At 34.5% G+C, this 115,632-nt stretch overlaps 9 protein-coding genes and 1 long non-coding RNA gene across 19 annotated transcripts in view; 3 read left to right on the forward strand and 7 right to left on the reverse strand.

Annotated features, from left to right (window-relative positions):
* Positions 1-5,647, reverse strand: part of LOC143470975 (monocarboxylate transporter 10-like) — a 9,537-nt gene extending 3,890 nt beyond the window's left edge. The window contains exons 1-5 of one of the 2 annotated variants that reach the window (XM_076969276.1): positions 4,844-5,647; positions 4,181-4,266; positions 4,023-4,120; positions 3,557-3,724; positions 1,780-1,954 (exon numbers count right to left, since the gene is read on the reverse strand). In XM_076969276.1, coding sequence (XP_076825391.1) covers positions 1,780-1,954; positions 3,557-3,724; positions 4,023-4,120; positions 4,181-4,266; positions 4,844-5,111 — 795 coding nt within the window. In that variant the 5' untranslated portion in view covers positions 5,112-5,647. Of the gene's footprint in view, positions 1-1,779; positions 1,955-3,556; positions 3,725-4,022; positions 4,267-4,843 lie in introns of both variants that reach the window. The other variant, XM_076969275.1, reaches the window with a different exon arrangement.
* Positions 5,648-10,008: 4,361 nt separating this feature from the next.
* LOC143471123 (frizzled-9-like) lies at positions 10,009-15,085 on the reverse strand. The gene is made up of 10 exons (XM_076969494.1): positions 14,864-15,085; positions 14,580-14,743; positions 14,187-14,394; positions 13,896-14,001; positions 13,585-13,746; positions 13,235-13,450; positions 11,737-11,903; positions 11,111-11,569; positions 10,851-11,010; positions 10,009-10,735 (listed from the first exon to the last, which is right to left on the reverse strand). Exons 1-10 carry the CDS (start codon positions 14,967-14,969, stop codon positions 10,522-10,524), a joined length of 1,962 nt encoding a protein of 653 aa, XP_076825609.1. The 5' UTR covers positions 14,970-15,085; the 3' UTR covers positions 10,009-10,521.
* A 94-nt stretch (positions 15,086-15,179) lies between these two features.
* On the forward strand, positions 15,180-15,758 carry LOC143471076 (uncharacterized). The gene is made up of 2 exons (XR_013119473.1): positions 15,180-15,315; positions 15,510-15,758. It is a non-coding gene; the product is annotated as an uncharacterized LOC143471076 (long non-coding RNA).
* A 2,200-nt stretch (positions 15,759-17,958) lies between these two features.
* Positions 17,959-28,303, reverse strand: LOC143470892 (dual adapter for phosphotyrosine and 3-phosphotyrosine and 3-phosphoinositide-like). Its single transcript, XM_076969180.1, has 7 exons — positions 28,104-28,303; positions 27,660-27,779; positions 25,515-25,648; positions 24,632-24,768; positions 20,712-20,822; positions 19,602-19,775; positions 17,959-18,724 (listed from the first exon to the last, which is right to left on the reverse strand). The coding sequence occupies exons 1-7, from the start codon at positions 28,124-28,126 to the stop codon at positions 18,686-18,688; spliced, it is 738 nt and encodes a 245-aa protein (XP_076825295.1). The 5' UTR covers positions 28,127-28,303; the 3' UTR covers positions 17,959-18,685.
* A 9,385-nt stretch (positions 28,304-37,688) lies between these two features.
* On the forward strand, positions 37,689-39,657 carry LOC143470648 (adenosine receptor A3-like). The gene is made up of 2 exons (XM_076968905.1): positions 37,689-38,382; positions 38,646-39,657. Exons 1-2 carry the CDS (start codon positions 37,717-37,719, stop codon positions 39,045-39,047), a joined length of 1,068 nt encoding a protein of 355 aa, XP_076825020.1. The 5' UTR covers positions 37,689-37,716; the 3' UTR covers positions 39,048-39,657.
* Positions 39,658-41,274: 1,617 nt separating this feature from the next.
* LOC143470668 (NADPH oxidase 2-like) lies at positions 41,275-55,652 on the reverse strand. Its single transcript, XM_076968932.1, has 13 exons — positions 55,525-55,652; positions 55,003-55,209; positions 53,063-53,147; positions 52,008-52,165; positions 49,637-49,818; positions 47,142-47,268; positions 46,723-46,815; positions 46,330-46,464; positions 46,107-46,205; positions 44,388-44,533; positions 43,471-43,663; positions 42,989-43,162; positions 41,275-42,462 (listed from the first exon to the last, which is right to left on the reverse strand). The coding sequence occupies exons 1-13, from the start codon at positions 55,576-55,578 to the stop codon at positions 42,394-42,396; spliced, it is 1,722 nt and encodes a 573-aa protein (XP_076825047.1). The 5' UTR covers positions 55,579-55,652; the 3' UTR covers positions 41,275-42,393.
* A 3,601-nt stretch (positions 55,653-59,253) lies between these two features.
* Positions 59,254-69,867, reverse strand: LOC143470134 (solute carrier family 35 member B1-like). 2 transcript variants are annotated; one of them, XM_076968046.1, is made up of 8 exons: positions 69,525-69,867; positions 66,212-66,303; positions 64,439-64,569; positions 64,094-64,285; positions 63,484-63,610; positions 62,993-63,117; positions 60,030-60,165; positions 59,254-59,899 (listed from the first exon to the last, which is right to left on the reverse strand). In XM_076968046.1, exons 1-8 carry the CDS (start codon positions 69,800-69,802, stop codon positions 59,838-59,840), a joined length of 1,143 nt encoding a protein of 380 aa, XP_076824161.1. In that variant the 5' UTR covers positions 69,803-69,867; the 3' UTR covers positions 59,254-59,837. The 2 variants fall into 2 exon arrangements, with proteins under 2 accessions (XP_076824161.1, XP_076824162.1); XM_076968047.1 differs by lacking the exon at positions 69,525-69,867 and adding an exon at positions 67,197-67,397.
* Positions 69,868-70,300: 433 nt separating this feature from the next.
* Positions 70,301-79,137, reverse strand: LOC143470133 (protein sel-1 homolog 1-like). Of its 2 annotated transcripts, XM_076968045.1 has the most exons (16): positions 79,119-79,137; positions 78,872-79,036; positions 78,577-78,747; positions 76,179-76,226; positions 74,639-74,661; positions 74,339-74,502; positions 73,826-73,988; positions 73,497-73,692; positions 73,268-73,422; positions 72,635-72,838; positions 72,345-72,514; positions 72,117-72,246; positions 71,596-71,761; positions 71,295-71,457; positions 70,951-71,158; positions 70,301-70,845 (listed from the first exon to the last, which is right to left on the reverse strand). In XM_076968045.1, the coding sequence occupies exons 2-16, from the start codon at positions 78,936-78,938 to the stop codon at positions 70,717-70,719; spliced, it is 2,157 nt and encodes a 718-aa protein (XP_076824160.1). In that variant the 5' UTR covers positions 78,939-79,036; positions 79,119-79,137; the 3' UTR covers positions 70,301-70,716. The 2 variants fall into 2 exon arrangements, with proteins under 2 accessions (XP_076824160.1, XP_076824159.1); XM_076968044.1 differs by lacking the exon at positions 79,119-79,137 and having other exon boundaries at positions 74,609-74,661.
* An 8,981-nt stretch (positions 79,138-88,118) lies between these two features.
* On the forward strand, positions 88,119-92,572 carry LOC143471341 (coiled-coil domain-containing protein 166-like). The gene is made up of 8 exons (XM_076969797.1): positions 88,119-88,632; positions 88,887-88,940; positions 89,903-89,957; positions 90,053-90,197; positions 90,465-90,544; positions 90,760-90,936; positions 91,022-91,134; positions 92,308-92,572. Exons 1-8 carry the CDS (start codon positions 88,514-88,516, stop codon positions 92,441-92,443), a joined length of 879 nt encoding a protein of 292 aa, XP_076825912.1. The 5' UTR covers positions 88,119-88,513; the 3' UTR covers positions 92,444-92,572.
* A 144-nt stretch (positions 92,573-92,716) lies between these two features.
* Positions 92,717-113,280, reverse strand: LOC143471339 (bromodomain adjacent to zinc finger domain protein 2B-like). Of its 7 annotated transcripts, none has more exons than XM_076969794.1 (43): positions 111,339-112,113; positions 111,040-111,195; positions 110,769-110,951; positions 110,442-110,602; positions 110,280-110,330; positions 109,973-110,116; positions 109,735-109,890; positions 109,248-109,380; positions 108,291-109,132; positions 108,054-108,099; positions 107,672-107,740; positions 107,427-107,512; positions 107,008-107,103; positions 106,503-106,610; positions 106,179-106,285; positions 105,929-106,053; positions 105,724-105,839; positions 105,567-105,632; positions 105,094-105,126; positions 104,574-104,702; positions 104,309-104,414; positions 103,777-103,893; positions 103,489-103,631; positions 103,267-103,374; positions 102,952-103,136; positions 102,735-102,870; positions 102,554-102,625; positions 102,290-102,403; positions 100,975-102,115; positions 100,677-100,829; positions 100,242-100,327; positions 100,089-100,138; positions 99,908-99,980; positions 99,009-99,357; positions 98,435-98,593; positions 98,175-98,309; positions 97,899-98,035; positions 97,559-97,815; positions 97,289-97,415; positions 96,951-97,180; positions 94,338-94,610; positions 94,087-94,230; positions 92,717-93,595 (listed from the first exon to the last, which is right to left on the reverse strand). In XM_076969794.1, exons 1-43 carry the CDS (start codon positions 111,487-111,489, stop codon positions 93,418-93,420), a joined length of 7,431 nt encoding a protein of 2,476 aa, XP_076825909.1. In that variant the 5' UTR covers positions 111,490-112,113; the 3' UTR covers positions 92,717-93,417. The 7 variants fall into 7 exon arrangements, 6 of the variants coding, with proteins under 6 accessions (XP_076825909.1, XP_076825908.1, XP_076825907.1 ...); XM_076969793.1 differs by having other exon boundaries at positions 105,929-106,056; positions 110,769-110,948; positions 111,339-112,112; XM_076969792.1 differs by having other exon boundaries at positions 99,908-99,977; positions 105,929-106,056; positions 111,339-112,112.
* Between the last annotated feature and the right edge of the window lie 2,352 nt (positions 113,281-115,632).

Here is a 115,632-nt window from a genome sequence, read left to right on the forward strand (position 1 = left end):
CTAGCCTTCTGTCTTTGGCATACGCTAAAGAACTACCGTTGCTAACGTACTGCTATTAAGTCTAGGCTTCCGGCGGCGTGCCGACGTTATTATTGTATTAGACAGCGCAGACTCGTTACGTTACGTTCATACAGAGGCACTGCAGGTGGCTGTCGTAGTTATAATGCCTCAACGCATGGTTTTATGCGCGCATACATTTTTTAAAAATTGATAAACTTGTAGGTGAAGTAGGAGTAAAATTGGATGTCGAATTCGCTAGAGATAACGATGACGAATATACAGTTATTAGTTATTACACCGCGGTCGTCAATCAAAAAGCTAAAAAACGGGGGAAAGCTCGTTTCGTTAGCACCATAAAAGAAATCAGGGAGCAAATGTACGGTACTGCATTTTAGCATTATCTATAAAGTGTTCATTCTGCAGAATAAACCGCGACCAGCAGCTTTTCAAAAGTGATAAATTGATTCATACTTCATAGGACAGACCTAGGAAACTTTGTAAAACTGCCAGAGAAAAGGTCGCTTTATAGTTTTTCTATATACAGTAGATCATTGTTCGAATTATCTGGAAAATGAATTCTAGTTTCAAGGCTAATTTCTTTCAACAACCAAACAACTAATCCTATAGTTTTACAACTACAGTAAAACCACAATGTTAGATTTTTTTTCTAAAACAACTACAACAGGAAATGTCTCGAACAAATTCGTCAAAATGCGCATAATAAATGATCAGACAGGTAGACTGGACACATGCGATTTCGAAAAGGCGCACTTGCTATGTGTAAAATTGAAAGCAGCAAAAATCGTAAAAAAACGATAATACAGTAATAGGTTAATTTTATCCACGAGCTGGCGTTTCTTAAAAAAACTTTTAAACATGAATAAACGAGTCAATGCTCCAAGCAATTACATTAGTTTTTATTCCTGTAGCAACAAGAATATACAATGCAATCTGTCAAATCGCTAAATTCAAAAGTCAACCGAGAATGGGAAAGGACACTATATCCTGAACTTCGACACAAGGTAGTAAAACATAAATGCAAAGGATGTTGGTTAGCATAGTTATCTAAACCACTATAGTACACAGTAATTTGTCTGAGATTGCAAATTTGACTTTCATGCTATGATAAAATAATTTTTATCTTCCAATTGATCAAATTCTTTGCACCACTTAAACTCAGTTACCAAGCTAGTCTTTGTGCAAGTTTTGATTATCACACATTTTTGATTTGTTTTTTTTTTGATATTTTATATGGTATTGCCCGAATTTGGAACTGTTCACCATATTGACTGAACAGGAGCAAACGTTGTGAACGCCTTGCTCAAGGGCATTACAAAGGCAGCGCCACTGAGTATCGAACATGGACCGCATTACTCCTAGCCCAGGGTTTAACCAGTTTTGGACAACTCTCGCATATAACATAGAGTTATTAAGTACCAACACAGTGTCAGTAGAACGTAAGTATACGAAACGGCCTACTTATTTCCTAGCTTACCATAAAGTATTTGTTGAAATAGGTTAAACATGTTATTGGGATAATATATTTGAAGTACCGGTACACAATTTCTACTGTGATTAAAAAAATAACTGATAGAAAACCATTTTTGTCTGCTCCAAAAATATTGCAATTTTAGTATAAATATTAGCACATATATGGGAACTGTTTCAACCACTCATCTTTCTGAAATGTTAAATAAAAGACCATTACAGAAAGAGTGTGTGTGCTTAAACTGTATTCCAAAATCCACTTAAATACAAGTAATTACAAAAATTAAATACCATATGAACCCAAGGAATCAGATATCCCAGTTTAGCCAGTCCTACTCCAACTGCCCATACTAAAAAAGCTTTGTTTTTCCAGAGTGATAATTCTGCGACAATCTTCTTTCCTGACAAGTTTTCCTTTCGCTGTTGACCACTTGACATCTTTGCATCATTAGTTGTAGTTAAAGGCCTGAAAAACTGTGTAACTTTACTACATATCGATGATAGTACTTCAGCTCAACAGCCCGATCATTCGAAAATAATCAGCAACATTAAAAATTATTTTGGAAATAATGTAAGTCGTAAAAATAAGTTGGGTGACTAGAATCCCTTAGGTCCCAACATTTCTTAAAACGAAGTCAAGGCATCAGTGACACCCACCTCCTTTTAGATTTAAATATAAGTAAGACCAACACAATAGTATCGTCAGTTTAACTGCATTGTTACTTATCACGGCAGGTGCAGTATAAGCACCACCAGCTTTTTGAAATGTATTTGAAACATTACAGAAAGCGTGTGTGTGCTAAGGCTGCCACTTTCTATCAGCTAACACCATATACAGTTAACAGTTTTTGAGACACAGTTGTAGTTAACTTTCAAAGGATGGAAATAGAAATTTATAATCACGTTGTTTTTGAAAATATCTAATGGTAACATATAATTAGGATATTGATTTTTATAACAATGTAAGAATTTACAATTTTCTTCCAAGATGAAGCATAAAAGGTTTAATTAATCTGTGGTCTAGTTCAGGATTTCTCAACCGGAGGCCAGTGGGCGCGTTCTTTGGTGGTCACGAGCAGATGCCTCACTAGTGAGCTAGTGTAGTAGTAGGGGGAGATGGGCCAAAGCAGGACACAAGTTCTTTGTGCTTGCTGTGCGAAATTAGCGGCGCGAAGGCTATTGCACACGCAGTAGTGAAGTAGAAGGTGTTTTTCAATAAACAATCTACAATTTTTATTGATCAGCAGGGGGTCACGTATTTTGAGGATCTCTGTAATGGGGCCACGAGCCATTTAAGGTTGAGAACCACTGGTCTAGATGGCACTGCTGTTTTCAAAGTGACACACTGTTCAAAACACTAATGAAGATTTGAATTAAACTAATAAACACATGGATAAAGTTTAACTGATGAAGAAGCTTAAGAAATAAAGTACAATATACAGTCGCTTCACACTGAAGAAAATTTTTATTCACAATACTTCTGTTTACTTCTGCCACCTTATAAGTATATTTTCTAAGTTACACTTTATGAAACCAGTGAATTTTATGATTACTTTTTTGTTCTTAGTTGCACCATACATGAATGTATATGAAGAGGATTTCTTTTGAATTACATATATATGTTTACATAAAGTGCCTTTATTCATTGTCTTGCTCAGTGTTACTTAGGAAGGCACCAGTAGGCCAACCAATAAAGCTAAAACAATTCACAAATCAGTATTAAACTATCCCAACTGTATAGCTTGAAATCCTAAAGTTTCAATTTAAATACTGTTTGTCTTTCTGCTTTTAGTGAGAAAATGGAATGCTTTACTGCATAGCTACTTCAACCATAATGTAATATAAAAATTATTACAACAGTTAAGTATTACAACTAGTATATAATTAATGGTAATTAAACTAAAACAAAATCTAGCCCTAAAGAGAGAAAATTAGCAAACACTACTCATTACTAAGTTCATTAAAATTATTGGTACTTAATCTCTAAAATATTACCCATTGTTAGTGCAGGGAAAGTTATCAAATATAAACAACAAATTAAGAACACTTCATCAAACTGAGCTACTACCTATAAGTTGCAGCACATAAGAGTGTAAGGCCAGCACATCCTGAAATGATTCGTAGAGAACCTCTCCAACCGAAACATCGTCTTACTCCATCATAAACTGGAGCCATTACTAAAGTACCCAGAGTGCTACCTGCCAATCCAATACCACTAGCAAGAGCACGATGTGAACTGCAAAGAAGTTCAAATAATATGCATGTAGTTATGTACGGCACTGTGAAAGGGATTATACATAGAAAACTTTAAAAATACCCAAAACAACACCTAAATAAAGAATTGCAAAATGATATATTTAAAGATATGCCATCATATACACCAATATAGCAAGATATCAAATTAAAATAAACTTAAAAGTAATTTTCATAAAAATTATCTATTTAAATAGACAATTTGTTAAACAAACACCCTGAATCAAAGGCTGAAAAGCAGAACATTTAAGATTATTGATTAAAATACATTTAAATGTTACCTAAAATATCTTGCAACCATGACGGCACCTTGCGTATAACAAAGGCTTGTACCAAATCCAAATCCAAATCCATATGTAAATTGCAGGATGGAGATTGACTTCATGTAAGATGAAATAAACAATGAACTACATGCAATGATTACTCCAACAACACTAACCTTCCGACATCCATATACATTGGCTAAAGCCCCACTCACTGGTGCAAAAACCAATATGCATCCAAAAGCAATTGATCCAACCCATGCTTCAAAAAGTTAGACAGATTATATAATTTGTAAAATATAATATGTTTTTTTATGATAATATGTTAAAATCTGCACAATAACAATAACGCCCCAAAAAGGTGTTTTAAAACTTTTTTTTAATGTAAAAGCACATTAAATATCTTTCAAATAGCCTAACTGTTAGTTAATAAAATAAATTAAGCAACTACATGCAACAACTCCACACAAAGAAATTATATTGCTATCGGCTGACATTGTCTACATTACAGGCATACTTGCTGTTTTTCATAAATATTATCCAAAACACAGTAACCGAAAAGACATAAGTTACAACATACGCAATAACATTAATAGTAAGTGACTATTTTACCATAAGTAGGCTACATAATCTGCTATTAAAAGAACGCAGTCAGGTTAGGTTCAGGTAAGTATATACAAATTAAAATTAAAGTTAGGTTAACATGAGACTGCATAAACAATTTCGAAAGTTTCATTTTTTCCGGTGAAATAATGATAGCCAACACTGCCATAATCATTAAACAGATAGTACCTTGGCAAATGAATAAAAAGTTCAAGCAAAAAATGTAAATAACTTACCTGTTTTTGACAAAGACTGTTGAAACTCTTCAACTAAATCCAGATATAAAATTCCAAAACAATTATGTGTTCCTATGATTATGATATTGATAAAAAATGAAGCTAAGGTGACCACCCAACCCCATCCACCATCGGGCACAGAGTTAGAAATATCACTAGGCTTAGTGGCGGTACCCTGCAAACCGGTTCCAGTACCGGTAGGCCTGCATTTTTGGTTACTGTTGATATTGCTCATTCGGCACGCTTGGGCCTCGCCGTTGCCTTCCATTTTTGTAGGCTACAAATTCAAACTTCCAAGTAAGATAACGACGTAGAAAACTATCGGTATTGAAGTAATACCATATAATCTTAGCCTTCGCTCTGAGTTTGAGGCTGTATGCTCTTGCTACTGCTGCTGGTTGTTATACCGTACCGTTGTCCGTTAGTAGCCTACCTACTTATTTAGCAGAGCTGGGTGTTGTTGTATTCAGATTTAAACACTGTAGAAGTTTTATATTCAAATTTCTTATAGAAGTGTAATTTTTATCACTGGTCATGCACTAAGACTCTGTCCCAGGCTAAGCTGTAACTTGTCGTCTGCTTCCCATAGGTTAAGCTCAACTTGCAGAAACCAATAACATTTGGTAACTATGTAAATACCATAGATATCTTTCCATGTGTCGCAGTCACTCCGCTAAGGCCGCATTAGCGAATTGAGTATCGGGAAATTTAGAAATACACAGCAGAGCAGTCCTGCCCTAAACCTAATTTTGCGTTCAGAAAATGTTAAAATTAAAACGATTAACTCAGCATAAAACGTGCGCTTGTGGAAAATAATTAATTCATTTATTAAAGCAGATAAATCAGCACGTTTTATTGCTGGTATTCGATATTCGTTAATTTATCTGTAAACATGAATGTCATTAGAAATACAAGCGACAACGCTATGCTCAACATACTGAAGAAAAAATAGGTACAGATGCCAAAATGTATCTTCACGTAACGTAACTACTTCACCTTGCTGAAAACCGTTTTTTTAGATAAGCATGCAGGAACGCCAACGCGTGGCCATAGGTCTAATCGTTTCAAACCACTTCCAACTTTTTCAGTTCGACAATATATATATTTACTATTAGCCTAACTTTTTTGCTTCGGGTTAATGAGGTAAAATCTGAAATACTTTTGTAGTTTATTTCGCAATGGTTTTGTAAACCAAACGTAATTTTGATCTTATTTTGGCACAACAGCGTTTGACAACAGATATCTTGACTTTTTTCAACAGTGCTTTCAAGTAAAATAGGTAACCTAGAACCAGTTTGGTTTCGAGAGACGAGCGGCATTAGAAAAAGAGATTGTTTCCCGTTTAAGATTTACAATTTGATTCTTATTCGTATCATTATGTATTTGAGCATTTTGCTTTTAATTTCTTACTTTATGTGAAATAGAGGAATCAACCTGATTGCCCAAAACATCTGATGATTTGCAAAATGAAAGAAAATGTTCGATATTTGTTTAGCCCACGCATATTATTTCGATTATTAGTCGAATTTGCGCATCTCTATAATACCTTAGCCTACTCTAAATGCCAAAGTTAATAAATGTTAAAAGTAATATTTTTTCTTCTATATAAACGAATTATACCGAGAAATATTAACTTTTTGCTTAAACAGACAAACTACAAAGTTACAAACCGAGGGCCGTCGAAACTTATGACCCTTAAATCAGAGCAAATAGTAGGCCTAAGTACCTCCATCTGATATATTGTGACGATTACGTCACGACTCACGAGTTGTTTTGAGATGTTTGGAATTTAATTTGGAATCCTGTAATTCAGTTGTTTATCAGACTTGAGTTTTCCTTAATGACGTCAGATAAATTTCCTCGATTGAACTAGTGTGCCACATATATATACTGTTGTAATGCTTACGATCTCCCCTTTTACCGTTTCACGTGTTACTGAGCGCGATGTAACATTCAGCAAGATTTGCCCAAAGGCAAAGGCCTTTGTGTTATAATAAATAAAAATGGGAACTTTATAATTTAGTAATTTGTACAGACAGAATCAAGCAACTAACAGCATAGTCACGCAAATTTGAGAAATGAGAACTCATCCATCGAAGCAGAAGTAAAACAAGTTATCAACCATCAATCGTCCTCGCTCACATTCTAACAACTACCGCCAGCATACGCGGTCTTTATGAAAGAGATGTTCGTTGTGTAATACTTCACACAAGTAGTGCACAAGCGAATTAAAATTTGTCATAATATCATGGGAGCGCCAAACCTTCTATTGCAGCATTACAGAATCAAATAAATAACTCTTACTCCAATTGATTGTTATGTCGATTACTTACCGCAATTACTTCGTTTGTTACGACAAAAACTGCTAAATACTTTAGTGCTAAAATACGGGCGAAAATATTCCATCAAGTTATTGATTAGGCCTATGGTTAGAGGTGCACCAAATATTCTGCAGGCCGAATTAATTCGGCAGAATTGGATAAAAATGCCCAAATTCGCTTTTCAACCGAATTTATTTCCTGATTCGCCCAGAAAATTGAACATTATAATAATTGTAAAAACCTGTGTGAAAATTTCTTCAATGCAAGAAAACTATAACAACAGCAGACATGATTGTTGTTGCATTTATCAAGAAATCTAAGGCTATAGACACTGTTTCTTTAACTTTTGCGATACGAATACCAGCAATACTATATATATATATATATAGTATATAATATATAGATTGCAGGATTCAGCCGAAATGATTTCGGTACTTTTCCCAAAAGTTCTGTTTCGGATCGAACCTAAAAAAACGCGATTCGGTACATCCCTAATTAGTATAGGCTACTGTCAAAACTGAATAAGCTACAAAGGCAACTTAGATTTTCTTTGACCATTTTTTTAAGGGATTTTTTTACTGGGTGAAACAGGAGATCTATATTGTAGTCTTTTGGCTATTTCGGGGGCTTCAGCCCCTCTCGGCGCCTTCCTACAACATCAAAAAAGGAAAAAAGCATGCAACAGTCTTTAGGTCACATCCAGAGTCGAATTAGGATCATCGCATGAGCCTGGGGCTAAAAAGTTCCCAACAACTTTATAGGCTACACAATCTTGTCTCAATAAATCCTGAACAGTGCTCACTGCAAGTGTGCGAAGAAACACTGAAACAGGTAGAGAAGTTCAAGCATCTGAGAGTGCAATTTACGTGTGATGGAAGGCAGAATACTGAATTAGACACCCGAATTGGTAAAGTAAAGAAAAGAAATAACAGATAGAAATAAATGATTAGATTAAGATAAATAAATTATTTATTGATTGATTAATTGATTGAAGCAAATCCAGTCATACGTGAGCTTCTACGTTCGGTTGTCATGAAGTAAGAGCTTTCTTAGATCGCAAAGCTCTCAATTTTTTAGTCAGTTTTTCTTACAATTCTCACCTATTGTCATGCATCTTAAATATTCACCTAAAGAGTGTGCTCATGGGTGCAGGCTTCAGAAATGGCATTTTAATGGGGCTTTATGGTGTAACGCTACAAGATCAAATGCATAGCACACAAATCCGTAACTGTCTAAATGTTGAGCCCTTATACTCCTTCGCATTGAGAGGTCTCAGCTAGGATATTTTGGTCATGTCACCGGAATGCTTCGCGAAAGACTTGCAAACCAAGTCATGCTTTCCACACCAACCGGTAAAAGACCAATGTGTCAAAAAAACAGGTGGTACAAATACATCACTGACTATTACGATGATGGTCACGATTAGGTATCCCTTTTGCTTAACTAATCGACGTGGAGAAAGATCAAGAATTATTCCGGGATCTCCTGGAGGTGCTGCCCAACGAACCTGCTGAGAGGATGGAAACGGGTTACGAAAAGAAAGAGAGAGAGAGAGAGAGAATCTTGTCTCAAATATAGTAAGTTATCATTTAAATAAAACAAAATGCATCCACAATACTCGTAAACGAATCATGGAACCTATAGTATTGCAAGTATTCGTATGGTACCTGAACTAAACAGTGGCTCTAAACCGCGACTAAATTAGGGAAATGCAATAATTTGAACTAACGTATACGTATACAAAGAATCTGTTATGCTTCTTTGTAATTTGCAGCAGAATGGAAATGTACTTTTAAATCTACTTACGTGCAAAACAATTATATTCACACTTGTTATAGGCCTATTTCTCCTACCCTTAAGAAATTTTCAAGCAAGTTTTTTGGAAGTATCTTGAATATCTGGTTTTCGGTCCAATGTGGACAGTCTTACCCTATTCCGCCTTCTGAAATTCATTTCTACCATTAGTTTCACATCAACATTTGGTTTGTGATCGAAGTCTGAAACTTATCACAGCAGTGAGCTTGATCTTGTCCAGCAAGTATTCATCGACAAACAAGCATCTTCATGTCGTTGCCATTGAAATATAACACTCCGATTGTGAAAAGAATAGCTGGCCTATCTAGATTCTTGCCTTTGTTTTCACAAATCTCAACTAAGCCCAGTTGGTTACTGCGTTTGTTTGTTAGTGTACGCTTGTAGCTACAGCTGTAGTTTTGTTTGGAAAGTTTTAAAAAAAAGATTACGTGGTTTGCGTTCATGGAATGTTTGAAATAATTTTTTTCATACTATAGTTATACACGTTATTTCAATTTTTATTAACGGGGTGTCCTATGACATTTTCAAAAGGATACCAAGGGTTCCATAACGCCAAGAAGATGGAATGGTCTCTGACCATAGCTTATACACACTGCAATAATCTCTGTAGACTACACAAGAAATAATTTCAATGTGTTTTGAAGTTTACTTTGAAGTATTTGGAAGTATTACAAAAAGTTGTAGAAACTGCCATAACTGTGAAAATATAGCCTGGTAGGGATTTGAATTGTTCCAGCGCTGAGATGGCGGTTTCGGAACCCGCGTAAACTACTAGGTCTAAACATGTTACAATGTTCATTAATAGCAGTGCAGGCAAAAAGTGACAACAGAAAACGCTCCAAACTTAGCAAAGACCTACCCAACATTATATGCATAGCCCTATTCAAAATCCTGCAATGATGAAGAATACAAATGTAACAGGGTCAAAAGTTTAAAAAGAGAATCAACAAGCCTATTGTAGTTCCATATGCATGTAAGATGTCCTAATTAATGAGAATTATAAGCAGCTTATTTGTAAAAAGACTTGAGTCAAAGTACCATCGTTTAATCGATTTAAGCCTACTTTTACCATTCATACAATTGTAATTGACCGACAAATATGAACGTTCTGATTTGGAGAAATGAATATATTTACAACAGAAATACATGATAAAAGAAACACAATTTCAGTTCAGATACAGTGAAATATTGCATAACATAGTTTTTTCACATGGCAACGTTTGGTGAATGGAAGTATCGTAAGTGGTTTAATTTGTATAGGCATTTATCTCTGATAAAATAATGTAGTACGTACGCTAAAAGTTTTAATGTGCAAATGTAAGAAAGAAGAAGCAAGACTTGTCGTTTAATATTTGAATTAAACTTGAATAAATTAACATGAAATGGTACACATCAAAGGGTAACCGCACCCAGTCGTTCTCAAGCGTAAGCTATAGCATACCTATACGCTTATAGTCTCCGCTGCCAATCTTGTGAAAGTGGAACATAACCTTGTTAGAGCAAAGTATATGCATTTCTTTTTTTTCCCAGTAATTTACGTTGTTAATTATGACTGAAAATCAAGTTAGTTGTTCTGATCGAGTTTCGCGACTGTGGAGGCAAACTATGTTTTACATGTTCCTCATTTACTTCACAACCGCACTTGCAACGGCGACCGCTCTTTTCGCTAGATGTTGCCCCACTGTTATCCAATAAAGGCGCTGTGAATGCCGGTTTGGGTTGTTTATTTGTTTGTTGTTTGATCCGGGAAGTACATCTGTAATATATGTAATACATATATATATAAAGCATATACACACCATTACAAATTAAACTATAACGATTTTAACGACACTTTAAAAAAGTTGCATTATCGAGTTTTTTCTAAATACCTGCATGTTTGGAACAAATGTCTCCATGAATTAATCGTTTTCTTACTCCACACCCAAATTCCTGTAGCTACTCCCGCCAGAAAAGGCATGAGTACCTTTGTTACAAACGCGGAAAATGGGGGTATTGATTCTTTAATAGAACAGTTGAGTAAAGTTTCAGCTGCAAGAAAAATTATACGTTGTTTATAAACAGCCTAAGCAAGCGAATAGATAATTTTTCATGATTTGAATTCGCCTTTATATTTTATTTATATTTGCACCTTTTCTGGCTTCAGTAAATCCGCTTTTTACATTTGAATATTTGTTGGAAGCTTCAAGGATAACATTTTCCAGTAAATGATCTTGCTTGTTATTGGTTATAGCAAAAATAGAGCGATGCTCGAACGAATTGACATACTTTGGCTTGGGTTCTGTTACTTCTGAACAATGTTTTGTTTGGGAATGCAAAATCCAAAATGGATAATTCTGGTATTGATAGAAGTTAATCACCAGTAAACAAGCAGCAGGGATAACATAAAAAAACGAAAAAAGTCCCAGTTTTAACAAAAGTTTTTCAAAATTTCCAAGGGAATCTTGCTCTATTAGCATTTGCCGAATTTTAAGCAAGCTGCTGAAACCGAATGAAAGAATAAGAGACCCAGTCAGCAAATAAAAAGCAGAAGGCAAAATAACAGCGTATAGTTGCATGTCAGGGTCATGATTTCCTATGTAGCACATGCCTAAAAATTCAAAATCAGTGTTATATTGCATAGCCTTAAAATTCTTGTCAAAACCACCAAAACATAGCCACAGAAATAAACGACAAGAAAATTAAAACAGTTTCATGAAGCAGATGCATGCAATGCCTGGTGGTATGCAAAGACAATGATCGCAATAAAATATTTACCAGTCAATTCGTCACCATCAGTTTTTCCCAGAAACATTACAACTACAGTTTGTACTGCTGGTAGGGACCACGCAAAAATATGAAAATAGAATCCAAAACCCGATATCGCTTCATGACTCCACTTAAAACCAGCCGAAAGAAACCAAGTCAAGCTTAATACAACCCACCTGCAACGAACCAGAGTAACTTTAGTTAATATTGCAACATGTAAATTGGTAAATTAGTAAATTGGCGACTGGTAAATTACAGTTGTGTTATGGAAAACCCTATTGGGCGAGGTTGGCCCAAGGCAATTACAAATCGACAATTCGCTTTTAGTGGACTTAACTCGGAACAGTGGATACTATATTACTAAAAATATTTGAGGTTGGAAAGAATTTCATGTTTGAATCACGCAACAAGCGAATGGCAGCTAGGTATAAACAATACGTATATATACAATGTATTTAGAATGCTTCATGCAAAGAGCATGTTGCCAAGCATTTGTTGGTTAACTTTTATGCACTATAAGTGACCATCGTGTATTTTGTTCTGGCTCTGAAATCTATATGTATTTTGAACAATTCAACGACGCGTATTTTACAAGTGACTTTTTATCGTAATTTCTTGCAAAGGAAGTTGTTTTTATAAAGCAATTTCACCCTTTCAAAATTGTTTTTAATGCGCGCTTGTGTCACTTTGGGAAGACGAACGTAACCAAACAGTCAAACATGTGCCTCTGCTTTTCAAAGGGATTTGGTTTGCGCTGAAAACAGTTCAAATTTCTTTTTGGACGTATGAGTGTATCAAGTTGCTTCTTATTGGCAACCGAGCGAAACTGAGGGGAAAAGATCTTGTCAGACTCATTGAAATGATTCACCATTACAAAACTTGATATTTCAAACAATCATGAAGCGAGAAAGATCTATTCATTATCGGCGAGTCGCATTAAATACAACACCCTCTTTCTGTGCAACTATAAAAGGACACAAAATTAACAAAAGGACGACTCCAAGAAATTGCCTCATGCCCGACGCGAAAGTTGTTATAAACAACGTGTGCGTCCCTACTTTAACTTTTGATATTACAAGCGCTCAAACTGCGTACACTCTTAAACTAAAGTAATTATCAAAGTTTAGACGAGTGCTAGCAGCTGGATGAGCACCCACGTTTCACAAAAAAGGTCATTAAAGGCGGTAACCGTCAATTTTTTTGCATATGAGCGCATCCATTTCCATGTAAACGTAAAGAGAAACGTTTCAGTCTTCGTGCCCAGCATTATATCTATTTTTGTTGTAGATTTCTTTTTTCGTTTTATTTTTGGTGATGATAAATTTACGAGCTCTTTTATTGTGAAGATTTAATAGTTTTTGTCAATAAATTGGCTTTGTAAATTATCTTTTGTTTTCCGTAAAGTTGTTAAATAAGTCAACAAAAAGAGAAACAAACAAAATGTTCCAGTTCTGATTTGCATGAATTACCCCAAACCTTTTAAATAATTACTTAAACACACACTTACCACGCCGATGCCGCCATGCCAAAGTAATACAAAACTACGAAAACAGCTGTACAGGTCGTGTTATCAAATCCACTTGTCATATATTGACTTGCTGAAGTTGCGTTGTTATCAGCACATGACATGGAATAGATCGGACCTTTGGTCGATCGAAACAAGTACGCAGCAGAATACGCATTATAACAAAGAGCCATGAACAAGATAGGCTTTAATGGGTATCTAAAAGGAGTTAACTGGTATTATTTCATCACGTACGGCCGACCAGAAATGCAAAAAGAACTGTAGTGTAAATAATATTGTTTAAGATCCCGGAATGTAATCAAACAAACATGTTGTAGCCTAAAGTACTATACTTGAACCGCTTGTTGTCTATAAGAAACGTCAGCATGGTGACTGCGGTTGATGAAAAGCAAAATAGTCCGCATACAAAGAATATAAAGTAAGCAAGCCTTTTATCATCATGATTGAACATTACATCAACTTTCGCGTCGCACCGAGGAACACAAGCTTTGGACCTTCAAAAGTAAATAGTTAATTACTATTAAGTATACATTAATTATTCATAATTATTTTCGTTTTGAAAATAAGAAATGCACAGCTTGCCAGTGATTTGAGGCAAAGAATGAATTAAACGAAAAAACCTATCTCATGTAATTTAACTCACCGTGTATCGAAATAAAATTTATTAAAATTCTGACATGGGTTTAAACTTTCTTCGTTTCTTTGCTTGGATTTGTCGTCTGAATTGACAGGAACGTTAGAAGCAGGGTCTAAAAGTGCAGTAAAAAAAGAAAATAAACCGTGTATTTGGCAGATGCAAACACGTAAGGATAATTTGGCTATGTACATTAAAAATACAAAACAAGTTTGTACTTACTTAAACCATTCACGTACTATACAGTAGGTTAGGAAAAGTAGCAATCAATTTATTTCGGACCGTATTATACATTATTACCTTTTGAATTATTTTCCAGAGATACAGAAGTCACAGATTTTGTAATATTAGGAGGTTGCATACACAATTTCTGCTTTTCGGTTTGAATAGGCAGTTTGTTACAGTCAATGGTGGATGGCCACTCAAAATGAGCTTTTTGCATAACTGGTTCGCATTTGCTGCGTACTTCTTCACACATTGGCCTACACGCGGTGATCGCAACGTCCACCTAATAAATGTATCCAAAAAGTCAGCCATCATAAACAAAATTTATTTCAAAAGTAGAAGGCCAAACCGGTATCGAACTATTGGCACTGTGAGTATAACATTGCTGTATATAAAGTTGTAGTGCACCTTTCTATCTCAAAGTTGTAACAAAATCCATGGCTATGTGTTTCTCCTTATAATAAATACCTTGGAACTGCACATAGGGAAGTAAAGAGAGCACAGAAAGAATTGCAGTCTGTCAGAGCACTTTGTTTCTAAAAGCAACTGAAATTCGTTGATGCTTGCTGACGCTTCGGCTTGAGATTCGTGACCCAAAATGTTAGGCATAGTTGTCATATTATATTCAAAACCTACAGTCAAATGAAAAACACCGTATAAAATCATGTCGTTATATTTAAGTTCTTACAACGACTAATTCAGAATACAAACAAAAGCTTATTAGTCATTTTCCATAAGTAATCATTATCCACCTGCACATATTTTTTCCGTAATTGGAACGCATTGACGGTGATGGTGCCTGCCTTGCTGAGGCATGCCTGAGGATATCATCACAAGATTCAAGATTAACAGCAACATATTTCAATAGTCTCTGCACTATAAAATCCGACTGGGGTATTTTATTAACCTTTGAAGCAATAAGGTACTACACAATGATTCACTAAAATAACAATCCTTTTTGTCGTTACTTTGAGGGCCCTATGTAGAAAAAAATGATACGTAAAGTATAATTCAATTGATCGAAGCGAATTTTTGATGTTGTGTTTGCCTCCGCATTGCTTTTATTAACGGGTACTTAAAAGGAGCACTCAGGAAAACACATAGCAGAAAAATAAAAAGTCAAACTGCTAGAGCCGAGTAATAAGTTTGTATAGTAACTACAAAAAGCCAACATAGCTGCCTAAAATATTCAAACTATCTGAAGGTAAGTTGAAAACGTCTGTCTGGTATTGAACGAAATTAATTTCACTTATCGTTTAAGTCTAAACATGTTAATGGTTAATGGCTAAACATGGTTAGTTTAATAATCTTTTATTTTTAGGCTCATTCTCGCCAATTTACCTTTAAATCAACCTTAACGAAATAATCTAGGCTAAACTACATAACGTTATACATCAGGCTGCAGTTCTTTCTGTGAAACACCAGAACGTAACTAAAACTCGCCTTCTGCTACATTGGAGACTACCAAACATCTTATAGATATCAGGTGTGTAGTAACACAGACACCGAACTCCTCGCAAGATTACATTTCCTGCTTTCACTCGCTTGACTGTGAAGTCTAGAAGGGGAGTAATTTTTCGAAATTTTTGTACCATTTTCTGAATGCCTTGTCCTTCTTGCAAAAAGAAATAAATTTGTTGTATACCATTCGCGGTCATTTAGACTCGTGATACAAGCTTATTATTGATAAGTTATACGAGTTATATGATTAATAAGTTATCTCGTACTTTGGGGCACGTTGTTTCCACAATGATACGCATACCTTTACCGTCATGCCTTATTTTAATAATTTCAGGATTAGATAGAAATTAACCTATCTTGAATGCAAACAAGATCACATACAGTATAAGGTAATTATAAACGCAGTCGGTGATTGACTTTCACCAGAACTGTTTTAGCTTTCCTGGGCAATAATTCTTGACGTCACTACAGACGACTGATAATAAAATTGACTGTGATATTTTATAGTCATTAACTCATAACAAACTAACGATAAATAATTTTCTCACTTAAACTTCAGCTTATGTTGGCAAAGTACTGTTAGGTATTCAACAGTTTCGTCCAATGTTTTAATGCTCTTGCCGCCGGGAAAAGGTAAGTATCGGGAAAATATAGAGAAAACAAACGACCACCGAACTAATTACTGTTGAATACGAAGCTAGCAAAACAAATTATCGGGATGAGCTTAATAGGGAACGAAAATTGGCTCCTTTCAGCTATAGCACCAAAATGCCAATTTAAATCAAAACCGTTGTCAACTTTTGACAAGTGACAATAAGCTACCACAACCACAATTCATCTCATCCTCGACGGCTCGTAAGCAATTAAAACTATTCACCGTGTCAAGTATAACTTGGTTTTATAACTACCTTCAGAGCTTTTTCTACCGAGTTGCGTGAAACATAACAGAAGACACGATACTTCATCCATGGTGTTGACCTACCATCATCATGCACAAAACTGAACGAAGTCAGAACTTAGTCAAGTTTTAAAGGACCTTGAACTGTAAGCATTGTAATTGTAAGTGCAGTCACCTCAACCAAAGCGTTTCGATCAACATTTTGCAAACAGCACAGATGAAAGTGAAAATGGACAGAGCTCAAGTTAAGAATAATACACCGTGCGATTGAACTAAATCGCTCCGGGCTGAAGTAGCTCATATTTCAAAGATGGAGCCGCTCTGTTTTGCTTTGTATGTTGTTATAAGTATAGAAGCGATGGATTATTTTGATGATATCTTCTTTCAAGGTATTAAATCTTTTTCTACAGATTTTGTTGAGGTGTTTCATAAACTTATTATTTATTTATTCTATTTACAATTTAAGTACATTGGCAACCTAACGATATCATACCACAGTCCTACACTGATCAGAACAAACCCATACGTTTACAGATCTTAAAGTGTTATATTTTACTTTTGTTGCTATGGAGAAATGGTCTTCAATGTTTTTACAGGTAAGACTTCATTGATTAGTTCCTCCTTCTTGGTAAGCGATATTTGCATCGAACGCTTACATATGAGAAGTGAGCAAGTAATATTCACACAAAACAGCAGGAATCACTCCAGAAGATGAGACCATTGGCGAGAACTAGACATCTCTACGTAGACTATGATAATCTCCAGCATTAATAACAACAAACCAGATGATTACCTGACAAACTGAGCAAGCCAAAATTTCAAAATTTAGACAAAGCAAAGACAACTTTAAAATTAGCTGTTATTTTATCATTTATTCAAAAATTTAGGCGATCGACCGATGATATACAATTTGAAAGAGCTTTCAACAACTTCAACTTTGATATCCGAAAGCAAAAACTTTATTTCCGCTTTTCATTTGATTTGACTGGATCTTATAGCCTAACTGTCTTCCGGTAAAGCTAACCTTTGAAAAAACATAACTTAAGATAAATGCTTCGCCCAATTTCAACAAACGCACCGACTCGCGATCAGGTTCGTAAATCACCTGCGCTACACCGTCATCGTATTGGTTGTGATGCCCTTGGGCAAGGCATTTGCGACCCTTAATCCACTGCTTAATGGTTCTGGCGAACGGCATCACATATGACAAAATATGTATATATTCTTCCATAAAACATAATACTTACGAATGCGTTTACCGTAAAAGACACACCACTGAGCTTAGTTGCCAGAACTCGAGCAGTTAGGAATCATCATCGAGTTATGGTGCGAAGACAACCATGAGATCGCGGTTTAAGATCCTGATGTTAATTGAAGCCGACTCTAACTGCTGTAATATCAAACGATTAGAGAAGAATCGGTGACTATCTAGAAGGGACAAGTTTCCTTAAAGGCGATTTTCCTGTGTTTTTTTATACTGTATATGAGTAAAGGTAACATGCAACGTTTATTCCAGTTCCTCCGCATTTAACATCAACTTGGTATGGTATATACAAAAGAAATTTAATTTTTGACGCAAAATGCACTATAACAGAGTAATTGGAATTTGATGTGCAAAGCAATGAAACTGTCCTTAAGATCCGATGTAACAAAAATGTAACAATCAATAAACACCGGAGCAATGATAAAATACGATAAAGCAAAGATTACGTTGGCAAATTGTGAATTACAGATTCTATGGTAGACATGCATCATAGCTTAGTCTGACAAAAAGTAGTAGCAGTTATGAAGTATACTGATGTTTACCGTGATTATTAACTACGGGATATACACGAATTACACACGCTATAACACAAATTGAATAGTTCAAAAAAATACCATTCAAAAACATTGGCCCGGATAACCTGACACGAATTGCAAAAAAATGTTGTATAATGAATATACTCAAGAAATTACAACTGCTTTAAAAAATAACTGAAGTGCACATTTCAGTAAGACACAATAAAGCAGCACAACTACATAAAAACTTATTGTACAAGGCATAGAAGAGAACATACTGAAAAACAATTTGCATGAAAAAGGCTTTGGAGAGTCGCGTTGCTAAACCAACCACACCGCAGATAAGTTTCTTTAGAAAATGGCACAACCAAACATTCGAAGGGTTTCATCATCATTATATTGCACAAACATTTCAAGTTATTTGCGTCAAACATTTTCAGGAACAGTTCCGCACCGAACCCTTCCGAATTTGTTTCTGAAAAAATCAACATGAATTTAGGATAAAAGTTCTTCGTGGAAAAATCTTCTGAAAGACATAATACAACAGCCTGGCAAAACGATGCGATTTTTAGGTCTTAAAACTGCAACTTAAAGCAACATTTCCGGTTATAAGTAAACCCGCCTGAAACTTATCACAACCTAACCGTAGTAATCGTGTAAATGCATGATTGCATGTGCTTTATGACCTTAATCATATAGGCTTACTCGAAGGGTTACGGTTATGCAACTTTAAATGATAAAATGACTGTTACCATTTCATCAAATAAAAAATTAAATTCATAAGTTTTGCTCTCACAGACATAAAAATTGTTTTGCACAAAAGCACGAAAGTTTAGTTCGGTAAGTTGCGTTTACGTTTAATTTTTAATTTAAAAAAAGAATTTTAACAAAATAGGTGGAAAGGTTTTTTAATTAACTTAAGTTAAATTTATTAATATATTAGTATGAGTGTCAATGATAATTAGTTAAACCATGGGTACGAACCAGAGCCGTATTGGCTCAAGTCAGTGACTCGGAACTGAACTCAATTTTTTCAAAGACTCGACTTGAATCGAGTCCCTTTCTAAGAAAGTACACAAACGACTTGACACGAGTCGGTTACTTTTGGTTACGTTTTGGCTTTAAATGTGTAACTTAAAATCATTCTACTTGTCTACGAATCCATATGGTGCAGCCAAATGAAGCAAACTTTGTAATAATCCAAAACGTTTCTGGTTAACAGAAACTCACAACTCTGATGCGTACTGAAATGGGTATGGGTACGAAAGAAAAATGCTATGAATGATACATGTTCAAAATTTATCTTGGCTGTTCATTACTTGAGATGGCAGTTTATGCCAGGAAATACTCACTATTTTCCATTTTATCATGTCCATCCATTCCTTCTGTTCCTCCTCCGTGTTAGCATAGAAGTACCACGTACGATCTGGATATTCCAAACGGAAACAAAACTTTTTACCCGTACTATCATCTTTCCAGCAACCTTGGCAGTCTTCAAGGTATAGAGTCTTAATGGGTTTCTCTTTCTACAATAACAACATTCAAAAAGAGGTACATATTACATTAATACCAAAATGAAGAAGTATGTATATTAATCAAGACTTATGTTATTGGTGTATAGCAGTGCTATTCAACCGAGTATACTGTACGAGTGTACGGTCTACAGTATACATAATCACTTCAAAAGGGTATATCAAGAGAGTATAGAGTCTGGTATTTTTGTAAATAAAGTGTTACCAAAAGAATCATGGTGGTAAAAATCTTTCATACACTCAAAGCTAAATGCATTAAGCTGCATTCTCTTGTCTGATGTTTAGTTTTCCTGCTCTATACAAATTAACATGCTTTCTAACACATGAGATCTTGAAGGTAATTCCCGGTATATACACAACTTTCTATTAAGATTTTATGCATTATGACAACACAATTCGCCAAGTCATATCACATGCTGTAAAGCCATTGAATTTTCTAGAATTTAGGGAGGTTTCCTTCGGCATCGGCTTGTGACCACAACTGTCGAAAATTGTAAGTGTTAGAGTTTAAAACATGGTGGTATTCGAGTATTTTGCAAAGCGTTTAGAAGTTTGCGCAGAAGTGCTACCATATATTCTGCCCTTTTTCTTGTATAGTGAAATTACACACGATTCAGCCACCATCAACTATCATTCGGCAAAGTACGAAGCTTTTTCAAAAATCCTTGGTGGTTGTACCAGGGCAAAAAAGATTGAAGGACACTAGTATAGAATAAGTGTAGACAATCATTGGAACTCGCTGAAGTAGGTAAGCATAAAATTTCACAATAGAATAAACCTTTTTCACGCTCATTTAGAACAAAACTGCAATAAACAGATATATGGCCGGTGGCCACAGAGTTTTAAACTTTTTTCATTGTCCAATATGATAAACATGACGAACTTCAAAACACTTTGTTTGCAATTCATTTTAAACATTAAAATACATACATTTGTGTCAGCATAGTAGCTGAGTTCATTTTTGATCAGAACAAACCAGCGAGTCTTCCAACTTTTCACAAACCAACCCTGCTTTGTCAAGAATCCCTCTTTGGAAGCAAGCTAAAAATGTAATGAAAATTTTAAAGGGTTTTTAGTTCTGTGCCAAGTTGCCAACTATATGAAGAATTAGTACTGAAACCGTATATGTTTAGACCAGAAAAATATGTCACAGTATTTGCAAAATAAAACTGCAAGCATATTCCAATATATTTAGCAAACGAGTAAAAATTTAAAAACTTCAAAAGTTTTTGTTACCTTGTAAGCACTTCGTTAACATATACACATAGTCAACTAGCAAAAAACGGTCAGATGAAGTTAGGGTAAAAATATATTTTGGATTCAAAACAACCTATACTTGTTATATAGATTCTTCCATTTTTGTCAAAAGGACGCATTGCAATCCCTCCTATAGAAACTTAGATTTTTGTCAGCAGTGAGTAGGGATATACGACATAACATTTTCTTACATCTTTAAAGCTTTATCAATAAAAAATTCTTCGAAGTACTGTAATAAAATATAGTTGCTGTATTGCTGCAGTAAATGCCACAACATGTGAAACTTGCACAAAAACTGCATCAACAAGTTTGATAATCTAGCTGTCCTATTAAAACATTCTAGAACTGTAGTTCCCAAACTTTTCTAAGTTGCACCCCCATTTACATTCAATCTAACCAAGCAAGGGAATTTCATCTATTACCTAGACCAGGGTGGTCCAAACCTTGGCACTTGCGCCGCGGACAAATTTTGTGCGCAAATACTTTCGGAGTTTTGGTACACTGTATTTTCCAGTGAAAAATTCGCAGTTGTTAAAATACACCCACGTTTTATTTAATTAGGTTGCATTAGCCACAGCCTGAGATAAGTTGCACATTATTATTATTATGGGATGGTAAAGCCTTTTTACGGCTAACACAATATTTTGTGGCGATACAGACATGATACAATTTGACATTACTCTGGATTGTTACTGATTTAGGCAGACCTCCTGCATATTACCTGCACGTTTACTGTGCTAAGGAAAGAAAAATGACACACTGGCGTTGTGTGTCACAACACAACAACACACCAGTCTGCATTAGTCTACTTGCAACTGTCCACCTGTATGATGTCACAGTTCTAACTCAGTCTCATACTCATCAAATCAAAACTCTTATAAATGTTGTCTTGGAACTGTCTTGTGTACTGTGACTGGACGGGCGTCCTAAACCACCGGACAACCCCATTCCAACAAGCATCCAACCAGTTGGGCTTTGCCTCAAAAGACTTACTGTTTCAACAAAGCCATCTGCACCACTTGAAGGTTTTGGCTCCAGCAAATAAGCTACCTAGATGACTAAAATCAAGACTTTTATTTGTTCTAGTCACATTGCTACTATTTGAACATGCCAAAAACTCAAGCATCAGTGTGGTTGTTGGGAGGAACATAAACGAAATGTAAAGTGGCAGAAAAGAAATTCTTGCTCGATTTTGCAAGTTAATCACCAATGCCGACTCCAATCGCATTTGATTATTGTTGTCCAAGGTGGCATGGGTACAACTTAACCACTTGCAAACCGGCATTGGTCAATTCAGCTCAACTTTATACAACGGGGAGTGACAATTTCTATGGATTTTGGGCGTCGCACGAAGAAGAAACCGCAGATCACATCATATCTTATTGCCCCTGCCCTGACATCTAGCTTGAGTGGCAGAACAACTGTTCATACAACGGCAACAACCATTGTGAAGATAGTTTAAATGGATCAAGAAGAAACCTCACTTTGGATTAAAAAATTTAAAACTAAAATTAGAAAAGATTTCTACAGGGTTTTATCAAAGGTAATGGATACATGGCCAGTTAAAACACTGATTGTAAATATGACTTGGACAAGATGACAGATTGTCCAAAATTTAAAAAACAAATCACAGCGTTTATAAAAGTCATGCAAAAATACAAGTTTTTTATAAAGTCTCCAGTATTTTTTGCCCCAGAAATCATTATCACATGACCATATGCGGTCTATGTTCATTATTCAATCATCACATTGGGGAGGAATGATGTTCTCAACGATCAAAGTGTGAAGGTGAGGAGTAACAGCATAAAAAAGTAATAGAATGCGAAAACATGTGTATGTCTTTTGAAAGTTTTCTGGAATAAGTACTTTAGAGAAGGAGTCATGAAACTAACAACTAGATATTGTTTTGTTTATTTAAACACCACTAGTACAACGATATTATGCTTTGAAATTTCTAAAATTTCACTAACTACTATTAAAAGATGTTTGACCAAAAATGACTTTTATGAAAATTTTAAATCAAACATTTTTTAAAATTGCTCTACAAGTGAGATGCAAGTGCTAAAACAAGTTAACCTTAAACCAAAGTAGAGTTGTCAGTAAAACTGAAAAATCATTTTTCTGGTATACTTACAGTAACAACTTATTCATTTAATCAGGTCAACTAGCTTTTGGACTTGCCCGTCACTTTAAAAAAAAGTTTGAAAATCACTGAATTAGACTAAAGATTTATTAGGTTAAGCTTTTAAAGAATTCCAAGCTGAGTTGATGTATAACTGAAAGGGTTTGGTTAGTGAGGCAAATATAACGTCATCATAGTAAACAGTGAAACTGTTTAAAAATGAAATATATACATAATTCTAAGCAACTAACTTTCTAAATTCCAGGGTGGCATATTTGTAAACATTTAGAGTTCCTTAACTCAATAAAATGTAATAATAATTTGTGATGTGCAGGCATAAAGTAAGTTAGTGCATCAAGCATAATGTTTTGTAAAGCTCAACCAAATGTTTATGCAGTTTATTGCTTATGAAGTGAAACCAAAAACGATACTTCATTGATATAGGTTAAAAACAAATTTAATTTAGAAGCAAACCAATGGGAGTTAACATGAACTGTGCAAAACAAACAGCAAACCTCAAACAATAAACACATTTTTATTAAGGTGGCCATACACTGGACATAGTTAGCATGAAAAGTGTCATTTCCAATGACTTGAGGTTGCTTGCATTGCAACACCATGCAATTTTGTCTAAACACAAGTCAATGCAATTGCAAGTTATACAACAAGACAAAACATATATATTATTTTTTCCACATTTCCAAACATAAGTTCAAGTGGCTTTTGACTGGTTATGCACCTGGCGAACATTCACACTATGTCAATCGTCATTGACTATATGTTTGGATGGTAGCTGCATCCAATAAAGCAAAGTAAGTTAAAATATAGCAACTTTACTTTATCAACAAAATAGCCAAACAAAAACATTTACAATTGAGCTACATGTATGATGAGGTCAAAAGTGCACCACCTTGGGTATAACTAAAACCGGAAAGATTTCAAGGGACTAGCTTGAAGATCTGCAACTTTTCCTGTACCAAAGTTAGATATTTAGACAATAACGTTTGTCTTACACCGAGTAGGATGAAATGTTATCTCAGGTTACGAAATTTCCTACTCCTATAATCGTATATCTATAATGTGTATTCACAGTTATTAGTGAAGACCTTGTATGCAAAACGATGCAGCCAAGTGTTAAACTGACATGTGGTAAAAAAATGGTCGCAAATCAGGGAGTGCTATAAAATGAAACAAGTACTGCTGTCTCCTTGCAGTTAAAACGGGTGGTGCAACGAGCTGAATTGTGACATAACAGACAAATTACAAGCAAGTCGGTGACAAAATTGTTATAAAAATTTCTGAACCCTTTCATTATTATTGAACCTGACAGAATTGGTTAATTTTGGGTCGCAGCATAAGACGAACACAATATCGCACTGTGTGCAGCAGTTTGGGGACCTCTGGTCAATATAGTTAAATAATAGATTAAAACATATTTTTGCAGTGTTTCAATTTCTATTGTTCTACTCACTGAGTTGGCATGTGTCTGAGATTGAAGATCTCTTTCAGTAGCACCGCTGCGAACAGTTGATTGCAGGACAATATTTTCATAATTATCAGGCTCCTCCACAACTTTTGGGTAGGGATGCTTGAGCAATACAAGTGTGCCTAAAATTCAAGATACCACATAATTACAACTGCTCGTATTTTTGAAAACACTCAAAAGTAGAGTTACTCAGACTAAACACAATTAAAACAGACGATACCATAATCAAAATGAAATGAAAAACAATAATCAATCCAGCTCCCACCATGGCCTATTAAAATAGAGCTGGCTTTCAGAACACTACTAGCATTTGACTTGTAAACTAAACCATCTTTTATCTACCATATAAACCTTCTGTTTAAATCTAGGGCCTTACTACAACAGCCATCTGTTCTCAATACTGCAAAAGACTTTTAATTGCATCAAGAAGGTTAAAAACAAAAACAAATCAAGAACAAACCTAAGACCTTTCTTATATAGGCATAGAACAACTGCCGTAAGTGGCTACAAGCAAAATGTGTCTGTATAAACCATGAAAATACTAAGATTGCACAGTATAAGATTACACTATTGATTTCTTCATATAACTATAATCCTAACACCTGTCTAATGCTTCTTTACCCTTTCTGAAGGATGCACTAGTGGTGTGCCGCACAGAAGATTATTCAGGTTCATGCAAATCCGAATATTGTGTGAGTTGACAGTGACAAAAACAAATCCCGAATATATTCGTTTTAGAAACAAGTGATAAAATTTTAAATTGGTTTACTTGCACAATTGTATACAATAGTACTTAACTTACATTTATGTTTGTTTTAGTAAAAGGTATTTAATAAATAAAGCTTTCTGAGATTCGTTTGTGAGCTACCTGAGTTTCCACCTAACAAAGGTTGATTAGCAAAGTGTGTGATAAGAGAATCGAGAGTGTTAAATTCAGTGATTCCAAACTTGAAAATTCTCCCTTCTTTTGCAATCTTGAAATGTTTTACGGAATCTCTTCCCCTGCAAACAAAACGTGCCAGTTAGCAAGCCACAAAATTCTTGTAGCGTTTCTCACTCCCTCACCCCTGTATCATGCAGGCATGCACATTTCAGAGGCGAAGCAAGCGACAATGAAATTGTCCGAGATTTGACTAATTTGAGCAGTTTCAAGCATTACTTGAAGTCTGAGTACATAATTATAACACAGCAAAAAATATTGTTTTAGAGTTAGACCTATATTGTTATTATATATAGTGTCTATATTGTTTAACAAGCACTGCTTTTTTATACCCTAGTGGTAACAAATAATTATTAAGTACATTATGAAGATGCTTAACTAATGAGCTAAAACAATGTGCCCATAAGTACACAATTTAGTAACTGTATGTATAATTGTATAGGATCTGTTAACCAATTTTCCTAGTGTAGGTTTTATCAAGATAGCGCTAAAAGATTTTCTAATTTAACATAAAACTTTCTACAGACTAAACTATTCATGCCTGAATTAGGCGCTATCACAACATGCTTATTTAAATGAGATGGGTGAACTACAAACATAATTACCCAACCAAAATTGTATCACAAACATGATGTGATCGGATATTGGTTATCAGTTATAATAAACTGACACTTGATTAATATTTGAAATTCATGTAACAAATAACATATCTCAAGATCCATACATGGGCTACTATGGAAAATTTCCTCATTTAAAAAAAAAAACTGGTCATCTTGTTCTTAATTGCCTCATTAAATTTGTGTAATTTTGTTTTACTTTCATTGGTTCAGCTGTTTACAACTACATCAAATACACTACATTGTATCTTTACCTATTGTGATACAAAACATCTTTGTAACGTTTTACTGATTAAACTAATTACATTTTCATTTTCTTGTAAAAACAGTGTATTTACCCTGTTAAAAATCAAAACCAAAGCATTTTTTGTATTAAAAATGCCAAAACTCTATTTTCTTAAAATTATCTTCTTTTTATTGTAGGTTTTCGAATGCTACTTCTTTCACAATTTGTCTTGCCAAATATCAATGCAAATTTTCAAAAACATTTCGTTTGTGCTAAACGGTTGCCGTTACAGCATTACACATTCTTCCTTTCGTTATTGAAGTAAAGTGTGTGATATATTTAAAAGATAATAATGAAAAAGTAAATGGAAAATGAGGCAGTTATTAATAAATAGTTAAGACATGACTTTCATAAGCTTTCATGATGTAACTGCAACAGTACAGCAGCTAAAAACATTAAACAATAATGACATTTAGGTTTTAAGCTTCCTGCAGTGGTAACACAGCGTGTATTAAGTCAGAACGACAATTCTGAAATTACAAAGTGCAAGTGATTTGATGTTAAAATATTGCAATAATGCTTGCTTGCCAGTTTTGGTTGGATGGCGGGAGTTAGGCAAGCTTGTAAAAGTTATATTTCCTCGATGTTTGCTGTAGCTAAAAGAAAAGTGATTACGCAGTTCGAAAGAGGAATGTCTTGGCGTGTTTGAAATGTTTTAGTTGTGGAACTTGACCCAGCGTACATCAAGTAATTATAAAAAGTTTAACAAGTTTCTGCCAACTTGTGCTGGTTGTTCCACATGCGTGGATGGTCTTTTTTCTCCCGTTTACCCACAAAAGTAGTGAAGAGAAGGTCCCCGGGGAGTTTATTGAAAATCGAAGGGCGTCCTGTAGCGGGTTGTACCTTCTGTGAATTTAGCACCTCTGGACAAAGCTATTAGAAAGCCTTTCCCAAATCTGACTGACTGACACATTGACCTACTGTAGGTACATGACACCTAGGACTGACAGGTTTAGGTGCATTACACACAACAATAAATGACATTGCAATAAAATATAAAAAAAATATTTAGTACAGTATGTGTAAAATTATCATATTAAACTTGGCAAGGTACCTTTCAAGTGACGGAAGCTTGCGACTATTTCCTATGAGGTAATAGTATAGCCTACTAAGAAAATTACATACATAGAAAATTAGAAACATTCCAAAAGGGAGAATAATAGTTAATACCTCACTGAAATTGAGTAGGTATTGGGATCTGAACCATCTCTTAGCAAGTAGCTTCCCTCCATTCCATTCGCCATTAACAAAGCCTCAGCAATGTGGCGAGTAATTTTTCCATGATACCAACTATAAAATACATTTATACATACCATGAGCAAATAATAAAAAGAGCTTTCATTTATTATTAACCTTAAGTGTACACCCAAGCAACAAAACCATGATAGGCTGTATTCTGTGGAACATCACTTACATGTTCTTGAATCAAAGTTATAATTTATGGGGACACCAGATAGTCAATGGTGCATTAAACTCATGAACTAACTACTTTCTGATTATCCATGAAATTATATTAGTGTTAAAAACAAAGATATGCTGGCTGATGTTTCTTCATTGCTGAAAAAATTTGCAAACCTTCACATGACAAGTTTTAATTGCAGTAGCGGTACTTACTTTAAATCAGCAAGTTCTGTCATTGTTTATTTGTGGTCTTTCAGTCTGGACTTTGTTTACAAACTTCTTGAAAGCAAACAAATACTGCTGCCAGAATGCCAAGGAACAATATATAGTGAAAGTTGTAATTCAACAGAAATTCAAAGCAGCATTGTATTTGTATATACTTTGCTTACTTAGTATCTAAATTCAATAAACAAATTAATCAAAATTTGTGAAATTATCATCTTATTACATAGAAATGCACCAAACTGGAAGTTTTGCATGATCATGAGAATAAACATTTAACAAATTGGATATTCCTACAAACCTCAATCTTCAATTTCTGCTCATAAACATATATCTAATAATATGTTGTCCATGTTACAACACCAATCAAAAGTAATTTTTTTATTCATTAGGTATCCAAATAAGTTGCTTTTAAAGAAGCACAGAAGATAAGCTATAAGCTTTAATTCCAGGAACAAATTACTTTTTATAAACTAATGAAAGAATTTTACTTGTTTGTAACATGATATCAGTGTGCTGTGAAACGAAGTCGAACTTGGTCAAAAGTCAGTAAAAACATGTTGGTTTTATCAACGTTTGATTTTTCGTTAATCAAGCATGTTTGAAATACAGATTTGATGTTCTGCAAATCGAAATTAATTCAACTAGAACAGCTATATCTTCTTGACAGAGTTTTCTCAACAACTGTTTGCTGCTGATTAAGTTAATGCGAGGTTGTCATTGGTAGACAAACATGGCAACAAAATCTTTCAAATAGGTCGCCAGGGTTGGACATACTTGATCTAGAATATTTTGAAAGTTATAAATATGTATTTGCTTAAGGAAATCACTATGACATAAGCAAAGAAATCATGTTTAAAGTTGCAACCTCTTTGATGAATGTTAAAACAACCTAGTTTTGCTTACGTAAAGTTTCAAAAAATATATATTAATACTTGTAATTATCTCAAAGTCTTAACAGACAACATTATACTAAAGACGTTGTGTTTTTATTGCTTTTCTTTTCATGCAAAATAAGGTATTTAGCAGAAACCAGCCTGCAGCATTTTTAGCCATGTGCACTAACATAAAAAATCAACACCTATGCATAACTAAGGATGGCCAAAGTACAGTGCAAGTGTAGAATTCTGATCGCAAATCCATGATATCAAGTCTAAACGTTTCATATCTTATGAGATGCAACAATGTTAACAAAATGAAATTTAATTCAGTTAAAACAATCCTTAGTCTTGAATAACCCAACACTTGAATAACCCTAAAGTACTGTAGACCTATGAACTAACTTCTGAAACGGATTCTATTGTGCAAAACTGTTACATACTACAGTACTTCAAATAAATAAATGCCAAATTTCGTAACTTGCCTAAGAAATTTAGTGACGGTCGACGTATTTATATTGCGTTTTTGTGTACATCAACTTTGTTATTGACGTTCATTTAAAAACTATAAAGGTCCTGAATACTCAACATATGCCTTTCTGTGTTTCTTGTTTTACCCGCACAATAGGTTTGGTTGTCATGGATGGTTATGATGGTTAATCACAGCAAAATTTGTGTCTCTGCGAACATAATTTCCCGCTGAAAACTGCCGTACTTTCCAGTCGGGAGGGTAGAAATGCAAATTTTAAAATATCTTATCTGAAGGTTAATTAAATCTAAAAGTATTTGGTTCTTATTTATGAAACTGATACGAATTCCTGAACTGATATGATAAGATTGGAAAGTCAGTATGGTAGTTTATGAGAAGTACAGGCAAAGACAGCTTGGCTTGGAAGTTGGCTTCAAAGTGCATCTCTGTGGCCTATAGGCTACACACTATAAAGGCTACAGGCTATAGACACACTACAGTACTAACAACACACTAAAACAGCTTCCGTGGGGCACTAAAGATGCGTCATTTTGCACTAAATGAATAACCTCTATAGCCTTGATATAAGTCAACTAGGTCTAGCCTAGGACAGAACTTGTGCACTCAAATTCGGACAATACTAATTTACGGAATAAGAAAACTGAAGAACGACACGCTAATTTATGGGAAGTGAGAAATTAAAGAATACCTTTTTCAATGTTTGTGGTAACACAATTGGAACATATACGCGGTATTATTTAGTTTAACCAGTTAATAATAAAAGATATTTCTGTCACAATGTGTTTTGAACTTCCTATAACCTTGAGACAAAATTTTATCGGTGAAGTGATTTATTTATTGTAATTTTCACAAACTGAGGAAACTGAGGAACGTGACGTTAATTTATGGTAAGTGAGAAATTACGGAGTATTTTTTCTATGTTTGTAGTAATTGAAATCGCAAATATACTTGGTATTATTTAACGTAAAGTGTTATAACTTGAGAAAAAATGCTTTATCACAATTAATTAATTCTTCGCGATTTTTCCATTCATATGTTGTTACGGTAAATTTAGTGCAATTTATGCATTTCCAATTTATGTTTCTCACCACAGTTTGATATTCGTGTTCCGTCATATTGAGACATTTTCTGGAGCCACCTGCAGCATTTCTTTTCGTTGCAGCCAAGCTTTAAGCAAATTTTTTTTTTAACTTGTAAAATGTTTCAGTTTGAAACTGTTTGCCTATATTGCCAATAATTTCTTGAAATGTAATCCCAAAGTTCATTATCATAACGGTATAATCTGTACCGGCCATGAGTTAGTTTATAGGAAATCTTCATGTTTATGCTATATTTCTTCCCCAACAGAATCCTAATTTTTCTAATTTGTACAAAGCTCCAACTATGGTCGCAATTCATTTATTGCGTTAATTTTTGACTGGTATGAGAGTTTGAAGTAAAGGTTAATGACTGGATAGTTGGTTCTTACAACAGTTAGGGTAGGCTATAGCTTCTGCATACTAAACCATTCTTTGCCAAATCCACATACAATCTTACAGTTGTTCCATTTGACAGAAAAAGTTGGATTTAGTTAAATCCGCAATAAAAATTTTAAGTATCCATGCTATTGTTCATGGGACCTCTCGAAATACCGCTAAAGGGCTAAGAGAACTTAAGATGTCTATGAGTAAATTGCTTTAAGAAAGTTAAGAGATTGAAACAATTTGCCCATAGACATCCTAAGTCCTCTTAGTTTTCTTCGTCATCTTAGTTCTCTTGGTCCTCTTACTCCTTTTATTTCTCTATTAGTAGTTTGAGAGGTCCTTAATGATGTTCTTTTTAATCTGGTATCAATTAAGCGCAATCAAAGCATGAGTAAAAATGTCGGCAAGAGACAAATTTAAAACGTCCACATTTTTAGCCAAGTACAGTATTTACTTACCCTTAATCTTCCCTGTCAAAGATGCCCGTATAATGAGCATATATATTCTAGAGATTATCTGTAAGAAATGCGTCTAATTCAAGCTAGAACTACGTAAATTAAAAACGGAAAATTAAGATAACATGATGCTTAACACTTTCCAACCTACATGAAGTGGGTTATAAGTTAATCAATGAGTAATCAACATCAATTGCAAATATTAGACTAGCACCGAAGTCTTATTTCATTCAAAACATTCACAACATCTTTATTTCAGTGCAGAAAAATCAGAAATAATGTTAACCTTCAGAGTGCGAACCTATAATGAACAGGGGCTTAGTATGAGTGTTTGTAAGCATATCACCATTGCCATAATATGATAAAGATTATGTTCAATTAATACTGTAAAAATGAAAATAGAGTTACATATTGGAAAAACATTTCTGTTATGAGAACTCACGTCCCTAAAACCAAGCTCATTTTCACTTCTACGATTAACCAAAGCACCCTTCACTGTAAAGAACTATTTAACGCTATCACACTTATAACGCAAACTGATCAATTAATCCGCATTTATTCTTGAACTGCTAAAAACCGACTACCCCCAAAATATACATGCTCAGCTTTTATATTTACCAAAAGTGTCATACAAAGAGATAAAAACAGATACAAAAAACTCTACAAGGTGCTAATTTATGAAATGCATCAAATATAAAACAAAAAATAGAAGATGCGTGTTGCGATGCTACCTAACGAAGTTCGTTGCATTTCCGCTTAAACCAACGACGTGGTTAAATTTCTTGTGTTGAATAAATGCTTGATGGCACTTTTTTATCTAATTTCTTTATTTTTCTGCTGGTATATGTGCGCCGGTTAAACAGTGTTGCATTTAATCCGATATCGGCGGGGTCCAAAGGTGAATTTATTGAGTGCGTTTTTGTTTAACTTGGTTTTTGTGCATTTGTCACTAACCACCAAACATAAAATGGAGCTACAAGATGGGCTGCAAATCCGATACCGATTTGATGGAGGACTATTCAATCTGCATCACCTCAAAGCTAAAACAATAACTTAGTCCAACTCCGTGTTTGAACTACTGCAATTTGCCGACGACACAGCTGTGGTCTCTCATGACCCACAGTCTCTACAATCCGTGTTGTTATCGTTTAAAAGCAATTATACTCTCGAGCAGGGATGCAAATAAACCATAGCAAAGTAGAAAGGATACCATTCTCTTCCTGCGGTATTTCCCCTGTTGTGCTACAAATTGAAGACCGACCCCCTAAGTCCTAAGAAGATAGGTCAGTGTAAATATATTGGGAGTTTCATTTCCTCTTTTCGCACCATTGATTTCTGATGTAAAAAATTGCATTCGTCTTTCAGCAGCTGAATTCGGACACCTCCGAAACCTCGTCTTTTCAAAACAATCCCTTCGTCTGCCCGATTGTCCGATCATCACCATATGACGTGTATATAGTTCCGTTTTTTTTGTCAATTGTCCAATTGCACTCATATTAAAAAGTTTTTAATTTTTCAATAATGTTTTTTGCGGTAGTTATGAATTTGTTTGGCGTTGTTATTTATGCTCTAATAAAACCTTAATTTAAAATTATTTGAAAAAATATTTCGAAAATTATACAATTTTTCATATTTCTAAATGATTTTATGAAAATTTACAGGAGTCTTCTCTTATTTTTTAAGTTGTATGAAATAATTAAATTTATTTGATTATATTTTAATAAGAATGTTTTCTTTTGTGTACTAATTAACTTAATTTGAATTTTTTAAATTTAGGCCTACATACTGCTAATTAAACTTAGCTGAAAGTTTTTATTTTCTATGAATTTATTTATATTTGCTTGAATTTGTATGCATATAATTGACTAGGTTTGTTATGAATTTATATAAATGTTTGTAAATTTACCTAAATTTGTATATTGTATTGTAGCCTATAACTTATTCAAATTTACACCAATTTCTACAAATTTTATTATTATATATATATTTGTTATAAATCATAACTTTTACAACAGGTAACAAGTGAATTAACAGGTAGGCTAACCTATAGCTGAGCTGCTAATAAGTAACCACAGAGAACCAGTCACTAACTTAGTCTGTAAAGCATAATGAGCAAGAGATCCAGGATTGGGAAAAAAACTTTGATTCACTGCTGTATAAAATGGTAAAACGGTCAAAAATTACTAAAACTTCCAAACATAAACGCGGGATACCACGAATGCTGAATATACGGGTGCTTTCGTAAAAACTGTGCCCTTGCTCTAACACAGCGGTTCCCAAACTTTTATAAAAATTTTGCGTGGTGGACCCTTTGCAATTATTTTGATATTTCGCGGCCCTATAAAAATAAAAGAATGCTATAGGAAAAATGAAAAAACCACACCAATTAAAGAAAAAGCAAAAACTATCAAATACGGTAAGCGTTTAATGGGATGGGTGCACTTGTTTTGCCGCAATTAACTCATCAATGTTTGGTTTGGTTTTGGATAGCGCAACTCTCATGTCGTGTACCCTTTGAAACTGCTTTAAAGCTTTAAAGACTAATTCTCATTGCGGACCCTCTGAAACTGCTTTACGGACCCCAGTTGGTCCGCGGAACCGAGTTGGGGAACCGCTGCTCTAACATTAACCTACGTGTGTATTTTGCGATGTATAACCTACGTTTTTGAACTGGGAAAAAATGTTATAGCTTTCGTTATGTAGGAATTATGAAATGGTATAGGTTAAGTTTTCAGGAAAACATTCGCAATTCGTAATTGAGCTATAAGCTATAATTAAATAAAGTTCAACAGAAACGAATAATGTTGACCTTGGTAAAGGTTCCAATTTATTTACGCTTTTTACTTATAGTATACAGTAGGCATTGCAATGGGCCCCTGGTTTCCAGAATACATCGTTAGCATATGCTAAACAGTTTTCAGCAAAATACTGGACGGTAGTTGATCAACTGAGTGACACTTCATTTGAGTGACATCTCATTTGAGTGACACATTCTTTTAACGTTCATTTGAGTGACAAACAACTCATGCCCAACTGAGTGACAGTTCATTTGAGTGACACATTGATGAGTAGCCTACTGTTCAAACTACAGTAATGGTTGAGAAATGAGTGGCACATACGATATAAATGCAACAGATAACATGGTTTCCGTTGCTCTTCACACAAATACAACGGAAACCATGTTATCGTATGACAAGGCAAAAAGAAACCCGCATTGGAAATTTGTTTTCCCAGCAAGAAGATCTTCCACAGGAAGTATTTCTCCGCCGAATTGAGCGTAATTTGAAGATCGGACCAACTGCGGAACTAACAGAAGAATTGGACGAGATGGTTGAGGATTCTTAGTTGTTTTTTTGTAGATAGTACTCTAAACTTTGTCTTGTGTGTGTTGTCATCTGTGCACTTACTAATTAACAGGAACTGCAACTTAAACAACAAATGTCAATCTGTCACTCAAATGAATTACACATTCCTTATCAATGTGTCACTCAAATGAATTAAACAGTACTTATCAATGTGTCACTCAAATGAACTATAATTATGTCACTCAAATGAACTGTCCCTCAAATAAACTGTCACTCAGATGATATACAACCATACCGGACTTTTTCCTCAAAGTGTAAAACGTTTAAACTGATGATATAAAACCTGTGAAGGTCTAGCAATCAGCGCTGTAAAACAGGAAAGACTCTGACACTTCGATTGATTATTATGTCAGAATTACTCGTTTGAGTTACCCACTGTGAATCATATCATTTTGTTACTCATTGGTAGGTATGTGACTGCACGCATATTTGTACGTATTTACGTATGTATGAGAATGCGGGTTATTTGACAATGTTCACGTAAATTTATTTTTCCGGTTGTCATATATTACTTCACTAGACTTGCAACAGGAAACAATCGAGGATGTAAAGACAAATCACTGACTAATCCACATAATGTTATTACTGACAGTCAGCATAGGAATAAAATTAGAAAGCGAGCTACTTGTGCAGACGATAGAGGTCAGAAACCGATAGAAATCTATGCAAACTCTGCATCTGAAGCGCAGACGTCTGTTTTAACTTCTTGCCAGCCTACAGTAAGTTTCGAGGTTTCGTTTTTAGAAAAACTACATTGCACGCTTATGATGTTATCGTAAAACCCGTCCAAGTTCAAAACTTTATTAAAAAATGCAACGCGTCAAATTATGTTTATATAATACAGATAAATTGTGGTAAAGTAATATCGTTCGTTGGAGGAAATCTTTTTCAACACTCTTCTTATATGACTGCAAGATTTCTCGAAGTACAGTATAACCTAAGTATTCCATGCTAGAAAGCAAAATTTTTTTTGCAGTTTTTCTTGTGATTGTTACCAACGAAAACCGGCAACATTCTCGTTTACATTTGTTAAATTTGACAGTCTGCAAACACTTTATTAAAGTTTTGCAAACTTGTTGCTTTTGTTAATTAGTACGTTTATAGCCTATGTTTGCTGCAATTGTGTGGGTTAATCTATGCGCTTACAACCAACTCATAATTCACCGTCAGTTAATGACCTCAAAGTACATACAAACGTAAACTATAGCCTACAAATGATTGACATGAAATCACTTACGATTCTAAGAAAAAATCTCTGCCAACATTTGTAAAACTGATATGAACGAAGCTCGGAGGCTTAACAAAATTTGTTCAAAATGCCCAATAATAATAATTTGTATATTGTAATCATGAAAACAAATATAAAATTGCAAAAGAAACGTTTTTCGCTCGTAAAACATTTACACATCACAGATAGCATTTATAAAGCATAAGATCTACGCCTAGAATCTTTAATTATGAACGACCATCAACAATCAAGCAGCACGAAATTTCAAAACACATTGCGGAAATCTATGGTTAGTGTTTAGTGACTCTCAGTGGCGTATAGGTAGGGCTTTCTGCGCCCGATTTGAACCACGGTATACAACGATTTCGAAATGTCGTATAACTCACCTATTAGATATGCTTCGTAGATCATAACTAGGGCAACCAAAAGTCAATATGGTCAATTTTTTTTAACCTGCCCAGAATGTTATCAAACAAGCACAAAACAAATTTCAGCTTTGTACGACGTGTAGTATAGAAGTTATTAGGTCAAAATGAGGTCAAAATTTGCAAATTTTAAGGTCAAAATTTAAACTTTTTAGATCAAAAAACTGGTTGCCCTAGTCATAACTGATGGTGATAACTGATAAGTAGGGCAAGTTTTTGTTGCATTAAAATCGTGCGATACTTGTATTTATTGCTAACAAAATGTGCAGTAAAAAGTTGCATTTATGCACAAGCATTTTAAACGACAGTGATTTATTCAAACGATATATTTATACATCATGCTAAATATTTCCAAATATTATCTACGGAGAAATGGTGATCTTTTACCAACAATTTGCGTAGTATACTAAAACTTCGTTGCACAGTGCATGAAGTTGCTTGGAAATATAGCAATTTGGCATACATTTCTGGTCTGATGTTTGGTCGGGTCATTTCTACAACTACTTTTAGATAACTATTCAGTTCGAATTAGTGATCCAAATACAATTTTGCGCAATACTTGATAAAAGTTGCAGTAAAACGTTGCATGTAAGAAAGAAATAATTTGCAATATAAAATCCCTGAAAACATCGTACTACATAAATTCTGAGCATTAAGGAAGCTGTAAAAAAACTTGCAAAAATTGCAAAAACTTACCCTACTGATAAGTAATCGCACACAAGAAAATGCGATGAACAAAAAGGAAAAACATATGAAAACGACAATGACGCTCAAAATTTTGTTTGTGAAGGGTCGTGACCCAATGCGGTGCTAACAGTATTACGCAGCTTGACGGTCTTTTCTGGTCAACTGCGACAGATGTGAACCGAAATAACAAAATCAAATCATAATGACGTCATAGTAAACAGCAATCTTAAATTTTACCTTTACAACATTCTACTGTGAGCACCTCAAAACTGCTATAGCCCATAGTTCATTGTCACCAGTACATTTGTCATTTTCTATAAGTACTATGAAAAATACTGACCTCATATTGCGTCCTGACATTTCGTCACTTGCCCTATCCGAGCTACACCTCTGGTGACGATGCAAGCCTGAATAATGCCATTTAAAAATAACAGACGTGTGTCATATGATAAGCTTCTCGGAAAAGACGAAATAAGTTAATATGTTCGAAAACAACATGCTAACACCAAACGTGAGGCAGGTCAGCGTGAATAATTGTTCTTTCAACAGAGTTCAACAAAAGTTTATTTTTCCTTTTCAGGTGAACATTTTGATTTCCTTTTTCATAATTACCATGGAAAATCAAACGTATAGTAATATCACATTGTTACCCGCAAGTATCTGTTTGAATTATGAATCGTGGGGAAGAGCGTTAACTGCAATTGCTGGATCTATGATAATCTTCGGAAATCTTCTTGTGGCATTGGTTATATTCAAATATCCGGCACGCAATTTCCGACCTCTTAATTGGTTTATTGTCCAACTGGCAATAGCCGATTTCAGTGTGGGCGTCATTGTACTTTGGATTGGAACGTTCTCTGCTTTATTTTTAGACGCTGTTTCACTTATGAGCAGTATTATGTCCTATGGAGTTTTAGCTTCTGCAACGTCCACATCCACGCTCGGCGTAATGTTTATCGCATTGGATAGATATTTTTATATTTTAAAACACACATCATACAGAAGCATAATGACACGACGAAAAGTAGCTATAGCAATCGCGGTAGCTTGTGTGGTACCCCTTGTTGTATTCATAGTTGGGCCAGCAATTGGGTGGAATTGCATAGAATCGTGCGACTGCAATGTATACAACCGAGATCCTTCGATGAGATATTGCTTTGGCGAGTATTGTTCACAGATGATGACGCCGTTTAGGAGTGAAACGGTTTTAATAGGAGGAATCAGTTTAGCATTGTTGCTGGTTATCTCTATTTTTATATACCTTCAGATATTTTGCAAGGTAAGGGCTGGCAATGTATAGGCTATAAACTCAATGCTTTTGTGTGGTGACATCTTTTTTCAAAAATCGACTGCGTATAAGACATTGATCATCAACTAATCCATTTTTTTTCTGATAACTAAGGCTTGTGTAATATATCCTTGTACCAAAATTATTTTTCAAATCTTTAAAAGAAACGCTTTTTCAACAAGATACAAATCAATCTTCACTTTTGTAAATAATCGTAAAATGATTTTAATAAAAATTGAAACATATGTATTTAGATACGTTTTCAAGCTACGGCAAGGATGCGACGGCGTCGAGTATCGGAAACCCGCGTGCTGAAGACAATGTTATTAGTGTTGAGCGGGTTTCTTCTCACCACCGGACCATTGGCAACTTGCTGCATTATATCTTTCTTTTATAACCACAGAGAGCTGCACTTCGTCATGCGAACATTGGTGGTACTCAGCACTATCAACTCTATTCTTAACCCTCTTTTTTATTTCTGGCGTTTACCAGAAATGAATAAAAAGCTCAGGACAATGGTGCGAGACTGCACTGGCATTTGTTGTCCTCATTTTCCATGGCACCAAAGAGAGCAACCAGCTCGCAAGGAAAAACCTTATAGATCAAGAGCATCTGAACAACCAGACTCCACGATTCAGCAAACGAAGCCTCTGTAATGTGCGCGTGATAGCTAGCGTTGAGAGACGTTTTTACTCTACGAAGTGGAATAACACTGATCGTGGTCATTCAAATAAACATCTAATGACTATTTAGTACATAAAGACTTATGTATGAATTGACGGTTATTACGTTACACGTAGGAAAGGTACTGTAGTTCTTGCCGAGCAGATTTTGTGAAATCACAACAACCCAAAGATAAAACACAATTGGAATGCTTTCAATATAACGTAATATACAACAATTTCTATTTGTTAATAAATAGGTCAGAATGCATGGGATGCCGCTCGGGCGTATGTTATAGTAGTTTTCAGGTATGCTGATATTGTTTGTAGAAATGGTTTTTAATTTGAAATATTCTTTACTGTATTAAATTTATTACGCGTCTATAGCATCGTCTATCACATTAAAAGCCCGAGGAAGTTTGATTGCCTTCATTATAGCTATACCTATTACTTTCGAAAAAAAAATAACGTGCAGATACTGTAACTTAATACCAATTTTGTCATATATCATAGAGGGTAAAATCAACAACCCTTGAAGATTAAATAATTTTCTAAATAATTTTACATATTTTAATACGATTCGCCTTTTTCTGTCAGGCACCTCAAATAGGGGAAAGTTCCCCATTATGGGACACTTTTTGGAAAACTGTTCGTACACAAAAACGCGATGTGCTTTGCCTGATCTTTTCATGAATAATGTTAGATATGGCATTGCTTGAAATTAAGCTTTAATAGATTTTCTTGTTATTTCTTGAGCGATTTACAAAATAAAAATGACTTTTTGACCCATCTGGAATAACCATATAGGCTACTAAACCAAGATGAGGCAGTACTTATAAATCCTTAACAGTAAAATTTTGCTTTAATTAAGCAGTAATTTTGGAAAATTTGCTTTAGAAATAAAATTGCTTAACTCTAAAACAAAATTTGAATTGATTTTTGAAACGTTTAAATGTCAAACGGACAAATAAATTGATTGATCGAACAATCAACGAATGATAGTCTTCTAAAATTCAGTGTGGCCATTTCTTTCCTCCGTTTATCGTTGTTAAACATTAAAAGAAACTGTTTTCCTTGGTAACTTATGACAGGCAAGCTTCTTAACTTATGCACGGTATATATGCCACATAATATTAAAGTATTTTGTTTCTATTCCAAGTAGAGCCTTCGTAGTTAAACAACTAATTTGAAAACGTGATTTTTAATGATGCTATCAAAGCTATTTGGTTGCGTTGTATACTGCCCTGTTTAGCTGATTTTGTCCATTCTTTAAAATGAGTTCTAAGCAGCGCGTCAGGCATTTGTGGATAAAGAAATTTCATCTATAGTATTTCCCATAACAGACGGAACGAAAGTGTTTGTTTTATGCAACCCTACACGTGTTGTATTTTTTCGTCCGTGTCGTACTAAATTGATATATTTTTGCTTAAGTTATGATATAAATCATAATCATCAACTTTAGGCCATAAGATATTATTTAAGACTAATCCAATTACAATTTTACCAAACCACAAGTTATGCACATGGGAGCAATTACGTTAGGGTGTAATACTGTGGTAAACGTCTTCTAGTTTTCTTAATAGTTTTTGATGTATGGGCCTTTTTATAGTTGACGTGTGTCGCCGAATTTTAGAAATTTCATACGTGGGTCGCGACTCGCGAGTGAAAAAAACGTCGCAGAGCACTGCGATGGGCGACATAAATTGATTTTTGTATTTTATTAGCAGACCGAAATGAGCGTAAGTTGCATTAATAGTTAATACCATTTAATTAGAATTTATTTGCTATCCGCTACTTGAAGAAATCGATTTGAGTTGGACCTGCAATAAAGAGTTACGAGAAGCATGAATAGCTTGCTGATAAACAGTAAAGAACACGTTAATTATCCTACGTAATTTGATACATAGATGAAGTTACACAAGTATCAATCAAAGGTGTTTAGCAAAGTTAAACTTACTATTTAGCGGTAGCCAAAGTTTTTATCGGAATCTGACTGCAACTAGATTTTGGGAGTTCACCATTGTCTTTGGACGTTCCATTACAACAACCTTGCCTAAGTTTATGATGGTATGTGACTTTACCTAGATTTGAGCTATCCTTTTAGTATGCATAAAATTCTGTTACCGTAACTCACGAAATTAATACAATCATACTAGAATACTGTACTATAAAGTTGTTATTAATTTTGCACAAGGTATAAACGTTGAACAGAGCAAACAACTGACTTGTACGGATTATTTTAATAATATTGAAACATAGGACAATTCTGGTATTAATATTTTCCACTATAATTTGCTTCAGATACAGGTTAGCTTATCACGAATAAAACATGCCACAACTACCACAGAGTGTTAATAAAATTTCTTTATAACTTCAAATATAAATTTAAAAAAAACCGTAAAGCGGTGTTCTAGATAGCCTGTTAATTCAAATACATAAGGATGTTAAGGCATGTGCACAACAACAAACGCTTTATGAAACCATAACTAGCAGCTGGAGATAACATTCAAATTAACAATTACCAAATGTTTGCTGACTACCATTTATCAATCTTCCCAAAGCTTAATTCTCTATTCAACTTCGCAACAGACAACAAAACGTGATTTAATATGTGCATACAAAAATATGACTTTCAATGCTTTTAAAATTAAAAAAAACTCAAATGCTTTTAAAATTGATTGCTCAGACCCTGATTATCGGGCAAGACACAACTAACTGAACTAAGTACAGTATAGGCTCTTCTTTAATGCACGTTATGATATTGCACATGACAAAAAATAAAATAGTTTAGTTGATAAATGTTATGCATATGATAGAATAAACAAGATAAATATATTTTCATATACAGTACAATATTAAAGAAAAACTACACACATATAACCTAACACTGTATATTGGAGAGATAGAGAAAAAACTGCTTCATAGTAAAAAGCTTTGTTATCAGTACTCCCTAAGTCTTACATAATAGACGAACAACGGTACAGGAAAAACACTGTATAGCGTTAGTGTACATAGCTAGTGAATTAACTTTAGTGAATTTAGTTTTATAATCAATATTTCTCAACTCTGTGATAAACCTTCAGTGTAACTATAGCATCCAGTGCTGACGTAATAAAGTGTACTCAAAAATGGTGTAGCAACAACGATCTCATAAGTGCAGGTTAAAACAGACACAAAATACGTAAATCCAAATAAATGTACAAAGTTGATTTTAAGCCCTCAAATAACGCACATATCTTCGCTTAAAAAGAGGCATGTCTCATATGAATTTAGGGTTAAGCATGATGAAATAAAAAATAACTTGGATAAAAAATATTTGCACCACACCAACATTTTCACCTCAAAAGTTTTCTTTGTTGTAATGGAACACAACACCATTTCCGGAGTGTTTGTTGGACATTCTATGAAGCTAAAGATAACAAAAGTTCATGTAAGTACTTGACAATAAACAGAAGAGGAATATAAAACTTATGTATCCATAACTCCATTCAAAAACTGACAGTATTTTGTCAAGGATACATTTTCCTTGTGGGTTTCCAGTAATTATCAGGGTAAAGGATTATTTACGAAATTATACACTGAATTCTATAAACTACAGCAAATTCAAATCAAAATAAATTTACAAGACAAGTTTCAAAAAACAACGTAACAGCAAAACAATGCTACAAAAGGGCGTTGTAATGGACTACAACTAGCAACATCTGCATAGTTAGAACATGACAGTTATTTAAAAATCACCACTTGGAAACCAGAATGGTAAGTAAACTAGTGATTACTATTATAATATCGTCCGCAAAAATTAAAATATTAAATTTTTATGTAAGTGACCACAAAACACATTTCCTGTTGACAAGTAAGGCTATAAAACTAGTAATATTGTGATTTTTGCTTGGATCATGACAATTTATTGAACCTTTTAATAACAATTAACTAACCTCGTGAGACAAAGCAGCAACTCCACAGAAAAAGACACCAACATGAGTTGAAGGATGAGTTTGTGCTACTTTCATGAATATATCATCCCAATTTGGTCTTCCGTAATTTGTCTTCTGTTCAAGTCCGGTAATAACATCACGCTCATCTTCTTCATGAACCATAATTGTTTTCGCCTTGATTACCACAAAAACATGTAAAAACTTGAATAGAGAGGATAGCAGCATAGTGCATACTACACATATAGTATCAACTATGTAGAAATAAAATCTGAGGTATATTCTGAGCGGGAGTATATTTTGGACTGTTACAAAAATACTGGTTCTACTAAAACCACATTTTTCTAGCTTACGAGTTCAAATATTGGTCGAAAAATTTTTTCTCGTGTTTTTTTTTCAAAAAACATGGGAACACATTTGCTACAGTCAGAGTAACTATAGTCAACATAGTTGATTTAGAAAGCTTGATTAAATCAGTTTAAAACCTGCTTTGCATCCCATCCTCTAGTTAAGTAGATATTGTATTCAATAAGATTCTGCTGCCCAGTTTCAATTAACTGCTGTTCAAGATGAGCTAGCATATCCCCAAACCATTCAAAAGCATGAACTTCAGGACAAATCCAAAAGAAGTAGACTTTCTTCAGGGCTAATTCTTTTTCAGGGTTAAGATTTTTATACCTAAAAATATTCAACTCAATGAGTTTGCTGCCTGGAAACACTAAAGAACTTTTGTGATAGTAAGTCAGGAATGTTTTAAAGTGAACTTCATCAATATTAACAAGTGACACGAGCAACATGACAACAATGCACCTTGAAAAAGGTTAAATGAATTACTTAAGTGTTATAGTATGATGGTATTTTTTAGTATCATAATTTTTATCCTCTGACCGACGAAACTCATTGCACGACTTACACATGGCAATAATTTCTCATCGCTCAAAACCCAGTTACCAAGTTAGCCTTTGTGCAACTTCCCAATAATATACGTTTTTATTTATTGTATTGCCCGAATTTGGAACTTTTCAAAAGGACCACTGGACAAAACCATTGTCATTTGTCAAAGTGTCATTTATGCCTTGCCCAAAGGCCTTTGTACAAGTAGTGCCACTGGGTATCGAGCATGAGCGGCTTTTTTCAATCATTCCACTACCAAGCCAACAATGTTTGGTATATCATCTAAAGAAGTCTCTATCTACTGTTATCTAGTGTATAATATGGGGGTAAGTATGCTCTCAAACGTAAAACAGGTAATGGTCTCTCTGTATAAAAACTAAATCACAAAATCAAGCAAGTCTTAGTCTACAGGTTTTATGCATCTTTAGCTATTCTTATCCAGGAAATCTACACATTACATGTATGAAAAAACTATGCATAGCAAAAATAAATAATAACATTAACTAACCAAACAGATTTTAAAAGTGATGCAAAAGGAGTAACGCCAATGCCAGAACCAACACAAATAGCCACAGGATATGTGAAGACATCTTCGCTTGCAGTTCCAAACGGGCCATCTACTGCAATGCGTGGCATCTTCCATGAAGGAAGTACCTAGTTGAAATGGTAAGGAGCAAAAATATGACTGGCAATCTGAAAGTGAGGGGAAGTGCTAAAGCAAATTGATATTAAACCAAAGAATAGTCAGTAAAAATACCAGACAAAGAATTATTCAATAATATTTAGTGTTTAAGCAATTGTTGCCAAAAATGTGTTGCAGAAAAAATGCCACCTTGCTGTTAACTATGACATATGGGTAGAAATTAGGTCACAATATGAAACCCATGATGGTATTTCAATCAAGGAAGAATGGGATGTCCTGTGTAGGTGAGAAGAAATAGGTATACTTTACGTGTAGTTATTGTATAACAGAAACATTTAATGTCAATTAATGTAATTTAACATATATTTAGTACGATTAATAAATAGGTAATCTTGTGAAAATACTGTAGGTTCCAACCAACAGCTACTTTCCGTAATGACACAAATCATCTTTCTATGACGAAAATAAAAATCATCTGTCTGTGAGGTGATGTTCCATACAAAGTGCGTATGCTAGAGCTAGACTGTCACTCACTACTACAGGCAACATACTTGATTCCAACACCAACCATGGCGATATCACATTACACAGTAACTGCTGCCACCTCCAATATAAATAACAGCAAAACTGAGATATACTTTGGGCAATAAATGATTAACCGCTAAGTATTATTGAAAAATTCTTTCTGTGGTAAACTTATTAAGATCACTTCTTTGATTAAAGGTTAACTTGTTTTAACACTTAGGTCTCACTTCGAAACTTCTCAAAAATTAAGTTATACAAAAATGCTAAACCAGGTTTGTCTTAAAATGAAGTATTTTAATAATATGATGTAAATATATCCAGTATCCACATACTTTTAAAAAAAAAACTTTTGCAGGTACAAGAAATAAATTATCAAATTATCATTATTTATTTCACACCCTGACCGTTTATAAATTTGCCTACTCCACAACCAGGTATTTTCCTACACAGATGGTGTGAGTCTGGACAAAGGCGAAGGTACTGTGTGCAACTATTCTACAGAATTTTAGCGTTTAGCCCAATGTCTAAAAGGAATGCTAACATTGGATCTTAAGCTTCAGTCGTCTTTAGTCTGCACATAGTATGTATCAGTAGATTTGCCAAGCCCTAGCTGACCAAAAAAGGTATAAGCTATACTTATTTCAGTTCTTAGCCTACTGTCTGGGTTAACTTATAAAATTTCCAGCGTTTATACTTAGTGTATCAACTTTATCAATAGATGACTACAGTTTGTTATCAACCATTTACATTCCATTCTCATATCACCTTAAATGGAAAAAGTCATTAACTAGCTATCAGAGTAGTGGTACCTAGGGCCTGGGTTTCGTCCTGACCGACATCATTCATGATGTGGGGAAGCACATGGTGGTTTGAGAGGTAGGGTGAATCTCGATGAAAGGGTCAGTAAGCGAAAAAGAATTCATCAATTTATAATAACTGAGAGAATTTTGGGGTAAAATACGAGTGGATATATTAGCTACTTATTGAATACTTGTTTTAATATAAGCTTATTTAAGCCTTGCAGTTGAACTTTGAGGTAAAATAACTGGTTTAAGTCACCTCAGGTCCTTCACCGTCCGCCCCAAGAGCTTTGCTCAGGTCACTTGTCCAGCCGCCAACAATGCGAATGTGCACACTGCAGTAGTTTTCTTCTGGAGCCTGCAAAGTTCCCAACATAAACAGAACTTGCACTTAACGAATTTAATTTTAAAATATCTCTATATTATATTAACTTAACATCTTGTCACACAAACGAGTTGATAATATCGATAACTTAACTTACTGATGTTAACGTAAAAGGATGCCACTCCAGATTTGATAATTTCGGGCACATGATAAACACATATTGTCCTACTTCAGCAAAAAATCCACTCTTTCGCATTTGAATCTCTACAACTCGTGAGGGATGTTTTATTACCTATGATTAAAGTAGATGAGAAATTGAGAATCTAAGTCGCCAGTTACGATGAAATAACTCTAAAAAAGTATAAAATACAAAACTAATACACAAAATTTAAGCAGCATAAATTCGAAGTTAATAGAGCTTTTTATTAACTTTGACATCTGTCAAGATGAAGAATATCATTAAACATAATTGTATTATTGCAAAATTCATGAAAAAATTGTTAAAAAACCAACTTTTCATCTCCTTACCGCAGGGCATAACTCTACATACCTTTAAAATGTCCACATGTTGTGTAAATCTCACAAAACGTATAATTCTCTCAATAACATAAAGAACCATCGGTGCGATTACCCATTTCCATGTCTAATTAACACAGGAATAAAAGAAATAATTAATTGATAAACTTCTAAAAAACATTACAGACAAACTATGTGCGTACTGAGAATAGAAATAAACGTTAAACAAGACTGCCAACAAAAAACCATGATTATGATAATGCTTATAAAAACAACTGAACAGTTTCCATCATCTTTAGTTAATTGGCATAGATATGAATGTTTTACAATATTTAAAATACTTTTAGTATTCATTTTAAATGCAGCTGTGAGACAAGATGCAATAAGACTTATTTAGATAAAAAAACATCTGAAAACATGACAAAGTTTAAGTTTATAACGGATTCCATTTACCATGGGTTCGCTTCCTTGAAATACTGGCAAAGGACAAGGGGGGTTTGGCCATAAATCAGGATGTTGACTGCAAAATGTAACATTGTGGTTTTGAAGACTTGCTGGTGTTTGACCTCGCACTTGTCTCCTGCAACAATTAATATTAATACCTTATACCAGAGGTTCCAAATAGTTTGAAGAACGTTACAAACGTCTAATACATTCGCCTGATTGTGCTTTACAAGCACAGTTCTCTACTTAACAGGGATGTGCCAAATCGAAAAATACTTGGATTTGTGATAATACGAATAATTAATAGATATTGACATACATGATGTGAACTTAAATCTGCCCATCTTGCTCGTTGCACTTAACAAAAGTTTCTGATAAGCAAGGGAATCAAGCTTAAAGTTTAATTAACTTCCTGCATATTTGAAATTAGAAATTTACTATCATAAATATTTCACAGTCTTAAGTGTCAACCAAACAAGTGAAAACGTTTACATTTTTTTTCGTGTCTTCTTAATATAATGCAAGAATCGTGTTTTGTATGCAAATTAAAGGATTTAACCAGGGTCCGCATGCAAAACTCAGATTTGTGAGAATAAAAAAAAATACTACAGTATAATAGTAGGATTTATGTTTGATTTGGAAGCTTCCTGCCACTCTACAAAATAAGTGTATCTAAGCTACTTGCAAAGGCTATACATAGCGAACCATTTCAAAAAGCAAGTCATATGTGACAAACTTGTCAAAAAATGTTAAGTTACTAACTGGTACAATCCACGAAAAAAAACATTGGTAGCAAATAAAACAAAGTTCCATGCCAACTTCATGTGCACAGCATGAACTGTTCCATATTTTGCTCTTACTCTAATTGTAACAGAAACCAATCAAGGGCTTTTAGACAATATTGCAAGCATAAAACGTTGCAAATATGGCATTAATTAAGTTATTCAGAACAATTGAGTTACATCATTTAAAATGATTCAAACATAAAGCTTGTACGCAAACACACGTAAAACATTAGTGTGTATTAAACTTGGGGAAAACCTATGATTTCTAATAGTTACAATATTGAAAATAAAACTCTATATCAGTCAATCTCTGCAACATCGGTTTTTACCTTTTGTTTGTGTATTTGAGTATAGCATATGTTGAAATGTTAACAATAAACAGACTGAGTTGTCTGGAAATCATGGAAACAGAATACAGCCCTTTTACCAACTTCGACAAAAAAGCATGTTGTTTCTAATTAGAATTACCTGGCTTCCAATGTAATATCTTATTTATTTGATAATTTACATCATTCATAGGCAGCCAGTGCTGTATTGGTGCAAGTAAAACCTTCCAATAAACACCATGTAAGAGCTGTGATTTGCATTGATCGACTGAGACTTATACAGGTGATAACTCCTAGTAACCCAAAATATAGAAGTAAAAAACAACCTCAAATTTTTCTGAGAGTGCAAAACTTATGTGGGAGAAACGAGTATTTGAAACAGCTTGGTTCTTTTTTAAACCAACTTTGAAGTGCCTCATTTCAATATAAATGCTTTCGCCTTCTTTACATTCACAAAATGTATCGACCGAAGTCACGGTGTGGTAAGTTGTTGTTTCGCACTAATCTGTGGAGCATTAGCATGTTGCTAATTTAAAAAGTTTGAAAACTATTGCCTTATATTATTAAAAGTTTTAAATATAACACATATAAAAGTACCTAGTCCAAAGCCAACTGCAAAAACAGTAAAAGACACATTGTCCTTTGTTTATTTATTGCCTGTAAGTAACATTACTCAAGTACCTGCCATCAATTTTACAGGATATCTCGACTATGATACAAAGAAGAATTAATTGATTTTTATAGGTAATAGACTGACCAACAAACAACTCTATGGTTCCTAGGTCCCTGCTTACTTCTCTCTGCGAGAGAAACAGAATTTTTGTGTAGAGTTTATGGTACATTAGGCTATTTGTTACTCAAGGCAGGTTTGGTCAGCCACAACAAATTAAACTGTTTTCAGCCTAGAGAAATATCAAACGTTAAACCTGTGTGTTTATGCCGACAAATTACAGTATTAGCGAAAAATACTGCATTGCCACGACTATAAACCATGCTTGCCTACAGCTCATACAAAGAAAAGAAATAAACATGTGAAGATCTCTGAAATTCATAAAACTTTCACCAAACAGCTTGTCATCAAGTGTGGGCATAAAAAATTGGAAAAAATCTACGAGAAAACTTAAATTTGAAATTTGGTTTACACTGGCTTTTCCTAATACTGAGTTAAGTGCACACTACAGTACAAGACAGACTTTGATATGATATTAAGTTGCCCAATACAGTAATGGGTAGCTGTAAAAAAAATTGCATTGCATAAGAGTATTGAGTTGCCTAGGTGGATTGGAAGTATTTGCTTTTCTAGTTAAACATAATCCTTAATTCATAATTTTACTGAAAATTAAGTTATAAATTTCATTATTTGTAGCTACATTCTATTTTTGAAAGCACTCACGATATGCCATGTACAACCAGAAATCCATAAAAGACGACAAAAAGATGATGAGTATACCAGAACACCTCAAAATATGAGCGACGAATCAACTCTACTGAAGAAGTGACCATAAAAAATAAGCTTAAGGTAATGATCACTCCTGTCCATCCACCAGTCAACAGGAAGACTGCTCCAACTGACCACTAAACAAAGAAAACCTATATTTAAAGATATCTATGCACATTTCTTGTAATAAATGAAGGTTTAATTTACATTCACTTCTAACATTCAATTAAAACTCTTTCTTTTTGACGTCTGCCAGGATATATCTGAAAGAGCAGATACCCCTCAGAAGGGGAATCTGCGGGTATCTCGAGGGTAACATCCCTTGGATTTGGAATGTACAGACCTAACTAAATATTTTGGTATTTTGAGTTATTGTAGACCAGGAGTGTTCAACGCTGATAAGCCACTTTCAAAGATTGGAACAACAGCAAGCACCAGTCACCACCAAAAATATGTGATCTGATAAAACCAGCTCATGAAGGGGCTGCGAGAGGAGAAAGTGTTTTTTAACGTTTTTATAGTTGGCTTTAAGTAAAGTAAACATTGTTTTTGCTTTTATTCAAAAACAAAATATAAAACCTACTCTAGTTTTTTTTTTAGAAACAAGCAATGAAAAGATCAAAAGACTGCACTTTCCCTTTCGAAAATTGAGAGAGTGATCTTGGATGGATCTTTAGAGTACGCTCATGACTAATATTATGGTAAACAACATGCCAAGACTAAAATTGACTCCGGAAATATGTTTATCAGTCAAGGTGATTCATTGCAGTTAATTGACTTCAAATTTGTCAATAAAGCATGATTTCTTTTATCAAATTTATTTACTTAACAATAGAGGAAGTACAAAAAGATAAAATGAAGGGCTTTTTGAAACAATAATTCGTACTGTTAATATGATGCCCTTAGAAAAGGGGACCACAGCATACATAACATACTTTGTTTGTTATTTTGTACAAGTACTTTTGGGTAGTAATAGGTAAATGTAACCAAAAGAAAAAACCTGATAATTTTGGATACAAGTTGCTGCCCGAAAACTTGAACCAATGCCAGGTTAAAAATAAAGCATAGAAACACCAAGCACTATGGAAGCAATTGCGTTACAAATTATTATTATAATTATTATAAGTTGATTTCATGACTAGCGAAGCAAAGCTAATGCATTCCCTGGGCAATATACAAAATATTTAATAAAGCAGAAAAGAATGTTGATTAAAACGCCAATAAAATGCCAAATTGAAAAGTGCAGACTTAATTTAAATTCATGTCCTCAGCAAGATCTCTTGATAGGTGGGTAAACAGGAAGGAAAACAAAGCAAACATTCTTCAGGAAACAGGTATTATACCACATATATATATATAACCAACTTAACAGGATGTTTGAAATTAATCATCACTTTAGGAAGTCTTCTATGTGGATAGAAACACACAATAGACACATTACATAAAAACTGTTTTTTGATTGACAGTATGGTTCGCGTACTAGCATGAGTAAACACCAAAACTATAATTGAGCATTCTTTGACGAAGATGATTTATTGTTAACCTGATGTTACTATTAAGCAAGCAATAAACTTCCGCCTATACAGTTTGTTTATTTTTTATATTTTTTGTACAAGCTATAGATACAGTTAGTGGTGAGTATATTGCACTTTCTAAAGGTGTTAAGGATATCTCCAGCTAATTAATTATTGAAACACTTCTTTGTTTTCCTGTTATGAAATTATGGTTATGAAATGCAAACTAATGTATAATAATGATAATATAATCAATATAAGTTTTAATTTCTATTTTGTTTAGTAGCTTTTTGAAATGGTGGTTTGGTTAAGTGACAAATATGTTTCTAAAGATCTATGCAAAATTACAAGCCGCAAAACTCAAAGAATCCTTGAAAGTTTAAAAATTGTTTGTTTTGCAACAATTTTAAAAAGTCTTAATAACGTCACTGGTGGGCATGATAAGGAGAAACCCATAACTGGCAAGTAGAGTAACAGACTCACAACTTGCTTAACATCAAACGAAAGGAAAATTTATTGTTTGCTGTGGACATTTGGCCTCTATAAAGAACTTAAACACATCATTTCGATTAACGCATGTTGACACAGGTTACTCCACTTTAAAACTAGCTCACAAGCGACATTACTCTCTACTGTTTTTGTAGCAATTTGTAGCTAAACATCATAAGGCAAGAATTGAGAACTGGCGTAAAATTAAAGTAAATAATTTATGAACATTTACTTTCCATACAGTGAGGCACAATTATTAATAGCAAAAGCAACCGTAGATATATACAGGTATATGGTATGTTCATAAACAAAAATGATCTTACAACATCTGATCGGATAGGATTTAGATAGTTATTCCCTCCAATCTGAGTAAGTCTCCAGCGAAGCTTAGATATGGTTGTTGTGTTTCGACTATTCAAAGGAACACGATAGACCGATGTAAAAAAGTCCACATTAAAGCAATGAGCATAATAATGTATCACTGCAAATAAAAAAAGTAATCACTATTTGAATTGTGGCGGCAGAAAATACTGCTGATAAATATTGGTAATTTTTGCTGATAATCATCCATAAAAATTGCCAATCTGACAATACACTGATATTGGACCATTTTATCTGCATATTACAGTAATACATTATATTAGTTGAGGTCTACACTGCATGGGCTCGTAAACTCAACTCTCCCTATAAGGCACTTGTAGTAAATTGTTTTTCATTTTAATTTTTTACTTTTTACAAATAAAATCAAGAATTCATTTAATCATGTTTGTTTAATCATGTTTAATTTTGTAATTGTGTCATAACTACCGGTAAGGCTTAATTTCACTCTTCTTCAATTACAATATCATTAACTCAAAATCTCAGTCTGGGCATGAAAAACACTCGTTACTTCAACCAAACACCACTTAACGCGATACCGGTATTTAGGTTTTAAATCATAATACTGTAAAATACTATAAGTAATGTTTGAGCTGACAAGTTTACACGGTATATATGTAATATTTATGTAAAATATATATATAAACGATTTTAATTACTACAAGATTTAATAAAAAAGGAACATGTAATAACACTTTTTATTACATCTAACCAAGTTTTTTTGACTTATTTTAGCAAAAGAATAACGGAAACTACAAAGAAGAGCAATAGAATTTGCTTGAGCAGTGATACTTAAGGAAAAGTAAAAAATCACTGCAATCAAACTATGAAGCAACAAGCAAGACTACAATAATGGGTTAATGGCCAAAAATTGTGTTTGTGAGTATGTTTTACTACAGCAAGCCACTGTAAGTGAGATGCCACAATATCAGAAGGCATTGTATGCAAATTCTACGGTATATATGTAATTAGTTTGTTAGTTTGTTAGATTTACACTTACATGTCATGAGAACAATCATGTATGCACACAAGCGATGAAATTTAATGTTCTTGTCCAAGACCACACGAACTCTTCTTGGGCAGCACTGTAAAAAGATGGTTTATCCAGTTACAAAAGTGGTCTTCAACGTTTTTAGACCATGGGCCACAAAACAAAACGATTTTCGGCAGGGGGCTGCGCTCAAAGAAAGAGCTGCTGAATTCCCAAAAGATAAATAATTGTGTCAAACACACATCTCAATTGCTGCTGGTTGATACAAAGGCATTAAATAAATCACTAAATGTTATAAAAATCAACCTTCTGAATATAACCCGAACAATTATTATTACTACATTGCCACACAAATTGTAGTGAAAACCACATTATATAACGATGTGACTATTTCACCACTGAAGTTGCTGAATCACAATACAGTGATCAGCAGATTGTTGCTGATGGGTTTATCACTCTCATTTTAGACAAGGGGAAGAAAGCAATGCGATGACGTAGTGGTTAATGATGGGGCTCGTATGGTAGAGATTTCAGTTTCGAATCTTGCTAATATTTCACCTCTTTTTTGTCAAAATTTATATTCGATGTAATTTAGTCATGAAAGTTGAGACTTTGGGTCGGAGGGATTAGCTTTATATTAATTTAAACTTTGGAAAAAAATGTCATTATAAGTTGAAAAATTACGTTTATTTCAATTCACAGACTAGCCTAATTGCTGTTTGCCGTAATTTTCTACATCATTAAACGGCGGCCAGTATATTAAGTTTCTACTTCACCAGTAGCCGTTCACCAAAGTAAGACAATACCAACTGAGTAACCAGCTAGCCATTTACTGAAGTAGCTTTCTCCAAATTTGGTAAATTGCAGTTGGTTAAATAGACACTGCCAATATAAAAAGCGATTTACTTGAGACCAAAACGAAAGGGATGGCCAGCCTAACTGTGACGTCATAAATTTGGGATATTAATATGAATAAAAATCACCACGAAAATTACCAGTATCAAAAGCTTTGCTCATTTTACTGACAAAATTGGTTGATTGTAATGCAAACTTAAAATATGCTACCCAGTCATAATCGAATCATAATGTAGCATAAAATTAAGCTCTAAAGCTAAAGTTTATGCTACATTATACAACAAAACTCAAAGTTTTGTTCCTAATTGTACTCTTACAGCACACACACCCAGTGAATACCTTTAACTGTATTTTTTGATGCCCATGGGCATCCTGGCTTTGTAAAAATGGGTGCTCCACGAAAAAGTTGGAAGCTCAACTCTGGCAAACTAAGTTTAATCTGACAACAGGCTCAATCAATGATGCAGTTTGTTAGGTCAAAAATTTTATAAAAGCTCTGCTTTTTTTTTCTCCCCAATGGTCTGGTCATAATTGCCAGAGTCAGTTCTTGTAAATACATCTCTTAATACAATCTCTTCATGTTGTGTGCATAGCGTAGTCTGGCAAAGATCAAACCTTAAAAAACAATATCATTATCCAGGCATCAGTAACATGGGCAACTTAATTGTGCAATAAAGACCAATCATTAAAAAAACTGGGTGCCCAGTGGGCAATGGGCATCCATTTAGCTCAATGTTGGATGCCCAATTCAAAATTTGGTTGCCATGGACGGGGACACCCACTAAAATCGCTGCACACTGCACACACACAAATCAATTATGTTCTCAAAGTGAGTAGTACAAAATTAACGCATTGACTGCTATCAATACTAGAAAATTAATAATGAGTTCCTACTTTGGTTTTTCTCCCTTATAAAGCCTTGCTTATTGAAAATTCATACCGACACATTGCAAAAACATTTTAACTTCACATTTGTTACTTCATTGTTTCATTTACTCCATGTCCCCCCTATCCAACCATTCAGCAAACACTGTTTTAGCATATGTTTGTATTTGAATAGTTCAATATGTATGCATAATTAAACAACAACTTACCATGCAAGCACGACGAAAACGAGACAACAAATTCCTGCAAATGGGTAATAAAACCAACATGCAATTCAGATTTAAGCATGCTGCTGGGGCACGCGCCAAAGCAAGAGCGGGGCCAAGTAGTACCCTGGTGTAAAAGAATTCTGGACGAGTGTCATAGAAGAAATAATAGTACACGAATAGGAAGACATTGAGTCCCAGCCATATTAACTGCAACAAACAAGTATTGTTTTATCAACCTTGTACAGTATCATCATGCAAAATTATGAATTAGTATTGCATGAACTATAGAAATTTTGTATACACTGCACACTGTACATCAACAATGCTGCAAAAAATATATGATTATATTGGAGCGAAAATACTGTACTGTATATATATATGTATAATATTTACACAAATCAAAGCCATTACACCATTGAATTCAAGCCATACAAGCTTCAATGGAGTGTATATCATATTGGTAATTTATTTAATCAATGCTGTGCAATTCCAAAAACATGGTGTGTCATAAAATCTCCTTACCAAAACCAAGTACTTTGGAAGTTCATTCGCCAAAAGTCCACTTAATCGACTCATTATTAGCAAAGGAAAGCCCTTACTCTACTGTCTTATCATGTACCATTTAAAACCTAAATAATAAAGACAAGTGATGACATAAACCTAATTCAAGAAATTATAGAATAACTTGGAATAAGAATATCCTACCATGCAATCTGTTCCATATTTACTCGCAAAAATTGAGCATTCAAAGCAGAAAGAGTGTTGCAACTTATGGTGGTTAAATTTTTAGACAATGCTTTCCTTTATCACAAGCTTGGTCTTATGTATAAAGTAGTGTCTCTACTGTGATCAGGGTGGTGTCAGGCAACCGGGTACTTGTTGCATTATATCTATGACAAAATATTAAGACCAACAGTGGAAACAAGTGGGCTCCTGGCCAGTGTATAAAGCATTCCGTGATGAAATGCTTCATAGTTTACAGCTCCGCATTGGCAGTTTGGGAGAAAGTGAACACCCAAACGAAATATAAATTCCGCCACACCTTCATTGTTTCATTTAGTCATCAGTAGTTCAGTGTATATATGTACACTGTCACAACCAACAGGGGCTTCGTAGGATGCATAGATCGAAGGTTAGATTGGCATAGATTACAATACGTCAAAGTAGTTATGCCAAGTGTAATCTCTAAAACAAAGGGAGGCACTGCTGCTCTTTTTGTCAAATCATGAGAAAAACAGAAGAGCAAAGTGAATTTGCAGTAGAGATGGTTTCAATCCGGTTGCACTAACACATGTAAGCCTCCGTGTCACGCTGAGTACAACCAAATTTACACTGCTTGACTGTAGATCATTGGAAAGATCTTCGGCATAAATCACATGGAATGCACCCCGGTAAAGCATTCATAAATATTCACCAGGTAACTGGTGCAGTGGGTAGGAGTGCTAGTGCCCTAAACTTCATCCTGGACCATTTCATCCACAAATACACCACTTAGTGAGAGGCCTGGCCAGAAAGTACAACGTGTATGCAAATACTCAAAGTTTGGCGTAATGACGTGCACTGAAACCTTAATTCTTTGTTTATGTATTCACTGGTTTACACAATTTTTCTGAAATGAAGTTTGACAGCTAATTTTGACTAAATTTGGATCACTGATTTGAAATTTGATATTATTTTGTAACTATCACAACAAGATTCGGAGATATAACTTACCCTTTATCACCATATTACCAGAGACAATGCCATTAATTCGAAGCGCTCAATAGTGTCATGAACTTGATACAGAAAGCAATGAAACATTGGCACTTGACAAACAATACTAATCAAAACATTTCAATTCACATATTTGAAAATTTTCTTTTGAATAACCTATGACCAGAGGTGGGTACTGGGCAGTACTGCGGTACTATAGTACCGAGTTACAGTGCCACGGTACTGTTTCAGTAACAATATCATTGGTACCTGTATCGAATTATTTTTTTCAAAAAATATTTTAAAATGATTTGTGTTTGAGAAATATCTCAACATGGTATTAGATTAGTGTAAAGAACTGGTCATATAGTAGCCTTGAGGCTAGGATATTTCAAAAGGTGTTTGTTCTTATTACACCTCTTAATCTTAACAAGACAGAAATAACAGTCATTGGTGTGATTTTTGGTTCTATCCAAATCATTGCTATTCCAAAATTAACATTTACGTATTCCCCCGAGTCCAACATCTTAAACTTTCCAAATAAGTTTTGCAAACCTTAAATGTGGTACCCAGCTTTTATCTCGGTACATTAGCAGACTGATTGCTTAGCAGGATGCTAGCATTATACTTACAGACTTAGGCTAATCTTCCTTCCACTGAATGTACAATTCAACTTTAAGGTGGTTGTGCAGTTGTACACTTCCATAGAGCCTTACAAGACCCAAATACTTTCTAGTCGGGCACATCAGTCGCTCACTTTGTTGAAAAACTAAACTGCTATTGCTCTTAAGTCACGAAGCAACGACTGCCAGTAACTGAAAGCGTTGCAGTGGTTACTGCAGTAAGCCTTCAAATCGACTATCTCAGGAAAACAACAAAATCGTGAGAAAAAAGAAGGGGAATCCCATACGATGGTGTCCACCAGACGTCACATTTAACCAGTGGTTCCCAACCGCCGGTCCGCAAAGTATCTTACTTTCTGCCAAGCTAGTTTTAACATGGAATCATAAGCATTGCAAAGTTGTTACTCCCTGTCAAACTCTTTTTACGCTTGGCAGATTCATAGCAGTAAAACTGGCGTATCTCACTTTCGTTGATATCGCAAAATTATTATAATAAAGGCTAACCTTCCGATGACCTAGAACAGGGGTGTCAAACTCAATCGCACCAGGGGCCAAAACTCAACACTTATTTAACGCCGCGGGCCGTAAGGATAAAACTTGATTGAACGTTTCGTGACAGGAGTACATGAATTGGAACAGACAGCGAAACAACAACAAATTTTTGATGTTTTTGACGATTTTTGACTGGGCTATTTTTGATTATTCTTCTCTTACATCATTGTGTTTCATTCATCTCCTTGCAAAAGCATTAAAGAATTAACAAACAATAAAGAAAAAAGCAGCCCAGATTACAAGCGATAGAATAAATCGATTTGTTCTATCGTATGATGGGGCAACTGTTGTGCTGCTGTATTGTGCGATTTGTAATAATCTTGTTTCTTGCTTGGAAAAAGTAAGTTACACTGTACAATGATCTCGCGGGCCGGAAATAGTTCAATGTATAAAACAGCATTGCGGGCCAAGTTTTATTGTAAAGCGGGCCGGGAGTTTGACACGTATGACCTAGAATGTCTTAGATTTTGTACCGTTTATGATTGTTTCGTCATAAACTACGTCTTACTTTCAAAAAGTTTTGTAATTCAAATTTCCCACTAACATCGATTTTGCATGTAAATGGATTGACATTTTGCTGTTTGAGTTGAATGCCGTTTTGTTCTAATTTTTTGTCTTAAATACATAGTTTATGCCAAAATCTTGTATTATGTTAAGCAGAGAAAACTTTGGTTAACATAAATATTAGAAATATCTGTTCTATTCACTACGATCTGTTGTTGCTGGTCCGTGAACATTTTTTTAAATTTTACCGGTCCCCCGGTTTAGAAAGATCGGGAACCACTGCATTAAACAATACGAAAAGCATATCTTTTATTGTATAGTATTGCTTATTTTTCGCCATCACACAATTAAACTAAAGATTATGATTTACATGAGTGCAGATATCCATGCACCATGGAGAGTGTATTGTTGAACCCAACGTATGTCAACCATCCATTGAACTATGACAAAATAACGGCTTTTAGGAATAAATGCAGTGGTACACTCTCCAGTTTTGTTACATTATCATGCATATTGGCAGAATCTTCATGTCATGAAGCACGCATTACGTCCTGTGTCGTGCCAAGTAATAATGCAGTAATATGCTAAGATAACCGAACTTAACGAAGTGCACAGGCGCACGGTTTCTACTGAGTCAAATCCTTTATCAGGCTATTACGTCAAGAAAGGGGTTGAATGTTTGGCAGGCTGTCACTATCTGGCATGACACCCGTACCTATTTCATGTCAACTACACGATAGATTCTACTTAATACTCATACTTTATCTACACATCAACGTCATCCACATTTTGACATCATATTATGTAGTTACCACACGTACATCAAAATTAGTGCTAAATCTGCTTAACCACCGAACACTTTCTCCAGTGTATTTATCACTCTCGTTAAGATGAACATGTTTTTGCACTTGCCCTTCAATTTAAAAACGAAGACACAAAGATATTCAAGAAAATATCCATAGACGACAGGTTAAACGTAATTCAAGTGATTAACGCTAGCATTACTTTATATAGAAAGCTATTTGTATGGAGTATGTAGTGTTAAAATACTTCTGAAATACCACGAGATTCCGAAACTAGTAAGCTTTAATAAAATTATGTATTTGCCTGCAATTTGTTTGCTTTTAGCAACCTCGTGGTATTTGAAAAGCTATTTGTCCGATCAAGATGCACCCTTACTATATGAATGCAGTATGTGCAAACAAAAGTCACCACAAATTAATTCTACTAACAAAACATTTAAAATAAAGAAAATTTTCCTATTAAAAACAATACACTGCTATGTGATGACAGAACAAGCAGAAAAAAACGAGTTAATATAGTACAGCACAAAAAATTGACAATTTCAACGGTAAACTAACATGTACATTGTATAATCAAAAAATACACCACAGACGTTGATTGATGGAAACACATTCCTAGTCCACAAGTGGTAAAGAGTCAAGGTCAAATTGTAGTTTCAGATTATTTCTCTTGCTTTTTTGGTTGTTTGATAGCTCGCCCAAAAACCGAATCCAAACCTAACCCTAAAAAAATTGTACTAGTCTCAATAGTCTTATCCACATAGCGACCAACTGATTGTTTGGCTTAAGAAACTAAATCTAAAATACTGTAGTCAACTATTACTCGATAATCCACTATGGGTTTAAGTAATACCTGCAAAAACGAAAAACGTTGATATCCACTGCCTTGAATTCATAGGATTTCGAAACAGCAAAACAGAAAACAATATTGTAAAAAATTTCCGTGTAGTTGTGATAACAGAGCATGTTAATGGACCAAACGCCACAACCTGCAAAGAATGTCGGCAAAACTTGACCTTAGTCTTTCAACTTACAACCGCAAAAAACAAGTTTACCTTATACAAAAGAGAACTATTCAGAAAGAAAGTGTTGAAGAATTTGAAAAAGCTGATGGTCAATATAAAATGGGGGGGGGATAGTGACGCCATAGAGAAAATTCAGAAGAAGGAACAATGATGCTTGCTTGAGATTAGATTATGTACACATAATTTACCACTCCATACGAAATTACGCCAGCACCCTTACTGGAAGCAAAAGCGTCTTGTCATACATCAGGGTCTTACTGAATGATGACACAATATCAAGTGAACAAGTCATAATGATCGTCAAATTTGTGACATATCTTTGGTGATAATTAATCTAATCAAGTGTTTTCTGAATGGGGTTCCGTGAAATTTCAGAGAAAACAAAAAATTTGCAACGTTATCTTTTAATCACTAACAATTTTTGTTTCCTTATAAAGCCTCAAAGTAAACCTTTTTTACCTTTACCTTTTTTACCAACCTGATCATAAACAATGCCAAAAAAAATTCATAAACAAATTAGGGTGCCGCAAATTTTTTTAACTTTTTTGAGTTACATAATTGCGCTCTTTTACTATCTCAAATTAGTTGTTGTAATAGCCTCATTTGAAGATATATGTAATAATAAATGTTAAATAACACTGGTCAACAAATTTTTTTTTATTTTTTGTTGCATGAGATTTTTTAACTGATTCTACACAATCTTGGGATGCTGATTTCAAATCTGCAATCAGTTTTTTTATGAATGCTCTAGTTTTTATGCAATCGAAAATTTAAATTTTTTCGTTTCTGGCTCACCTTTAGTGTGCGCAGTCTGTATGGTACAGTACCAGTGTTTCAGATAGAAGCTTTCAGCTCTTTTAAGTTGTAGCCTACTGCTGTTTAAGGGCGTTTGAAGAAGCTAAGCAGTTTGATTATAGTGAGGTATTGCGGATAGATGCTGTAGGATAGGTTATAAGCTCTATTTTACACTCGTAAATGCAAAAATAAACCTGATTCATTTTGTTATATGAGTGGGGTGTACACGCTTTTTTCGTCAAAGATGAAATATAACATCGTTCGTGAAGCCTGCCTACAGAGCTTACTTTGGCATCCATCTTGGCGATCAAGATAAGAAATGGTCTCCACATATTGTGTGCCATAACTGCGAAGAAATACTCAGAGACTGAACAAAAGGAAAGCGGAAGAGTCTGCCTTTTTGCATTCCAATGGTGTGGCGTGAACCCCAAGATCACACGACTGACTGCTACTTTTGCATGGTAAATATGAAAGGTGTTGGCAGGAAGAGCCGACTAATGCTTTCTTATCCAAGTATACCATCAGCTATACGACCTGTTCCGCACTCTGATAGATTCCGTCCTCCAGTCTTTAGTGGTTTTACATTTTCTGAAGATGAGGAAACTGAATCGGAAAGGGAAGAGGTTATGGAAATGGAGTATAAAAGAACAGATACAGAATCTGAACACTCTTCTGGTGAAACCAGAGTAACTATTCAGCAGTTTAATCAATCAGAACTGAATGACTTATTACGTGATTTAGATTTGTCCAAGCAAGAAGCTCAGCTCTTAGCCTCCAGACTCAAGAAAAAACAGGTTCCAGATCAATCTGTAAAGGTTTCCTTTTTCGAAAAAGAGAAGAACTCTTTCTTCCCTATTTTTCAGAGGAAAATATGCTGGTATATTGCAACGATATACCTGGTCTTCTCGAACAACTGGGTATCTCCTCGTATGATCCAGAACGATGGCGATTGTTTTTGGACAGTTCCAAGCGCAGCCTCAAGTGTGTCTTTTTACACAATGGAAATGTTTATGAAGCTGTTCCAGTTGGTCACTCCACTGTCTTAAAGGAATGGCATGATGACATCAGAATTGTTATGGATTTGCTCAGATAACATGAGCACAACTGGATCATTTGTGTTAACCTCAAAATGGTTAGTTGTCTGCTAGGTCAGCAAAAAGGATACACTAAATTTCTATGTTATCTATGCATGTGGGATAGCAGAGCACGTGAAAAACATTGGACACAGAAGGAGCGGCCCTTACGTGAAACATTTCAAGTTGGCATGCCTAATGTAACACTTAATCCAATCGTAAGCAGAGACAAATTTGTTTTTCCGCCCCTGCACATCAAACGGTCTCATAACACCGTTTGTTAAAGCTCTAAATCCTGACAATGAATCCTTTCATCATCTTCTTTACACTTTCCCTGCTTTGTCATATGATAAAATTAAAGCAGCAAACTCAAAAAGCGTACAAACGAAGAAGTTATTCAGTTATTGGATTTCCATCGTTCTTTTCAATGTCATTTTGCAAAAAAGTTGCTTATGATATGTATTTTACCAGCAAAAATGATCTTTGTTACATTTTTTCAAACATTTGGTGCCTAATTGTCCGTAAATACAAATGCTAGTGGTAACACAATAATTTCTGGGAACCTATTTTTGTTTTGAGGTTGGTTATTCGACTATAAGCAAGAACGTCATCTGCCAAATCATGTAATTTTCAGAAAATTTGAATTTAGTAAAGAAAAAATAAAAAATCTCATTTTGCAAAAAATCTACACCTTGCAGAAAAAAACTAAGGTCAGATTCGGATTCAGCGCCCCCAAATTAAGTAAGAACAAGTGTTGGTAGAAATGCAACAAAATTTTTGTTGACCAGTGTAATGTACTGGGAAGTCTTGAAAGATAGTGCCTTAGCAAGTTATGCGTAATAATTAAAACATATTTCAGAAAAATTAGTCAAGGTTTATAAAATGCATGACCAAACAAAGTAAACAAATGCAGAAACACTCACCGTTAAAAATATAAAATGTTGACCAACTGCAGATGTGAGACTAAACATTAATAAATAGGGAAGTACATGAGGATGCCTGAAAACAAACTGCACAAAACTGACTCCCTGTCCGGTGAGTATTAAGGCTGAAACACAAAAAAGTAAGTAAAAACGTATAAAGTATTTAATAATATACACTGTATAAAATGAACAACATTACAGTAATAACTAATAAGCAGTAAATACATAAAAAGTTTATTTACAGCAATAACTATTGCTTCAACTAAACTATAACAAAAAAGTTGCTATGGAGTCAGTAGGAAGCCAAGCATAAGCATGGATAAATTATTCAGACTATGACAACTTTCATAGGTTTGTAATTCTCGACATACAAGATTGAAAGAAAATGTTTCTTTATCATTATAGCATGTGGTTCAGTTATTTACTAAAACATTTCAAGTGGTGAGATGCTACTGCAAAAAGACATAAAATAGTAAGTTAAGTTCCCTCACCAACAGAGAGAAGTAAACAAGACCACAAGTTGACATTGCACATCATATAATGCTCGTTTGTGAAATGGTGAGTTCTCATTCGCTCTTGAGTAACCCCAGTTAGACCATCCAGACTCAAAGAAACAAGCTGAAAAAAGGGAAAATCATGGTAACTTTAAAAATGGTCCATACCCTCCTTTTCACTGAACCGACATTTTTATAACTTTTGAATAGTACTGTATGAAAATTGAGTATATAACTCATTTAACCATAATGAACCCATGGCCAAATGATTAAGGCGCTAGTCTGGCAATTGTTAAACCCGGGCCAAATCTCATGTATTTTTGTTTTTGAGACTTTGGAAAAATTTTCTCTCGCCACCAACCAAGGCAAAATTGTATGGGTAGGCATAACTGCCAAAGGCTAGAGGCCGTTAAGAGAAAAGAACTGGCTACCCTATTCTTAATAGTGCTGTGGTCCAGGACAATAAGAAACTTTAAGTTCTCATCTCTCAAGGCTTGGAGTCACCTAGTTACCTTTACAGCTTTAACTACAAATAATAACTTTTCTATAAACATAATATTTTAAATATTATAAAATGTACTTTACAAAAAATGCCAACTGTCTTCACCAATAGTATTTCGCCTAATCCAAACGTAAATGCACTTGTTGATTCACTGGCTTTTCCATCCTTATACATAAAACCAGCCACACCACCAACAATCATCAATATGCAAAAGTATTTTGCAATGGGATATTTTTTGTTTGCGAGCAACACACCAAGAATCATAACAGGAATAGGTTTGCATGCTTTCCCAAGGACCTAGAAAATGGACTAGTTATTGATGGTGACAAAGACACAGAAATGTGTTCAACTTAATAAAAACAAAGAAGCTTAAGCACACAGTACTGGTAGTTTTTGGGTTCAATTACAACGAACTATCATTAGGCATACGTAAAACTATCACTAGTATACCTGAGTAGGATAACTAATGTACATCAGAGCTTGGTTGCTAGCGACCATTGCTCCCATGTAACAAAAAGCGCAAGCGGCATACAATGGTTTTGGTGTTTTGTCCTGTTCTGGTTTTGTCACAAACACGAGAACTGCAAATAAAAAAACATGGCATGGTTACTGTAATTAGTTAAATCGACCTGGTAGGCATCACAGTAATTAGTTATCTGCATGATATGCAACACTTGAAGCAAAAAATTTTGAATTGTTTCAAACACCTATATGTCCAAAAGTGCATAATTTCTTACTTATTACCAAAGCCATCACTATCACAATCATTTGACAAATAACAATACATCACCGACCATACCGTAGTCTTTAACAACTTACACTTACAAAATAGGGTTTTCAATAGAATATCTCTATATAATTGGGATTACTAGGTTGCCAGTATTTATTTCTGTTCTTATTACAGTATTATAACAGATTTTAAAAAGATTAAAATTTTCACTGTTATTACAAAAACACTTAAACCAAGCAATTAAAATTTTTTCATTGCAGTTATAGATATTTTAAACCAAGCACAATAATAGTTTCAATCATCTAGGGCAGTGGTTCCCAAACTTTTTCAGCTTGTGGCACACTAGAAAAATTATAAAACGCTCGCGGCACACTTACAAGAGCAGAAAAGTTGCTTTAAAAAAATTACCCTACTCTATTGGCAATGCCATAATTGGTTTCATCGTCACATGTGCTTATTTATCAGCTATTGAAGCAGTTAGAAAGCTTTTAGGTCGCATATGCTTGTCTGCATGCCTTAATTTAAATATTTATACAATTCTTTTCCAAAGTTCCAAAAAGATTCGCGGCACACCTGAGAATCTGTGGCGGCACACAGTTTGGGAATCACTGATCTAGGGGAAACTAATAACAGTCGTGATCACATGATTTTGTCACACTTCCACAAAATTTCAATTTTTGTTGCACCACTAACACTAAAGCAACAGGTTAATTACAGCATAGGTATACTTGCACAAGCTTGGGAGAAATATAATCAACCTCACTGAATACAAATACCTGTATATATATATATATTACAATTATAAAACTTTATTGTATTTATCACATTTTGTCTGAGATAATGTGGGAAATATCTCGTAATACGGGTTTAAATACAAACCCACAAATCTACCTTTTATGGATGAGCCAAACTGAAAATGAATATTACCCACACAAAGTATATTATGGACAATTTTTGTTATTCTAACGAATCAGAAATTTGCAAGCAAATTCGAATCATACCCAATATTTTGAAAAAAGTAAGAAATCAACAGCTGTCAATCAATCAAATGACAAAGTTGTTTGTATGATCGATCATAAGGATAGCCAAATGGTTGTGATAAGTTTTCCTACTGGTAATTTATATAAACAAAAAACAGATTGATTTTTTCATTCACCAAAAAAATGATAAGTTTACTCATGATTACATTGCTTGACAAGAAGTTTGAGACAGGGATTTTTGACTTAACTTAGCAGATTCAGACGCACACAAATATCAAAAGCTTTTATTTGCATTCTTCTGAACAGGAATGTTTTTCAATTTGGCACAACCCTATTGTGTTTTCTCTTGTGTAATGGAAGTGGAGCTGCTTTTAGTACTGACAACCCATTTCTGATAATTATGCATATATACTAAATATTATTATGTTAAAATGAATAAATCATATTTTAAAATAAAAATATTACAGTGATGATAGAAATGGAATTTCTCATTTTTTCAATTCTGTAACTTACTTGCATAGGCAAAGGCAGCATTGAATACACACTGAATAAAAACGAGAGACTGGGCATACACAAATTTCTCACCGCCATAATCTCCACGAGTTCTATAAAAAAAGAAATATTGTAAATTAATGCATGTGCCGTGAAAAGATATCTATGTTTAGTAGTATTTTAAAAGAAACTACTGGTATTCGAATAAAACATAATTTAGACTATATTTATATAAAAAGTAGTTGTAATCATCAGGTCAATTCCTTTAAAAAGTTTGGTCAATGGAATGGTATGTTACTGTAATCTTTATCCTTAGATTGAGGAAATTATTTATGCATAACTTTAAACTATTAGATTGTACGCTGCACACCTAAACTCTGGCTCAAAAGATGTTAAACAGTGCTTTTGTGACAGCTTAACTATAGTCCGAGAGCCAAGACAGGCTATCGTGCACTCCTATCACAACAAAACATCGTTAGATTTTTTGTTATTCTATGAATTGCCCCAAACATATTTAAGAATGGTAACGGTGAAATAAATCATTCCCGCAATGCGTTTTTGCGTCATACCTATTTCAAGTCTTTTTTTGATTAGGCACCACTTTGAATGTACCACAAACTTTCAGGGCTCATATAAACTTTCCAATATCTATCAACATAGTTTGTTATACATGAAATGTATGCTAGGAAGCTTTGTTTCTAAAATATGTTATTACGTCTTGTATTTCTTCTATGAACAAATAAAAAATGTGTATGTCTATCGGAAGTTACACAAAGGCTAGCTCGATAACCGGGGCTCGAGCAATGATGAATCATCGCCAGGTGTAAGTCAGGTTGCAAAGACTTTCCCCAGTCCGAAGATAACTACGAAGATATGATGTACCAATGCCTCACCCAAGGAGATTAAAATTGTAGCATACTTTTAGATATCAAACATGGGCTGCATTATCTGACATTAATGTTAACTAATGCTGAATATGTTGACATGTAACTTGTCAGACACTTACATTTTTTCCTGAGCAAATCCAAAAAGCAGATAGCACAAAAAAACACCACAAAAGCAAATAATCAATTGCTTTGTTTGATCCTGATGACGCATTGTATAACTGTATGATGCAGAACCCTTTTCAAAAAATACCGGTATAGCCTATACTACCAGTATCATTTACGTATTTCCTTAATGACCAGCTGCATATGTGTATCAAACATTGTTTATCAAATGCTTGTGAACATCACATTCAAATTCAGAGTCTAGTTCAGAAGTGCATTTGTATACTAAACCCCAGCGACTTGAATTGTGACGCCATTTGGTTGTGCACTTCTGTACCAAATTCAGTGGTGCTAGGAAATGGTGGTAATGGAAATTGGCGATAATGGGCAAAGACGGTAATGTACAGTGACGATAATGAACATTGGTGGCAAACAGTGTTTCCATTAAAAATACATAATTTATTTTGGATTGATTTATTTTAGGATACAAACTTGTTATCACAGATAACCAAACTTTTATGAAAAGGTTGGCATGGTTTTGAAGTGTGTGACCAAAACCATCAAGCTTTGTTACAGCAGCCTATTTGAACGATTTGTTGTTTAGACGAGTAGGTTTTACATTATGTGTAAGATGCAATTGTATCATGTACAGAGCTGGTGCGTCCATTAAGCAAACTATAGGCAGGGGCTTACAGGGCACAACTGCACAATAACGAAGGCTTGCTTAAGGTGCAATGTAGCCTTGCAACGATCTTGGTTATGTGCCAGTCTGGAAAGGATAAAAAGTTTTCGATGATATCTCGCAGGTGAAGGACGACCAAAATCACGGTGACCGCATGTACTGGATGCGTTGCAGTTTGCAGGCCCAATTTCTGCCAGCAAACCTATGACTTCTAAAAAATTAACTTACGCTTATTTCCACCAGCAATAGGTTAAAAACAGACAAACGAGCGGGCGCAAGTACAGGATTCAAAAATCTCAGGGGTTCAGTTGCCATGTTTTCCGCTATGGGTTATGTGTATAAAGTTTTACAAGAGTTCATTATTTAAGCTCGCCTTTCACTAACCAAAAACTAGTTTTGTATGCTGTCAAATAAGAAAAAAGATGTAAAACCCTATAACGTCCACACTATATTCCTATCTTATCATAAATGCTCGCATTTTTTGGTTTATACAAACTGGATGTTATCACTCTATGTAACAGCAGACAACATACTGCAAGCCATTTTTCTGTTTAGCCTACCATCAATTTGCATTACCGATATTGCCATTATCGTCAATTTTAGTGTCCCAACTCAGTTGTAGTAAAGCTTGTAAGGCCTACCACAAACAGACGTTCAACTATTAGAAATGCTAAATGGATCAGCTATGGGCTAGCAGCCCTAGTGGGTGAGTCTACAAGCTAAAAGTCCTGAAATGCTCTTATTAGGCTAGCTGACTAGGTTAATATAGATAGGAATAGGACACTAACCAGCCTACACAGGTACGCCCATGAGAAAACTCGGGTACATTCAGACATTGACTCTATCGTACTGGTTGCAAATTCCTCAGTTAAAAGGCGAGTTTCTAAACGGGCAGTAGCCTTGCCATTGAGTGCTTGGTAGCTACCGTTAAACTTCTGCACATCTAGGTCTAGACTAATTCCCTTGACAGGTTGATAAGTTTTATCTTAGTGATTTTAATGTCTTTTCACTTTATTTCATCGCCTTTGCAATTACAACAATTCCATTTCTGCCATTTTAGAATTAAGAAAAACACGTCAATAGCCAATACATGTTAGATTACCGTTATATCAACTTCACGCAATTATTGTATTATGGAGCCCAAAACTTGGTGCTTCGACAACACACACGAGCTACTTCTACGATCTGTTTGAAACATGCGCTTACATAACGCCGTCGCCACGTATTCCTTCCACAGCTGATCGAATTCCAAACGTCACAAAGCGCTAAATGAAATCAGTTTACAGTATCTCTAAATTGATCCACGACAGTATTTTATGCGTTACTAATGCTTGTACCACTGGAAGTTGATGTCGATTGTATTGTTTATTTCTTTCCACTTGCTTTGCGGAAGTTGCGATACTAACCGTTGTATTTATAGCACAATAAAACACCTGCTCACAAACAATTAACGACTCGGAAAAAGTGGCAAAGCCCAAGGGCTTAAAACATACAAGATACCAATATTTGAATTGTGCTTTCAGATGGTAGGTTAGCATGGCCACCAAACCCACAAAGTAGTTCCTAAGTTTAACGAATTGGTCAACAAAAGAGCTAACAACCCAGGTTTTGTTAGTCAAAAGCATAAAAATATACTGTACACAAAACTTATCTTGCCACTTACACAATCATTTCTTGAAGAATCCCATAAAAGAGATAGAATATAAATATACCAGTGGAATACAGCAGAAGTTGGTAAATCTTTACATTCTGGGATTTATTTAAATCGACGCATAATATTTTCTTTTGATTTATAACTTTGTGATTGATTGATTGTCCATCGGTTTCCGAAATATTTTCATTATAATCAAGATCTTCAATTGCTACTTTGTGATGAATACCAATCTCGGGCATACCTATGCTTTCGGCTGATTCTTCGAATGACTTTACCCTGATAAACATAAGTGCTTTAACTCTCACTGCAACTAGTTTGTAATGTTTGCAAATATTATAGTAAATGATAAAATAACCACCGCTTCAAAAATTTTCTGCATACTCTACTCGCGCTAACTCGTTTTACAAGATACCCTGAGGGGTTTTATAACTATGCATCATTATAAAGAAAGCCAAGAGTTCTACTGTAGCACAGTTCAGTTTGCCTTTAACCCAACTTAAGCTGTTAGCTACTAAAAATTGGAGCATTTACTAACAATATTGTCACGTTATGAATTTAATGCAGCATTACGTTAAGTTTTCAATCCTAACCACCGAAATTGTTTTATTTGCTCATACCATATTTACTGTTACCCTGACCGAACTGTTTCTTGCCTCGAATTTACTAAAACGGCTTGTGCTAAGCTCGCCATAGAGGCTGATACAGCTCATCGAACGTGTCATACTTAAAAACATTGTTGCTTTTACGTCATAACGCGATACTGCCACATTAACACGACAAGAAAGCTTAAATAGCGCCATATTTTACTCATCAATTTACACTTTCACCAACCAACAATTTTTAGTTATATTAGCAACAATAAAAATTTTACGTTTATCATTTGCAGTGTTTTTCTACTTAGATGCAAAGGTCTGGTGACAAACTGCCATTTATGAAAGTAATTAAAAACCCCAAAAAGCAAAAAAAATGTTTCGCTATTGCAACCCAATAACAATAATTTAATCAAAAAATACTTAGTTTGGTGATACAAACCAACAAAAATTTGTAACAAAGGTTGACTACGAACATACAATCTTTTCTGGTGTCACATAGCTTAAAAATTGTTGCATAAAACACCAACATTCTTGATGCGCAACACAGTATCAGCAGTACACGACACGCTTTCCAAATATTTTAATACATTGGCAAAATAAGTGCACCGTCATCTCATCTGCCTTCGGTAGGCCAATACAAAACCTAACATGAGGGCAAGCACTGTCATCAAATAAAGGTCCCATTCTTCTGGCAAGTACAGAGAAAAGCGGGATATGGAAGAGGTGTGGAGCCAACGCTGAGATACATAAAAAGTAGGTGTAAAGAACAAGAGGTTTGGAAATATTGATTTATTTAGTAAACCATTAAAGTTAGACGATGGTGTTTAAAGGATAAAACTTACCTGATTTTGTAGGAATTCTAGCGCAAACAAGAAGCCAATTTTCATAAGTGCGAGACTAACAGGTGCAACCGCATCTGGACTGGCCTCTGCAGCCATGTCGTAATGTCTTTTTGCAAGATGAATGTCTCTCTTCATTCCAAGACCTTGCTCATGCATGTAACCCAAATTAAACATCGCCTGTGCATTTTTGTCTTGTTCGGTAGCCACTCTGAGGATTAAAAGTAATGAAATGCTATTTACTTTACCCATATTTCACACTGCTTAAGTAACGTTTATTATCACAACTAGCCAACTTCCCTTCAGGAAAGTATCTTAAGAAAAAAGTAATTAAAAGATAACATTACTTGTAATGACTGGCTGCAATTTCATAGTCAACATCTGTCCCCTTTCCGTAATAATGATAATCTCCGAGTTTTATCCTAGCAATAGGATAGCCTTGCGTTGCGGCTCTCTCCCAGTGTAACAATGCACGAGTATATGTTTGATTAGGTAAAATAAGAGATTGTCCTAAATCGTAAAAAGTTTCCTAATAATTATGTATAACGTTTTCATAACTACAATGTTGTATAACAACTCAGCAACATCAAGAAATTGTGAATAGCTTTTGGTAGATTAGCTACGAACAGACAAACATAAAAATTTCACCTTGATCAAGAATGTAAGCAACGTTGCTCTGTGCAACCTCATAGCCTAATTCTGCCAGAAGTAGATAAACTGTTAAGGCCGAATCGGCGTGTCCAGCCTTGTATTGGGAGTAAGCTTGTTCGAACATCAATGACCATCTTCCTCTCTCACAGACATTCTTGTATAACTAATCATTCAAAGACCTCAAGTTAAAAATTGCTCAGTTACAAGATCTCAAAGAGCTAAATAAAAAAAACGTAGATTGCGAGATTTTCCCTGTATCTTTGTTAGCGGTAGAAATTTCCAGCTGCTGAGCAAGGTGTCCAAAACATAAATTTACACAGACACAATGTGATACTGTAACTTAAATTCTCGATTAAGCCTTTGTTACAACTTGCATAAGACTTTTGCATTTGAGAACATTTAAGTATTTTGGGCATATTTACTAAGAATTTTTAATACATTTCCAGCGGTTAGTTAATTCCCACAAAGAGTGAGGGAGTTGGAGCACCTACACAGCATGTTCACGAGAAACTATCTACCTCAACAGCTGTCCTACATGTTCGCACAACACCAGTCCCAGATGCATGCATTTTGGCTAAGTAGTACAGCGCCAACAAATGGCCATTTTGTGCTGCCAAGTTGAAGAAGCGATGAGCGGTTTTGTAATCTCTGTGCAAAAACATCAGTAAACATGACATTGATCAATCACCATACTACAATGAAAAGTGTGTTAACGCAAGCTGTGTAACTATGCTTTGAAAGGAAACCTTTGAACACCATGTCCATGGAAATACATATTCCCCAAGTGCAGCTGTCCCTCAGCCCATCCCTGGTCAGCAGAGGCTTGAAAGTATTTAAACGCTTTTTCGTAGTCTACTTTAACTCCTTTTCCATACAAATACATTAATCCAAGTCCAGCTTGACCTACAGCACTTCCCTAGTGACAAAACATATATGCAATGTTTGAGACTTTACCTACGTTGTGGTCCTATGATTTTTCAAATAGGTGCATGGTATGCATGGTATCTAGGTAAAATAACATAGTGAGCAATCTCACTTGCTCTGTTGCCTGCTTGAAATACTTCAAAGCCGTTTCATTATTTTGCTTTATTTTTTCGGAGCCTTGTGCAAAAATCTTGCCCAAGTAACCTTGAGCATCAGCATTTCCACCATCAGCTGCTCTCGTAAAATATTCAAATGCTTTTACATGATCTTGCTCAAATCCCTGGCTTCCTTCATAGTTAAGTCGTCCCAATGTAACCTTGAAGGAGTAGTACACGAGGTTACGTTTTGAAAAATGCCTTGTGAAAAATGTTAACAAAAATTGCTGTCATAATATACCAGACTGCACATTAGCTGTTGGAAATGGACAAAAAGGACGCAGACAAGATAAAACAAAACAACTGCAGATCAAAATTTAACCTACCCTGGCATGAGTTGTTAAATGTACAATATTTCAATGTATACTACTGTAGCTGAAATACGATAAAGAATAGGATAATATTTTTCAAAAAGGAACTTGCTGCACAAAGCAGTTCCATATATGCCTAATTTATAGTTGCTACCATCACAGCGGCAGAATCTGTCACCGACCATCTTGCAACCTTACATATAATGCAGAACTGTAAGTAGCAAATGTTGACCATTCCCAGCTAATACTGTGTAAAAGTCAAAGTTGCCAATACAGTACCTGAGCTGAAGTTTCACCTTTATCAGCCAGAAATTGATAATATTGAATCAAATCTTCATCTACTCTTCCATAACTGTTTCCTCGATTTTCCTCTTCATCAAGCAGGCGACTCCTTAGTCTTAAGGGTCCACCAGTCAGTTTTATTGTTGAGGCAACTACGAAGAATAACTGTTTAAAAGTAGGTTGTACAATCACCAAACAAAGAAGCACGGCACCAAAAAAGACAAACCTTGCTCAGCTACTTTTCTATAATGATTCAACGAGGTTTCACAACTTTGGGGTACGCCAATCCCAGCCCAGTAACGATATCCAAGCATCATTCTTCCCATGGCGTCATCACCAAGAGCAGAAAAAGTCAAGTACACCAGAGCTTTTGCCTGACTAGAGTTGGTTCCAAGACCAGTTGCATACATAAAGCCAAGTCCCTAATATATTAATATTTAGAGTAAAACGTCAAAAAAGAAAACCAACATGTTTATAATTGTCAAACTATTGTACTACGTTGAGTATGTATTGCCTCAATGTTGGATACAAAAACATTTAAGCTACATCTTTTACCGCCTGAGCCCGAGTATTTCCATCTTTAGCATGTTTTAAAAAAATTTCCTTGGCTGCTTCAATCTGTTGCTTTAGATAAATGCCAAACAAGTATGCAAACCCTATTTCAATCTCTGCTTCAACATGGCCCATTTTGGATGCATCACGAAGAAGCTGGTAACCCCTAAAATATGAAAATTACCAAGACTGTTTATTGTCCAATCTAAAGAAATAAGAGAAAAACGTTGCTTAACTTGTACATGAAAAACTGCATCTAGGCCAGGGTTCTCAAACTTTTTGGGTCTGCGACCCTATTTTAGAAAAGAAATTTCTATGCGACCTCTTTAGAGGTAGCCTACACGTTAATGATGTTAAAACAATAAACGTCCAATTATAAATCTCAAGTGGTTTTTTTGATTTCTAATGGAAAGCGAATAAAAAATAATCAGAAAACAATTAAATTTATAAAAATTAAATTTGTTTCGCGACCCCAAACGGGGTTACTTTACACACAAAGCACAGCAAAATACAGACCTGATTACTGTGGACCAAACATGGGAATTGTTTATTATGCTCATTCCCTCTTCGTAGACATCATTAATTTTTTTGTATTCATCATCCTTTTTCATCTCATTGATTGCAGCAGGAGGTGTCTCAACGGGTGAAGGCTCAATCAATGGAGGGTCCTGCTCATGGTACTAAAAACACATTTACGCTCAAAATAGAAAACATTAGCCTACATATATATGTATTAAAAACTGAATAACAGTCATAGTCTACAATGCTATGCTTAATATAACTTACATTATTTCGTAGTGGGGAGTGTTCTCTTACCTTAAAAGGTTCTTGTTTTACATCTAAAATAAACAAGAAAATATCAAATGAAGAAACCATGAAACGATACAAAAATATTTCATACTCAGAAAACTAAGTTATCTGCAAGTTTCATGTAAGCCACAACCATACTCTTTATTGGAATTGTTAGTGAGTTAGCAACACAGTATTAAAGAGGAGAAAATAACTCCAATGAGAGCAAATTTATACTTTATATATAACTTTAAGAAGTAATGTATTTATACAGCATTAGATAGCTGGCACATACCAGCTGGACTGTCACACTGCAGTATAAATCAAATTTTGAAAAAAGGCGAACTGCCAAAAAATAAATTCTTTTCACAAAATATCTACCATATTCCCTCCAATATAATAAGCCACACTTGATGATAAACAGCCCTTGATAACAAGCTGCACAACAACAACAAATATAATAAAAAATGAATACAAGTTGTACAAAAATTGCATATTATAGATAAAAAACTTGTTTTTATGTATTTTACAATGGAGTGCAGTCATCCACAACCTATATAAATCATCGAATTAAGCCATGCAATCTGTTGGGACAAAGAGCAGGAATGTTGGTGTTATAACTTAATCTTTAGCAGTGGGAATAATTTTTAGCAAGAAAACCTACAAATGACAGTTAGTGCTTGAGTGGAGACTAAAATTTTTATCTAAAAAGTGTTGCAAAAAGCAGCCAATGGGAATAAAATGAGCAGCTGATAAGTAAGCTGCACACTGCTAACTTTCAATGTAAACACAAGTGGCGAACACAAAAATAAATACATTACATTTTCAAAATTAAACAAACAACGCTAAAAAGACATTTGAAGCTAGATTAGCAACAGATTCAAGTTATACATGTGGCAAACATCTACTCAAATAGGGTGTGTCCAAAAAGGAAATATCTAGTTAGATTGTTTAATTAGATGTGCCATGGTGTCTTTTAACGTTAAAGTGATACCTGCATAAGTAAGCATCTATAATTGCGTTAGATATCCAAAATCAAAAAGTGTTAAATTCCTACGCGTATGAAATGCCAGCAAGGAAACAACTAAAAAGATAAGCTAATGAACGATTAACAAGAAGACTTTGAAAATATCTATACTAGACAGAGAACACAAACATTCAATTCATAAAATGTATACATGAGCTCTTAGAAACGCAACCTTTTTGTTCCTAAAGTGCCGTAAAGCCGATTAAGCCTGTTTCACAGATGCTACTTTGCCATTATATATATTGCTATATGTCAAGGTTACAACTTATTAGAAATTATTTCAACATTTAATTTTACGAATTTTTACTAAGGACCCATTCCTCACCAAGTAAGTTTAAATATATCTCAACCATCTTTTTATTCTTAAAATTAGATCTACCGTATAAAAGCTATATTATTTCTTTAATCATGAATGAATACAAAAAATTAAGTAAGATATATTGAACATTTTTATAACACAATTTTTATCAGTAAAGTGACTATGACCGAATACATGTATTGATGTAGCAACTAGCAACACCAAAAAGCATAATGGCCTACCAACATCAGCTTCCGCATTACTTCCTGTTGCATCCTGCCAAGATGACTCTAAATAAAATAAGAAATGCAATAATTATATTAATAACGAATTAAAGTCTGCCACAACAAACCTACATATAACAAGTTAATCCTGAGTTAAAACTCTAAAATACTCCTAAAATGTAGAAACAGAATAAAAGTGATAAATATGGACTTAGACATGTCCAGCCCATGTCCTACATGAAAACTGTCATGCACTTATGAGTGGTCAGTCTGTGAGGCAAATTACAATAGTTTATGCGATAGTTAATAGAACCTATTAATTTATTGGGTAAATGAAATTGGTTAAAGCTAAACACGATTGTACAAACCATGGTCCAAATCAATCTTTTTTTGTGTCTTATTTAGCAAAAGAATAAATTGACTGTGTTTTATGGTCAAATAAAACATCGCTAAACGGCTTTGATATAATTAACCCCGATATGTATCAGATGCAAACCTGGTATTAATTGGTGATCAAGGGGTTTTTAACTTTGTCTTCTTCTGTGGTTAAAAAACTTTCAATCAATAAAAAATATTTTATGATTTTAAGTTGAAAACGATGCCGATTCTGAATAGAATGTCAGAAGTCTAGCACAGGAAGGTAATTCACCTCATGTAATACCAAAAATTTTCAAAAATATACAGAGTGGCATTCTGATAGTGACACGCCTTTCAAGTTCTGTTGTTTGTTAATATCAGATCAACATTAGTGAATATATATCAATACCTTTGCAAATAAATACTTGAGGTTAATTCCTAGAGATAAATGAGATACCAGCACTTTATTGGATGATATTAACTAGTATCTGCAGAGCTGGCCAACCATTCTTTGAAAAAGAGTGTCGCTCACATTGTAGCTCATCAATAAAAAGTGCGTCGCTCATGCTTTTGTTCTTCTGTTCTTTTATTTAAAGAATTCATTCATTAATTGTTGTAAACCTTATAAGGACTTTCTTGACATGCTGAAAAGTTTTGCTTTGATTACAGCTGACACATATCACTAATAGAAAAGTAGAGCATTAAGAACCTTCTACAATTGTAGACGCCAATGTTTAACAATTCAATATTTTATGCACGAAAAAAATTGATGACTAGCTTTTTATCTGTATGCATTCACTGTGTAAACGCAATTGAAACGTCTGCGATATCTGCACCCGGCTATTGGCCCACATTGCCATTTTCCAAAACCAGGCAACTGCAAAAAACAATGTGACGTAATAACCGTGGTTTGATAGTTATTGCTACGAACATAAATCGAGTATGGAAAATTTGGTAGTGACACTGCTAAACTGATATTACACTGCACGAACCACACGAGAAATATAGCTTTCGCATCTCATGCAAAAGTAAATCACACACGACATAAAGTTATAATCAGGGAAAGATTTGTCAGAAAATAAGTCTGATTAATAACGGCTATAATGAACAACCTTAAATTATATTTCAACTTGCCTTTAACATAAAACAAAACAAAAAGACAATATGTTCTTGAAAATTTCTAGTGACTGGCATCGGAAAGAAACGCAAATTTTGCAAAACTGAAACTCAATAGTAAGCAAAAGTTGCTAATAAACAACAAGAATATCACAGTAGAGAGATCGCTCCTAAAAAGTAGGAGTGCAATGCTCGGGCCCACCTCCAGATAACTGCAAAAAGTTTTAATGTAGTAAACAACATCAAAGCAATGTGGAACACAGATGAAAAGGAACAAGGCAAATTATGATGTAAAAACTAAACATTTGAAACATAATTAGGCAGGCTTAACTACAAGCATGTCCTTAACCTATGTAACCAAATAGCCCTCCCTGACAGAATTTCAGAATTGGGAGCTTATCCATCTTAATTTGCCAAAGTTAAAAAAAGATTTTTTCCAACTTACACGCACTAACACATTACCTTAAAAATTTTGGGTATCACTCTGATAAAACCCTTTTTATACTTTTCTGATGTACTGCCGAGAGCTTTTTATTTTCAATGAAAATTATTAAAAATCGTATTTTTCTGAAACATTGCTGAAGCAACATAAAACATAGCCATCCAGTCTAAATACTGGTAAGAATCAATGATTGCCCTACGAGAGCTTGAGGAGTTAAAAATTTTTAGTACGGACCCCATTTCCATGGTAGCATATGGGCAACAGTTTTAAAGTATTGTGTGATAAACAAGCATTACGTAACACATGTGTCACATGCATTTTACAGAAACTGAGGTATTGCTTTAAAACGTAGAGAACGAAATCATATGTCAAATTTATGCTGTTAAGTCATTACAAAAGCCTATTCAAATTGTATTGTTTACATAAACATTGAAATAAAAAGCATGAACCACGTTGATAAATTTTCAAAAATATGGCAGGAAAATTAATTTGTTTTATTACTTTCAGTTTCTTGCTTTTCTGTTTTTTCTGATTGGTCACCCTTTATGTAATTTTCGTCAAGTTTTTCCAGAGTAATTGGTTCTGAAGTGTGACCAGCTTTGAACGTATCTTGTTCAGCTTTGCTGTTCCTGTCATTATCATCTTTGTCTTGATTGGAAATTTCCCTACTTTCTATAGACAACAGAAATGTATTGTATACATACAGACACAACATAGCATATTTCTTTTGCAACATAAATGAGCCTAGGTGATTCTACACTAACAATTACCTAACAACATCTAGGAACTGCCTCACCTGTGGTTATGCAAATAAACAACAAAAAAACAATCAAACTGAGTGTGGATCTACATATTCCAACCATTTTCGTTTCTTTTTGTTACTTTAAATACAACTAAAAAATTACAATATCCTGACTAAAAATTTATCATAAATTAGGACAGGAAAGTAGTAAATCTCAATCTGTAAAGAAAATAAATTTATAAATATCTTCTGAAATGAAAGTGAAATACTAGAGAAATAGGGTGAACAGTATAATGAATACCTATAAGGTGTAGGTGGTTGGTAGGGATGTACAATAGAGAATACTTGACTATTGTAGAAAAATTCATTTCAAATCCAGAATTTTGAACCCTGTGCTACTCCAAATAGGTATATGAAGAAATTAGCAACCTGAAGCATTGTCATTGAATAAACTATGATTGTTTAAAACATAAAAATCCGGAAGCCTACGATATATTTTGGACTGCATAGCCTACTCGTCCAACCGGTACAATACTGGTTGCTGTGGTTGGGCTATTGAAAGGTTGCCAATTATATACAAAAATCATTAAGTTACTTGAGCAAGTTGTCTTAGTAAACTTGGGGTGCAACACAAAACTTAAAATAAGGTGAAATACACAACATGTAAAAGGCACATAATAAATTTGCGAAGAAGTTTTATGTGCATTTAACCGGTCAATGTGATTAATTGAACAAACACGTAGTCATGTATTGACTGGAGTAGAAACAGTTTGGGGCAATGTTGTTTTTTCACTTTGTAAAACTTTTTACGTATAAAACACATGTAAGTATATACAAAACATATATTTTACCACAATTTCTAAAACAACGTAAAACACCTAAAAAAAGTACAGTCGAAATCGGTTAATAGCATATCGGTTAAAGGCATAAATCGCTTTATAGCATAGCATTGCATAATCCCAAACCATTCCTATTCACTTGTGAAGAAAATTTAACGGTTAATCGCATAAGGGTTAATCGTATAAATCGGTTAATCGAATAGGAATTCTTGATTGATTTGTAGACTTGTATCACTTAACCGCATATTTCCTTTGATGAAGTGTTAAGTTGCTGAAGATTATCCTCACCAATAAACAAAAATCATCGCAAGATCTCCCATAACCCGCAGCGATTAAATACACGACAAGACACTGAAGACAGCAGTTATGAATTAAAGACAGCTGTGATTAAATTCACCGCAAGGCTGAAGGCTATAGAGACAGTAGCACGTAAATGATTTGAACAATAAAGTAAAACTTCACGAAAAAAGGCCTTCTCTACAATGATTATGAACCACAAAACTACGTTTCATTTAAGGATTGTTACGGATCGTTACATCACAATAGATGAATAGAACAACAAGAGTAATCAGCTAACAAGACTAATCAGGAACAGCAACTGCTTAACAACATATCGGAAAATATTAAACAAACTACAATTGAGAGTTATTTTAATAAAAATTGATTTCCGTTTTTGTGTCGTGTTTTTTTTATGTCGAAATCGAAAAGAAGGAAGCTCACTTGTTGCGTCATAAATTCATAATGTATTGTGTCATTCCAAAAATCGGCGGAGGAGCAAGAATGCGTGCGCCGGTGTTTAAAAGAGAATAGCGGAGAAAATGTAGGTAGAAAATGCATACATCGGTTAATCGCATAAAAAAGCTTGGCAAATTGACTATGCGATTAATCGATTTCGACGTACCTGTAGAGTACACTAACTTTCCACTTCAGTTCGCACCAAGTATTGTATTTCGTTGTAGTTATAGCACAATAAAATGCATGCTCACAAACAATTAATGATCAGGAAAAATGAGCAAAGCTCAAGTCTGGCTTAATTGTGCTATTAGATGGTTGATTAGCATGGTTACCAAACCCACATGTAGAGTAGAAATGTATAGGACAGGTTCCCTAACACCTGCTAAACTTCATATCACAAATAGGCTTAGTGATGCAAAAATTCTGGGATTAAGACTTTTGAGTAATTTATTAGTTATAAACAAAATGTAATGGAACAAGACAAAAGAGAATATCTGAAAGATTCTTGGACATAAACTCAAAGACAATCATTTGTCGGCCCGATAGAGCTAGCAGAGTGCTTAGAGCACTGGGCCCACAATAATGTGGCCCGTATTTGATACTCATTTATCTTGCAATGTTTTCAGGCAAGGCATTAACAATGCTTGCTCATGTTCAGTGGTCCTGATAAACAGTTCTAAATTTGGTCAATGCTATGTAAAAAGCAAAAAAGCAACTAAAAATGCATGTATCAATCTGAATAGATGTGAATGCATGTGTCGATCAATCTGCACAACGACTCGCTCAGTCAGAGGATAAAGATTAAGATACCATGCAATGATGCCATTACATAATGTAACGAGTGGTGGTCAGTAACAAAGTAGTTTTGTCCATGGGTACTTCTACCTTTACTTAAGCGGTCGTTAGGCCAAAGCCAATCAATCAATCATTTTATTTTTGGTCAAAAGCGCAACGGGGATGAAAAATCAAGCCAGTTGTTACTAGCAGGCACCAATGAACGAGAAAACAAGACAAAGTCGAAAAACCTTAAAACGTGCTCAAAAATAATTAAGGTAATAATTGCTGGTAACAACTAGGACGACCACTAAACTCATAATTGCTCAAATCCACAAAGCATAAGTTGAAAAGAGCAAAGTTAACCAGATGTGCAAGTGTGTGTTCAAGCAACAGATGATTGAAAATCACTTCAATGCTGTATATCAGTGGATGAGAAAATAAAACCACCCACAGTGTTTGAGTAGGTTTATTAAAAGCTGAAGTGGAAAGTAATCAGTGTTTTAGTTCGAAAATAATTTGTAGTAATTTTCATTTGCTATCACATCTGCACAAAGCGTTTATATACAGTTTACAACTTGCTTTTCAAGTAAAAATGCTCTGACAAAGGACAAAAGTATGTCTAAAACAATCTAGCTTCATAAAATTATGTATTTCCCAGCAGTTGCATTGCCTTTAGTAAGCTCGTGGGAATTTGTGCTTTCACATCCTCATACTTTAGAGTTTAGATCGATAACTACTTTTTAAACTACTCCAGACTTCTTACTTGAGTAGTTTATTAAGTTTAAAACGATCCACTTCCTATTTTATATTTTAGTAGCTTTGAACAGCAATGCTTCTACTTGTAGTGGAGTAGATTTTCTTGGATTAACAATACTTCTACTTAAGTAATTTACATGGTTACTTAAACCACCACTGACTGTAGCCTACTTTTGCCAGCAAGGCTAGGCTAAACAAGCCTAGCAAAACCATGTTAGGTTGACTGGCTGTAGCCCAAGTCTTGACATCAATCTCTGAAACCTCTGGGATTCCTATGGTCTTTGGCTGCCTGTAGGTGTATAGCTTGTGTAAAAAAATAAATGCGCAAGAAAAAATATTGTAATTTTAATATAAAGTATGCGCATGGTTGCACTTGCAGTTAAAAGAGCAATTACTACGCCCCAGTTGTATTTTAAGTCGCTTGCCTAGCCTAGCCTAGCCTAGCCTAGCCTAGCCTAGCCTAGCCTACCGCCTTAAGGCCAGTGGCGACTAGGCCTAAGGCCTACCCAGAAAAAACATTAAACGATGTCGTGGCTTTAACTTAAACTGCAGACCAGGGAATTCCCCATCCTGTGCAATGAAACCAAAATAAACAGATTCTGATACGCAAGCCTCAGAGCACGGGTTCTTAACCTGGGGTCTATGGCGCATAACGTAACTGGAAATATAATATTAATAACCAAAAGTTATGGCTCCTCGAGAAGGCTGACTGTTCTTCCAAGTAAGCAATCAAAATCAGAACGCCAGAAACACTTCTATTTCAAACGTGCGTTGTAAACTGAACAAAAAAAAAACAAACATAAAGACAGCATCATCACTTCAGAACGTGTTTGTAATGGAAAATGGGTATATGGCACCTGAACTTGAGAGGTTGACCCACTTCACTACAATAAGTACTTGTTGAAATGTTTATTGCGGGTGATGACATATGAATCTCATGAGGTCGTTGTCTACATTTCTCACCCACAGATTTAATTGTTCACCTTGACGGCTTATTGTCTGATGATTAGGTTCAATTAGCAGTGATCAATATTATAATGACTTGTTTTCCACTGCTACATTATAGGACCAAACTCCTTGTTACCTTGTGAAGATGACAGTTGTCTATCGTAACACTGTACTTATTCAAATAGAATTCAACAATGTTTACATAGGAATGACATCTGTATATACTGATTATATTAAAGTTTCTTTGAACAATTTCATTTAGACAAAACATTAGCACAGCAACAGCATAAAAACGTCCATGTTATAGGATTTATCTTAGTGGAATGAATGTATTGAACAGCTGTGCATAACTTACGCAAGATAGGCAGGCACGATATTTATGTCACAACTTAAAACAGAAATCAGAAAGTTATCGGTACGTAATTTTTTTATCATTGACGTCATGTTTCGTAAAGCAGACGTCTTAAAATAAGAATTCTATATTCTATTTCAATTGTATAGCCTACTATAATATCCCTTTAATATCCCTACTATAATACTATAATAATTATTATCACATGTTAATTGAAGTGTGTACTTCACAATGCCGCCAGGACAAACGAACACGAAAAGTAAATTAAAGTAAAATGTTCCACAAAATAAATAAAATTATTTTTCATAAATTCAAGATGGCTACTTTGTGTGGCCTTAACAGCCACCGTTCCATAAACCCCTGATCAGAGGGGCGTAGGTGGGCCCCACCGCGGTATTATAGTACCGAATTACTGTACCACCATACTTTTTCTGTACCGATACGGGTACCGTTGGTACTTTTGAAAAAATGTACCGAATCTCTGTACCGTATTACTTTTTTCACGAAATTTCAGTCGGTTCCGGTACTCGGTACTTTTAACGTGATAATTTCAAAATTTTAAGTAGTATCCGCCACATCCGGCCCGCTTTACAATAAAACTTGGCCCGCAATGCTACTTTATTCATTGAACTATTCCGGGCCGCGAGATCATGGTCCAGTATAACTTACTTTTTTCAACAAATCGCACAATACAGCAGCACAGCATGCAGTTGCCCCATCATACGATAGAATAAATCGAATTATTCTAACGCTTGTAATCTGGGCTGCTTTTTTCTTTATTGTTTGTTAATTCTTTAATGCTTTTGCAAGGAGATGAATGAAACATAATGATGTAAGAGAAGAATAATCAAAAATAGCCCAGTCAAAAATCGTCAAAATCATCAAAAATTTGTTGTTGTTTCGCTGCCTGTTCCAATTCATGTACTCGTGTCACGAAATGTTCAATCAAGTTTTATCCTTACGACCCGCGGCGTTAAATAAGTTTTGAGTTTTGGCCCCTGGTGCGATTGAGTTTGACAGCCTTGCCCTATTCAGTGAACCTGGTGGATAGTTCTAAATTCGGAAAATACTGCCTAAAAATAAAAAAAAATAAAAACTAAAAACTGTGTGATAAACGGAACTTGCACAAACGCTAGCTCGGTAACCGAGGCTCAAGCGATGAGGAATTATCGCCAGGTTTAAGTCGTGAAAAGACTTTCCTCAGTCCGAGGACAAAGATTATTATTATCATACCATATCAGTAAAATCAGTAGTAGGCTATCGTGTTTTTTGTAAATGTCGAACCAGTTTTGCCTACTTGGTAAGTTAGTTTACACTAAACCAGGGATGTCCAACCTGCGGCCCGCCTGAGATTTTTGTGCGGCCCGCTAGTCATTTTCACTCCAAAAGTATGTACTTTATGCACCCATTTTTCTTGAAATTTAATAGGTTCTGCGGCCCATTGAATTATTTCAAGTGACAATGCGGCCCACTATAATAAAAGGTTGGACATCCCTGCACTAAACCAATGATTGATTGATAAAAAAGAAAAGAAAAGATATTGATACTTAAAAACCATGCATCTAACATAGTCGTTTGATGGAAATTATTTAAATCTTGATCTTTGGCAATTTTTCTCAAACTTGTTGCTTTTGCAACTTCTCATAACACTTGATTTAAGTCCTTTCATCGTCTGATTTGGCAGCATATTGGTCAAAAGTTATACCATATAGCCTAAGTTATAGCCAAAGTTTAAAATTTAACATTGGAATTTGCAAACGACAAAACTTGTATTGCGTTTTATATATATATTGATAAATTGAGACTTTTTAGTACTGTAAATTTAAAATAGAAAAATATGTAAGTGGTATGAGAAAGTACTTGAAGTTTTGAATTTAATTTTCAATAAAGTATTGAATTATTAAAAAAAGTTAGGATTTCTATAAAATTTTGTTTGGTAACCATAGTTACGAAATAGGGTAATTACCACGTCCGATATTGGATTGGTGGTCTGGTGGGAGAAGTATGTCTAGGGCAGGGATGTCCAACCTGCGGCCCGCCTGAGATTTTTGTGCGGCCCGTTAGTCATTTTCACTCCAAGTAGTATTTTGAACTTTCAATCTTAGCCTAATTAAAATGTACCAGTCAGCTTTTAGGGGTGCAGTAATAGTATAGTATGGTAGCAACAGGATTATATATAACTATAAGACTCGAAGATGTACCCATTTTTCTTGAAATTTAATAGTTTCTGCGGCCCACTGAATTATTTCAAGTGACAATGCGGCCCACTACAATAAAAGGTTGGACATCCCTGGTCTAGGGCCTAGGCCAGGCTTAAGGCTTTATATTGATATATAAAATATATTAATAGAAAAATATTGATTAAAATATAATAGAAATATATATATAATAAAATTATTGATAGAAAAATATTGATTTATGACTTTGAAACAGTAAATAAGCTGCCTTACGCAAATGACACAGCATTACATTTGGCATGCTCATTGGTTTTATCCTTTTGCGTAGAAATATAGAAATAAAGCGCAAAGAGTGGCCTGCTTTTCTTATTACGCTGACCGTATCCCATTAAGTAGGTTGACAATTTGACGCGGAACTGTTTGAACTACCACAGAGAAAGAAATAAAAGCACTGCACAACTGTATGGTTGCCAATATTTGTTTTATCTACTATATACACTGCTGCTGGTTGCCCATCATAATTGCTTGAAAAAGGTTTGCTTGATGGTCATACTTTAACCGATTTACTTTACTCTCACATAAAAACATGTGATTTGAAATATGCATGAAACTATTCAAAATAATGTACGATTCAACTAAAAATTACAATAATAAGTAGGCTATAACCGCTTGCGTGACACGCAAAGAATGTAAAAGGCAGAATTTTTGTTCAAGGTTTGTGATCAGCTTTACTCTTGAGAAAAAGAGAAAAATGTGTGAGACTGATAACAAAAACTTGGCAAGATGATATTTGACCAAACACAATTTAAATCATTGAATTATTTGAAGCTTAACGAAAACCGACAGTTATAAAGGATACAATTTTTGTTTGTAAATGAGTGAGACTTGCAGAAAAATTTTGTTTTGACCTGGTGCTGGTACGCACTGGGTCAAAATGCGATGCAACACAACTTGACATGAAACGCAGATACGCTGCATTGGTGGAACAATGCAACGAAGATTTCATGTTTTGGCGTCGGCAGAACGCACAGAATAAGAGAAAAGTCGCTACGTTCTGCAGAAAACAACGAAATTCTGCAAAATTATTGACCTAGGTTCAAGCAAACGGCCATAATTCAAAAATATTTACCTGACAAAGACATGTAAAACATCAACAGATGCATGAAGAAGTTTATGGGAAAAGTCAAGAACTCTCGACTTGTAGGCATGGTCTATTTTTATCTAAGACTATAACAATTGCAGAGGGCGGCCAAAAAGCTTCCTCGTGTGTAAAACAGGGTTTAAGCTAAGAGCTATTTGCCTTAAAAGGATTAGGCCTTTAAGACTTAGTGTTCACAGCACCTTGAAATTTTTTTGCCTTATAAAACTTTTCAGATATAGATAATTGTTTAAATACTATTGCCGTACTATGTTTTTGTTGTTTTAACTTTATGGATAAAATGTTGTCCACTTGAAATCACAGCTATGTAAAAAACTAAGCTACTTATAAAATCGATATACAATTGTGTTTGTAACAAAGCTAGTATTTTATAAATTTTTAAGTGGTTACTATCATTTCCAAAACCAAATAATACAATAACAAAATATAGGAATTTACTATACTTAAAGGTATGAATTGATATACGTTAAATGCAGATGCAGTTTGGCACACAAGAAAGATGTTGGTTCGATAGTCGAGTGATTAGAGCACTGGACTTGTAACAATGTGTAAACTTTGTGTGTATTGATCAGAAGTTCTGCAGCAGGAACAGTTTGATAAGTTACTTCTTGCTAACTCATCAAAGTGATCAGTTTTTTGGTATAGTAGTTTGACTGTTGGTCTCATAAAAACGCCTAGAGTGGGTTAAATGTTTGACTGCAGTAGGCCTATGCTGTAATGGAACTAAAAAATGAAACTGTCTTCAAGAAAAAATTGTGGGCATCAATAGGTAATGGGTTAAAAACTTGTACGGGATAACTTTTAAAAGATAATGTAAAAACCAGTTTCTTCGAGGCTATTAATCTTTCTTTTTTACATGTAATCATTACTTTAATTTATGGTGCATTAAATTCAAATTGACAACATATAATATAACTTTTATTTGTTAATTATGTATAACAACATCTATCTAATATTTTGTTAAATCCAATACTAAATTTACCTTTGTATAAAATACTAAATATTTGGATACTACTGTTAACATGTCTGAATAGCAGGAAGTGCGTTGGCTAGAGCGTGCTTCAATTAAGTCTCTTTTTTGCTGTTTCTCTCATATCCCTACCGTTTTGTTTTTTGGTATGACCTGGGAATCGAATGCAAGTTTCCTACATCGATGACAAGCGCTCTAACCTTGTTGTTAAAAAAGTGCTGATAAAACGGTAACTTTGTTTAAGCTTTTGAATTAAAAATTGGGTAAGACACTGCTAACCGGGACTAATTGAAATCTGACTCAAACATCTGGTAATCCTTAAATTGAGGTGATCTTATCAAGTGCAAACTGCCATTACTTAGTGGCATATATGGCTAACCATATAGACACAGTTTTTTTCTGCCCAGAGCTTGTGCAACAAAGCATTTGAGCAACAAATTTGCATTTCTATTTTGTTATGATTATGTATTATTTTATATTTATTATTATTTATATGATTTATATATTATTTATATTTATTTATTATTATTTTTATGATTATTTTGTTATATGTTTTGTTATGTATAATTTTGAAAAAAAATCCATGACATGAGGTAAATTTGTTTAGATGAAGTTTGAACATATACAGTATTCTAAATAGTGGTGGGATTCAGCCGGTTCGTGCGAACTGGTTCTTGGAATTTTAATGACCTTTGCGAACCGGTTGTTAACAACCGTATGTTTAGGCCTATGTGTATATCAGCCCCGAGTCAATATGGCTTGCTGTTAGTGAGAGAACCGGATGTGAAAATATTTGGATCCCACCACTGATTCTAAATGATAAATGTTTGGATTGAAATTTGCACACATATATATTTGTAGTTTATATCTATCACCAAAACATTTAAAAAAAAGACAAACCACAGATTACAATTAATGAATTTTCCAGCTTACTCTTCAGGTATTACCAAATTTAACTGTTTTGGATTTAATTGGCCAAAATAATGCCTCCCAAGAAAAAGGGAAAAGGTAAAAAGAATGAACCAAATGATAATATGGAATCGGCAGCTCCAGTTGATGATTCATTAGCACCCTCAGATCGAGAAATGCTTTTGCAAAAAGAGTGGGTTTTCAATAAATAATTCACAATAAATGCTAAAAATGTTATAAATGAGTCTACAAAAAGCAAGCATGCAATAATGTTAGATAATTTTATCTAGATTATTGCCTAATCTTGAAACGCTTTGAATATAATAATTCATAAAACTGAATACTATACCAATAAATAAAATAAATTGAATATATACTAATTTATATTTAATATACCTCGTTTTAAAAGTTTCTTGAAATTTTGTTAACAGTTTTTTATATTTTTAGGTTTGATGGCTTAACTATTGAACTTAGCAGATTGAAGAAAGAAGTGGACGAATTGTATCCTTTAGTAACTGTATTGCTAAGTGTTGTGTTGCTTCATATTCAGTAAAACAATACTGCCCAGCCAGCAGAGCAGGGGCCACACATGGTTTGCTGGAGGTGAAATGACCAGCAAAATTTGTCCAACTGGTTACAAAATTTAGGATAAGCATTGGGATGACATTGATATGTAAAATAAAAACTAAAATGAGGAGCTTAATATTAAAAAACCAAGTGGATTATTTCTAATAGTTTAAGGCTTTTTTATTGTAGGGTAGACTAGTTGAAGGTGTTAACTTGCCAAACACAATCAAAAAAATCTCAGACAGGGGTAGGTGAGGGTACTGGTGCTGTGATGAGTCATTAAGAAATGCTTGTTTATTGAAAGCTGGGCCAAGGACTTAAATTCCTTTATTAAAAACACTTCAAAAACCTTATGAAGGATTTACAAAGTAAGTGTGTCTATTTAAAATGTAAACCAGATATTGGGGGTTGGACAATTATTTTTTGTCACAATTGATCAAACCGATCTTTTTGTAGCTTACCATAACCATACTTCGATAAAAACTAGTGACTGATGATCTCTTGTATCATTGTTGAAGTGTATTGGAAATTTTCTATCATACATTAAAAAAATCAATAGTTAAATTTCAAAAGTAATTATGTGGACAAAAAAGAAAAACTAATGTGACCAAAAATTACTCTCTTTAGTGGAGGATAGTATTTAGGGACCACAAAACATCAAATCTTGGTAGTTGCTCCTCCTAACATACCAAATTGTCTATTACTCTTTATCAGTGGTCATAAGTGATATATATAAAGCGATAATGATAAAACAATACCTGCAGCTTGTGATCTGCAACATGTAAAAGGTTGGGCAAGTGTGATATGATGCAACAAATATGAATTCTTTTTCTTTTTGTCTAGTATGTAAACAAAATACTCTGGCGGTTATGCTTCTCAAACCATGTATGTAACAGACGCCGTGAAAATGAATTTTTGCAAACAGAAGCACAACAAACACGAGTGGAAAGTGTAAGAATTGTTTCAAATTCTAATTCAATTCATAAGTTAATCAATGGATTTAAAGACAAACTTTGAAAATAACCTTAGAATATTGTAACTTTTAGCATGAGTATATGTCATACATGGCCAAGAAGACTCACAAAAGACAAACTACCATTATTTCATTAAGTGACCAAAACCAACGTGAATTAGAAAAGATTAATAGACAAAAGGAACTGATGTTGGCAGATTATGAAGAAAAGAAAAACTGTAATTAAATAATATGAGCTAATAGATAGCCATAGTAGAGTTAACTTTGTGATGTATTACTGGTACATAAATGGTAAATATTACTTTTTGCTTGACTTGACAAAAACCATGATTTTCATGCTTAATAATACAAAAAATTTCTGTAATTTTACTTTTGCACTGGAATCTGTTCATAGATTACGATGTTACTTAATTACTTTAGTAAGAAGAATATGTGACAGAGGATTGTCTTAAAAGGTAGAAGTTTAATCCATGATTACTTTGTAGTATTGAAATCGTCATTACTTGAGAAAGACAGTATGCTTGCCAAAGCCAAAATGGAATTTATGGACCTTGCTGAATATCGAGTAAGATATATCTACAGCTATTCTGATAAGCATTCTAAAAATGTTTGTACTCTGCAAAGCTTAGAAATTCTACAATCCATTTTATTTTCATACATTTTATATACACTTCCTATGATATCTTACACGTAAGTAAATGCAGTTATAAACATTTCCAAATGTTTTGATGCAATACAAATGGTGACATCTTTAAATGAGATTGCTACTATGCTGTACAGGAATTACGTGAAGAACAGTTAAAGCGAATCAAGCAGCTAGAGCGAGAGGTTCTTCGGATGAGAGGAAAACATTCCGACACAATTCAGCAGCTAAAAGCACAGTTTCTGCAAGAAAAAGCGGAGTACGCAGAGGAATCAGAAGAAAAAATTCTACAATTGGCTCGAGAAGCTAATAAGGTATTATACCAATAATGCTTTCACTTAACTTACCTGAATGTTTACGTAAAAGTGGGTTTATTATAAAGATCCTTTATGTTTTTAGAAAGCAGTAAAATGTTTGGGTGAACATGCTGAGACTATTAAACAGGAAAACAGAGCACTGCGAACGGAACTGCTCGATTTAATCAAGAGAAGTCGAATATTAAACCAACACAAGTAATAATCTACATATTTGATAAAAAATTTAGGTTTCAACCTTATTAGGTAACAATGTTTTGGCTTTTTCTAAGATGTTACTTTTGGAATTGAAGAATATCACCATTTTGCACAAGTTTTATTAAAATCATGCTTGCCATTTTCATAAATCAGCCTATCCGAACATGTTTTTTGCTAAATGCCTATAAAGTCTTCGATCTTCAACTTCTTTGGACTACAAAAAGTCATTGTACAGCTTGACCTAAGTAATGATTTATTACGAAACAAGCATAGGTTTATAAGCTTGTACCTTTTTATAAACAGTGAGCACCTTTTCTTGTCTTTGCCCAAGTTTAGTACTGTGCATGAATACCACCAGTGTAGAGAAAGCATTACTTTCATCACAGTCACACTTGAAACTGCTTGTACTTGCAAGTGCTGTACATAGGTCGCGGCATAATATTGTACTTAAAATCACCACTATATTTCATTTTTAAGCCATGACTTGAATTAATTTTTACACAGTAGAAGCAGAGTTGGGAAGCTTATAATTAAAGCATGTAGGTATAAGATACGTGTTAAAGTATTTTCATGATCTCACAATGCAGTTATTATGCATAGAAGCCAACTGTTGGGAGTTGCAACTGATACTCAGAACGAACACTAGCGCCGAGGCAGTGTTATTTCTGTGTATGAGTCATAACAATTCTTTCACTCAATTTTATGGACGATTTCGGATTGAGAAAAAGTTGGCTGTGAAATGCTGCTCTAAATGCCGCAATGAACACACCATAAGAAATACGAGACGGTTTTCCCTTATCTTAAATGGCTAGGTATGGTAGCAAGTAACAGCATTGCTATGCAAATGTGAATGGACTTTGCGTTAGTACTATTTCCAAAACTTTATATACTACCCAATCGTTGGTTAGCGTACAATGTTCATGTCATATTGCTGAAGTAGGCTTTAGTTGAACACTAAGGATAATTGTGGTGGCATTGCCATTAAGTTTATAAACATGTAGAATGAGTTGATTGTATTGCAATTAAAATTGAGGAAAAGCTGGAAGTTACATGTATATTTCTGTGGTTTATTCTAGATCTAAATATGTTCTTTGCGGTATTTTAAATCGTTTCAGGACCACATTAAGCTTACGCTGATGAATAAACCTTGACTTTACTCTTTTTATATTGCAGGAAAGAGCTTGAAGAGCAACGCCAAGAACTGCTTCGTGAAAAGCAGTACAGTGAAGATATTCGAAAGTTGAGGGGTGATAAACAGCGTAGAATTCTTAAACAATTGGAGGACTCTAACAGTGACGTGTTTGCATGAATACTTGACCTCTGTGTCTTGATACCTGTGTATTTTGTTTTACTTTTATATTTTTGAGCATCGTAAATGTATGATTTAAAACATCATAATGTAGATCACAGCCAAAAAGACAATGAAAAAGATATAGATAATCACAGATATGTGTTGGGCAATTAATGTAATAATTCTAATGGAAAAAGGACACATACAATATTTCCTATGGCTAAAATTCAAAAAAGTATGGTGTTACAAATCTGAACAGCATGGTGTGAAAAACGTTTTGACTAGAGAGGCTGAAGATCACCGTATCTTTTATTACAAAAGAGCAGCGTTTGGTCGTGCATCATCTCACAATGCTGTTCATAAAAACGAAAAACTGCTGAATAACAGTGATTAATGATTATAATTAAATTACTCAATGAATAACGCATTTGCAATGTTCGCAAAAGCTTACGATGGCAGTCCCATCAAGTAAGTTCCTGTTTGATACATTCAATTGGTATACTGCAGATTACACAATACAAAAAACAATGCTAAAAACCAAAAATATAAATGATTGCAGTGCAAAACAATGATTATATCGCATCTAAAAATACTTCATGTTTAAGAAATATACTGCATGAATTGAAACATTCCAAAAAATCTGCAACGGTTTTGCTTAAAAAAGTGTGATTTTTCTACTCCAAAAAATATTTTAGCTCTGTTGACCAAAGTTGGCAACAACTCCTACGCATATGCAACATAGTCAAAGGAGTGTAGAGAGTTTTTGCAACATATGAAATGACTAAGTGATTTTCTTCCCTTGACTATGCAACCTCACTTGGAAAAAGGGTCTTATCTCATATCTATCATAATTGAAAATTGACCCGGCGATAATAAACTATTTTAAGATTGCCAAGTCTAAATGCACGTTATATATTAATTGCAGTATAAACTTGGAACTCATACAATTCACAACAAAAGTAAAGGTGTAAATAAAAAAATGATCGTATAATTCAGTTTGCACATTTTTCTTCAACTTCGATGGCCATTTCTAATTCAGCCCATCTTTTGTCAAAATACTTGCGCAGCTCCTGTCCAGCACTACCAATTGGGGAATTGTCTTCGTTATAAATTTGACAGTTATCAAAAACTAAGCGAACATCCGCAGAAAACTGCTCCGGTAACTTGTACCTATAAAAAATGAATGAATTATGCTTGACGACCACCAGATTTATTTCAGAATTAAAGTGGGGGGAGAGTGATCAATCAAAGTATACTTGTTAGTAAGTAAGTAAGTATACTGAAAAAAATATTTTCAAAAATATGTATTGGTACTGGTTAATCAGTTATTGGCTGAAATTTTATCCTAAGTTTGACATTAGTTACGACCAAGGTGGTAGTGACTGACTTGGTGTGACATCACAAAGTAAAATTTACATTTTATTTATTTTATGGCCATAACTGTGGAACTGGCGAAACAGTATGTTGACGCTGATGAGCACCAATTCATATATTAGGAAAATATCAGTTAAATTATACACCACAATTGTATAATTTTTGATTTAAGGTCAACTTGTTTTAGCACTTGCCCTCACTTAACTAGCTTTTAAACCATAAACAAAACTTGTATTTAGCTGTCTCCACTCTATTTAAATAAAACTTCTATTTTATTCATATCATACCTTCCTTTCTTTAATCGATTTTCAATTGTATCAAAATCCATTGGCTTTTTAATAATTTTTCGATAATCAGGTGCAACTTTTGGATCCACTGGAAACAAAAACCATGTGGCCAATTCATGAGTTTGCAGGTCTTTTAGAATCTCCCTGAAAGCAAAATATCACCAAACATAATTTTTCAGAGCTATGACGGATAAGTAGACAACCTGATAAAAGGTTGAAGGTGTAAAGATAAATGGGTAGGGAACCATTACCTATAAACAAAAGGATGGGATTTTTTCTTTTTAATTTTATCTTTTGTTTTCTTCCTTTTTTTCTTTGCTTTCTCATCATTTTCCAGATTCTGCAAACTGATTCCATTGTTTGTATGGTGGTTACCCATGCCTTTGTCGGAACTTGTAGCAGTTGCATCTTCATCTCCAAGATCATCAGAATGCATGGAAGTGTTGTCGTCGCTATGAATACCATCCTCATTGGCAGCAAGATCGGTATGATGTAAAAACACATCTTGCTCACTGCTACTAAAACTGTATGCAAATGGAAAAGAAATTTGAAATAAAATACATAATAACCGGACTTAGGCAACCACTCTTAAAAAAAAGTGTTGCTTACACTCTCGCTCGTCATTGAAAAAAGAGCGTCGCTCATACTTTCGCTCTTCTATAATGAAATAACATGGAATTGCATGAAATAACATAAAATTGCATAATGTATTGTATAGTTTTCGTCATTAATTTTTCCAAGCAAAAATTGTGCATGAAATTGCTTCACTGGGGAACAATTTTGAAAAAAAAATTTTGCTGACTTTGATTTTGCACTTGATTTAGGCTAATTCCGGTGTGCTGATTTAAAAAATGCCACCAGTTTTCTTCTATCACGTCAAGTTTTTACTCTACAGCATTCATCCAAAATATGCAACTTTTCACGACTTTAGCAGTATTGCTTTTCCATACGTAATAGGAATGCACAAGCTAATTATATATTAAGTTATATACAAGAAGGGTCAACTGAATTATTAAGCAAAAAAGGCACAGGCATTGATTTAGGTCAATGCTTTTTCTCCCATTTTTGGTTGGAGGATGCAATCATTCAACGAAATTAGATAAGAATGGTAAAATTGAAGTTAGTTGCTTTCCACTGTCAACCATGTATGTACTCGTACTTTCCAGGAAAAACAGACAAGCAATAAAATAATATCTGTTCCTATCCCTGCAGAGTGATGAGTGGTGGTTCCAGGTTCATAAAATTTCACACTACTGTGCAATTTTGCATCAGTAACTGTCAAATGCCTTGAAAAGATGACGACTCTGTTACACCACACGTTTAAAAAGCTTGTCAACTGCGCTGACTCAAAACACGTGTTGCCTCGCTTTGAAGTTGTAATGTCATAAAAGCGTGGAATGTAATTGCTTGATTAAAGAAATATGTCAAGTGCGGGAGAGAGAGAAAGAGAAAGTGCGTTTTAACGTACTTTCGAAGTGACAGTAGCTTCGTGTATTGCCATGATATACAGGGTTTACTGGAGGAGTTGGGAATTCCGATCTACAACTCTACTGAATGGCGAATGGTGATTGACAGCTCAAAGAGGAGCTTAAAGTGCATCCTTCTCCATAATGGCAATTTATACGGTGCAGTACCAATTGCACATTCAGCTAGTCTTCGTGAAGAATACGGAAACACAAAAAGAGTCATTGAATTGTTGCAATATCACAAGCACAATTGGATCATATGTGTTGACCTTAAAATGGTATGTTTTCTTCTTGGTCAGCAACACGGATACACAAAGTACCCCTGCTATTTGTGTATGTGGGACAGCAGAGCTCGAGATCAGCATTGGGTGGAGAGGAACTGGCCTCCAAGATCTGACCTTAAACCTGGTGATCCCAATATTCTACATGAGCCACTTGTTGACAGAGAGAAAATTATTCTCCCACCTCTGCATATAAAGCTCGGCCTAATGAAGCAATTCGTTAAAGCATTGTCAACTGAAAGCAACTGTTTGAATTACCTCGTTTGGGCTTTTCTTGGCCTGTAAATACAAAAAATTAAGGCTGGTGTATTTGATGGTCCACAAATTCGGCAACTCATCAACGTTTCCGTGGTTCAATGTTAGAATTGGAAGAAAATGCGTGGTCATATTTTAAAAACCATGTCAAGGGATTTCTTGGGAATACACGGGCAGAGAATTATATCGAAATTGTTCAGAAGCTATTGGAAAGCTACAAAGAACTCGGCTGCAACATGAGCATCAAGATGCATTTTTTGCACAGCCATCTTGCTAATTTCCCGGAAAACCTTGGTACGGTCAGCGATGAGTAAAGAGAAAGATTCCACCAAGATCTGAAGGTGATGGAGGAAAGATATCAGGGAAGATGGGACTTACATATGCTGGCTGACTATTGCTGGAGTATTAAGCGAGACTGCCCACAGCTTGAACATGTCAGGAAAAGCTACAAGCGTAAATTTTTGACGTGATAGAGAAAAACTGATGTCATTCTTGGATTCAGCACCCAAAAGTTAGTCAAAAACAATTGTTAGATCAAAGTCAACAAAGTCATCAAAGTCCCTTGCTTTCAAAGCAGTCATTTTATATTCATTATACAAAATTATATTGTTGAAGCACTTCAAAAACCTCTAATTTTTTTAATCCAACCATCTACATTATCCCTTTTTTGCGTTTGCAGCATTGTGCACTTGTGCAACAAAAAGAGCGACAAGTGAATAACCCTTAATAAGGAGCACGCTTGTGGTTTCTTTCCTACTTTGAAAAAAAGCGTCGCTCTCAAAACAGAGCACTCGTGCCCAGCTTCGACAATAAAAAAAACATGACTAATCAACAACAATGAATTAACCCCAATAAAACCAACCTTTTCTTTTCAGTTGTTTTTTCTTTAGTAGAAGCTGTTGGTTCTGAACAGTCAAGAGGTTTTTGTGAAGAGTTGGACAGCTCATCATCATCAACATGAGACAAAAGTTCATTCACTTTTTGGCCTTTTCTTTTCTTTGATGAACATGCAGCAGCTTGAGATTTGGGAGCCGGCCGCTTATCAACTCTCTTTCTTTTCGGTTTAGGACTTGAATCCACCTTGAAGGGATTCTGCAAAATAATAAAAAAATGAGGAAGGTTCAAGGAAATACAAAAGGGAACAATGGAAATCAAAATAAAAGATGTTGTAAAGCAAGTTAAGAGAAAAACTGTCAATACCTTTGGAGTACGTTCCCATGCTATGCATGACTCTAGCATTGCTACACACATAGACAGCTGGGCTGCACTGGTGGCTGTCGATACTGCATTACGCCATGTCCTTAAGCCCGCTGCAACATCACTTGCACTGCAAAAAATTCTTTAATTTTAAAATTTTTGTCATAGAGTATCATGCTATATGGATGGACAATTGAATAGATATCTTAAAAAGATTAACCATATCTTGAAATTTTCATACTAAGTATAATCCTAAAAACACAACTGACATACCCAGCTTCAGATAGAGAAGGAAGATTGCTGAATTCACTCGAACCCCCTTTTCGGATTAGTGGAGGTTTTAAATAGTTTCTTGGCAAAGCTTGTTCTAACTTTATTAAAAGGTCTACAGCAAAGTTAAGCACGCTTTTTGGATTGTGGCATATTGGATTGCTCCAATCGTGTTTAAGTGTGTTATCATCATCAAATGAATATGGTATATGTGCCAAGTCATTCTGACACACACTCGCTTTTGGCAAATTTTCCCAAGCCTGTAATTGAGCAATAATAAAAAAATTTATTTATTATAAGAATTTACAGCAAATGTTATGACTATTCAGAAAAATGAACTTGCCTTGTTAAGAATCCCTACATTCACACATTGATCTGTTACATCTTCAACTTGTTTTAATGCTTCCATTTCAATTTGAAAAGCTGTCTCAACTGGATTTTCTAGCACATCTTCAACATCCTCACTTCTGCAAGTATCACCTTAAGCACAAAAAAAAATCTCCAAGGTTTTTACAAAAAAACACCCAAAAAAGTTTACAGCATAATAACCACTAAAGTATCTTTTTAATAATTTGTTACAAGAAATTTTCCAGCGCCAACTTTAACATGCTCTTTTTACCTCTTAAACTGCATATACGTTTTTGTATTTTACCTGATTTATCACCAGCGACCTGTTCATTGACACAACTGTCTTGCTGTTCCTGCTCTTCTTGAATATTTGTAGAAAAGTTTGGTCCATTTTCAAATTGAAATTCTGTATATCCAATCATAATCCACAGTTTACATCATTAAAAAACATAAGACAGATTACAATACAAAACATATTGTTTTGATGAAATAATAAATTTTGAAATTACAGATATCTCAGTCCGCACATACCTGACTTACTAGCAGTCTCCATGGCTTCCACACAATATTTATGATACTTGGTAATACCTTTATGTAAGTTTTTTTCCCTCAAACCACGTGAATGAAGACAATCAGATAACTTGTTAAGGTCTTCCTCAGTAGTTATTTTCCACCAGCCGTATTTCATTTCTGTAACATTAAAACAAATCAAGCTAGTTGTACTTTCAGAAGATCACATACATACTAGTAACATCGTAGCTTGTATATTATTATGTATTACCTATAACAATACAATCAGTAATATGATTAACAAAGAAACAAAAACAAAAATAAAGTTTAATAAGACTTTGAAGCAGCTAACAAAAAGTAATAACAGTTTTAGGTGGATTCAATCCACGGCCGATGCAACCCAGGACGATGATTGAACTTAGAATGGCTAAAGCCAGAATGACCAACATCTGTAGGTTGAATCATTCTTAGGATTAATTGTCGGTTGGTTGAACTGTCTTGGTGTTGAATCATCCGTGGTTTCAATTGACCAATCACGGGTCATGACATCTTTGTATTAAATTTATAAACAGTCACTCATTATATAATTTCTTACGTTTTGGTATCAGCAAGGGTTGTTCTCTGACATTTTGAGCAAGTATGTGTTTGGATGGTATGCAGTCATAGTCTGTTTTCATAGCTACCAGTCCCGGCTCCATTTTTAGGTTGTCAATAACATGACTGAACATTTGACTTTCTGACAAATTGAAGTCTCTTTGATTTACAAATTCTAATGTTTTAATCCCTGAAGGTGATGGTTGATTTTTCATGTTGCCTTCATCATGTGATAAACTTGTACTAGTTGCTAAACCGTCTGTCAAATAGTTGGAAAGATCCATTGGTATGTCTTGACTGGGATTGAGTTTCAGTTTTGAATTTTTGACTATACTTTGAATACTTGACGCCTAAAAAAAAGATTTATTTCAGATAAGAATTTGTAATCAGGTAACCAAATAGTTTTTATAACAAAAGTTTGTGTATATATTAGTTGAATCAGATGCATATATAATACATATTTTAGAAAAGTGACCATTAAGCCTATTGCAACAGTATAACTAGAAATGTAATAACTATTTGGGAAGGACTTGATTTACTGTCAAAGAACAACAGGCATAAGAGCATATACAGGCGTATACAAACGATTTTGTGAAATGACGCCACACCCATCTAACATGCTGTTAAAAAAATATTGCATCCAGAATAAAAAAAAGCTTTTTGAAGAAATTTAGCCAACGAGTGACAATGCACAAGTAAAGTAACTATTGATTAGTGACGATAAAATAAAAACTGGATTGTTAATTTGTCAAATGCCTAACATTGTGAAACTGCATCATAGGAAAACAAATGATTTTGATGAGATAGGTGTTTGAACTACACTAAGAGCTGTCACCTTGTACACTCTTGCACCTATATACTACTGCATTGTAAAACGTTTTAAAAATTATGCTACATTACCTGCATAGTCACATTTCCCTCAGAAGCATCAGGATTTCTCGAACAATGGGAATGATCTTGGCTTCTTGTGCTGCTAATAAACAAATAATTTTTTATCCTGAATACGGTTTGGTAAAGTTTAAACAAGTGTGATAATCTCGTGAAGTCTAACTTCAATCAAGTGGAAACACGATATCCTTACCTGCCCGGTAAATCATTCAAGGAATCTTTCATATTTTTACCAGTGAGTACCTATAATAAACATATTTAGTTAAAAAATCTAACATTTCTTTTGGAGATACAAGGATACCATAAGTAACCCCATCCCCATTTCCATCTCTTAGTTTACTTTTACCTCCAGTTGTTGACATGACAATTCATGAGCATCCATTCCGATGCTTTCTAGTGCCATGGTCATGTGCTTGCCCAAACTAGATTTTTCTAAAAATGCAGCAACCGGAACAAAATTTAGCATTCACAATTTACAAAAACTTACTAGTTCCAGCTCTAATTGTCGTGAAATAAACTATTGTTTTGCAAAGTATAAAAAATGTACACATAAATATACTTAAACCTAAATAATCTCACAACACAAGTATCTCACTCACAACAGCAGTATAAAAACTAAAATTAGTTGATAATACTTTTTTTTGAAACTTTTGAGAACTCAGGTTAGTTTAAGAATTAGTATTGACTGAATGTCATAGAATTGGCAAAGTTAGGTGGCTGAGATTCTTATAATGTGTTTTGGATTATTTAAACGTTGAAGTAAAGTACCCTTGCAAAATACCTGTATCGTCAACAAAATCTTCTTCTTTCCCTGAGTGGTGTGATGCCGGGTTTTTTTCTGGAGTTAAATTTTGAGTTGTGGGTTCATTAAGTGTACCTTTTACATCAGTGGTTGTAGTGTTTTTCAAATCCCTCATGCTGTGAGGTTTAAATTCTGAAATAGTGTAATCAAGCACCTTATGCCAAAAATCATGCTAAAAATAAAGTACAGTAGTAGTATTATTACAGTAAATTAGCATGTATTTGCTTAATTAAACATGCACAGTTGCACACGGTATGAGTAAACAAATAATTCTCACGTGGAAAGAGCAAATGAGATGATGAAGCAACAGCTTTTGCAGCAATGGCCCGAGCTGCTGCTTCGACACTATCTTCTGGTTTCTTGCAAGCACCAGTCTTAGAAGCCAGACTTATCATTGTATTAAGCTTGTTGAAATCAATTGGATTATTACCATTGCTGCAGGGTAACACCAGATCCGTTGCTTCATTGTTTTTGCAGTGAGAATTGTTGCTTGTGGTAGCACTGTGATTTGATGTCACCTTAGTCGTTTTGTCTATGTCTTGGCTTACACAGTTCTTGACTGAACCAATGACTGGTGGAGGTTCTGAACACACAGTAGAATTGATGTTGTTTGAAGATTGTGAAGAGTGCGGGGCAAAATTTGTAACATCATTGTTAATTCTGGCAGTAATGTGATTGCTACTTAGAGGTTCATTTATATTATTCGTGACAGCAGCAGATGTTATGTTTGAAGTACCAGCTTCCCAAATAACACTTTTATTACAAGGTTGTGTGACCAGATTAGTTCCATCACTGGAAGTAGATATTGGATTCGCATCAACTGGCAGTATTTCGGGTGCATCATCATCGAATAACTTTTTGGAGGACTGTTCCTCAACGCAATGTTGAGATAAAGATCCCGCTTTGGCAGAGCTGGCTTTACTGCGAGAAACAGCATCAATAGGTGGGTACTTGCCGGCAGTTTGTTTAATGCTCGTTTTATTCTCAACTGCAGTCGTTTCTGTCATTTCTTTACCATGCATTTTATGATCAGCATCCGACACTTTAGTTTGTAAGTTTTTAAAATGCTTGGATATCTCGGATGCATTCTCCTTAGTAGTAACACTGCCAGATTCAACAGTTTTTATATTTATATCTCTAGCTACTGCTGCATTTTCATCACTGGGCAGTAAAACATCTGATTGCTTTGTGTCCGTCATGTCGCTTAATCCCTTTGTGTCTCCACAAGCTGGTAGCACGGTATCTGTTTGAGGTGGTTTAACGTTTTCAGGAATTGTTGTACAAAGGGGAACATTTTCCTGTTTTATTTTTATTTTGCCATCAAAAGTATAATGTTTCTTTTCATCTATTTCGTTTTCATCTGTTTCAAATTCATCATCATCATACCAATGACCACTTTCCAATCCCTCAACAAATACCTGACAAATTTGTACCATAAATCAAACTTTTTTGGTTTAAGTAAAGTTTTTTTGCATTTTTATTCCGTGTAAAACGTTGTGACTTTGAAATCTAAATTACATGATTAGAAAAATGTCAGGACTACCAATATAGTATTTTGCATCAAACTGTACAATATCGTCATAAAAGCTTACCCCTCCGAGGTTAGATAATACCCAGTATCTTCTTTTATAACGATCTTGACCCATATCTATGGCCCTTAATGGTTTAGAACTTGAAAATAAACGTTCATTGAATGACTGGTGCTCCTATTGAATAAATTGCAAATATTTTTAATATTATTTGAATGACAAGGTCTTATGGATTTGTGGACAAAATAAATGACAATTTAAAGTATATAATCAAAGCTACAAACAAATTATTATATTTACAATACTATTATCAATACATACAGATACCTTGGTTAGTTTTTTTATTTTTCTCTGTATTACAGTGTCACTTCTGCATGTGGGTTTTGAATCTCCCGTGATCTTATTAAAAATATATTTCCATATAAAACCACAGCAATCATTACTGTAACAATCCTGAACAGTATTTTGTAAACATAGTTTAAAGCCAAATTACACTTAAAATATTTACAGAGTCATTGTCTTTTGATGAATCGTCTTTCTCCCCTTTCTCCTCCATTTCATCCTCTCCCTTGTTCTTACTTCGTATTTTCGAGGGTGAACTTGTTGAATGGTCGCTTTCATCATGTGCATGTTCAATGCGAACTCTGACGACAAGTGAAAAAGTAGAACTGAGTGCCCACAGAATTAGTAAAATTATAAGACGATTATACAAACTTTATACATACTGCCTGATCTTCCCTTCCACAATCCATTTATCTCTGCGAAGTGTTGCAAGATTGTCTAGGTGTTTATCTATCTCAGTACAGACTGGCTGACTGCATATAAGTTCATTAACCAGGAAACCCAAAATATCTGCCTTTTGGTCAGGTGTTAACGAAGGAAAAGGTTCTGTTTCCAAAAGTTGTGTGATCTGTACAAATACTTAATATAAACTCTGCGCAAATAACAAGTAAGTAACACCCAAGTTTTATCTTTTTGAAGAATTTAGCATAATTATTAGGAATATGATAAACAATAAATACAGACAACTGACAACTTACATCATTTTTATTTCCATTCCGAGCCCACACAAAAAGACGTAAAATTTCAGAGTAGTTTCCTTTGCTTACATCAACATCCGTCACCTTCAGCCCAATTGCACAATGCAACTACAGAAATAAGCCAACAACCTATACCATACAAGTCCCTCCAAGCAAAGAAATTATGTTAATATGCACTTAAAGAAATAAAGGTAAGATAATCCCAAATAACTACAAACATACCCATGGTCCAGGTGCAGGAACACCAGGATCACACAAACATTGATGCAGCAATGCCATCGTTAATCGTACAAGTGAACCAATATGCTCGGGGTCATTCAACAAACCGCGTTGCAGTTGTTCAAACGAGGGAATTACACTTTCATCTATATAAAATATGTGACTTTGATTTGAAAAAAGAACACCTGGCAAGTGTAAACTGTTCTAAAATGCTTTAAACTACAACAAAGACAAGGAAAATTGATTTAAAATCGGCAGTTAAATTATTTATTTTTGATAAATGAAACACACCTATTAAAATAGCATCCTTAAAAGTATACAAAAATTCTAAGACCATCAAGACTGTAGCAGTGGCATTTCCACTAAGCTGCGTCCAAAATGCTTTCTTATCTTCTTCCAACATAATGCCTGAATATGTAGTTGTAATGTCATAGAAAAATTAAATAGTAACTGGGTAGAAATATAAATCAATATTCACATAATTTAAAACACAGTAAATGAAAATATATACAACTCATATTCTTCATGCAAATCGAAAATATTAACTTAATCACACAAAAACAAAAGAATCATGAAACAACTCAAATACAGATATCTATAATTTTACACAAACCAGAGTAATTTTTGCAAGATTAAATCATTTTGGAAGTTCTCAGAACATTGTAAATATTTAATGCAAACCAAACTTTAACTTGAATTCAGAACACTAAACGGTAACCAGAGGTATGTTTGAGATATATTTATAGGTTCTGTTTAAAATATCAAGAGCTTAGCCTAAAACAGGCCAGCTATTGTGAAAAGAAAATGTTAAGTAAAAATTAACCTTGTAATGGTTTCAAATCTGGCATATGTTTGTTGTCAGTCAAACACATATCTTCAACTGGCATTTTTAACTCTCGAGCTAATTTCATTGCAAGTCTCCGTTGTTCCTATAAAAACAGATTCATGTTGCAACAGAATTACTTAAAATATAGCCAAGTAAAAAACCGACATGTTTTAGCCACTACCTCAACGTTTTGTAAACACAATCTTTCCTTTTCATAATTTATAGAATCTTAAGAAACGGCACAAAAATTTCAACAACTTACTAATTTTCGTTCTCTTATAAAAATCTTCTCATTTCTCAATTCCTCACGCCTCTTGTCCCTCTCCTCAGCACGTCTTTTGGTCTCTAATGCTTTCAATAGCACAAGATTTTGTCTTCTCTGCTCCCTTTCCTGATAAAGTATAAAACATACAAAGTAAACGATTTCACCAAATAACAATAAACATAATACAACTCGAGTATTTGATAAAAAAATATACATAAAACATATGAATACATGCAAACCCAAGTGTACTTAAAGAAATTATAGTATTAAGGGTTCTATGTAATCAAACAAAAATCTTTGTTCTTCAAAGTTTAAGAAAGAAAGTAGACCTTATTATCATCCCATTCAATATAAACATGTCAAATGACAAAACAAAAACATTAGCCATCAGGCAAAAGTTAGTAGGTGAAAAGCAAAATTCATTCCTTTTGTTCTTCCTTCAAAGCCACGTTTTTAATAATATGGTCACAAGCAAGTGATTATGGGTAAGCAAGTTTATTAGCAAGCTGTCACTAACCATTGCTTCAATTTGCCGTTGAGTATTCTTTTCCTAAAAAATTTAATGCCCAGTACTAACTATAATACAAATTTTATGGTAAAACTGGTATTATTTTCCAAGGATTACTTGTCAAAAATTCACCCAACAATAGCGTTGTATGGGATGATCCAAAAATGTTTCCATTTTTATTGCACTTGCATTCTAGAGTATATCAAAAGAAAAAATTTCCACAGATCTATGCTAATGTTTTTTGTAATACAGCGGCATTATTCATGTGCTTTTGATGCGTTCAGTCCCTTCAACATGGCTTCACACACAGACGTTTGTAATGTTTGATCCCTATCGAAGGGATCTTTCCCAAAATCTTTTTAAATATTTGAATATTAAAAGTGAAATATTTTTGGATCAAACTGCGATATCTTTATAATGTCTTAAATATAATTTTAATAAGGTGTCTGACATACAAATATTAGAACACTGTATAAACTCACCTTTGCTTTTCGAAGTGCATCCTGATATTTCATCAACTGTCTTGCAGCTTCTAGTTTCTGCCTTTCCTGTAATAAAAAAAAGCAATTTCATTAAATAATAATTAATTATCAACAAATCAATAATAAGTAAACAGTTTTCTTTAAATTTCCACCTTACCTCTATAAGTTGTCTTTCTCGCATTTCTCTCTCCATCTTTTGTTGCTCCATTCTTTGCTGCTTCTCTAGTTTTGCTTGTGCCTTTTGTTGTTGGCGCAAACGAAATTTAGCCTCAGCTAAAATTAAAATATTTTTATTGACATAGCACTAACCACAGAAAATTTAAATTTAAGTATATAATTTAAAAAACTATTGACAACAATACCAGCTTCTTTTAATGCTTGTTGTTCGTCTTCGTGACGCATTCTCTCTTGCAGTGCTCTTTTGGCCAAGTCTGCTTGATTTTGTAAATTTGCACCTTGACCAAAAACCTTGCTCCTACTTTTGTTTCTGCTGAAAAAGTCAAAAAAACTTTTGATAACAGCTAAAATTTAGCAAAGGATATGAACATAACTATAATATTATTGCAAAGCTGAGTGAAAACATAATTAAATGAGACAGATAACTCCTCATACCTGACAGAATCTGACAAGCTAGAGACGGATTTGCTCAGAGGAGAATGATCAAGCTGCTCCATGGAGCCCCATCGCGAATCCAGTTCATTTTCCGATATCTTTGTCCACTTTCAAAAACGAAAAAAAATGAAGTAAAATTCCAGTACATTTACAGGACATACAAAAGTCACTAAACACTTCCTTTTTATTCCCTATCAGGTATCAGTTAGAGACATTTCAGACCTGCAACCTGTAAGAGCTCACAATTTACAGTTTTCGTCAGTGCATAATCTACTTGTTCACATTTAACATTTGAAATATTAAACAATATTATAAAACTTTTACCTGTTTTGTATTTTTGTCTTTTTGTTCATAAAAAGAACCAATACGCAATCTAGAACTAAATGAAAAATTGTTCCTATGCAAATGAGTGACATTATTATCCTCCAAGAACTGAAACAAATTAACAGGTGGTTAAATTTGTGCTAAAGCAATTAAATATTGCATGCAAAACTACATAAAAAGTCTCATACAAAAAGATTCTACTTTATGCACGAGAAACCAATGCAGCAATGCATCTGAGAAGTCTGTGTATAGCTTGTATGCAAAATTGTTACAAAGTAAATTGACTAAATACATGAAATAAATAAAGATGCTGAAGAGTAAAAAGCTTGGAGTTTACCCAGATATGTAATCACAAAATTTTAAGAAACAATGCTTGATATTTGAAATTTCATTTTTTTGAATTGTCAAAAATACAAATACAGGATTATGACATGTCGCTTCACAGAAATACGGAATTGAAATGAAAGCAAATCCAATCCCCTCAAACTTTATGTTAAATCATTACCTTTAAAACATCAGGAAAGGTTCGATGTTTTTTCCCATCAGGTGAAACATAAAAGACTTCCCCTCGTAACTGGTTACCAAAATATTTAAAGCGAACCTAAACAACAACAATATCAACAGATTGAAGAAGCTTCCAACAATAAATTTTCATTATAAAATTTCATTTGCCTTTCATAAAAGCAACTTTGCTACAGTTTGTTACAGTGTACAGGAATGTCTAGTAATCATACATGCATCAGAACTGCGCCACTATATAAATATGCAGTACTGCACTTTACCTAAAGATTTTCTACTTACAAACTTATTGAAGATATGATCGGCCAGATAAAATGTAACAGATTTTTTAAGTTCGAGAGTGTCTGTACATCACACAGTAAAATCAACAACATTCTGAGAAAAAAAATGATGAATAAAATGTACCTCTCTTTTCCATCCTTCCTTTAGTGGAAGTAAGACTTCTTCTTCGTTAGAAATCACTCTACGACGCTTGCGAATTGGTTTATCTCCTTCAAAATAAAGTCCAAAACTAAATTGTGAATTAATATGATATAGAAAGAAGCAACAACTAACGGCACTACCATGCAAGAATAAGGAAAACCTTAGAAATTGCTTTTTGCAAACAAAAATCATCAAACGGAATCACGACAACTGTAGCAAAAACCAACCTGGCCCAATGAACTCATCTCTTAAGCTGTCCTTGGACTCAAAGTCTGCTTGGTAACTGTGTTTTGAGACTGTATTATATAGTACATTTTCAGAACATATTTTTGAGTAATAACATCACTGCACAACATATGCAACATTAAGTTGATTGTAAAAAATAAATTAGTTGATCATTAACAGCAGTCAGCACTCAGTTGGTTACGCACTCTTAGTTTATACCACTTTACTTGAAAAAGATGAAAGAAAACAAATTAAATGTGAACAAAATGTTCAATATTGGTACAAATCTTCAAATATGTTCCCAAATATTTGGTACTGGTGTGAGTGTTAAACCACTATCAAATTAAAAAATTACAATAAAAATAAAACACAATAAATTTTCACCTTTTGACAGAGGTGGTTTTCCAACACATTGCTTAGAAGCCTCTTCCTGTGTCAAAATAAAACTGAAGTTAGCAACTTTCCGCCGGTTATTTTTATCAAAATACACAAAACTCATGGACAAATGTTTACAAACGCTCAGATGCAAGTTTTCAAAACGTCTAAATTGTGAAATATCAACCTATATGTAGCAAGTTACATTAATGTAACATTAGTATCTATAATTCATTTTGTACTTACTGAAGTAGATTTTGAATCAGTTTTTCTAAGCATTTTTAATTCCTTAGTTAAATTCATTTGCTGCATTTGCTGCATTTGTAAACGCTGCATTTCTAAAGCGACAACAGCAGCCAACATTTCATTAACTTTGTTCAAATCACCAGGCTGTCCACTGCTAAGAAGATGATTGCAAGCCAACATAAATGTTTCCATGTTTCCACCAGAAGGAATTGATTGAGCACACTCCTGTGCTGAAATAGCTTGCATAAAATCAGCTTCAGTAAAACTTCTAACTGCATGATCATTATCATTTTGATTGTGCTGCTTAGTATGGCTGTTGCTGCCAGCTGACGTAAATGGATTGGCTGCAGTAGTTTTCTCACGATGTTCATCTGTGTTTCCGTCAAAAGTTGATGACCTTTCAGCTTCTTGAAAGTCAATATTGTTCTTAACATGCCAACTGGGAGATTTACTTTCCATTTGTGACATCGTCATATTTTTATTAGACATTAACTTTTCACCATGGCATCCATCCAGGGCTATTTGTTTGGAAAGGGCATTCTCTGAGCCAGGTGTTTCATCGCGCAAAGACATTGAGCTGGATTGTTTGCTTTGCGATGTGTCTTTGATTTGCCCTTGGGAACTCTCATTGGATTTTCTTTGTGGTTCATCTCTAGTAGAGATTTCTTTTAATTTTTCTCTTAAACCAGGACTTGTGTTATTTAAGTTAGGAATAGAATGGGTATCATCAGAAGGACTTAAGGAAGTGGGAGGTAATCCTAACAATGATGCGGCTGCAGGTCCACGTTCTTGTTGCAACTGATTATAAATTGCAGCCAGAAACATGTTGGTATTTGATTCCTCTGTGACAAATAAATCTTATTGTTTTAAATTGTGCCTGGTAGCTTTTTGCTTACCATATATGGGAAAAGGACTGAAGGAAAAGATCTTGAATTTAAATAGTTTTGTATTAATTACCTTGACAACCATTTTTACTGTTTGGTTGGTAATTTGATTTTGGTGATACAATTTTTTGTGAAGACGTTGAAGGTAATTCTGATGATTTATAAGATGTTTTCCTCCTAGATGTAGTTGGAGGAACTGGCGGTAACTGAAAAGAAAGCTTTGATACAAACTCAACTAAAATAAGTAGTCAAGAAAATTCACCTTAATAATATTTGCCAAAAAACTTATATTTTCTACTGTAGCATTGCATCAACTGATGCAAATGATAATAATAGTTTATCTATTAACACACCACATGAGTATCATTACAAGAACTCAATGTTTCTGATGAAAATTCATATGAATGTTACATAATGATTAAGTAAAACGATCATTGCAGGTAAAAAATTAAAAACTTACTGGTCTTTAACAGTGGTAATGACATGATCTGTTTCAACAACTATACTTTAATAAAAAAAACTAGTAAAAATCAGAAGATAAATAAATTGTTCCACTTTACCTGCCCCAAACCCATAAAACCATCAGTCAATGCCTGTGAACCAAAATACGTATTTGGAGGTGGTTGCATTCCAACAAGCCCAGAAGTAGTTGAAGAAAGCAGTTGCTGATATATTGATTCTGATAACTGTTGTTGCAACTTGTCCGATTGTGATGCCTGCGAGAAATTCCAAAGTTCATTCATTTAAATTACAAAATGATATGAACGTTCTAAAAAGTATATGATCTTATAAACTTGCATTCTTTGTAAATTGGCTATGTGAACCAGAAGGTTCCACAGGCCTTCTAACTGCTTTTAGTGCTGCTTCAAGTTGATCTTGTTGTTGCTGAAGCTGCATCTGCTGCAATATGTATTGTTGTTCAAAATGCTTCATCATTTCTGCCTAAAAGAAGCAAATTAATGATAAAAAGTTGTGTTAACCTTGAACTTAAAAAGCATAGTCCATGACTTGAAAATATCAATCAGGTGGTACAATTTCAATTTATCTACATCATAGTATCCTGCTATGTAGAGATTTGACCTACATACCAAAATATTATTCTTACTTGCATGAGCTGCTCTGTTTGAGCTTGTTTGTGTGCAAGTGCCTCTGCTTGCTGAAATGGGTAAAAAGTTGAAAGACCAATGATACAGACAGTATAAACAGAATATGTAATTATATAACGTACAAACTTTCGAATATTTGAGAAATAGCTTCAACCACTCACATTCTTAATAACCTTGGAAACTGAATCAGATGCAGAGTATGATGAATGGGAGTTTACTTTTGTATTGTGGCTGGTTGATGTATGTCTTGGGGACAACACTTTACTTGGTGTTAACCTGGAAGTGGATGCAGTGCTTCCTAGTGTTGACCCATCTCTCTCACCTACAACCATGTAAATTTAAACAATTTTAAAATAAAATGTTTCCATACACGGATTGGAACTACATACTTCACTACTAAAAATTTTTAGTATGATACAAAATGAAAATATAATACTTTTCAGTTGAACTATAATAAACAATTTGTATAATAGTAATGGTCAACTTACCATTTATAGATGTTTGATCTTTATTGCTTGATAAACTATTTCTTGGTTCATGCATGCTCAGTTGCTGAAAGGTTTGATTTAAAAATGGATTGATATTCGGATAGGAGTTTGTCATAGATGGCGCCACACAACTATTTAAAGCAGCCATATTTTGCTGTGCCATAGCCATGCTCATGAGGTCTGCTAATAACATAAAAATTAAAATTATTATTAATCTTATTGATTAGTAGAAATTTTAATAGTTAACTTTGGAAATCAATTAAGCACAAACCAGATCCAATGTTGAGTGGCATTCCTCCACTTGCAGATAATCCTGCCATTGCGTTAAGTGCATGAAAAGAGTTGGGGTCAAAACCTGGTAGCCCAGCACCTTGGAGGTTTAAGAGCTGTTGCGATACCATATCTGAGGGCGATAGAAATCCTGATCCTAAAATAATTTTAATATTACTGTACCACACTTCATAAATATTGGTTTACCATCAATTAACTACGTTATTTAATAAAATAAAACATAAAATATATAGGTTGCATGCAAAGACATAAATTTAACATTTATTAAATCAGAGTCACCTGCAAACAAAGTTGGATTTAAATATACAGGAGGTACTGATAGTCCCATTTGTGCAGCAAACGATGTTTGTTTTTGGGAATTGCTATTGGTTGTTTTATTTTGATCTGAAACATGCTTTTCCCTTCTACTTCCAGATTTGTTTTGGTCCATTTTGCTAGCACAGGTGTTAAGTTCCCACCTTTATCATTGGTCTTTCAAGGTATCATGTATGTTTGCGAGAAAGTTGTAAACATAACATGAGTGAACACAGTCATTTGCAAATGTAATCGCTTAAATGTGCATCTACCAGATATACACAAATGTGTGTTCTTATTTATAAAACTGGGATATTAAGAATGTACAGTGTTTACATGGTGCTATAAAACCATACTGTTCTATATGTCTGTTGTAAACACCGTTACCTATTACGTATTACAATGAATTGTCAATACACAAAGCAATTTTAAATTTGACTAATTTTAAAAATCACCATGCCCGTTAGAGGGCGCTAAAATACCGCTGTACTGACGGTACTTGCCGGTGTCGTGCCAAATTTGTTCTTGCATTGCGACGTAGTGGTTTGACATGACTCGGTATATTTTTTCCGCTTGAAAACCTCGAAGATTGTCCTCGAGTTCAGTAAAAACTTACAAGGTTACCAACTTAACTTACAAACAAGAAAACAATACATACAAACTCATTGGAAATACAAGGTTTTAAATCGAAAAAATTGCGCTGAGTCTTGCGACATTTTTACGTCATAATGCCCGGGTACATATGCACAAGGTCTGTGCATACGTCCAAGTCCAAGTCCAACACAGTCCAAGCAAAAGCTTCAAGACATTATCACCATTGCTAAATACATTATTTATAAATGGTTGTGAACCTTCCTGGTCTAACCCCTTCCTTGTCCCTGGCATTGCACGATCGTCGTGCATGCTTGGCAAAAAGTATGGTCAACATATACATGCAAATGCGTTGCAAACCCTATTATCTTCAGAACTACTTGTGGATCTTAACTTAACCATAAAGTAAACGCAAAATGAGTATGATGCACTTAACAGTTAACCGGTAAAACCTTAAGTAAAACTCAACATAATAAGAACAACTCGCAAGTTTGATGGAAACTTCCTCGCCCACTGAGAACTATGTTGGGCTACGTAGTGTCTATAAAGTGTGTTTACAAACGAAGCGACGAATCACTATATGTGGATTAAACCGGCACAGCGGCATCCAAGATATCGTGAACCGTAGCAAAACTGTAAATTTGTATAACTGCAAATATAACGATATTTCAAAACAATGTTTTGCTCAGGAATTTTTTCGTACAGAGGCAATATACATTACATATATCTGATTGTACGAATCTGGAAAATGGACCGAAAATACGAAAAAGAATCCAGTTTGGTTACATTTGAAATCAAGAGCGGTAACAATCCTATTGGATTAAAACGCGGAGGAAATCAATTGACTACATTTTGTAATGATCCAATTCCAAATAAATTTTGTCAACTGTTCTGCTGTATTACGGTATAACATCTTTGTACAAGAAACATTTTGCGTTTTTTTGCTGAGCATTAATGTTGTAACACTAAGCGACAACGCATCAACGCGGATGGACCTTAAGTTTCCTCTAAATCTAGGGCTCTAAGCTGAGCAACTGCGAAAACGTGCAGTTGACAGCTGAGGTTTGTGCAGTGAAATCCGATTTTCGCGTTCTTAGAACATTTCATTGCAAGTGCAAAACAATCTGGCAAGTGTCTTGTAGTCGAACGCAGTGACTTTCCACTGTGATGGAACAATTTCCGCCGCCAATATCTCAATCACGGTTAAATTTGCGACATATTTTTCACGATAATTACTTACGCACTGAAAAGTTACTTGCGATCTTTGATATAACATGAACGTTTTTTGTACTAACTTATATGTTATCGGCGGCCTTAAAGAAAGGAGCGGTGTACTATCTCTTCCAATTTTATAATTAAAACTATATAATTAAAACTAAACTAAAAACTTGATGATTAATTAAACTTCGTTATACTTTGCAACTTCAAACTTCATTGCACTTACAAATTTTTCGTTTAAAAATGAGTTAAAGACACTTGTGCAATCATTCAATGTAACTGAACCATGTATAAAATCAGTGTGTTCTTATACTTCCATTTTGCTTAAATTTCATGCTCACTGATTAGCCTACAAATTTTTTCTCAAGCAAACATTTGCACAAATTAAAGTTTCTTCAGAAGGAACACCAGATGAACCGTCGTACTTTGCAAAAACAAAATTTCAACAACATATCTTCACGTGAATAAGATGTCAAAAACAATAATACTGCAAAATATCGAAGTAGTGTCACTTACACTGCGAAGTTGCATGCAATGCAGTATAGCCAATACAATACAAAGAAATAATTTTAAGTCCCTTGCAAAGGAAGAGTTTAATGTGTAATATCGCAGGTTATTCTCAAATAGCTTACGAGTATTTACACATGATATTATAAGCTAATCGAGAGAGATTAAAACTACACTCATTTTTATAAGCATTAGAATCCTCTTTCCAAAATAAAAAAGCTTTATTGTAACTTATCAACTTTTCGCCTATTAGGAGTTTGAAGCGGCCATGATTGAAATGATTATTATTTTATGGTTGAGCAATTATTGCCAAAAATGTGTTGCAAAAGTCTAAAATTCGCCGCTAATTATTACATACGTCGTGGTAACTGTGTTCCGAACAAAGACGCTGCATGGAAAATGCTCGAGGCCACCGTTTTTCAACAATGACAAGGCGTCAAATTCGTTGTTAATGCTAAGAAAATGTATTTCCACTCTGTAAGTGAAACGACAAAAAATCCTGCTTTACCAACACATTTTTCGTTAGAGACAAGTAAATGTTACAGACAGTTTTTTATGCGCCAGTTACGATATTTTTTTCTGCTCGACATATATTTTTAGCAAAGTTTGCAGTGATCTCAACGCGAATGAATGAACGATCAATGAATGATGGAGCGAGATTATATTGCTGAAAACGCCATCCCTAAAAGCCTTTTATAGATAAAAACTTGCGTTTTTCCTTCATCCTTTTACAATTTTATCCAAGCGCTATGTTAAGCCATATCGAAATAGTGTTATTTTTTTGACAACATTGTTGAGTAGATATAGACAGTTTATTAGATTAAATCTAAACCACACCGTGGGGCCGAGTCTGGCGAAACCTGTCTAATCGGCCCTACCTCTGCCATTTATGTTACACACGCAGTACAAAGTTTGAATACCACAAATCCGGTAACAACTTTACAAGAGGCTGATTTATGTACAAACTCTGTAATGTCTAAATGGCTCTTGCGTAAGAAAACATGAAATGTTTCATAACAATACATACAGTTGTGATTACATTAATAGGCTAATCATTTTACCTATAAGCTAGAGTTCCTTTTTTCTCACTTAACTCGTTAAAAATACGACAAGACAATAGTTATGAAGTGTAGTCTACGCATTTGGTATGGTATGGTACCATACCAATAGGCAAAAAGCTTTGTTTTTTTTTCGGTAGCCCGTGTTGCACGGCTATAACAATGGCCAGGGCAGTTGGTATACTCATATTGTTGTTAACGCAATTGAACCTTCTGACCGCAATGGTAACCATTGGACATAATTATAAATCTCGGACAAATAGCTGACATAGCGTTGCGGTTAAGGCAAATGCTAATTCCTACTGCCACAGTGCCGCCATTACATACGCATATTACAGTCATGCACAGACTACATGACAAACTCGCCATTAAGGGCCTTGCCACTGCTGGCAACAACTGGTGGTATCCCAACAGGTAGCTCGATCTCATGAAAGCAATGGCCGAAAAGAAGCGTGATAAAAACAGAACCAAGCAACAACTATCATTATACAATTCCTTTCTCTCACGCGCAGCTTAAACAGACAAAGAAATCACGCGCCCTGGACGCATTGTTAGTTTCAACAACCCCTCAAACTTGTCTACAAAATATCAAAATTGCACGGCTGTTTTAAATTGAACTTCAGCTGACTACTACTTCCGGCTACTGTTGACCTTAATGACCCCGTGGGAAACTTTCAATTTGGGCTTGTTTGCGATTTCAATACATATCTCATAAAAAATACAACTGCAATAAGCAGCAACAATACATCTGCCTTACTTCAAAATGGTATTAAAGCTTATGGTGTACTCGTGAAGAGAAAGAGCGGTCGCTTTTAACAACACCAAAAATAATCGAGCGTTACGATGAGACAGAAAATGAGTAGTAAGTATGTAGTAGTCATCGCGTGTCAATCGAAACAAACCAG

Source organism: Clavelina lepadiformis, chromosome 9 (assembly GCF_947623445.1).
Source record: "Clavelina lepadiformis chromosome 9, kaClaLepa1.1, whole genome shotgun sequence".
NCBI lineage: Eukaryota > Metazoa > Chordata > Ascidiacea > Aplousobranchia > Clavelinidae > Clavelina > Clavelina lepadiformis.

Bases quoted from the DNA above. Each gene is read 5' to 3' on its own strand.
- LOC143470134 (XM_076968046.1), bottom strand. From the start codon at position 69,802: ATGTTTATCAGGGTAAAGTCATTCGAAGAATCAGCCGAAAGCATAGGT. The intron at 66,304-69,524 runs GTAAGTGGCAAG...CTTTTTTTATAG, and splicing joins ATTCTTCAAGAAATGATTGT to AACTCGTGGAGATTATGGCG. The intron at 63,118-63,483 runs GTGAGGGAACTT...TTTGTGTTTCAG, and splicing joins TTGTTTACTTCTCTCTGTTG to CCTTAATACTCACCGGACAG.
- LOC143470892 (XM_076969180.1), bottom strand. From the start codon at position 28,126: ATGACAGAACTTGCTGATTTAAA. The intron at 24,769-25,514 runs GTAGCTCACAAA...CTTGAATTTTAG, and splicing joins TTTGTTAGGTGGAAACTCAG to GCACACTTGTATTGCTCAAG. The intron at 19,776-20,711 runs GTATGTATTTTA...TTGTTATTGTAG, and splicing joins GCTACTATGCTGACACAAAT to AAAGAGAAACCCATTAAGAC.
- LOC143470668 (XM_076968932.1), bottom strand. From the start codon at position 55,578: ATGAGTCGATTAAGTGGACTTTTGGCGAATGAACTTCCAAAGTACTTG. The intron at 49,819-52,007 runs GTAAGATCATTT...TTCTTTGTTTAG, and splicing joins ATCCTATCCGATCAGATGTT to TGGTCAGTTGGAGCAGTCTT. The intron at 43,664-44,387 runs GTTAGTTAATGT...GAATATTTTTAG, and splicing joins TCACTTTTAAAATCTGTTTG to GTATAAAAATCTTAACCCTG.
- LOC143470133 (XM_076968044.1), bottom strand. From the start codon at position 78,938: ATGGTTGGAATATGTAGATCCACACTCAGTTTGATTGTTTTTTTGTTG. The intron at 74,662-76,178 runs GTAGGCCATTAT...TGTTTATTTTAG, and splicing joins TAATGCGGAAGCTGATGTTG to ATGTAAAACAAGAACCTTTT. The intron at 73,423-73,496 runs GTTTGTCTTTTT...TATTCTTCGTAG, and splicing joins TAGAAAAGTAGCTGAGCAAG to TTGCCTCAACAATAAAACTG.
- LOC143471339 (XM_076969791.1), bottom strand. From the start codon at position 111,489: ATGGACCAAAACAAATCTGGAAGTAGAAGGGAAAAGCATGTTTCAGAT. The intron at 110,117-110,279 runs GTAAGAATAATA...TGCTTCTTTTAG, and splicing joins AAACAGAGCAGCTCATGCAA to GCAGAAATGATGAAGCATTT. The intron at 98,310-98,434 runs GTATGTGCGGAC...TTGGATATACAG, and splicing joins GGAGACTGCTAGTAAGTCAG to AATTTCAATTTGAAAATGGA.
- LOC143471341 (XM_076969797.1), top strand. From the start codon at position 88,514: ATGCCTCCCAAGAAAAAGGGAAAAGGTAAAAAGAATGAACCAAATGAT. The intron at 88,941-89,902 runs GTATCCTTTAGT...TGTATGTAACAG, and splicing joins AAGAAAGAAGTGGACGAATT to ACGCCGTGAAAATGAATTTT. The intron at 90,545-90,759 runs GTAAGATATATC...TATGCTGTACAG, and splicing joins TGGACCTTGCTGAATATCGA to GAATTACGTGAAGAACAGTT.
- LOC143470648 (XM_076968905.1), top strand. From the start codon at position 37,717: ATGGAAAATCAAACGTATAGTAATATCACATTGTTACCCGCAAGTATC. The intron at 38,383-38,645 runs GTAAGGGCTGGC...ATATGTATTTAG, and splicing joins ACCTTCAGATATTTTGCAAG to ATACGTTTTCAAGCTACGGC.
- LOC143471123 (XM_076969494.1), bottom strand. From the start codon at position 14,969: ATGTTGCTGTTAATCTTGAATCTTGTGATGATATCCTCAGGCATGCCT. The intron at 11,011-11,110 runs GTGCAAATATAA...TTTTTCTTGCAG, and splicing joins ATTTACTGAAGCCAGAAAAG to CTGAAACTTTACTCAACTGT. The intron at 10,736-10,850 runs GTATTTAGAAAA...CATATATTACAG, and splicing joins CATTTGTTCCAAACATGCAG to ATGTACTTCCCGGATCAAAC.